The sequence below is a fragment of the Mobula hypostoma genome, chromosome 12 (assembly GCF_963921235.1).
Source record: "Mobula hypostoma chromosome 12, sMobHyp1.1, whole genome shotgun sequence".
Classification (NCBI taxonomy): Eukaryota; Metazoa; Chordata; class Chondrichthyes; order Myliobatiformes; family Myliobatidae; genus Mobula; species Mobula hypostoma.
Genome location: NC_086108.1, coordinates 71,621,736 through 71,765,914, shown reverse-complemented (window position 1 = coordinate 71,765,914; position 144,179 = coordinate 71,621,736). Strand labels below are relative to the sequence as shown.

General features: G+C 42.0%; 1 protein-coding gene across 1 annotated transcript; it reads right to left on the bottom strand.

The window, feature by feature from the left end:
- Nucleotides 1-48,609: 48,609 nt before the first annotated feature.
- Nucleotides 48,610-130,467, bottom strand: pomgnt1 (protein O-linked mannose N-acetylglucosaminyltransferase 1 (beta 1,2-)). The gene is made up of 21 exons (XM_063064384.1): nucleotides 130,163-130,467; nucleotides 124,911-125,013; nucleotides 123,843-123,958; nucleotides 121,478-121,543; nucleotides 110,587-110,700; nucleotides 94,960-95,077; nucleotides 94,558-94,656; nucleotides 93,940-94,067; nucleotides 89,303-89,373; nucleotides 88,512-88,587; nucleotides 87,914-87,997; nucleotides 87,546-87,587; nucleotides 83,783-83,841; nucleotides 83,420-83,492; nucleotides 75,272-75,400; nucleotides 71,309-71,434; nucleotides 70,985-71,049; nucleotides 66,693-66,737; nucleotides 66,191-66,326; nucleotides 52,893-53,002; nucleotides 48,610-52,646 (listed from the first exon to the last, which is right to left on the bottom strand). Exons 1-21 carry the CDS (start codon nucleotides 130,316-130,318, stop codon nucleotides 52,574-52,576), a joined length of 1,989 nt encoding a protein of 662 aa, XP_062920454.1. The 5' UTR covers nucleotides 130,319-130,467; the 3' UTR covers nucleotides 48,610-52,573.
- Between the last annotated feature and the right edge of the window lie 13,712 nt (nucleotides 130,468-144,179).

The window sequence follows — 144,179 nt, the reverse complement described above, 5'->3', positions numbered from 1 at the left end:
GATAATGCTGAGGCTTTATAAGACACTAGTCAGGCCCCACTTGGGAATATTGTCAACAGTTTTGGGCTCCATATCCAGAAAAGGTGCTGTCATTGAAAAGAGTCCAGAGGAGGTTCACGAGGATGATCCCAGGAATGAAAGGATTAACAGATGAGGAACATTTGGCAGCTTTGGGCCTGTACTCACTTGAATTTAGAAGAATGTGTGGAGATCTCATTGAAACCTGTCGAACGTTGAAAGGACTAGATAGGGTAGATGTGGAGAGAATGTTTCCTCTGGTGGGGATATACCGAACTAAAGGGTACTACCTCAGAATTGAGAGGCGACCTTTTAGAACAGAAGTAAGGTGGAAAGCCAGAGAGTAGAGAATCTGTGGAATGCTCTGCGACAGACTGCAGTAGAGATCAAGTTAGTGACTATATTTAAGGAGGTCAGGGCATCAAACGATATAGTGAGAAGGTAGGTGCACGGGGCTGAGTGGGATCCAGAATCAGCCATGATGGAAAGACAGAGCAGATTCAATGGGCTGAATGGCCTAATTCTGCTCCTCTGTCTTATAGTTTTACAGAATTGTTTGCAAGTTGCTATCTACCGCTGGCCATGGGTTGGGCTGACAGGAAATGAGCCATGTTTTCCTTGCTCAGGTTAACGTCAGACATTATGATGTCATCAGAGAATAATGATCACGCTTAAGCACCAATACCATTTCTTAGAATCACCTTCTCACCTACATGGAGATCATAGATACATGGTAAATTTAAATTATTCCTATACACAACCCCCATCCAAACTAATCTCAAAAATAAAATCATGTTTCTTTATCTCAATAGAAACCATAGAAACCATAGAAAACTACAGCACAGAAACAGGCCTTTTGGCCCTTCTTGGCTGTGCCGAACCATTTTCTGCCTAGTCCCACTGACCTGCACACGGACCATATCCCTCCATACACCTCCCATCCATGTATCTGTCCAATTTATTCTTAAATGTTAAAAAAGAACCCACATTTACCACCTCATCTGGCAACTCATTCCATACTCCTACCACTCTCTGTGTGAAGAAGCCACCCCTAATGTTCCCTTTAAACTTTTCCCCCCTCACCCTTAACCCATGTCCTCTGGTTTCTTTCTCCCCTTGCCTCAGTGGAAAAAGCTTGCTTGCATTCACTCTATCTATACCCATCATAATTTTATATACCTCTATCAAATCTCCCCTCATTCTTCTACGCTCCAGGGAATAAAGTCCTAACCTATTCAACCTTTCTCTGTAACTGAGTTTCTCAAGTCCCGGAAACATCCTTGTAAACCTTCTCTGCACTCTTTCAACCTTATTTATATCCATCCTGTAATTTGGTGACCAAAACTGAACACGATACTCCAGATTCGGCCTCACCAATGCCTTATACAACCTCATCATAACATTCCAGCTCTTATACTCAATACTTTGATTAATAAAGGCCAATGTACCAAAAGCTCTCTTTACGACCCTATCTACCTGTGACACCACTTTTGGGGAACTTTGTATCCGTATTCCCAGATCCCTCTGTTCTACTGCACTCCGCAGTGCCTCACCATTAACCCTGTATGTTCTACCTTGGTTTGTCCTTCCAACGTGCAATACCTCACACTTGTCTGTATTAAAATTCATCTGCCATTTTTCAGCCCATTTTTCCAGCTGGTCCAAGTCCCTCTGCAGGCTCTGAAAACCTTCCTCACTGTCTACTACACCTCCAATCTTTGTATCATCAGCAAATTTGTTGATCCAATTTACCACATTATCATCCAGATCATTGATATAGATGACAAATAACAATGGACCCAACACTGATCCCTGAGGCACACCACTAGTCACAGGCCTCCACTCGGAGAAGCAATTCTCTACTACCACTCTTTGGCTTCTTCCATTGAGCCAATGTCTAATTCCAATTTACCACCTCTCCATGTATACCTAGCGACTGAATTTTCCTAACTAACCTCCCATGCGGGACCTTGTCAAAGGCCTTACTGAAGTCCATGTAGACAATATCCACTGCCTACCCTTCATCCACTTTCCTGGTAACCTCCTCGAAAAACTCCAATAGATTGGTCAAACATGACCTACCACACACAAAGCCATGTTGACTCTCCCTAATAAGTCCCTGTCTATCCAAATGCTTGTAGATTCTGTCTCTTAGTACTCCCTCCAATAACTTACCTACTACCGACGTTAAATTTACTGGCCTATAATTTTCCGGATTACTTTTCGATCTTTTTTTAAACAACGGAACAACATGAGCCACTCTCCAATCCTCCGGCACCTCACCCATAGATAGTGACATTTTAAATATTTCTGCCAGGGCCCCCACAATTTCAACACTAGTCTCCTTCAAGGTCCAAGGGAACACCCTGTCAGGTCGCGAGGATTTATCCACTTTAATTTTCCTCAAGACAGCAAGCACCTCCTCCCTTTCAATCTGTACAGTTTCCATGATCTCACTACTTGTTTCCCTTAATTGGATAGACTTCATGCCAGTTTCCTTAGTAAATACAAATGCAAAAAACCTATTTAAGATCTCCCCATTTCCTTTGGCTCCGCACATAGCCGACCACTCTGATCTTCAAGAGGACCAATTTTATTCCTTACAATCCTTTTGCTCTTAATATACCTGTAAAAGCTCTTTGGATTATCCTTCACTTTGACTGCCAAGGCAACCTCATGTCTTCTTTTAGCCCTCCTGATTACTTTCTTAAGTATTTTCTTGCACTTCTTATACTCCTCAAGCACCTGATTTACTCCCTGTTTCCTATATATTTCATACAACTGCCTCTTCTTCTTTATCAGAGTTGCAATATCCCTTGAGAACTAAGGTTCCTTATTCCTATTCACTTTGCCTTTAATCCTGACAGGAACATACAAACTCTGCACTCTCAAAATTTCTCCTTTGAAGGCTTCCCACCTACTGATCACATCTTTGCCAGAGAACAACCTGTCCCAATCCACGCTTTTTAGATCCTTTCTCATTTCTTCAAATTTGGCCTTCTTCCAGTTCAGAACCTCAACCCTAGGACCAGATCTATCCTTGTCCATGATCAAATTGAAACTAATGGTGTTATGATCACTGGAACCAAAGTGCTCCCCTACACAGACTTCTGTCACTTGTCCTAACTCGTTTCCTAACAGGAGATCCAATATTGCATCCCCTCTAGTTGGTCCCTCTATATATTGATTTAGAAAACTTTCCTGAACACATTTTACAAACTCTAAACCATCTAGACCCCTAACAGTATGGGAGTCCCAATCAATATGTGGAAAATTAAAATCCCCTATCACCACAACTTTATGTTTCCTGCAGTTTTCTGCTATCTCTCTGCAGATTTGCTCTTCCAAGTCTCGTTGACTATTTGGTGGTCTGTAATACAACCCCACTAATGTGGCCATACCTTTTCTGTTTCTCAGCTCCACCCATAAGGACTCAGTAGACAAGCCCTCTAATCTGTCCTGCCTGAGCACTGCTGTAATATTTTCCCCAACAAGCAATGCTACTCCCCCACCTTTCATTCCTCTGCCTCGATCACATCTAAAACATCGGAACCCTGGAATATTAAGCTGCCAGTCCTGCCCCTCCTGTAGCCAAGTTTCACTAATTGCTATAACGTCATAATTCCACGTGTTTTGAAAATATTCTTAACACAGACTACATGATCATGCACAAATAAGTAAAGGATTAGGTTTGGGTGTAGTTGACCTAAGCAATTTTCTCGTAACTTCTTCCTTAATCTAAAGAGCACTTGCAATTCTATTTAATAGTACTGGTTTTACCAGCTCTTTATTTGCCAGTGACGGCTTAGGTTACCGGGGTGATAAGGATGACTCACTGGGAAATTACTTTTGGCTTTGTCATATGCTATATTAATTGATTTACATAGTCAGCACATTGAAATTAGGAAATGAATTTTCAATCATTCTGGTCTAAGTGGAAGGGAAGCATGGAGCCTGGAACCAGTGCTCTCCTATCATCCTGCTGCAGTGGGCTATGTCTGCCCTCTGCTTTGGTGCAGCCAGCAGCCCACTGGGTCTCCCAGACAGCCACAGGAAGCAAGCCTGTAGGGGAAGATAAGTAGGCACAAGACATCCTCAATAACTGACAATCAATAGAAAGCCAAAGATCTTGAGATAGTGTCATATGACAGATCCCTTCTGGCAGACAATGATATTCAGTCAGATTCACATGGTTACAAAATATCTTCGGAGTCTTGGCATTGGAGGAGCAAAACACTGTGATTAGCAGTCATGGGATAGCACAGCCTAATGCCTGTCCAATCATCACAGGGCACTTCAACCAAGCCAACTTGGAAAAGTCTCTCAACAACCACCAGCAACATGTCACCTGTGGAATCTGAGGAGCCAACTCACCTGATGACTGTTACACGACCGTGCCATCTCACTGCCGCACTTTGACAAGTCTGATCACTTGACCGGATTTCTACTCCCAGCATACAGACAGCTCAAATTCACGTTTATAGTTATCTGACTATGCAACCGAAGGAAATAATGTTTTCCCAGACCATGGTGCACCCACAGAACAATATCACACACAGCACATAAACCAAAATATTATACGATAAATAAGTTAATAAAATATAATAGCACAGCACAGGTAAACAGGAAACTGTATAGTAAGCAGCTCGCAGTCCTAGTGGTGGGACCTCCTATTCAGCAGTCTGTCTGACAGCCTGACAGTCCTAGTCTGATGCTTCTGTACCTCCTTCCTGACAGTAGTGGGTCACAGAGATTGATGGACGGGTGGTAGGGGTCCTCAACAACGCATTAGGCCCTTTGTCTACAATGTTCCCAGTAAATGTCACAAACAGTAGGGGGCGAGACCCTCATGATCCTCTCAGCAGTTTTCACTGTCCCCTGTAGGGTCTTGTGGTCTGACACCTTTCAGTCTCTGTACCACACAATGATGTAGCCAGACAGGACCCTCTCAATGATGCTCCCGAGAAAGGTTGTTAGAATGGGTCACAGCACAAATTCATCAGAAAGTGTAGTCACTGCTGTGCCTTCTTAACTAGTGAGGAGATATTGTGGGTTCAGATTATATCATCTGTTATATACAAACCAAGAATCTTTGTGCTCTTCACTCTCTCCATGGCAGAGTCATTGATGTGTAATGGAGAGTGGTCAACCTGTACCTTCATGAAATCCACAATCATCTCATTTGTCTCGTCAAAATTGAGACTCAGGTTGTTGTTCTTACCTGAGAGATGGCTTTTTAGAGCAGTTTGTCATTGAGCCTTCAAGGTAATCAGCTATACTGGATTGGGTGTTGTGTAATGAACTGGAGGTGATTAGGGAGCTTAAGATAAAAGAGCCCTGTAATCACAATAAGATTGAGTTCAACTTGATATTTGATAGGGAGAAAGTAAAGTCTGACGTAGCAGTATTTCAGTGGAGTAAGGGAAATTCAGTGGTAGGAGAGAGGAGTTGGCCAAAGTAAATTGGAAGGAGCTGCTGGCAGGGATGTCAGCAGAGCAGCAATGGCGTGCGTTTCTGGGAAAAAATGAGGAAAGTGCAGGACTTATGTATTCAAAAAATGAAGAAATACTCAAATGGTAAAATAGTACAATCGTGGCTGACAAGAGAAGTCAAAGCTATTGTAAAAGCAAAAGAAAGGGCATACAACAAAGCAAAAATTAGTGGTAAGATAGAGAATTGGGAAAATTTAAAGACTTACAGAAAGCAACTAAAAAAAATCATTTGAAGGGAAAAGAAGAAAGCAAGTTAGCAAATAATATCAAAGTAGACAGTAAAAGTTTTTTCAAGTATTTTAAAACAAAAAAGAAATTTGAGTGGATATTGCACCACTAGAAATGAGGCAGCAGAAATAATAATGGGGTAAGGAGATGGCTGATGAACTAAATTAGTATTTTGCATCAGTCTTCACAGTGGGAGACACTAGCAGTATGCCTGATGCTGTAGTGTGTGAAGGAAGAGAAGTGAGTGCAGTTACCATTACAAGAGAGAAGGTGCACAAAAAGCTAAAAGACCTAAGGATACATAAGTCACCCGGACCAGATGAACTGCACCCTAGGGTTCTGAAAGAGGCAGCGTTAGAGATTATGGTGGCATTAGAAATGATCTTTCAAAAATCATTGGACACCGCATGGTGCCAGAGGACTGGAAAATTACACATGTCACTCCACTATTTAAGAAAGGAGGACGGCAGCAGAAAGGAAATTATAAACCAGTTAGCCTGACCTCAGTGGTTGGGAAGATGTTAGAGTCTATTATTAAGGATGAGGTGATGGAGTACTTGGTGACACAGGACAAGGTAGTACAAAGTCAGCATGGTTTCCTTCAGGGAAAATTCTGCCAGACAAACATGTTGGAATTCTCTGAGGAGATTATAAGTAGGATAGATAAAGGGGATATAGTGGATGTTGTATATTTGGACTGTCAGAAGTCCTTTGACAAGGTACCACACATGAGGCTGCTTACCATTAAGAGCCCATGGGATTACAGGAAAGTTACTAACATGGTTAGAGCATTGGCTGAATGAAATACAATGCTGGAAAGTGCATGGTCATCCACTTTGGTAGTGGAAAGAAATGTGCTGGCTATTTTCTAAATGGGGAGAAAATCCAAGTCTGAGATGCAAAGGGACTTGGGAGTCCTTGTGCAGAACATCCTAAAGGTTAACTTGCAGGTTGAATCGGTGGTGAGGAAGGCAATTGCCATGTTGGCATTCATATTAAGAGGTCTAGAATACAAGAGCAGGGATGTGATGCTGAGGATTTATAAGGCACTGGTGAGGCCTCACCTTGAGTATTGTGAACAGTTTTGGGCCCCTCAACTTAGAAAAGATGTGCTGGCAGTGGAGAGGGTCCAGAGGAGGTTCACAAGGATGATTCCAGGAATGAATGGGTTATTATACGAGGAACGTTTAATGGCTCTGGGTCTGTACTCACTGGAATTCAGAAGGATGAGGGGTATCTCATAGAACCTTTTGAATGTTGAAAGGCCTAGTCAGAGTAGATGTGGAAAGGATGTTCCCATGATGGGAGAGTCTGGAACAAGAGGGCACAGCCTCAGGATAGAGGGGCGCCCTTTCAAGACAGAGATGCGAAGAATTTTTGTTTAGCCAAATGGTGGTGAATTTGTGGAATTTGTTGTCACATACAGCTGTGGTGGCCAGGTTGCTGGGTGTATTTAAGGCAGAGATTGATAGGTTCTTGATTGGACATGACATCAAAGGTTACAGGGAGAAGGGCAGAAACTGGGACTGAGGAGAGAAAAAAAGGATCAGCTTTGATTGAATGGTGGAGCAGACCCGATGTGCCAGATGGCTTAATTCTGCTCCTATGTCTTATGGTCTTACGGTCTATTTGACAAGCCTCTCTACCTCCTCTCTATATGGTGACTCCTCAAAGTTCCCAATGAGGCCAGCCACTGTGGTATCATCAGCGAACCTGATGCAGTTTGAGCTAAATCTGACAGAGCAGCTGTGAGTCAGCAGTAGAAACAGCAGCGGACTGAGCGCACAACCCTGGGGGGCACCAGTGCTCAGTGTGATGGAGCTTGAGATGTTGCTGTCAACTTGGACTGACCAGGGTCATTCCATTACGAAGTCAAAGATCCAGTTACAGAGAGGGCATTGTGTCCTGAGCACAGTTCACTCACCAGCCTCTGAGGAATGATTGTGTTAAACACCGAGCTGAAGTCAACGAGCAACGTCCTGCCATATGAGGCATTGTTTTCTGGGGGGGACAGGACGGAGTGGAGGGCCGATGATGTGGCGTCATCAGTGAACCGGTTTGAGCGGTAGGCGAACTGGAAGGGATCCAATGTAGCTGAAAGGTGCGATTTTATATGATCCATTACCAGCTGCTCAAAAGACTTCATGATTGTTGAAGTTAATTATTTAGGCAACTACTGTCACTCTCTCGGGCATGGGAATGAGGGTGACTGCATTGAAGCCTGCGGCGACAATGCACACTGTTCTTGAACGGTGGCGAATCTGAAATTGGAAGCGAGAGGAGTGACTCACTGAGGTCAGCCAGTGTGCATTAAAAATCAGCACCTCATGAGAGCATTCAGCGAATCAGAGATCAGACGCATTAGCAAGTGCAAATTAAAGTAAGGCAGTGGCAAGCAGAGCGGCCTTTGTTCAAGAGGGCAGAGTTAAAATTGGGATTTTGTGGTTTTAACTATTCACGGCTTCAGAAAGGAGAGGATTGAGTAGGAAGAGGCAAAAAGCAGTAGGTAGATTTTTTTCAGTTTATTTATTGCTTCCTTATTTATAATCGTAGTTAGAGCAGTGGGGACGTCAGGCAGAATAGTCGAATGCTCTTCTTGCAGGATGTGGGAAGGCAGAGAGATCTCCAGTATCCCTGACATCTACAACTACAAGAACTGCATCCAGCTGCGGCTTCTAACAACCTGTGTTAAGGAGTTGAAGCTGGACTGGATGAACTCTGGATCACTGGGGAGGCTGAGGGGGTGATATGAAGGACATATAGAGAGGTAGTTACAACCAGGGTGCAAGACACGGGAAACTGGGTGACAGTCAGGACGGTGAAAGGGGCTAAACAGCCAGTGCAGTGTTCCTCATGACCGAAACCCTCAACAACAGGTAAATCACTTTGGATATTGTTGAGAGGGATGACTTAGCAGAGGAAAGTCACAGCAGTCAGGTCTCAGGCACTGAGTCTGGCTCTGTGACTTAGAAGAGAGGGAGGGGTGAAGAAGAGGCATGCTCTGGTGATAGGGGATTCGTTAGTAAGAGGAACAGAAAGAAGGTTGTGTGGACAAGAACAAGATTCCCAGATGGTACATTGCCTCCCATGAGCCAAGGTCCTGGATATCTTGGATTGAGTCCTTAGCATTCTTAAGTGGGAGGATGAGCAGCCAAAGGTCATTGTCAATATAGGTCCAAACTGAGTTCAGAGAGATAGATGCAAAGTTAACCCTCCAGGGTTGTGATCTCAGGACTGCGACCCATGCCACGTGCTAGTGAGGCCAGAAGTAGGAAGATCATACTGTTTAACACATGGTTCAGGAGTTGGTGTAGGAAGGAGAGCCTACAGATTTTTGGTTCATTCGGCTCTCTTCCAGGGAAGGTGGGACTTGTACAGAAGAAGCAGTGTGCACCTAAACTGAAGGGGGCAAATATCCTAGCAGGAAGGTTTGCTATTATTGCATTGAGAGGATTAAACCAGAGTTTCAGGGGGATGGAAACCTGAGGCATCATCATCATCATCATCAGGTGCCGTGCCCAGTTTGATCTTTGACTGCCATGGCCCACACACTCCTGTTTCCGGTCAAGTGGATCAGTTCATTGGTAAACAACAGGAATTCTGCAGATGCTGGAAATTCAAGCAACACACATCAAAGTTGCTGGTGAACGCAGCAGGCCAGGCAGCATCTATAGGAAGAGGCGCAGTCGACGTTTCAGGCCGAGACCCTTCGTCAGGACTGACGAAGGGTCTCGGCCTGAAACGTCGACTGCGCCTCTTCCTATAGATGCTGCCTGGCCTGCTGCGTTCACCAGCAACTTTGATGTGTGTTGCTCAGTTCATTGGTATTCATTTCCAATGCTCTGGCTGCTGTCTCCATCATCATTTGTCTTTGTCTTCCTCGTGCTTCCTTCCCTTCAATCTTTCCCATAATTACCGTGCATTCTAACTCTTCTTTCCTAATCACATGTCCAATGAAGTTACGTTGCCTTTTCGTGATCTCATACATTATTTCTCTTTTTGTGTTTGCTCTGTTCATGACATCTTTGTTAGATATTTATTTCATCCATGATATTCTTTGCATCCTCCTCAAAAACCACATCTCTGCTGCTTCAGTTCATTTCCTCATGTTACTAGGTATGTGTCCAACATTCTGAGCCATACAACATAACTGGATAAACGTAACATTTCTGTACTCTGCGGTGGGTTGTCATGCCTAGTTTAGTACTGGTCAGTATACTCTTCATTCTCGTAAAGGTGTCTTTTGCCATCCCTATTCTTCTTTTGATGTCCATGTCGCACCTGCCATCTGATCTCACCCAGCTTCCTAAGTAGCAAAAGTTCTGTACTTGTTTTATGTCTTCCTCGTTTATTCTCAGCCTGCAGATAGGATTCTCCTTCTTTTTGGATATCACCATACATTGTCTTTTTGCAAGTGATAGATAGACCCATTTTTGCACTTTCTTCAACAACTATATCAATTAAGTTTTGTAGTTCTTCCTCTGTACTTGCAATTAACACAGTAACATCTGCATATCTGAAATTATTGATGTTTTCACTGCCAACTTTGATTCCCAAGATATCTCTTATTTTTTGTAATATTGTTTCACTGTACACATTAAATAAATCAGAGGAGAAAACATACCCTTGTCTAATGCCTCTCTTGATTTTCGTAAACTGACTCACTTCTCCATCTATTCTTACAGCGGCAGTCTGTTCCCAGTACAGATTTCTGATTAGGCAGAGGTCTTTTGAATCTAAATCTAGAGTTTTCTGTAATATTTCAAATAACTTATTGTGCTTCACTTTATCAAATGCTTTTGTGTAGTCGATAAAACAAACAAATCTTTTTGCACTTGAATAGCTCGTTCTGATAGTATCCTTAACATCAATATTACGTTTCTTGTACCTTTGTCTTTCACAAAACCACATTGTTCTTTACCTATCTCAGCTTGTATCTTACTTTTAGCTCTTGTCATCAAAATTCTTAGACGTATCTTGGTGATATGACTCATTAAACTTATGGTTCTATTTAATTCACATTCTTTTGCTCCAGGTTTCTTAGGAAGAGTGATAAATACTGATATTTTCCATCTTTTCTGGTATTATTCCAGTCTCATAAATGTCATTGATTAAATCAGTAAGTTTTTCAATTCCATAATCTTCAAGGGTAATAATTTGTTCTATTACAAATTCATCAGGACCTGCTGCCTTTCCTTTCTTCATATTATTTTTTGCATTACGAACTTCAGATTTTAAAATACTTGGACCTTCAATATTTTTCTTAGTTTCTGGTTTTTTGCCTCGATCGTCTTCAAACAATTCCTGAATATACTCAGTCCACCTGTTCATAATCTCATCTTTTTCCATGATAATGGTACCATCCGTTGCTTTCAAACATCCACCTGAAGAACAGAGGAGCTTTTTACCAGTGATATTCTTGATTTGTTGATGTAACCTTTTTGGATCAGTAATAGGGATTCTTTCTATTTGCTCACATTCCTGGTTTAACCATTCTTCTTTGGCTTTTTGACATAAGCTTTTAACTTTTCTATCTAAGGACTTCTATTCTATAGGATTGGCTTTCTTCTGTCTCCTTTCTTCCATTAGATTTTTGATTTCATCTGTCATCCATTTATTCTTTGTGCTTTTTCCTTTTTTAGGAATCACTGACTTTGCTGATTCTACCAAGGCATCCTTTAGAGAGTTAAATTTCATTTCTACATGATTGCTATCATCTTCAACAGATTCTAGTTCTAGACTTTGAAATCTAGTCCTTACTTTAATTGTAAATTTTTGTCTTCAGTTTTCTTCTTTAACTAATTGCAAGTCGTCAAGGGATTGTTCAGGTTTTTGCTTCTTTAGTTTTTTAAGTTTTACTTTTACATGACATACTACTGGGTTATGGTCACTATTACAGTCTGCACCTGGATATGTTTTACATTGAGTCACTGAGTTTCTTGGTCTTTGGTTTATAGTAATAAAGTCAATTTGATTTCTGGTGTTATCACCTGGACTTTTCCAGATCTACAAGCGACTTGGATGGTTTTTAAAGTAGGTATTCGTAATGACCTGATTATTCATCTTGCACCATTCTACCCATTTATCACCTCTTTCATTTCTTTCCCCTAGTCCAAATTTTCCTATGGTATTTCCATCAGCACCTTGTCCTACTTTAGCATTTAGATATCCCATGACAATAACAATATCTTGAGATTTGCATCCATTCTTTGCTTGTTCAAGCTCTTCATAGAATTTATCTCTATCCTCATTTGTTCCATCTGTTGTTGGTGCATATACCTGTATAATTGCTAACTCAAATGGTTGTCCTCTGAACCTAAAAAGGAGCACTCTTTCTGATATTGCCCAATGTCCTAAAGCATTTTTTGCCACGTTTTCAACCATAAGTATTCATTAGTATGGGATGTTCCATAAGAATAAATTAGTGTTTTATTTCTATTCTGACATGTTCCAGCACCTATCCAACGAACTTCGCTAATTCCCATGATGTTAATCTTTAGTCTTTCCATTTCATTTATCACATTGTCTAATCTTCCCGCTTGATATAGGGTTCTTACATTCCAAGTGGCAGTAATTTTCTTTTGTGTTACTTTAATTTTATGAGCAGTAGCTTGATGACGGTCGTGGATCCCCTGCTGCCTAGAATCAACCCTACCAAGCGAAGCATCTTCAGAATTGTCTTGAAGATCCTCTTGACGCTGTTGTTGTGTGATACATTTGGTGAGTTTGACCATGGTTTTCTTAGCAAATCGATTCTAGGAAACCTAGTATCTAGCAACGGTGAACTAAAGAAATCACCATTTCTCTTCCCAAATGTTCATCCGCCTGTACTATAGCCGTTGACATTTGAGGTCCTAACTCATCCACCTTCTCCGTCATAAGTTCAGTTACTGAACCTGCCGGATCTGCCGTTGGCCTTTGCTCGAATCCTGAGCAGGAACCCTTGCAGGTACTACTGTTCTGGGTCAGAGCGGCCCTGGGAGCAATGAATGACTAAGGGGTAACTCCACTTTCCCCAAAGCTTTGAAAGTCCCCAATCAGAGCCTCATCACCAGTTGTAGTAGAGTGGTTGTGGAAGCAGATGTTAAGACCTCAGACAAAGTCGGGAAGCAAAAGGTTGAGCATGGTGGCACTAATGTTCTGAGCTGCATATATTTCAGTACAAGAATTATTGTAGGAAAGGCAGATAAGCTCAGGGCACGGATCAACACATAGTTGAAGAAGGGGTGGGACTGACAGCTCAATATTCTGGGGTTCCATTGTTTTAGATGTGATAGAGCAGGAGGGATCAAAGGAGGACAGGTGGCAATACTAGTCAGGGAAAATGTTGTGGCATTACTCAGTCAGGATAGACTGGAGAATTTGCCTAGTGAGGCTTTATGGATGGAACTGAGGATTAACGTGACTATATTATAGACCACCCAACAGTCCGTGGGATTTAGAGGAGTAGATTTGTAGAGAGATCACAGACTTACAAGAAATATAAGGTCATGACAGTAGGTGATTTTAAACTTTCCACATATTTATTGGGACTGCCATACCATAAAAGGACTATATGGTTTTTGTCAAATGCATTCAGGAAAATTTCCTTCATCAGTAGATAGAAGTCCCAATGAGAGAGTGTGCAAACGTTGATCTCCGATTAAGGGATGAGATAGGCAGCTGAAAAAAGTTTGTGCAGTGCAACACTTTGCATCTAGTGATCATAATGCTATTAGTTTCAAGATAATTAGAGAGAAAGGTACAGTAGCATGCAAAAGTTTGGGCACCCCGGGTCAAAATTTCTGTTACTGTGAATAGCTAAGCGAGTAAAAGATGAACTGATTTCTAAAAAGCATACATTTAAAGATGACACCTTTCTTTAATATTTTAAGCAAGATTACTTTTTTATTTCCATCTTATACAGTTTCAAAATAACAAAAAAGGAAAAGGGCCCAAAGCAAAATTTTGGGCACCCTGCATGGTCAGAACTTAGTATCACCCCCTTTGGCAAGTATCACAGCTTGTAAATGCTTTCTGTAGCCAGCTAAGAGTCTTTCAATTCTTGTTTGGGGGATTTTCACCCATTCTTCCTTGCAAAAGGCTTCTAGTTCTGTGAGATTCTTGGGCCATCTTGCATGCACTGCTCTTTTGAGGTCTATCCACAGATTTTCAATGATGTTTAGGTCGGGGGACTGTGAGGGCCATGGCAAGACCTTCAGCTTGCACCTCTTGAGGTAGTCCATTGTGGATTTTGAGGTGTGTTTAGGATCACTATCCTGTTGTAGAAGCCGTCCTCCTTTCATCTTCAGCTTTTTTACAGACAGTGTGATGTTTGCTTCCAGAATTTGCTGGTATTTAATTGAATTCATTCTTTCCTCTACCAGTGAAATGTTCTCCATGCCACTGGCTACAACACAAGCCCAAAGCATGATCGATCCACCCCCCGTGCTTAACAGTTGGAAAGGGGTTCTTTTCATGAAATTCTGCGCCCTTTTTTCTCCAAACATACCTTTGCTCATTGCAGCCAAAAAGTTCTATTTTAACTTCATCAGTCCACAGGACTTGTTTCCTGTTTTCTTCAAAAGTGAAATTTTGAAAGTACAAGGCATGGATGTGCCTGTCAGAATAAAAGGCGAGGATAACAGTTTTAAGAAATACTGGTTTTGGGGCGATATTGAGGCCCTGGTTAAGAAAAAAAATGAGCTGTATAGCAGGCACAGGCAGGTAGGAACAAATGAGGTGATTATGGAGTACAAGAAATGTAAAAAAGAAATCTGAAGGGTATGAAGAAGGCAAGGTGAAGAAGTATCCTAATAGATTCTACAGATATGTTAAGAGCAAAAGGATTGCAAGGGACAAAATTGGTTCTCTGAAAGATCAGAATGGTAACCTATATGTAGAGCCAAAGCAGATGGGAGAGATCTAAAATAAATTTTATGCACTTGGGAAACAGACACGGAGCCTGTAGAAGTGAATGAAATCAGCAGCAAGGTCATGGACCCTCTACAGATTGCAGAGGAGGTGGTGTTTGCAAATCAGGATGGACAAATCCCCAGGACATAACAAGGTATTTCCAAGGACCCCGTGGAAGGCAAGTACAGAAAATGTAGTGGCCCCAGCAGAGATACTTAAATCATCCTTAGCAACAGGTGGGGTACGGGAGGATTGGAGGAGAGCCAATTTTGTTCTGCTGTTTAAGAAAGCTCTAAGAATAACCAGGAAATTATAGACCAGTGAGCCTGACATTAGTAGTGGGAGAGTTACTGCAAGATATTGTAAGAGACCGTATATATGAGTATTTGGATAGACAGGGATTGATTAGGCATTGGCAGCATGGCTTTGAGCATGGTAGGTTATGTCTAACCAATCTTACAGAGCTCTTTGAGGAAGTTACCAGGAAAGTTGATGAAGGCAAGGCAGTGGATGTTGCCTACATGGTCTTTAGCAAGGCTTTTGACAAGGTCCCGCATGAGAGGTTGGTCAAGAGGTCCAGTTGCTTGACATTCCAGAATTCCAGATGATGTGGTAAATTGCATTAGATGTTGGCTTTGCGGGAGAAGCCAGAGAATGGTTGTAGATGGTTGCCTCTCTGACCAGAGGCCTATGACTAGTGGAATGCCGCAGGGACCAGGATCAGTGCTGGTCGATTATTGTTTGTTATCTCTATCAACCATCTGGATGATAGAGCCATAAAACACTACAGCAGAGAAACAGGCATTTCGGCCCATCTATCCGTGCTGAACTATTATTCTGCTTAGTCCCACTGACCTGCCCCATACCACAGCCCTCCATATCCCTCTCATCCTTATACCTATCCAAACTTCTCTTAAATGTTGCCATCAAACCCGCACCTACCACTTCCGCTGGCAGCTCGTTCCACACTCTCACCACCCTCTGAGTGAAGAAGCTCCCCCTCGTTCCCCTTAAACATTTCACCTTTCACCCTTAACCCTGACCTCTAGTTCTAGTGTCACCACAGTGGAAAAAGCCTGCTTGGATTTACCCTAGCTATACCTCACATAATTTTGTATCAAGTCAAGTCAAGTGAAATTTATTTTCATTTAACTATGCACATGTATATAATGAATATAGAATCATTTCTCCAAACCAGGGTGTAAGGCACAGTAGTACACATAACACACGATAACTTATGAAGGCAAGGATAAAACCTACAGATGAATCACACATAAATAACAAACTAAAGTGTATTAATATTAAATACTGTGCACAGAACAGATTAATCAGTGACAGTTTGAATACAATGAGGCAGGGAGTTCAGAGTCCTAATGGCCTGGTGGAAGAAACTACTTTTCTTCCTGATTGTTCTTGTTTTTATGCATCACAGTCTCCTGCCTGATGGTAGAAAGTCAAGGAGGATGCTGGATGGATGAGTGGGATCTTTAATAATACTAAGGGCCCTGCATACGCAGTGCTCCTGATCAATGTGCCTAATGGACGGCAGAGAGACCCCCTATGATCCTCTCAGCTGTTCTCACAGTCCTTGATAGGGATTTCAGGTCCAATGCTCAACTGTTCCCATTACCAGATGGAGATGCAACTCTCAATCTCAGTGGTGCTCCTGTAAAACACAGTTAAGATGAGAGAGGGAGCCTTGCTTGCCTCAATCTTCTTAGGAAGTGGAGGCACTGCTGTGCCTTCTTGTTCAGGGAGGTGATATGAAGGGACCAGATGAAGCCATCCATGATATGAACTTCCAGGAACTTGGTGCACTTAATTCTGTCTATGGAGGAGCCATGTATTCACTGGGGGAGGGGGGGGGTGGTTCATCTACATCTCCCTGAAGTCCATGATTTCCTCTGCCTTCTCTACGTTCAGACTTAGGTTGTTCTTCTCACACCAATCCATCTCTATCTAATCTCCCCTTATTCATCTACATTCTAGGAAATAAAGTTCTAACCTGTTCAACTTTTCCCTATCATCCAGGTGTTCAAGTCCCGGTAATTTGTAAATTTGTAAATTTTCTCTGCACTCTTTCAATCTTATTTACATCTTTTCTGTAGTTAGGTGACCAAAACTGCACACAATACTCCAAAGTAAGCGTCACCAATGTCATATATTCCAAAGAATAAAGTCTTAGGATGCCCAGACATCCCTTTTGGCTCAGGGCATCCACATCATCCTGTCCACATGTCACAGCACATTCAACCCACTTGTTTTGTTTCAACAAGGGGATGACACTTGTCTGATGTGGAGAGGCCACTGCACAGGATCTGCAGAAAGTTGTAAACTCAGCAAGATCCTTCGTGAACACTAGCCTCCCCAACATCAAGACACCTTTAAAAGGCAATGGAAAAAAATGCAGCCATCATTAAGGGCCCTCCCATCACACAGGAGATGCCCTCTCCTCAATGCTACCATCAAGGAAGAGGTGCAGGAGCCTGAAGACACACACTCAACATTTCGGAACAACTTCTTCCCCTCCACCATCAGGTTCTGAATGGACAACAAATCCATAAACACTACCCATTATTTTCCCTCTCTTTTTGCACTGTCAATTTATTTTCATATATTCTTTCTTATTACAATTTATCTTGTTTATTATAATGTAGTGCAATGTATTGCTGATGCAAAACAATAAATTTCATGACATATACCACTGATATTTTAAAAAAAGATTCTGATTCTGTCCTTGGACCCCTGGTATTTCAACTGTGGCCAATGAAGGTGTAAAATTCTGCTCCCTTTCATTCCTGAATATCCGGAGATGGATTCCATCATGCCCTGCAAATTTATTGACCTAAATCCGCTCCACTGGTTTCTGGCCCCTCCTCCTTCCATGTACAGATGTACTCAGGAATGTCAGCACACACCTCCCTAACCATAACCGATGTGGTGAAATGGATCAGCATGTTTGCAGCTGATACCTAGACTGGGAGTGTAGTCGACAGTGAGGAAGACTATTAAAGCTTACAGCAGGATCTGGACCAGCTGAAAAATGGCAGATGGCATTTAGTGCAGACAAGTGTGAGGTGTTGCACTTCAGGAGGACCAACCAGGGTAAGACTTGCAACACACATCAAAGTTGCTGCTTGGCCTGCTGCGTTCACCAGCAACTTTGATGTGTGTTATGTCGACTGTACCTCTTCCTAGAGATGCTGCCTGGCCTGCTGGGTTCACCAGCAACTTTGATGTGTGTTGCTTGAATTTCCAGCATCTGCAGAATTCCTGTTGTTTGCAGGGTAAGACTTTCACAGATCTCTTTCCTCTTACATCATCTTTAATACCAAAACAGTCAAAATACTTAAATTATATTTTAAATGCTAATGAGCACTGAAATATACAACATCACTAAATTTTTCTTCTTTGCTCTGTTGTAAAGTATTTTTCATCTAAGGCCTCAAAATGACCAGGCTCTTTATTTATTTAGAAATTCTGTTGACATGGGCAGAACTCTATTACTTCAGATTGTAAATCAAACACCTACTGTACATCAAAGTGTCGTCGTGGCTATCCCTCGAGGTCGAGGATGATGGTCTTCGTTCCGTACAGACCGAAGAAGTGTGTGTATTTGTTTAACGTGTACTTGATGTTGCACTCCAAGCAGCACACGATACTTCACAGATCAACCAACTGATTCCAATGGCATGGAAACCACGACGATTGGAGCTGATGGATTTGTTGCAGCCTTCATCTGCCTTCACAGCCATTGAGTTCGAAGTAACTTCGTCCGCCTGTTCCACCGTTGAGGTCTTGGTTGGATTGTTCTTGGTCAGGGACCTCACCCTCGACCGTACCGCCATGGGTGACCCTACCAGGAGCATAGCTCCAGACGACATTGCTCTTGGGATCTCAGGACCACACAAGCTTCTCCACCACGACAGGGTGACAAACCACGGAGAAGCATAGTCTCTCCAGAAATAAATGAAATGTTAGTGTAACTTTCTCTAATGTACAATCTCATGTTCTCACATTTTCAATTGGCCTTACTTACTCGTATAGCACGTGATCATATTCCTAAACCCTTTTTCACTCTTTGTGCCAATGACAAGTCTTTCACACAGCATAAGCATGTATTGTTAATTTTTTTTAAATGTAAATACGATTTAACATTTGCTTTTATTAAAACCAGCTGCAATGGAGAAGATTCAGTCAAATTTCTTGGAAGATAAACCTGCTCATTTTAATGCAAGACACACAAAATGGTGGCGGGACTAAGCAGGTCAGGCAGCATCTATGGAAATGAATAATCAGCTGATGTTTTGGGCTGAGATCCTTCTTCAGGACTGAGAAGGAAGGGGGAAGATGCCAGAATAAAAAGGTAGTCGGAGGGGAAGGGGGCTAGCTGGAAGGTTATAGGTGAAGCCAAGTAGACAGAGGCGGAAGGCTGGAGAATGAGGAATTTGATAGGAGAGTAGACCATAGGAGAAAGGGAAGAAGGAGGGGCACCAGGGGGAGGTGATGTACAGGTGAAAAGAAGAGATCAAAGACCAGACAGAGAAATAGAAGAGGAAAGAAGGGGGAGAAAGATCGCAGGAAGGAGAAATCAATGTTCATGCCATCAGATTGAAGGCTACCTAGACAGTATGTGAGGTGTTGCTCCTCCACTAAATTCCGCTTTTGGCAGATAGAGCGGAGGTACTTGACAAAATGATCCCCAATGCGGAGGAGGCCGCATCGGGCGCATCAGATATAATAGAGAACTCCAAAAGGTTTACGTGAAGTGGTGCCTCATCTGGAAGAACCCTTTCAGCTCTCTGTTGTTGGGAAATTTGGGAGGAGATGACTCAGATACCAAAGTGTGGGTTGGATTAATAGCCTTGGTAAATGATCTTCGTTCAAAAAATTAAAATGAATTGTGCATGTGTGTCCAGTTCCCCAACCTCAACTCTAAGCAAATCAAAGGGCATGGAAGCAGGAGGGAAAATAGTCTTGATGATCTAATTAGACAGTAGAGCTGGCTCAAAGAGCTGTATGACCTAGTCCTACTTCTCTTTTGTTTCATGTGCCCAATTTAATAAAATACTTTTTGGAAGCTGTTGAACACAACTACCAGTTATGAATAATCTGTCCATTTTCCAAGGCAGAATAGATCTCAAGGTGGAAAATTTGGAACAAAAGTAACAAGATTTCATTTTCAAGAGTTACCTAAAGTTGGATCTTACACCTTCAGTCAATTATCCTTTGTATACCCAAGGATAGTTCATTACTATGCAGATACAACAAAGCTGTTCTTTTTGCCCCTGTGTTTGCAGGTTCTGGAGGAGGAGAAGATGAATTGCAGGAGCCAAAGGAGATGGAGAGAATTTCTAATAAGCCATTCCCAAGACACCTCTGTAAAGTCACCATCCTACAAAGAATCCAAGCCCACACAACAGTTTTATTGCTAGTTAGCAATATATGCAAAACCATCAAGTGCAACAATCCAGCAGAATGAACTAAATTTAAAAAGGATTATGGAAAAAAGAATAGGTTCTTGTTTCTACAGAAAATGAATTTCTATAAAATATTTGCAGAATAATGAGGATTGATTTAGATTTTAGATTTTAGAGAAAAAACACAGTAACGTGCCCTTCTGGTGCCACCCACTTTTATCCATACACTCATCCATTAACCCACTAATCTGTACCTCTCTTGGAAGTGGGAGGAGACCCATGCAGGCACAGAGAGAATGTGTAAACTCCTTACAGATGGCGGCGGAATTGAACTGTAACAGCCTTATGCTAAACACCATGCTGGGGAGAAATTATGTGCCATCACTTTGCTATTTCAAAGGAGACAGACATTATTTCATACAGAAGAATGTGCAGAAGCTGGTATCAGGAGCAAAAAAAAAGGCAAAAGGCCAGAGGAAATCAGCAGCTGAAGCAGCATCAGTAAATGCAAAGGGATGGTCAATATTTCAGGTCGAGACCCTGCATCAGCGTCTCAATCAGAAACTTCAGCCATCGCGTTGCCAACACAGATGCTGCTCGACTTGCTGAATTCCTCCAGCAGTTTGTTTTATTTGCGACAGATATTATATTGAATGTCACAATTTCAACACCTGGTCCTCATGCACTAAACAGTGGCTTCCTCATCAACAACGTTCCAATCAGTGTAACACTTTCAGTATGCTGGATGAACTCAGCAGGTCGGGCAGCATCAGTTAGAAACGATGAGTCGACGTTTCGGGCCGGAACCCTTCGTCAGGACTGAAGAATGAAAGATGGGGAAGGATTTGTAGAATGCTTGTAGCTTCAGTTGAAAGACCAGTAATTTGAAAGACAAAGGGTGGGGGAGGGGAAGCATTGATGTCATAGCCCTGAAAACAATGGGTGGTAGAAGAAGGAGGCGGAACCATGAGGGAGCTGGGGGAGGGGACAGAATGAAATAGGGATAGAGGAAGGGAGGGGGAGGGAATTACTGGAAGTTGGAGAATTCTATGTTCATACCAAGGGGCTGGAGACTACCTAGACAGTATATGAGGTGTTGCTCCTCCAACCTGAGTTTAGCCTCATCATGGCAGTAGAGGAGGCCACGTATGGACATATCTGAATGGGATTGGGAAGCAGAGTTGAAGTGGATGCCTACGGGGAGATCCTGTCTGTTGTGGCAGATGGAGTGGAGGTGCTCGACGAAGCGGTCCCCCAATCTGCGTCAGGTTTCACCAATGTAGAGGAGGTCGCACCAGGAGCACCGGATGCAATAGATGACCCCAACAGACTCACAAGTGAAGTGTTGACTCACCCGGAAGGACTGTTTGGGGCCCTGAATGGTTGCAAGAGATGAGGTGTAGGGACAGGTGTAGCACTTATGCTTACAGGGTTAAGTGCCAAGTGGGAGATCCGTGGGGATGGACGTGCAGATAAGGGAATCGCAGAGGGACCGATCCCTGCAGATAGCGGAGAGGGAAAGATGTGCTTAGTGGTGAGGTCCTGTTGAAGGTGGCGGAAGTTGCGGAGGATAATGTGCTGGATCCGGAGGCTGGTGGAGTGGTAGGTAAGGACAAGGGGAACCCTGTCCCTGTGGTGGTGGCGGGAGGATGGGGTGAGGGCCGAAGTGTGGGAAATGGAGGAGATGCGGGTGAGGGCATCATTGATGATGGTAGAAGGGAAACCACGATCCTTAAAGAAAGAGGACATTTGAGATGTCCTGGAATGGAAAGCCTCATCCTCGGAGCAGATGTGGCGGAGACGGAGGAACTGGGAATAGGGAATAGCATTTTTGCATGTGGCGGGGTGGGAAGAGGGCAACACACATAAAAGTTGCTGGTGAACGCAGCAGGCCAGGCAGCATCTCTAGGAAGAGGTGCAGTCGACGTTTCAGGCCGAGACCCTTCGTCAGGTCTCAGCCTGAAACATCAACTGCACCTCTTCCTAGAGATGCTGCCTGGGCAACTTTTATGTGTGTTGCTTGAATTTCCAGCATCTGCAGAATTCCTGTTGTTTGGGGTGGGAAGAGGTATTGTTGAGGTAGTTATGAGAGTCAGTGAGCTTGTAGAAGATGTCAGTGGACAGTCTGTCTCCAGAGATGGAGACCGAGACATCGAGAAAGGGGAGAGAAGTGTCTGAGATAAAGGAAGTGAATTTGAGGGCTTGGTGGAACTTTGAAGTGAAGTCGATGAAATTGACGAGTGAACAGGAGATACAATGAATCTGCAGCCACAACAATTGTTAGAATGATTAAGCTTATGATAGTTGCTAATTTAAGATTAATCTCACAGCACTATCATCTTAAGTGGCCTTGACTATATTTTTTTTAATAGTTTAATGTATGAACAAGGAGCCAGAATACAGTTTACCAGACAAGAGTTCCATAGATAAATGCTCACTGCTAATTTAAAAGTACCAAGTACTAGAGCACAGTCCTGGATTAATCCCTGCCATTGTTCAGTTACATATGCCAAATCAGGTAAAGGAAATCATGTCACAATTAGTCATGATGTGCCTTTCAGTGGTTAATCCCAGATCACAGCCAAACACCATGAACTAATATTTAGGCATGGGAAATTCATCACTTTCTGAACATTTGCAATGCATCATTGGGATGAGATAAACCCAACAACCAGCAGTGGGAAGCACGGCTCAAAAGGAACGCAAGTTCATGAGCTCTGTTATTATAAACATACCCAGTTATATCTTAATCCAAGTCTGTGTTCCAGTAAATTGCCTAACAGCTATGAGGAAGGAAAGCGGTTTATTTGAGAAGAATTCCTTACGCCAGTTTTACTTCCTTGCAGCCTCTCAGGCTGAAATAAAACAAATGTAACATTTACAGACATAATCTTGGACTTTCCTTTCAGTGTGGCTGAACATGCTCATTATATTAACTAGTTGAGATATCAGGTGATCAATATAACATCTTTTTGTTTTGTTTCTGTTACATATCTACAACTTAAAACTAGTATGGAGGCACAAAAGCTTTCAGAATCTGCTAGTTCCTGCAGCTTATATCCAGCTTTGTTTTAAATAACAAATATTTTGTGTACTTTAATTGGTTAAATTCGAGGGTTTAGTCAGTGATAAATTATTGCATCACTATGAGAAAAGAAGGTTAATATCACAGACTGTACCTCTTCCTAGAGATGCTGCCTGGCCTGCTGCATTCACCAGCAACTTTGATGTGTGTTGTTTAAACATTTAATAAGGTTTTGTAAACATGGAGGCTTGGGTGCTATTTAACTAGGACACCTTTTGTTAAAATTGGGTATAGTATGTCAAATTTAAACTGAGTTTATTGACTGAATCCTTTGCAGAATGTTTATCAAATAATTTCTTTAGGTAGCAATCAAGGTGGGACTGCAAGAAATCATAAGACCATAAGACAAAGGAGCAGAAGTCGGCCATTCGGCCCATCGAGTCTGCTCCGCCATTTTATCATGAGCTGATCCATTCTCCCATTTAGTCCCACTCCCCCGCCTTCTCACCATAACCTTTGATGCCCTGGCTACTCAGATACCTATCAATCTCTGCCTTAAATACACCCAATGACTTGGCCTCCGCTGCTGCCCGTGGCAACAAATTCCATAGATTCACCACTCTCTGACTAAAAAAATTTCTTCGCATTTCTGTTCTGAATGGGCGCCTTTCAATCCTTAAGTCATGCCCTCTCATACTAGACTCCCCCATCATGGGAAACAACTTTGCCACATCCACTCTGTCCATGCCTTTTAACATTCAAAATGTTTCTATGAGGTCTCCCCTCATTCTTCTAAACTCCAACGAATACAGTCCAAGAGCGGACAAACGTTCCTCATATGTTAACCCTCTCATTGCCAGAATCATTCTAGTGAATCTTCTCTGTACCCTCTCCAACGTCAGCACATCCTTTCTTAAATAAGGAGACCAAAACTACCCACAGTACTCCAAGTGAAGTCTCACCAGTGCCTTATAGAGCCTCAACATCATATCCCTGCTCCTATACTCTATTCCTCTAGAAATGGATGCCAACATTGCATTTGCCTTCTTCACTACTGACTCAACCTGAAGGTTAACTTTAAGGGTATCCTGTACAAGGACTTCCAAGTCCCGTTGCATCTCCGAATTTTGAATTCTTTCCCCATTTAAATAATAATCTGCCCATTTATTTTTTCAGCCAAAGTGCATAACCATACACTTTCCAACATTGTACTTCATTTGCCACTTCTCTGCCCATTCTTCCAATCTATCCAAGTCTCTCTGCAGACTCTCCGTTTCCTCAGCACTACCGGCCCCTCCACCTATCTTCGTATTGTCAGCAAACTTAGCCACAAAGCCATCTATTCCATAATCCAAATCGTTGATGTACAATGTAAAAAGAAGCGGCCTCAACGCGGACCCCTGTGGAACACCACTGGTAACCGGCAGCCAACCAGAATAGGATCCCTTTATTCCCGCTCTCTGTTTCTTGCCAATCAGCCAACGCTCTATCCACGTATGTAACTTTCCCGTAATTCCATGGGCTCTTATCTTGTTAAGTAGCTTCATGTGTGGCACTTTGTCAAAGGCCTTCTGAAAATCCAAATATACAACATCCACTGCATCTCCCTTATCTAGCCTACTGGTAATTTCTTCAAAAAATTGTAATAGGTTTGTCAGGCAGGATTTTCCTTTAAGGAATCTTCTCATATGCCTCCAGGTACTCTGTAACCCCATCCTTGACAATCAACTCCAACAACTTCCCAACCACCGATGTCAAGCTAACAGGTCTATAATTTCCTTTTTGCTTCCTTGCCCCCTTCTTAAATAGCGGAGTGACATTTGCAATCTTCCAGTCCTCCGGAACCATGCCAGCACCTATCGACTTTTAAAAGATCATCGCTAATGCCTCTGCAATCTCCACAGCTACTTCCTTCAGAACACGCGGGTGCATTCCATCTGGTCCGGGAGATTCATCTACCTTAGACTATTCAGCTTCCTGAGTACGTTTTCTGTCGTAATTGTGATTACGCACACTTCTCTTCTCTGCCACCCTTGAGTGTCCGGTATACTGCTGATGTCTTCCTCAGTGAAGACTGATGCAAAATACTCGTTCAGTTCCTCTGCCATCTCCTAATCTCCCATTACAATTTCTCCAGCATCATTTTCTATCGATCCTATATCTACTCTCCCCTGTCTTTTACTCCTTATATACTTGAAAAAGCTTTTAGTATCCTCTTTGATATTATTTGCTAGCTTCCTTTCATAGTTAATCTTTTCCCTCTTAATGACCTTCTTGGTTTCCTTTTGTAAGGTTTTAAAGACTTCCCAATCCTCTGTCTTCCCACTAATTTTTGCTTCCTTGTATGCCCTCTCCTTTGCTTTAACTTTGGCTTTGACTTCTCTTGTCAACCATGGTTGCATCCTTTTTCCGCTTGAAAATTTCTTCTTTTTTGGAATATATCTGTCTTGCACCTTCCTCACTTCTTACATAAACTCCAGCCACTGCTGCTCTGCTGTCTTTCCCGCCAGTGTCCCTTTCCAGTCAGCTTTGGCCAGTTCCTCTCTCATGCCACTGTAATTTCCTTTACTCCACTGAAATATCGACACATCAGATTTCGGCTTCTCTTTTTCAAATTCCACAGTGAACTCAATCATGTAGTGCACCCGTGGCTGACAAGAGAAATTAGGGATAGTATCAATTCCAAAGAAGTAGCATACAAATTAGCCAGAGAAAGTGGCTCACCTGAGGACTGGGAGAAATTCAGAGTTCAGCAGAGGAGGACAAAGGGCTTAATTAGGAAGGGGAAAAAAGATTATGAGAGAAAACTGGCAGAGAACATAAAAACGGACTGTAAAAGCTTTTATAGATATGTAAAAAGGAAAAGACTGATAAAGACAAATGTAGGTCCCCTGCAGACAGAAACAGGTGAATTGATTATGGGGAGCAAGGACATGGCAGACCAATTGAATAATTACTTTGGTTCTGTCTTCACTAAGGAGGACATAAATAATCTTCCAGAAATAGTAAGGGACAGAGGGTCCAGTGAGATGGAGGAACTGAGTGAAATACATGTTAGTAGGGAAGTGGTGTTAGGTAAATTGAAGGGATTGAAGGCAGATAAATCCCCAGGGCCAGATGGTCTGCATCCCAGAGTGCTTAAGGAAGTAGCCCAAGAAATAGTGGATGCATTAGTAATAATTTTTCAAAACTCGTTAGATTCTGGACTAGTTCCTGAGGATTGGAGGGTGGTTAATGTAACCCCACTTTTTAAAAAAGGAGGGAGAGAGAAACCGGGGAATTATAGGCCGGTTAGCCTAACGTCGGTGGTGGGGAAACTGCTGGAGTCAGTTATCAAGGATGTGATAACAGCACATTTGGAAAGCGGTGAAATGATCGGACAAAGTCAGCATGGATTTGTGAAAGGAAAATCATGTCTGACGAATCTCATAGAATTTTTTGAGGATGTAACTAGTAGAGTGGATAGGGGAGAACCAGTGGATGTGGTATATTTGGATTTTCAAAAGGCTTTTGACAAGGTCCCACACAGGAGATTAGTGTGCAAACTTAAAGCACACGGTATTGGGGGTAAGGTATTGATGTGGATAGAGAATTGGTTGGCAGACAGGAAGCAAAGAGTGGGAATAAACGGGACCTCTTCAGAATGGCAGGCAGTGACTAGTGGGGTACCGCAAGGCTCAGTGCTGGGACCCCAGTTGTTTACAATATATATTAATGAATTGGATGAGGGAATTAAATGCAGCATCTCCAAGTTTGCGGATGACACGAAGCTGGGTGGCAGTGTTAGCAGTGAGGAGGATGCTAAGAGGATGCAGGGTGACTTGGATAGGTTGGGTGAGTGGGCAAACTCATGGCAGATGCAATTTAATGTGGGTAAATGTGAAGTTATCCACTTTGGTGGCAAAAATAGGAAAACAGATTATTATCTGAATGGTGGCCGATTAGGAAAAGGGGAGGTGCAACGAGACCTGGGTGTCATTATACACTAGTCATTGAAAGTGGGCATGCAGGTACAGCAGGCGGTGAAAAAGGCGAACGGTATGCTGGCATTTATAGCGAGAGGATTCGAGTACAGGAGCAGGGAGGTACTACTGCAGTTGTACAAGGCCTTGGTGAGACCACACCTGGAGTATTGTGTGCAGTTTTGGTCTCCTAATCTGAGGAAAGACATCTTTGCCATAGAGGGAGTACAAAGAAAGTTCACCAGATTGATTCCTGGGATGGCAGGTCTTTCATATGAAGAAAGACTGGATGAACTGGGCTTGTACTCGTTGGAATTTAGAAGATTGAGGGGGGATCTGATTGAAACGTATAAGATCCTAAAGGGATTGGACAGGCTAGATGCGGGAAGATTGTTCCCGATGTTGGGGAGGTCCAGAACGAGGGGTCACAGTTTGAGGATAGAGGGGAAGCCTTTTAGGACCGAGATTAGGAAAAACTTCTTCACACAGAGAGTGGTGAATCTGTGGAATTCTCTGCCACAGCAAACTGTTGAGGCCAGTTCATTGGCTATGTTTAAGAGGGAGTTAGATATGGCCCTTGTGGCTACAGGGGTCAGGGGGTATGGAGGGAAGGCTGGGGCGGGGTTCTGAGTTGGATGATCAGCCATGATCATAATAAATGGCGGTGCAGGCTCGAAGGGCCGAATGGCCTACTCCTGCACCTATTTTCTATGTTTCTATGTTTCTATGTTATGATCACTGCCGCCTAAGGGTTCCTTCACCTCAATCTCTCCAATCACCTCCGGTTCATTACGCAATACCCAATCTAGTACAGCCGATCCCCTAGTGGGCTCAACAACAAGCTGTTCTAAAAAGCCATCTCACAGACATTCTACAAACTCTCTCTCTCTTGAGATCCAGTGCCGACCTGATTTTCCCAATCCACTCGCATGTTAAATTCCCCAATTATCATTACACTGCCCTTCTGACAAGCCTTTTCTATTTCCAGTTGTAATTTGTAGTCCACATCCCTGCAGCTGTTTGGAGGCCTATAAATAACTGCCATCAGGGTCCTTTTACCCCTGTGATTTCTTAGCTCAACCCATAAAGATTCTGCACCTTCCGATCCTACATCACCTTTTTCTAATGATTTAATATCATTTCTTACCAATAAAGCCATGCCTCCCCCTCTGCCTACCTTCCTATCCTTCCGATACACTGTGTGTTCTTGGACTTTCAGCTCCCAGAGACATGCATCCTTTAGCCAGGTCTCAGTGATGGCCACAATATCATACCTGCCAATCTGTAGCTGTACAACAAGATCATCCACCTTATTCCTCATGCTGCGTGCATTTAAGTACAACACCTTAAGACCAGTATTTGATACTTTTTGCTTTGATTTCACTGCAACTTTATTGCACTGCAACTCATCCCAATGGCTACAAATTTGCCCCATCACCTGCCTGTCTTTCCTGACATCTTTACTGCTCACTATCTTAGATTTATTTCTGTTTTCCCCTTCCTCCGCTCTGTCATTCTGGTTCCCATCTCCCTGCCAAATTAGTTTAAACCCTCCCTAACAGCTCTATTAAACTTTCCTGCCAGGATATTGGTCCCCTTCGGGCTCAGGTGTAACCTGTCCTTTGTGAACCGGTCATACTTCCCCCAGAAGAGATCCCAATCATGGCTGTGTTTCTGGAAACAAAAAGGAAAAGGATATTTTTTAATGTATATATATGCAAAAAGAGAGAAAAAATAGTGGGGTAGTGTACATGGGTTCATCGTCCATTCAGAATCTGATGGCAGAGGGAAGAAGCAGTTCCTAATATGTTCAGCAAGTGTCTTCAGACTCCTGTACCACTTCCTCAATGGTAGCAATGAGAAGAGGGCACGTCCTGGGTGCTGGTGGCCCTCTATGACGGATGCTGCCTTTTTGAGGTATTACCTTTTGAAGAGGTCCTCAATGGTAGGGAGGCTCGTGCTTAGGATCCAGCTGGCTGAGTGTACAACCCTCTGCGGCTTTTTCTGATCTGCTGCAGAGGCCCTTCCATACCAGAAGGTGATGCAGTCAATTAGACTGCTTTCCACGGTACACCTGTAGAAATTTTCACAGTACAACTTAAGAAACCGGTATTAAAGACACTAGCAAAGTGCTATCTAGCAATACAGTGACATCAAATCAGAGCTGGGGAGGAAAAACAACCTCCCTACAAGTCTTGGGTCAAAAACTGTGGCACTGAATGAAATCTTAACTACAATCAATGCGTCTGAAATACAGCTGAGTTGTGTTTCCACATAATAATACAATGGAATTTTACGGACCATAACGATATTACCTGGCTTGTTCAAACTATGCCTATAATACAATTTCACTGCGTGATTGTATTTGATTACAACATGAGCCAAATGAGTTTCCATGCAACTTGTAACCAAGGGCAGACTGTAATAAAATAGAGTTCAGATTGAGTGTAAATATATTCACAAATTATTAACTCAAGTTGAGATTTCTTAAATATTTTTATATATACTTCTTCCTCCTTTGCCTTAGAATTGATGATGACTTCACGTTTTGTGGGTTACAAAGTGGCTGACATAGTCAACATTGAAAATCTATTGGCTTCTTTAGACACCGTACATCGGGTAGGAAAATACCAACAAAGCAGGAAGGTGGATACATTCCAAACTGAAGTCCTCCTCCCACAGTTCAGACTTAAGGTTCTAAGTACAACGCAGAATGCTTTTTCAACGCTTCTGAATGGACTGGGATCAAAGACACCCAAGAGTCCATGGGAATGTTGCACAACTTCCAGGAGGTTTTGAGCACATCCTTCTGCATGGAAAACTCTATCCACAATAGAGCTCAGAAATGCATGTCGACTTCGGGAATCTGGTGTTGGATGTGAAGTCTGCCCAGTGTGACTGACTGAATACCACTAGATCGTTGATATGGAGTATATTGGCCTGAGGTAAGATACAGATGTCAATTTGCTTTTCTTTCCAGTTACCTTGGAGGATTTTGCAGAAGTCCTGCACAGCTATGATCCTTTCACTCACCCAATATGGAACCAGCACACTTTGGTTATCAGTGCACATGCACCAAAGTTTGAAGATTTGGACAAGGCCTACTAAAATGGTGATCTTGAAAAGTCCCCTTGTCTGCATCCCAAAATGGACACAAATTGATCTTCCCATTTGAAACACCAAAGTGCAAAGGGAAACAACCATTTGGCAAGGTACAATTAGCAAGGAAAGAATAAAGCAGGTCATCTCTAAAGGCTTCTTTTGTCCAAATGCTTGGAGTTCAGCCTCATCACAAAACTCTGTTTCAAAGAAGAAAGCACAAGATGTTATGGAAGTACTCTCAGCCCAAGTATTGACACCTAATAGGTTACATTATTTTCCAAGCAAAAGAGCACAAAGATGCCTGCTTCTCTCACATCAAGGGCACTAATCACTAATGGGCTGACAACAGCCTAAAAATGCTCTTTAATAAACTGTTTTCAGTGCAATGTACACTATGTTCCAATAATACAAAACCAGCTTGAATGAAAGTAATCTATTTCCTCTTTAAAAATGTTCTTCCCAAATCAGTATCCCTAGCATTTAATTTTATACACCCTCATTTAGAGCTGTCAGGAAATTGTAAAGACTTGTAGAGTCCAGACGTCCAGCTTTAGTCAAATCATTTGTGTGATGTTTTTCTTGTTAACAATAGTCATACTCATAGTCATAGCCATACTTTATTGATCCCGGGGGAAATTGGTTTTCATTACAGTTGCACCATAAATAATTAATTACTAATAAAACCGTAAATAGTTAAATAGTAATATGTAAATTATGCCAGGAAATAAGTCCAGGACTAGCCTATTGGTTCAGGGTGTCTGACCCTCCAAGAGAGGAGTTGTAAAGTTTGATGGCCACAGGCAGGAGTGACTTCCTATGACGCTCTGTGTTGCATCTCGGTAGAATGAGTCTCTGGCTGAATGTACTCCTGTGCCCAACCAGTACATTATGTAGTGGATGGGAGACGTTTTCCAAGATGGCATGCAACTTGGACAGCATCCTCTTTTCAGACACCATCGTCAGAGAGTCCAGTTCCATCCCCACAACATCACTGGCCTTACGAATGTGTTTGCTGATTCTGTTGGTGTCTGCTACCCTCAGCCTGCTGCCCCAGCACACAACAGCAAACATGATAGCACTGGCCACCACAGACTCGTAGAACATCCTCAGCTTCGTCCGACAGATGTTAAAGGACCTCAGTCTCCTCAGGAAATAGAGACGGCTCTGACCCTTCTTGTAGACAGCCTCAGTGTTCTTTGACCAGTCCAGTTTATTGTCAATTCGTATCCCCAGGTATTTGTAATCCTCCACCATGTCCACACTGACCCCCTGGATGGAAACAGGGGTCGCCGGTACCTTAGCTCTCCTCAGGTCTACCACCAGCTCCTTAGTCTTTTTCACATTAAGCTGCAGATAATTCTGCTCACACCATGTGACAAAGTTTCCTACCGTAGCCCTGTACTCAGCCTCATCTCCCTTGCTGATGCATCCAACTATGGCAGAGTCATCCGAAAACTTCTGAAGATGACAAGACTCTGCGCAGTAGTTGAAGTCCGAGGTGTAAATGGTGAAGAGAAAGGGAGACAAGACAGTCCCCTGTGGAGTCCCAGTGCTGCTGATCACTCTGTCGGACACACAGTGTTGCAAGCACACGTACTGTGGTCTGCCAGTCAGGTAATCAAGAATCCATGACACCAGGAAAGCATCCACCTGCATCGCTGTCAGCTTCAGTGATCTTAAGTAACAATTAAGTGATCTGTGCCAAAATAGTATCATTTCCAGTGTTATAAAATTATACTGGAGTTGGCATTGTGGCAAGGTAGTCAATAAACTTTGCATCATTGAGCCCACTGCATGGCTGTAACCTCATCACCTTCTGATCTTACTACCACACAGAAACTCACTGCTTTATTCATTTATTACTTAATCACTTTGGCAACAGTGAAGACGCTATATCGGGGGAAGCCTGTCACTGGATCAAACTCGGGAACCTCCGTTCTCGAGCCCGGCGCTGATCTCACTGTGCCACCAGCCGACCGTTTGCTGCACAATGTAACCAGTGCATGAAAGATATTAAAGTGGAGAAGCCTTGCACAGAGACGATCCCTCTCTCTCAGCCTCAGAAGTCAGGATCCAGTGGCACGAAGAATCGTTACGTCTGGCAACTTCCTTGGCTGCATCTTCTTAAGTGCTCTGCCGCGCCCTACGCACTCCACAATTCGCTGCTGCAACGCCTTCTCAGCCGTTGACCCCCCAGGGTTTCCTCCGCCTGATCCACCGAAGCAGTCTTCGTATGCTGGGATGAGCAAAACACTTTCTAATCCACATAACTTACTACATGGTCCAGTTAAGTTGTAAATGTATTTCCAGGAATGTGCTGATCAAAGGCCATTCAATCAGGAAGTAAATTTAAATGTTTGACTGAATTGGTGTTGCTTCATGCCCTTAAATTCACTTGGACCATCTCTGACACCTCCCTCCCCTTTCTCGATCTCTTCTTCTCCATCTCTGGACACAAACTATCAACCGGCATCTTTTATAAACCTATTGATTCCCACAGTTTTCTCAACTATACTTGTCCCCACTTTTATCTTCTGCAAAAATGCTATTCCTTTTTCTCAGTTTCTTCACCTCCACTGCATCTGTTCCAACTCCTCCATTTCCCGCACATCCACGCTCACCCCATCTTCCCATCCCTCTTGACCTTACCTATCATCCCATCAGCTTCTGCATCCAACACATTATCGTCTGCAACTTCTGCCATTTCTAAAGTGATCCAACCATTAAACATATCTTTACCTCCAGACCCCTCCACTTTCCACAGAGATTGCTCCCTCCATGATTCTCTTGTCCATTTGTCCCTCCCCACTAATCCCACTCCAGGCAAGCAGCCTAAGTGCTACACCTGCCCATACACCTCCTTCCTCACTTCCATTCAGGCCCCAAACAGTCCTTCCAAGTGAGGCAACACTTCACCTGCCAATCTACTGGAGTTGTCTATTGTGTTTGGTGCTCCCAATGTGGCCTCCTGGACATTGGTGAGACCAATTGTAAACTGGGGAACAACTGCATCGAGCACCTCTGCACCATCCGCCAAAAGCAGGACTTCCCGGAGGCCAGACATTTTAATTCCCAGAACAAGAGTGAGGCCACCCAACCACTGGGCCGCAGACCGGTACAAGGCCGCAAAGATGTGCTACTGGGCTGCCGGGAAATGATATGATTTGGCGATATGAAATGATATGAGTCAGCTGCACCTTTCCTCATTCCCTGTCACGCACTATTGAACTTGAGCACCACCCCCCCCGTCGTCCAATCCGCAAGAATATACTTTACTTACTTTATAGTCGCCAAACAATTGATACTAGAACATACAATCATCACAGCGATATTTGATGCTGTGCTTCCGGCTCCCTCAATTACAAATATTAAATATTAAATATTAAAAATTTAAATTATAAATCATAAATAGAAATTAGAAAAATGAAAAGTAAGGTAGCGTAAAAAAAACAAGAGGCAGGTCCGGATATTTGGAGGGTACGGCCCAGATATGGGTTAAGATCCGTTCAGCAGTCTTATCATGGTTGGAAAGAAGCTGTTCCCAAATCAGGCCGTACGAGTCTTCAAGCTCCTGAGCCTTCTCCCGGATGGAAAAGGGACGAAAAGTGTGTTGGCTGGGTTGGTCGTGTCCTTGATTATCCTGGCAGCACTGCTCCGACAGCGTGCGGTGTAAAGTGAGTCCAAGGACGGAAGATTGGTTTGTGTGATGTGCTGCACCGTGTTCACGATCTTCTGCAGCTTCTTTCGGTCTTGGACAGGACAACTTCCATACTAGGTTGTGATGCACCCTAGAAGAATGCTTTCTATGGTGCATCTATAAAAATTAGTGAGGGTTTTAGGGGACAGGCCAAATTTCTTTAGTTTTCTCAGGAAGTAAAGACGCTGGTGGGCCTTCTTGGCAGTGAACTCTGCTTGGTTGGACCAAGTCAGGTCATTTGTGATATTGACCCCGAGGAACTTAAAGCTTTTGACCTGTTCCACTTGTGTACCACCAATGTAAATGGGGTCATGCGGTCCGCTACTCCTTCTGAAGTCAACAACCAATTCCTTCACCTTGCTGACGTTGAGGGATAGGTTATTGTCTTTGCACCATGCCACCTGGTTCTTAATTTCCTCTCTGTACACAAACTCATCATTACCCGAGATACAGCCTACAATTGATTGTGTCATCAGCAAACTTGTATATTGAGTTTGATGGAAACTTGGCTACACAATCATGGGGATACAGTGAGTACAGCAGGGGGCTGAGTACACAGCCTTGTGGGGCACCGGTGCTCAGAGTGATTGTAGAGGAGAGCTTGTCCCCTATTTTTACAGCCTGGATCCTGTCTGTGAGGAAGTTGAAGATCCAGCTGCAGATCTGAGTGCTAAGGCCCAGGTTCCGGAGCTTAGGAATCAGTTTATTTGGAATGATGGTATTAAAGGCAGAGCTGTAGTCAATGAAAAGGAGCCTTACGTATGTGTCTTTATTCTCCAGGTGTTCTAAGGAGGAATGTAGGGCCAGAGAGATGGCATCTGCCATTGACCTGTTGCTCCGGTAGGCGAATTGCAAAGCATCGAGGTTGACCGGTAGGCTGTGGTTGATGTGTGCCATAACCAATCTCTTGAAGCACTTCATAGCAATTGATGTCAGAGCCACAGGTCGATAGTCATTCAGGCATGCCACCTTGCTCTTCTTCGGTGCTGGGATTATCGTTACCTTCTTAAAACATGAGGGGATCTTAGACTGAAGCAAGGAGCAGTTGAAGATGTCAGCAAACACTCCAGCTAGCTCACTTGCACAGGCCCGGAGAACCCGTCCTGGGACGTCATCTGGGCCCGTCGCCTTCCTTGGATTTATCTTCAGGAAGGCCCTTCTAACGTCCTCTTCGGTGACGATGAATCTCGATGCCACCAGGTCCGGTTCATCCAGAGGGAGCGGGACACTCCTCTTCTGTTCGAATCTTGCATAGGATACGTTAAGTTCGTCAGGAAGAGTAGCACCACAGTTATTGATATTCCCAGCCTTTTCTTTGCGCCCAGTGATCTCATTCAGACCCTGCCATAGTCTACTGGCATCCCTCTGGTTAGCCTGGGCTTCCAACTTGGCTCGATATTTCCTCTTGGCGCCCTTCCGGAGTGCACGCCTGGATTCCGTATAGCGACTGGTATCCCTGGACCTCCCTCTTCAGATTCTGTTTGTAAGCCGGGAGGAGGAGTACGGCCTGATGGTCCGATTTTCCTAAGTGAGGTTGTGGGACAGAACGGTAGGCAACCTTGACTGCTGTGTAACAGTGGTCAAGTATACTCAGGCCTCTAGTGGAGCAGGAGACATGTTGGTATAACTTTGGCAGCGCCTTTCTGGGGTTGACCTGGTTAAAGTCCCGGCTGTAATGAGCAAAGCCTCCGGATACCTGGTCTCAAGTTCAAAGATGTTAGCATACTGTATGTTCAGAGCACACTCCATGTCCGCCTAGGAGGAACGTAGACCACCGTCAGTATGACCAAGGTGAATTCCCGTGGCAGATAGTAGAGACGACACTTCACCGACAGGTGTTCCAGTTCCGGGCTGCAGGAGCTTGTCAGTGCCATTGTGTCCGAGCACCACCCAGTGTTGATCAGTAGGCAGACACTACCTCCCATCGTCTTGCCGGAAGACGCCTTGCAGTCCATTCGATGGATTGAAAATCCCTCCGGTCAGATGGCACAGTCGGGGGTGGCAGGGGAAAGCCAGGTCTCGGTGTAACAGAATACACAGCAGTTCTGCATCTCCCTGCAGTAGGTGAGTCTCCCTTTAAGATCATCCACCTTGTTCTCGATGGCTTGCACATTAGCTAGAAGGATGGTGGGCATAGGGACCCTGAAGCCCCTCAGCTTCAATCTGACCAGCAGCCCAGCTCTTTTCCCACGCTTCCTCGGTAAATAGTGCATCTTTCCAGGTTTCCATTGATGCAGTGTGTTGTTGGCAGCTCTTTGAGGTAGGTGGACGCATCCCGCAGGGATCGATCGGTGGGTCGCGTTGTCTGACGCTCCGGGTTAGGCCGAGTAACGGGGGAGGCTCCGCTGCCACTTCCAGCTGCTGGGGGCCCGGGCTGTCAATTGGGACGGGCCCCAATGCCGGCACTTAATCCCGGATGGCCAGGCTCCTGGCTGAAACAAGTCCGTAAGTCGAGTCATGGTTGCGGAAGCCTCCGCTCCAGCTGAGCCTTGGGCTCAATTTCCGAAGTCGGCAGCGGAGGCCTCACTTCCGGCAACTGGATGGCCACCAACAGGGCTTTACAGTGGTCGCTCCGGGGAAGCGTCTGGGGCACCTTGAGGTCTCCGCCGTCTCTTCTGTGTGGTCGTCTGCTCCGGAGAGGTGCTGGTCGGAATGGGCCGTGTCGCCAAGCGCTCCGGCACGGTAGCAGACCGCGGGTCTCCGGGAACGTGGTGGGCCTCACTGGTCGGGTCCAGGTGTGGTCCGGAGTTTAAGAAGCAGTTCTGGCGTGGTGGTCTCCAGCTCGGTCAGTAGCTTCGCCAGGGTGTTGTTGATCTTGCTAGATGTAGCAGATTGGAGGTTTAGAAGGGTTTCTCAGGTAATTATCAATATTAAACCAGTCTACAGTGCGAAAAAGATTGGGGACCCCTGACCTAGATCCTCTCATATTCTACATTTTCAAATACTCCTTTTATAATTAATATGGTCATCTTTATCACAATCGCCATTTGCGGTAAAGCATATCCTAAACTAATAGTCTGCGGTGCAAAAATGTTTTCCCAGTTTGAATTCAGTCCAAGACCCACATATCCAATCCTGCTAGCAGAACCAGGCTTTTATAAGTTATATTAACAGCAAGCCCCTGGATTTCATTTGCTGCCTTTTTTCTTCTCCCAGTCAGCACAAAGCTGTTATTTTAGTTCTGACTTCCTATCCCAAAAGGGTTAAGATTCCAGATCACATTCTCTTTCACCCACACCTCTTTCATTTAACATTTCAGTAACACTACTTCAGTAATAATCACATTTTATCTCCCAAATGTCACAAAATAATTTGGAAGGGAAGCTATTAAATAATCACTATGCACCCATCGAATTCATTTCTTCATTGTACTTTAGCAGAAGTTGACTCACACACTGAAACCAGACCAATAGGTCCAAGAGTAACACAGACAAAATGCTGGAGGGTCTCCGCAGATAAGGCAGCATCTATGGGAAGGAATCAACAGTCGACATTTTGGGCCGAGACACTTCATCAGAACTAAAATGGAAGGGGAAGGAGCCAGAACATGGCATTTCTCATCGACATATCTCATGCAATTCTGTCCTGCTGAACCAGCTTTAATTAGCGAACCTGGAACTCACAATGCAAATACTGGGTGCAGTTGTGAAAGAGAGCATCAAATGTTTTGCTTCCTGGATTGATTTTTTTTTCTAACTATCTGTTTGCAAATATGATCCAATATCTGTTTTCAACCTACAAGTTCCTTTCAGATAAAAGTAAATATGGATTTTATTCCAAGTGTCTTGGAACAGCTTGGCTCCTGGCTTGCCAACAAATAATAAACAAACTCTGTGTAAAGAGACTGCACCTCCCTTTACTCATGACGTAACTGATCCAAAATTAACAGCAACAGCACTCTGTTCATGTTCGGCCATCTGGCCCATCCATCCTGCTTTCAACATGATCACAGGTGATCTGTAATGGCCTCAACTTCTCTTTTGATCCCCATATCCCTTTAACTCCTCAAACCTTCAAATATTTATCTACTTCCACTTTAAACACATTGACAATCTTATGGGGCAGAGAATTCCAGAAATTCACTACCCTGTGAAGAAATTCCGCTGCACCCATTTTATATTATAACCATATTTGAAAGAACTTTGAAGAAGAAGAAAGCCTTCAGGTCTGGGGATAGACAAGTATTGAGGCGAGTACAGAGTGAACTGAGGGTAAAGCTGAGGGGGTAAAGAATCCTACAAGAGGAGGCTGGAATACAAGCTCCAGCAGAATAGCATAAGGGTTGTGTGGTCGGGCATGAAGCAGATCACTGGCTTCAAGGTTAAGGCAAGGAAGATCGAAAGCTGTCTGGATAAGGTCAATGAATTGAACTTGTTTTTCGACAGGCTCAGCACGGGACTGCCTGCTGTCCCCTCCCCCCCACTTGCCCAGACTACACACACTCCCTGCCCCTGAAGCCTTCTCCCTCCACCACTCTCTCCCCTCTGGTGTTTGTGTTCCAAACCACCCCCACCTCCCAACTTTGGAGTATCCTGCCTCCATGGGGATGACCACTCTCCCCCACCAAACTCTGACTGCAGGTCAGCTTACGAGACAGCTAGAGAGACCACATCAAGGCAAGACTGCTGGATCAGACAATACCGGCCCCAGGGTACTGAAGGCCTGTGCAAGCCAGCTGTCTGATATTTTGCAGCATCTTTACAATCTGAGTCTTAGGCTACGTCCACACTACGCCGGATAATTTTGAAAACGCCGGTTTCGAGTAAAAACGACAGGCGTCCACACTAAGCGTTTTTCAAAATATCTCCGTCCACATTAGGCGGATATTTGGGCGAATCTCCTCCTACTGGGCATGCGCAGGACACAGAAAACAAGCGAAGAGGAAACGATATACTTAGTGCGAGTTTGTCCAGTTACAGAGTAGAAAAACTTCAAAGGAATTGCCCTTGGCTGTTGCGCAGGAGGATTTAAAACTTAAAAAAAAACAAATACCGGAGCGTATGGAGGCAACCAACAGGGAGCTCACGGACAGTATGACCCAGCTGACGACGAACATTGAAAAACTGACTAACTCTGTTGCATTAATAAAGCACCTTGTTAAATGTATAAAACGTCTGCATCAGCGTTATCTTGTATTTCCATACAATGTTACATTAGGCGGTTACACATCTATTGTCAGAGAAGTACTTGCATAAATAGGTAAACCACCTTCATACAAGCAAGGACAGAAAACAGGGCGAACTGAGTATACTTATTCACTTCTTCCCTTCGTTGTTCAAACAACGAACATCTGTTCCGGCACGTCATGACAGCATTTTTAAATAGTCAAAAAAGCTGACTTTACAATTTAACTCTCACGCTGTTCACACCGACTGCATGTTATAACAGCTTGCGCAGTACCAAGCAGAAGCAGAAAAAAGCATTCTTGTTGTGTTGCCATGACAGCGTTTTTAAATCTCTCCGTTTACCCCGTACACACTACGCCGGATATTAAGCGTTTTCAGATTTATTCACTCTGGAGAGTGTTTTCGAAAATCTCCGTTTTCGGGGGCTGAAAACGCTGGCTCAGTGTGGACGGGAGGGTAAAACGATGAGAAAAAGCTTCGTTTTCAAAATTATCCGGTGTAGTGTGGACGTACCCTGAGGGAGTCAGGAAAAAATACAAACTCCATCTGAATTTAATGACTACAGACCAATTGCCGTCACATCTCATGCAATGAAGTGCTAGAGGGGCTGGTCCTGACTTACCTTGAACCACACGTGAAAGCTTCATTGGACCCTCTAAACCATTGGACCCTTTTTAAAACCGTAAACAAGAGGTAGGGCCTAGCAGAGTGGCCTTTATCTGAGTGGGGGCTAAAGTCAGAGTGGGAACTTAGAGGCTGAGGCCAAAGGGACGGGTAAGAAGGGTAGGCTCTTTCTTTCGTTATTGCTGATTTGGTCTTGATTGCCTGCAGTGCAGGCAGGGTGGCAGATATGGCTGTGGAAGGCTCCTCCTGTAGGATGTGGGAATTCATTGGAACCTGATGGTCTCCCTGATGACTACACCTGCGGTAAGTCCAGCCCACTCCAGCTCCTGAAAGACCGCAGTAAGGAGCTGGAGTTGGATGAACTAAGGATCATCTGCGAGGTAGAGCAATCGATAGACAAGACTCTTGAGCAGGTGGTTACACCCGGAATGCAGAATTAGGGGAGTAGATGAGTGAACACCGAGAGAGGTAAAGGCAGAAAGAAGTCAGCATAGGGTCCCCCTGTGGTCATTCCCCTCAGCAACAGGTATACTCATTTGGTTACTGCTGGGGGGGGGGGGTGACCTGTCTGGGCAAGGCAGCCGCAGCCAGACCAATGCACTGAAGTTGGCTCTGAGCCTCAGAAGAGTAGGGTGAAGTCAGGTGGAGCAATAGTCAGAGGGGATTCGATAGTTAGGGGGACAGGTAGGAGATTCTGCGACAGCAAAAGTGATGCCAGGATAGTATGTTGCCTCCCGGGTGCTAGGGTCCAGGATGTCTCTGGCCAGGTGCAGAATATTCTTGAAGGGGAGGGTGAGCAGCCAGAGGTTGTGGTACATGTTGTGGTACCAATGACATAGGCAGGAGAGGGGTAGAGGTCCTGCGCAGTAAGTTCGGGGGGTTCAGAAAGATGCTGAAGAGCAGGACTACCAAGGTAGTAATCTCCGGTTTACTCCTGGTGCCACAGGGAAGGACAGAAGAGGAAGATTAGCGCAGACGAATGAGTGGCTGAGGAGATGGTGCAGGGAGCAGGGTTTCAAGTTCTTTGATCATTGCAACCTTTTCTGGGGAAGGAATGGCCTGTACAAGCGGGACAGATTGCACCTGAACTGGAATGGAACCAATATCCTCAGAGGGAGGTTGGCTAATGCTACTGGGGAGGGTTTAAACTAGACTTGCAGGGGGGTGGGAACCGAAATAAAGAGGCAGAGGATGGGACGGTTGACACACACATAGTGACAGCTCGTAGAGAGCTTGTGAGGGTGGATAGGCAGAGCAAAGACACACTCAGCCAGATGGTTTGAGGTGTGTCTATTTTAATGCAAGGAGTACCATAAACAAGGCGGATGAACTCAGAGCTTAGATCAATATGTGGAACTATGACATTGTGGCCATTACAGGGACTTGGATGTCTCGGGGGCAGGAATGACTGCTGAGTGTGCCGGGTTTTAGATGTTTCAAAAAGAATGAGGAGAGAGGCAAAAGTGGTGTGTGCATGGCATTGCTAATCAGGGATAGTATGGCTGCAGAAAAGGAGGAAGTCGTGGAGGTATTGTCTATTGAGTCAGTGTGGGTGGAAGTCAGAAACAGGAAAGGGACAATAACTCTACTGGGTGATTTTTATAAACCTCCCCACAATAGTAACAGAGACATCGAGGAGCAGATAGGGAGGCAGATTCTGGAATGGTGCAATAATAATAGGGTCGTTCTAATGGGTGATTTTAACTTCCCAATATTGACTGGCTTCTCTTTAGAGTAAAGGGTTTGGGTGGGGTGGAGTTTGTTAGGTGTGTTCAAGAAGGTTTCCTGTTGCAATATGTAGATAAGCCAACTACAGGAGAGGCTGTACTTGATCTGGTATTGGGAAATGAAGCTGGTCAGGTGTCAGATCTCTTGGTGGGATAACATTTTGGAGGTAGTGATCACCACTCCATCTCCTTTACCATAGTGCTGGAAAGGAATAGCAGACAACAATTTTGGAAAACATTTAATTGAGGTAGAAGTAAATATGATGCTATTAGGCAGAAACTTGGGAGCATAAACAGGGAGCAGATGTTCTCAGGGCAATGCACAGCAGAAATGTGGCAAATGATCAGGGAACACGCAGAACACTATGCAAGTAGGTATGTTCCACTGAGGCATGGTGTTCAAAGGATGTAGAAAATCTAGTCAAGAAGAAAAGCTTACAAAAGGTTCAGGAAACTAGGTTATGTTAGAGTTCTAGAAAATTACGAGGGTGCCAGGAAGAAGCTCAAGAATGAGCTAGAAGGGGCCACGAGAAGACCTTTGTAAGCAGGATTAAGGTAAACCCCAAGGCAATCTACAAGGATGTGAAGAGCAAGAGGATGAGCCAAATGAGAATAGGACCAATCAGCTGCAATAGTGGAAATGTGTGCATGGAGTAGGAGGAGGTAGCGGAGGTACCTAATGAATACTTTGCTTCAGTATTCACCAGGGAAAAGGACCTTGGCATTTGTGGGGTTAACTTACAGTGAACTGAAACGCTTGAGTATATAGACGTTAAGAAAGAGGATGTGCTGGAGCTTTAGAAAAGCATTAAGTTAGATAAATTGCAGGGTCCAGACGGGATGTACCCTGGGCTACTGTGGGAAGCAAGGGAGGTAAGTCAGATAAATCGCCGGGTCCAGACGGGATGTACCCTGGGCTACTGTGGGAGGTAAGTCAGATAAATCGCCGGGTCCAGACGGGATGTACCCTGGGCTACTGTGGGAAGCGAGGGAGGAGATTGCTGAGCCTCTGGCGATCATCGCTGCATCATCAATAGGGACAGGAGAAGTACCGGATAATTGGAGGGTTGCAAACATTGTTCCCCAGTTCAAGAAAGGGTGAACAGATAACCCAGGAAATTATACACCAGTGAGTCTTACTTCAATAGTGGGTAAGTTGTTGGAGAAGATCATGAGAGACAAGACTTATGAGCATTTGGAGAGACATAATCAGATTAGGGATAGTCAGCATGGCTTTGTCGGGGCAAGTTGTGCTTTACAAGCTGGATTGAATTATTTGAGGATGTAACAAAACACATTGCTGAAGGTAGAGCAGTGGATGTAGTGCATATGGATTTCATTAAGGCATTCGATAAGGTTCAGCATGCAAGGCTCATTCAGAAAGTAAGGAGGCACGAGATCCAAGGAGACCTTACTTCGTGGATCCAGAATAGGCTTGTCCACAGGAGGCAAAGGGTGGCTGTAGATGGTTCTTATTCTGCATGGAGGTTAGTGACCAGCGGTGTTCTGCAGGGATCTGTTCTGGGACCCCTCCTCTTTGTGATTTTTTATAAATGACCTGGATGAGGAAGTAGAAGGGTGGGTTAGCAAGTTTGCCGATGACACAAAACTTGGAGGTGTTGTGGATAGCCTGGAGACATCAAAAGAATGCAGAACTGGGCTGAGAAGTGGCACATGGAGTTCAAATCAGATAAGTGTGAAGTGGTTCACTTCGGTAGGTCAAATTTGAAGACAGTAAATAATATTGATGGCAAGTCTCTTGGCAGTGTGGAGGATGAGAGAGATCTTGGGGTCCATGTCCATAAGACACTCAAAGTTGCTGTGCAGGTTGACAGTGTTGTTAAGAAGGTATATGGTGGGTTTGCCTTCATCAACCATGGGATTGAGTTCAGGAGCAGTGAGGTAATATTACAGCTATATTAGACCTTGGTCAGGCCCCTCTTGGGGGTGCTGTGTTCAGTTCTGGTCACCTCACTACAGGAAGGATGTGGATACAACAGAGAGAGGGTAAAGGAGATTTACAAGGATGTTGCCTGGATTGGAGAGTGTGCCTTATGAGAATTGGTTGAGTGAACTTAGCCTTTTGTCCTTCGAGTGACAGAGGATGAGAGGTGACCTGATGGAGGTACATAAGACGATGAAAAGTATTGATCGTGTGGATAGCCAGAGGCTTTTTCCCAGGGCTGAAATGGCTAACATAAAGGAGCGTAGTTTTATGATGCTTGGCAGTAGGTACAGGGGAGAGGTCAAAGGTAAGTTTTTCACGCAGAGAGTGGTGGGAGCATGTAATGCACTGCCAGCAACAGTGGTAGAGGGAGATACAATAGGATCTTTTAAAGGACTCTTAGATAGGTACATGGAGCTTAGAAAAATAGAGGGCTATGCGGTAGGGAATTTCTTGGCAGCTTCTCTAGTAGGTTACATGGTTGACACAACATTGTGGGACGAAGGGCCTGTTGTGTTCTACGTTCTGGCTAGACCCTACTTGGAGTACTGTGTTCATTTCTGGTCATCTCATTTATAGGAAGGATGCGGAAGCTTTAGAGAAGATTCAGAGGAGATTTTTCCAGGATGCTGCCTGGATTAGAGAACATGTCTTATGAGCAAGCTAAGGTTTTTCTCTTTTGAGCAACGGAGGATGAGACGTGACCTGAAGGTGTATAATATGAGAGACATAATCCAGCCAGCACCTTTTTCCCAGATCATCTGTTTAAGGAGAGTAAAGGTGTGGAGATAAGTTTAAGGAGATGTCAGAGGAAGTTGGTTTGTGTGTATTTTTTTTACATAAGTTGGTGGGTACATAGAAAGTACTACCGGGGTGATGATAGAGGCTGATACGATGGAGACATCTAAAGGCTCATGGAAAGGCAACTGAATGTGAAAAAAAGGCAGGGCTCGGACCCGTGTATGAGGGAAGGGTTGAATAAATTTACATAGATTGCATGACAACGGCACCAAATGCTGCATTGTTCTGTGGTCTTTACCTATTTGCAGTCTCTATTCAGCCTTTTGATTCCTCTAAATGAAGCACATCACATTTCTCCACATTAAAGGCATCTTATATTAATGAAATATGAGAATGACTATTGAAGTCATTTAATACCATTGAATCTTGTATTTAAATACTGTTGGTGCAGATACCTTTTGTAATTCATAAAGCGGGTTTGATCTTGTGGTGAGTGCTTGCAATGTTTTTCTCTCCTGCAATGCAGTGGGATAAACTTGTTCTGGACTGGTGACTGTTGGTACAGATGGTGGAACACTGCCTTCAATAGACCATCCAGTGGTCAAGATTCTTTAGCTGGGAGGCACAAAGTCATCCATGAACAAGATCAGAAATTAATGCAATGGTCAGAACAATTTTTCATAGAAGCACAAAGAAATCGTGATTATTTTGCCCCAGAGAGAGATGAAAAGACTTACTTTTACTTTTTTTTCATATTTCCAAATTATGCAGGATGGTGTGTGATTTGGAGGAAAATCTGTAGGTGGTGGCATTCCCAAATATGTACTGCTCATTTTTTTTTTGTGGCAACATTAGTGGTTTGGAAGCTGTTGTTGATATAGTATAGGCAATTAACTATTGTAGATGGCACTTACTGGTTGATCAATGGATGTCAATCAAGAAACAATCAATTGTCACAAATTATATTTGGCTTATCACAAATAAATGCTGGAAAGCAAAGGCAAAGTCAATTTTGATTACTTGGATCCTGCAAAGACTCATGAATTACAATGGGTAATTTGTGTAGGACCATTTAATTCGCCTGGCAAAACACCCATTTTCAAAGAATAACCTCTAGCTCAAGAAATCTGCTTAAAATTAGGAAATAACCCTTCAAAGCAAGGCTGCAGTTGATTCAGTACAAGAACTTGGTGTAAGAGGCACTGCAGCATAAGTTCAAAGTAAGTTTATTATCAAAATACAATATGCCACCATATAAAATCCTGAGATTCATTTTAGAACATAGAACATAGAATAGTACAGCACATTACAGGCCCTTCGGCCCACAATGTTGTGCTGACCCTTAAACCCTGCCTCCCATATAACCCCTCACCTTAAATTCCTCCATATACCTGTCTACTAATCTCTTAAATTTCACTAGTGTATCTGCCTCCACCACTGACTCAGGCAGTGCATTCCACGCACCAACCACTCTCTGAGTAACAAACCTTCCTCTAATATCCCCCTTGAACTTCCCACCCCTTACCTTAAAGCCATGTCTTCTTGTATTGAGCAGTGGTGCCCTGGGGAAGAGGCGCTGGCTGTCCAGTCTATCTATTCCTCCTAAAATCTTGTATACCTCTATCATGTCTCCTCTCATTCTCCTTCTCTCCAGAGAGTAAAGCCCTAGCTCCCTTAATCTCTGATCATAATGCATACTCTCTAAACCAGGCAGCATCCTGGTAAATCTCCTCTGTACCCTTCCCAATACTTCCACATCCTTCCTAAAGTGAGGCGACCAGAACTGGACACAGTACTCCAAGTGTGGCCTAACCAGAGTCTTATAGAACTGCATCATTACCCCACGACTCTTAAACTCTATCCCTCAACTTATGAAAGCTAACACTCCATAAGCTTTCTTAACTACCCTATCTACCTGTGAGGCAACTTTCAGAGATCTGTGGACATGTACCCCCAGATCCCTCTGCTCCTCCACACTTCCAAGTATCCTGCCATTTACTTTGTACTCTGCTTTGGAATTTGTCCTTCCAAAGTGTACCACCTCACACTTCTCCGGGTTGAACTCCATCTGCCACTTCTCAGCCCACTTCTGCATCTTATCAATGTCTCTCTGCAATCTGCGACAATCCTCTACACTATCTACAACACCACCATACTCAATAAATCCATAACCATAATAAAATCAGTAAAAGACACCAACTGAGGTGTTCTACCAGTGTTCAAAAGATAACAAACCGTACAAATACAAAAAGAAATAAATAAGCAATAAATATCGAGAACATGAGATGAAGAGTACTTGAAAGTGAGTCCATAAATTCTGGGAACACTTCAATAATGGGGCAGGTGAAGTTGAGTGAATTTATTCCATTTGATTCAAGAGCCTGATGGTTGAGGGGTAATAACTGTCCCCATACCTAGTCACGTGAGTCCTGAGGTTGCTGTACCTTCCTACTGATGGCAGTGTTCATCCATCGTCGATGTCCCTGAGGACCTCGATGCTATTATGATGGTGTCGAGACTAGCGCGCGATTTGGATTTAAGTGAGGGAAAGCCTCACTTTCTCTTCTCAATTCCCATCTGGATCCAGTGGCAAGACGGCTGGAGATGGGATAAGATGCAGTGGATGACCAGGACGTCTTCTGTCTTGTCCTGCTCTACACGTTCCACGACGCTTGCAGAGACCACCTTCTTGACCGTTGGACCTTCCATAGGTCTCGTCCGCTCAATCCGCCGGACTCTGTCTTCACATGCTGGGATAGGCAACTCCCTATCTCACTGAGGGTTTGAGACCCGTCGGCTATCCTCGCCTGGTTTAGCCGGCTTGTAGAAGCCATTGCCCGGGGTGTGGCTGCTATCGCATGCGAACAGCTACGGGGAGCCACAGGTGAGAGCTGAGTGCCAGGTGGGGACCGAAGGTGGACTAACCGCCTTGCGAAGGACATGACATGTTCCCCCACCAGAGGTGCTACCCCTCCCTGACACCCCATACATTGATGGCAACAGTGAGAAGAAAGCATTACCGAGGTTGTGGGGATTCCCGATGACAGTTACTGCTTTTTTGCAATGTTCAGTGTACATGAGCTCAGTGATGGGGGGGGGCTTTACCTGTGATCAACTGGGCCTTATCCACTACTTTTTGTAGGCTTTTCCATTCAAGGGCATTGGTGTTTCTACCAGGCTGTGATCCAGCCAGGCAATATACTCTCCACCATAGATCTGACAACATGACTTCACTGTAGAAGCAGTGTGATGAAGATATTAACCAAACTCTGGAGGCAACGGCGAAGGGAGGGGTTGATAGGAAGCCGCAAGCCATGACAACAATTATTGTCCCAGTGGAGGTTGGTTGTAGGGGATTCGTAGCCCATTCTTTAGTTAGAGCCTTCAGCATTTTGGGCATTGAGGGAGAGAGGAAGAGGAGAGCCATCTGCAGTACCACTGATGCGGCAGAGAGGGCCTCAAGATGGCTGTGGCTCAAAAGAGGGGAGCCATGGAGTCATAAGTAGCTAGCCATCTGGACCAAAGCTGGGGTCTGATCAGCCCCGGCTGGGTCACCTAGAGGAGGTTGTATGATGTTGAAAGACTCGAAACACCCGATGATTCCAGGAACATCACTGAAGATGTGTCCAGAAGCATCAATAGATGTATGTATACAACAAACTTGTATAAAGTTGTCGATGTCATGCCAAATCTTCGTGAACTCCTAAGAAAGTGGAGATGCTGCTGTCCTTTCTTTGTAATTACGTGCTGGGCCCAGGACAGGTCTTCTGAAATGATACCGAGGAATTTAAAGTTGCTGACCCTCTCCAGCCACATTTCCAATCTCCCTCCTATACGCTGATTCATCACGGCCTTTGATAGTGGTGTCATATGGCTTGGAGCTGTGCTTAACCACACAATCATGAGTGTAAAATGAGTAGAAAGGTGGGGGGGGGGGATTGCTAGGCACACAAAACGAAAGGTAACAAGTATTGCAGACAGTCTTGCACATTTTTGGACTTCAGATAAGTCTTTAGGTTTTAACCTCTAAAATGTCTCACTGAAACTTGTGAAGTCAGTCTTTAAATTTTATTTGGCAGTCCCTGATGTGTAGCACTTTTTATCTTCAAAAATAATCCCCAAATTATGTAATCAGACACGCATCTCCCAAATTCGTTTCATTGGTAGCCCCAATTAGATTGAATTTATCAAAATTGTCTCAATCCAGCTATTTGCATTTCCAACGTGGGACATGAGAACTTTCCCCAATTGATTGCTAGATAAGTTTATAGATAACAAGTATAAAATCACTGGCTCAAGTCCTAAACTAACAAGATTCAAGGTCAAGCTAAAACTATACTGAGTTAACATTGTTCGCATCAAAATGGTTTACCCTTCTTAATAGTTGGATTCACAATGCTAATTCGAGTCACTACAAGTAGTATGATGACCGAAAGAAACATCAACCAAGTAAAAATGCATTTGCAAAATACAAACATAAAAAACATCTTCGATGGAAGGAAGGATATACTGAAAACACATACAATACGGTTTAATTGTCAGCATCTGCTTATTTACGATATACAAAATGTTTTATTCAAATGCTGATCCGAAGCTAATGGTAGGTTGTAGTCACAACATGACCTACACAATCCTTTTTCCTCCATTATGTTTAGTACATGTAGCAAGAAATGACATTGCATTAAGCAAATTAAAGTATTGAAGGAAGCAGTCTAAAGCTGTAGATGCAACTGAAGCTCATCGTGCAGATAACATTACAGTGAAGGAGCTTTACAGTGCAGTAATCTATCGAATGTATGAAAATGCAATCTCTTTATTGTTGTCAACTAGTCTGATCCCTATTAGGAAATGGATTGCTTTAGTATCTGAAATACCAAAGTTAACTAAAGGCCACAATGGAGATAGGTATAGAGAATGCATAGATCTTCAGAAATGCTCGCATTTTGAGGACAACACATTTGTGAGAGAACTTTTTATTTATGAGAAGCAGCAACCTTTGCAGCTTTGAGTAATTAACTACTGTTAATGTGACCAACAGCTCAGTTCAGAGCCAATCAATTCACATCAGCAAATTTAACTTGCTCTGTGCATAGTGTCAAACTCAATATTTGAATTTGACGATGATCTGAGTCAAATTGAAACAGACCCAATTAACTGAATACTAATAGGTAGCAGAAACTTTCTCTCACACTAGCCTACGAAGCAAGTGCAGAGTAAGAGCTCCAGTGGCCTTAGTTCAAAACACATTCTCCTTTTAGACTGTTCTAATTCTACTTCTAAAGCTGCATTTATAAAGCACCTTCCACAAAGTACAATCACAAAGGTACAAGGGAAAAAACTGCCCAAACGTCATTAGAAGAGTTAGTCCAAAATTTGGTAGCTTATATTCCTGGTGTTTAATACTAATTTCCACTTATTATAATGCTTAGTCAATAATCAAAATCTGGTAGCCATCTTCTGATACAAACACTAGATTGTCTGGAGGCAAACAAATAACTTTAAGTAACTATTAGATTTGCTAGCTTGATGTTAGATTGAAAATGTTGCATGGGGCCCACTCCTTATGATTTAGGTCAAGATCTTTGGAACAATCAATCCAATTCAATTGCAAGATAACTACCGCAGAGTTATTTCAACTCACTTCAAGGGCAAAGCAGGTTTAGGTTCTCATCTGCCTCAGTGGGTTAAGCACAAAATATTAAAAGTCTTTTCTATTTCAGGTTGAATAGAATCATCCATTTTTTGCAAAGGATTCTTATAAGAGAGTCTCTGCTACTCTAAATTTCAAACTGGTTGAAGAATTGGAACTGTACTAGTGTGTTGTCTGCTCATCATTCAGAGAATCATTTGTGAAGGTTATGGGGAGATAAATTCACCATGGCAGTTAAAGCTCCAGAAGAGGTTGAATAAGGAACTGCTAAACTCCAACATAGCTTCCACAGGTAATAAAAACTTGAGGATTAACACATGATTAAATCTTATTGCTACTTCAGCTGAGGCACAATGAATTTGGCAGTTTGAAAACTAGCATTTCTACAAACTTTGAAATTAGGGATTAGTAGATGACAAGAAACATTTTAAAATTAGTAATGTCCAATTATCTTGAGTATTGTTTGTTATCTTGTTGGTAGATGTATACATATTTTTGGAGATAACGTCTTTCAGCAACTATCCAAATAGATCTTTCTACAGCAACTGCCACCTGGGACTTGTTGATAACGAGAACTCAAAAGGTCAGCTCTAAAATTTAGACAAAAAAAGGTCCACCTCATCATTCTGTAGACGAAATTCTATTAAGTAAGCATTTTACAATGAGGTTCCAAGTTCTAGTGTATTTTTAAAAATAACAGCAACAGATTATGAATGGAACTGGCCTGGATACTGCACTGCAGGAAAATATAGATGGATGCTACATAATTAATTTGCGTTAAATATTCTCTCTCACCAGAAACGAGCAAAGAACTGATCAATTTGCCATGTTTAAATATCCTCCACACTACATTTTGAAAAATTCTTGCTAAGAATTTTGTAGACCAAACAAGTATATACTGTATTGCTTGTTGTGTGAAATGGATGATGTTCTAGGCCTCGCCCACAATCTACCTCTACCATTCCATCAACCATCAGCAGCTTTAATGAGGCTTTAAAAACATTTTATTAAAATTAGGATTACTGTTTTATAATCTTGTAAATTTGAATCAGGCAGCTCATTCTGAAGCAAACAAAACTTCAGCTATACAATTTGCTGTTGGCATTGTGCTGGGGTACAACATGGGAGAAATAAAACAAAGGGAAAAGCACCTGCTTGAAATAAGTGGTTTAAACATTCAAGGAGCTCAGATGGCTTTCTGTCAGCCCAGAACAACACTGTGGTTCGAAAAGGTACCAATAGTTTACTGGCTTCTTTTATATACAAATATAAACATTAATTATTTATAAATGGACAACACAATTCAAGATAAGCAAATAAACAAACTTCTCTTCTATATAAAACAGGTCAGGAAATAATAATTAGTCCAAGTTGAGGTTAATTAAATAACAACCTGGCAATTCCAGTTAACAAGAATTAATGTTAGATTGTCCTGCTCCTTAATGTTAGTGCTTTCTTTTAAATATGTCAGTCCAGCAGGATACTAGATCATTCTTTCTTAGTTTTACTCCCAATAAACAAATCCCTTTTTTTAAAACAAAACCTCAAAAGCTTACATACTTAATACTTAACATATTCTAGAATTTGAAGACATGATAAAGCTTTGAGATAAAATTCTGGCTAACAATCTGTACAAAATACAGCAAGATAATTACAGTAGAAACACTTGTGGTGTAAGAAAATACACTAGCTTGAAGAAATCTGTTTTGTCAAATTCAACAATAACATTTAGCTTGAATAAATCAGAACCCCATTCATTATCTCTTGGATACATCAGTTAAACTATCTAACCACATGATTGGCATTGCTAATTGTACAGAAGATATGGAGAGTCTGCAGAGAGATATAGATAGGCTAAGGTGGGCAAGGGTCTGGCAGATGGAGTACAATGTTGGTAAATGCAAGGTCATCCACTTTGGAAGGAAAAATGGAAGAGCAGATTATTTAAACAGTTAAAGATTGCAGATTACTGCTGTGTAGAAGGACTTGGAGTGCTTGTGCATAAATTGCAAAGGGTTGGTTTGCAGGCATCAAGAAGGCAAATGGAATGTTGGCCTTCATTGTTGCCAGAGGTGTTGAATTTAAGAGCAGGGAAGTTATGCTGCAACTGTACAGGCTACTGCTGAGGCACCTGGAGTACTATGCATCACTCCAGTTTCCTTACTTGAGGAAGGATATACTGGTTTTGAAGGCAGTGCAGAGGAGGTTCACCAGGTTGATTCCAGAGATGAGGGGGTTAGACTGAAAAGAGATTTGAGTCATCTGGGATTGTACTCACTGGAATTCAAAAGAATGAGAGGAGAGCCTATAGAAACATATAAGATTATGAAAGGGATAGATAAGATAGAGGCAGGAAAGTTGTTTCCACTGGTAGGTGAGACAAAAAATAGGCGACATAGCCTCAAGATTCAGGGGAGTAGACTTAGGACAAAGATGAAGAGGAACTGCTTTTCCCAGAGTGGTAAATCTATGGAATTCTATGCGCAATGAAGCAGTGGAGGCTACCTCAGTAAATATATTCAAGACAAGGTTGGATAGGTATTTGCATAGTAGAGGAATTGAGGGTAATGGAAAAAAGGCTGGTAGGTGACCATGGCCCGATCAGCTATGATCTTATTGAATGGCAGCGCAGGCTCAACAGGCCAGATGGCCTACTCCTGCTCCTGTTTCTTATCTTCTTATGTTCTAATATTTCAGAAAATGTGGTTTCAGCATTCAGGTAAAATAAATATATCAATCCATAATTTATAAAACTAAAATCTATAATAGCTTTACAATTAATCAAGTATTAGCCATTTCTAACTTTGTTTTCTTTTGTTGAAGCAGGTCATTTAACATGTAAACATCATGATAACAGTACATTAAATATAGTGGTATAAAGTAGTCAAGAACGTCATTATTAAATTTCTTGATTGTCCCCTTCAGTTCATTTCCACATCTTCCTTTGGAGGTGGCTCAAGATATATTGGCATAACAGATGCAGGCTTATTTTCCCTGTTTAAAAAAAAGAAAGAAATGTCCTGAAGATATCAATAAGACATTTGGAAAATGTTTTATTCTATGAAGAGGCTTATACACAGCAAAATTCAACTGCATGTAGTCACTGAAAATTGGTTATATCTCATTTAACTTTAAAACAAAATCTTCCAACTGATCAGAAACTTCTCAAGTAAACCGTAAAGAATCATATAAAAGAAATGCTTCAATTTAAAACTGGCTTAATGAGAGAATGAGACTTACGAATAAGGAGAGGAAGGTGTCCCCACAACAAGCAAGTGGTTCTTTTTTCTGAACAGCCTCCACATACCCTTGTGGTTACCTCGGACATCTAGGTCCCAGATGTGCAAGCACTGAAAAATAGAATTACTGTAATTTTTAGACAATCAGTATAAGCCAATGATAGACAACACAAAATCAGCATCATCAATTCAACATTTAACAGTATAATCTTCACTATATAGATTTACTAAGGAGTCATTTCCTGCAATTGAATCATATTTAAGCATTTCTTTATAGAAGGAGAACAAGCAAGAGTTATTCATTATCCATAACCAGAGACTCAATGCCACGTTTTTGACCTCAATGTCACAACATAGGCAAGTGCAACAGTTTTAAAGCCAAGTAATAATGCAAACACTAACTACAGTACTAAAGAAAGAAAACAATCTAGAAGTTCAGTAGTTGATGAATAATGATGAGTTTGAGTACAGAGAGGAAATTAAGAACCTGGTGGCATGGTGCGAAGACAATAACCTATCCCTCAACGACGAAGGAATTGTTGTTCATTTCAGAAGGAGTAGCAGACCGCACGACCCAATTTACATCGGTGGTGCGCAAGTGGAACAGGTCAAAAGCTTTAAGTTCCTCGGGGTCAATATCACAAATGACCTGACTTGGTCCAACCAAGCAGAGTTCACTGCCAAGAAGGCCCACCAGCACCTTTACTTCCTGAGAAAACTAAAGAAATTTGGCCTGTCCCCTAAAAACCTCACTAAATTTTATAGGTGCACCATAGAAAGCATTCTTCTAGATGCATCACAACCTGGTTTGAAAGTTGTCCTGTCCAAGACCGAAAGAAGCTGCAGGAGATCATGAACACGGCGCAGCACATCACACAAACCAATCTTCCGTCCTTGGCCTCACTTTACACCGCACACTGTCAGAGCAGTGCTGCCAAGATAATCAAGGACACGACCCACCCAGCCAACACACTTTTCGTCCCTCTTCCCTCCGGGAGAAGGCTCAGGAACTTGAAGACTCGTACGGCCAGATTTAGGAACAGCTTCTTTCCAACTATGATAAGACTGCTGAACGGATCTTGACCCGGATCTGGGTCATACCCTCCAAATATCCGGACCTGCCTCTCGGTTTTTTTGCACTACCTTACTTTCCATTTTCCTATTTTCTATTTATGATTTATAATTTAAATTTTTAATATTTATTAATTTTTAATATTTAAAATCCAGGGAGCGGAAAGCGCAGAATCAAATATCGCTGTGATGATTGTATGTTCTAGTATCAATTGTTTGGTGATAATAAAGTAGAAAGTAAAGTAAATGCCAACTCTGTCCCAAAAGTTCCATTATATCATGACTACATGAAGGAGGAAAAACAACATATTAATGGTTGCAGAGAAAGTAAAGAGATAGAAACATAGAAAACCTACAGCACAATACAGGCCCTTCGGCCCACAAAGCTCTGCCGAACATGTCCTTACCTTAGAAATTACCTAGGGTTACCCATAGCTCTCTATTTTTCTAAGCTCCATGTACCTGTCCAGGAGTCTCTTAAAAGACCCTATTGTATCCACCTCTACCACCGTCTCAGGCAGCCCATTCCACACACTCACCACTCTCTGTGCAAAAAACTTACCCCTGACATCTCTGTACTTTCTTACAGGCACCTTAAAACTGTGCCCTCTCGTGCTAGCTATTTCAGCCCTGGGAAAAAGCCTCCGACTATCCACATGATCAATGCCTCTCATCATCTTACACACCTCTATCAGGCCACTTCTCATCCTCCGTCGCTTCAAGAAAAAAGGCTGAGTTCATTCAACCTATTCTCATAAGGTATGCTCCCCAATCCAGGCAACATCCTTGCAAATCTCCTCTGCACCCTTTCTATAGTTTCCACACCCTTCCCATAGTGGGGCGACCAGAACTGTGCACAGTACTCCAAGTGGGGTCTAACCAGGGTTCTATATAGCTACAACATTACCTCTCGGCTCCTAAACTCAGTTCCACGATTGATGAGGGCTAATGCACCATGTGCTTTCTTAACCACAGAGTCAACCTGCGCAGCAGCTTTGAGTATCCTATCGACTCGGACCCCAAGATCCCTCTAATCATCCACACAGCCATGAGTCTTACCATTAATAATATATTCTACCATCATATTTGACCTACCAAGATAAACCACCTCACACTTACCTGGGTTGAACTTCATCTGCCACTTCTCAGCCCAGATTTGCATCCTATCAATGTCCCGCTGTAACCTCTGACAGCCCTCCAGACTATCTACAACAGCTCCAACCTTTGTGTCATCAGCAAGTTTACTAACCCATCTTGCCACTCCCTCATCCAGGTCATTTATAAAAAAATCACGAAGAGTAGGGGTCCTAGAACAAATCCCTGAGACACACCACTGGTGACTGACCTCCATGCAGAATATGACCCGTCTACAACCACTCTTTGCTTCTGTGGGCAAGCCAGTTCTGGATCCACAAAGCAATGTCCCCTTGGATCCCATGCCTCCTTACTTTCTCAATAAGCCTTGCATGGGGTACCTTGTCAAACGCCTTGCTGAAATCCATATACACTACATCTACTGCTCTAGCTTCATCAATGTGTTTAGTCACATCCACAAAGAAATTCAATTAGGCACGATCTGCCTTTCACAAAGCCATGCTAACTATTCCTAATCATACTATGCCTCTCCAAATGTTCATAAGTCCTGCCTCTCAGGATCTTCTCTATCAACTTACCAACCACTGAAGTAAGACTCACTGGCCTATAATTTCCTGGGCTATCTCTACTTCCTTTCTTGAATAAGGGAACAACATCCACAACACTCCAATCCTCTGGAACCTCTCCCATCCCCAATGATGATGCAAAGATCATCACCAGAGGCTCAGCAATCTCTTCCCTTGCCTCCCTCAGTAGCCTGGGGTACATCTCGTCCGGTCCCGGAGACTTATCGAACTTGATGCTTTCCAAAAGCTCCAGCACATCCTCTTTCTTAATAACTACATGCTCAAGCTTTTCAGTCCGCTGCAAGTCATCCCTACGATCGCCAAGATCCTTTTCCCTTGTGAATATTGAAGCACTCATTAAGTACCTCTGCTATCTCCTCTGGTTCCATACACACTTTTCCACTGTCACACTTGACTGATCCTATTCTCTCACGTCTTATCCTCTTTCTCTTCACATACTTGTAGAATGCCGTGGGGTTTTCCTTAATTTTGTCCGCCAAGACCTTCTCATGGCCCCTTCTGGCTCTCCTAATTTCATTCTTAAGCTCCTTCCTGCTAGCCTTATAATCTTCTAGATCTCTATCATTACCTAGTTTTTTGACCTTTCGTAAGCCTTCTTGACTAGATTTACAACAGCCTTTGTACACCACTGTTCCTGTACCCTACCATCCTTTCCCTGTCTCATTGGAATATACCTATGCAGAACCCCACACTATCCCCTGAATATTTGCCATGTTTCTTCCAAACAATTCCCTGAGAACATCTGTTCCCAATTTATGCTTCCAAGTTCCTACCTGATAGCTTCATATTTCCCCTTACTCCAATTAAACGCTTTCATAACTTGTCTGTTCCTATCCCTCTCCAATGCTATGGTAAAGGAGGTAGAATTGTGATCACTACAGGTGTCCCCCGCTTTTCGAACGTTCACTTTACGAAACCTCACTGTTACGAAAGACCTACATTAGTTACCTGTTTTCGCTAACAGAAGGTGTTTTCACTGTTACGAAAAAAGAGCAGTCAAGCTCCTCCCTCGGAACTGCATTCCAGCCGGCATTGCTTAAACACATGCCTGCGAGCAGCTGTTAGCAAGATGAGCTCTAAGGTATCGGAAAAGCCTAAAAGAGCCCGTAAGGGTGTTACACTTAGCGTAAAACTAGACATAATTAAGCGTTTTGATCGTGGTGAATGAAGCAAGGACAAAGTGAGTTTGGCTTGTGGAAGTTGACGAAGATGATGTTGAAGAGGTTTTGGCATCCCATGACCAAGAACTGACAGATGAAGAGCTGATGCAATTGGAAGGGGAAAGGATAACAATCGAAACCGAATGCAGTAACGAACGGACTGAAAGTGAAGTCATCCAGGAGCAACTGCGTGAAAACACCAGATCAGAGGCAATTGCGTCACCTCTGATCTGGGCCGACATTTACGTGCCAGGCAGCACCTAATTAATTAGCTTGTTTATTTAGGCTTTTTTCTTAAAGATGTGCTGGGTGCGTCCCGGCTACTGCTGCATTCTCCTTGGATCAGTATCAGTTCGCTGCCCGGAGGTTGGGGACCACTACACCACCCCAACCTCCGACGACTCAGCCTAACACACCATCATCAGTGTGCTTGGTGCTGACTTCTCAATTCCAGTAAGTGATTCTACATTGTACATACATTATTTCTACTTTATATAGACTGTGTATTTTTGTGTCTTATTTGGTATGATTTGGCAGCTTCATAGCTTAAAGGTTACTGGAGAAAGTGTTTCTGCCGAGAGCGCTTGCGTGAGATTTCCGCTATGGAGAACAGTGCGGCAATGATTGTAGAAAAGTATTACTATTTTATATAGGCTGTGTATTTATCATATCATTCCTGCTTTTACTATATGTTACTGTTATTTTAGGTTTTATGTGTTACTTGGCATGATTTGGTAGGTTTTTTTTGGGTCTGCGAACGCTCACAAATTTTTCCCATACAAATAAATGGTAATTGTCTCTTCACTTTACAACATTCCGGCTTACAAACCATTTCATAGGAACGCTCTACCTTCGGATGGCGGGAGAAACCTGTATCTCCAAACTGCTCTCCCACTGAGAGATCTGACACCTCACCAGGTTCATTTCCCAATACCAGATCAAGTACAGCCTCTCCTCTTGTAGGCCTATCTACATATTGTGTCAAGAAACCTTCTTGAACACACGTAACAAACCACCCAATCTAAACCCCTCACTCTAGGGACATGCGAACCGATATTTGAGAAATTAAAATCTCCCACCACAACAACCCTATTATTATTATTACACCTTTCCAGAATCTGTCTCCTTATCTGCTCCTCGATGTCCCTGTTACTATTGGGTGGTCTATAAAAACACCCAGTAGAGTTATCGACCCCTTCCTGTTCCTAACTCCCACCCACAGAGACTCTGCAGATAACCCCTCCATGACTTCCTCCTTTTCTGCAGCCATGACACTATCTCTGATCAGCAGCGCCACGCCCCCACCTCTCTTGCCTCCCTCCCTGTCATTTCTGAAACATGTAAAGCCTGGCACTCTAAGTAACCATTCCTGCTCCTGAGCCATCCAAGTCTCTGTAATGGCCACAACATCATAGCTCCAAGTACTGATCCACACTCTAAGCTGATCTGCTTTGATCATAATACCCCTTGCATTAAAATAGACACATCTCAAACCATCGGTCTGATTGCTTCCCTTATCACCTGCCTATCCTCCCTCTCGCACTGTCTCCAAGCTTTCTCTATTTGTTTGCCAACCGCCTCTTCCTTCGTCACTTCAGTTCGGTTCCCACCCCTCAGCAATCCTAGTTTAAACTCTCCCCAATAGCCTCAACAAATCTCCCCGCCAGGATATTGGCCCCCCTGGGATTCAAGTGCAACCCATCCTTTTAGTATAGGTCACTCCTGCTCCAAAAGAGGTCCCAATGTTCTAGAAATCTGAATCCCTGCCCCCGCTCTAATCCCTCAGCTACGCATTTATCCTCCACCTTATTCTATTCCTCTACTCACTGTCACGTGGCAGAGGCAGTAATCCTGAGATGACTACCTTTGTGGTCCTGCTTCTCAATTTCCTTCCTAATTCCCTATAGTCTGCTTTCAGGATCTCCTCCCTTTTCCTGCTTATGTCATTGGTACCAATATTTACCACAACTTCTGGCCGTTCTCCTTCCCACTTCAGGATATCGTGGACACGATTAGAAACATCTCAGACCCTGGCACCTGGGAGGCAAACTACCATCCGTGCTTCTTTCCTGCAACACAGAATCACCTGTCTGACCCCCTAACTATAGTTCCCCTATCACTGCTGCCATCCTCTTCTTTTCCCTGCCCTGCTGACACACAGGGCCAGACTCTGTGCCAGAGGCGCGGCCACTGTAGCTTCCCCCAGATAGGCCGTCCCCCCAACAGTACTCAAGCAGGAGTAGTTATTGGGATTTCATGTATTCATTAGGATTGGGGATTTCATTTATGTGGAAGGCCCAGAAAGGGGGCAGTTTTCCTTCAAATAAGGAAAATTAAGAGGACGATTAGTGGGTGTTGATTTTCATGGAATGAATTTTAGAAAATGGCACCAGAAATAGGATACAGGTTAAGGGAAAATTGCAAAAAGCTTGAGACAATCAAAATGCAAAAAATAAAATGCTGTAAATTTTGAAAACATTCAGCAGACCAGGAAGCATCTGTGGAGAGAGAACTGGTTTAAAGTTTCAAGTAGATGAGCTTTCAGCAGAACTTGTTCTTAAACATTTCTAATTACAAGTGAAAGGACATGAACTTGGTTTCTATCTCCACAGATGCTATTAATCCAGAGTGTTCCTAGCAATTTCTGTCTTATTACAGTCAGAGGCAACAAATACAAATTGTTGTGCCAAATATATTAGCTGGAAGGGCAGTGGAAGCAAATTTAAGCTCTGGTGCAAGGACATAAGAAAAAAATCCATCAGGGTTAGGAGACTTGTCCTCAAGCCTGTCTCACCATTAGTGTAACCACGACTCATTTGTTCCCAGCCTCCTCACCTCTTCTGTGCCAGTTCCCCATAAACTTTAATTCCCAGAGTTTTCTTTACTTCTTTAACTAGCTTCCACAACACTCCAGGGTAAACAGTTCCAGAGATTCATCAAACTCTCAAGTTATTCCTTTGCACCCCAACTTCAAATGACTATTCTCTAAACTTCTAACTATTTTCCCTCATTCAAGTTCATACCATCAGTGAAAAGATATTAGCATGTACCCTGCTGTGCCCCTCAGGATCTTGTGTTTCAATAAAATCAGCTCTCCTTTTTCTAAACTCGAAAGAATTTAGACTTAATTTTTTTGGCCACTCTTAACAGGACACCTTTTCTTTCCAGGAAATAGTCCAGTGAATCAGTTTCATACTGTCTCCATTGCTAATATAAGAGCTGGATGGGATTGATTTCAAGGAGTTAGCACAAATAATTGGCTTCTAATTTAAACTCCAAGAGTCTTCTTCCAGGTGTGTAAAAAAAGTACAATTTCTAGAACACCAGAAGAAAACTAAGTGCAACAGGGCTGTTCCAGAAATTGTTTATTTTTACACAATGCCATAAAATAACAGATGACTTTTTCCAATTGGGACATATCGATAGCATTCAATGGCAGAATAAAACATCACAAAAAGACAACCATCTTTTTAATTGATCCATTATAACCTAAAGGGATTTTCCAATTTAAAACCATGAGAGAAGACATGGGAGCAGAATCAGAGACCATTCGGCCCAATGAGTCTGCTTTGCTATTCTATCCTGACTGCCTTCTCCCTGTAATCTTTGACACCCTAGGTAATCAAGAACCTATCAACCTCCACTATAAATATACCTAATGACTTGGCCCCCACAGTCATCTATGGCTATGAATACTACAGATACATCTTCCTCTGGTTAAAGAAGTTAGTCCTCATCTCTTTTCTAAATGGACATCCCTCTATTCTGAGGCTGTGCCCTCTGGTCCGAGACTCCACTACTACAGGAAACAGTTTCTAGTCCTTCCAGTATTTGATGAGTTTCAATGAAATCCTCTCTCATTCTTCTAAGCTCCAGTGAGTACAGGTCCAGAGCTATCAAACACTCCTCATACTTTAACCCTTTCATTCCTGAAATTATTTCCATGAACCTCCTCTGGACTTTCTCAATAGGTTTCAATAGGTGCATTTAATGTCAGAGAAATGTATACAATATACATCCTGAACTACTTTTGCTTCGCAGACATCCACAGAAACAGTGAAGTGCCCCACAGAATAAATGGCAAGTTAAAATGTTAGAACCCCAAAGACCACCCCCCAGGTTCCCCCCTCCCACACAAAAGCAGCAGCAAGGCAACAAACCCCTCCCACCCCCACAAAAATACCAGCACATTTTTTCTTAAATAAGGGGACCAAAACTGCTCACAACACTTCAAGTACAGTCTGACCCATGCCTTATAAAGCCTCAGCATTACATCCTTGCTTTTATATTCTAGACCTCTTGAAATTAATGCTAACATTGCATTTTTCTTCCTTACCACTGTCTCAACCTGCATGTTAGGGAATCCTGCATGAGGATTTCCAAGTCCTTTTGCACTTCCGATTTTTGAATTTTCTCCCTGCTTAGGAAATAGTCAATGCCTTACTCCTTCTACCAAGGTGCATAACTAAACACTTCCCTACACTATATTCCCTCTGCCACTAAGTCCTTCTGTCTAGAATAGTGTAGAATATTCCATTTAATTCCTTAGGCAGACTTCCTGCTTCCTCAACACTATCTGCACCTCTATCTATCTTCATATCATCCGTAAATTTCATCTTTTCTCTCCTTATGGTTTTAGTTGTCTTCCGTTAGTTTTTAAAAGTTTCCCAATCCTCTAACTTCCCACTAATTTTTGCTATATTATATACCCTCTCTTTTGCTTTTATGCCATGTTTGACCCCCTCATCAATGACAGTTGTTCAGCCTCCCTTTAGAATACTATTTCTTTGGATGTAACTATCCATGCCTCCCAAATAGCTCCTAGAAACTCCAGCCACTGCTGTTCTGGTGTCAATCCCGCTAGAGACCCCTTCCAATCAACTTTGGCCAGCTCCTCTCTCATTCCCTTTTCTCCACTGTAACACTGATACATCTCACTTTATCTTCTCCCTCTCAAACTGCAGGGTGAATTCTATCATATTATGACCACTGCTTCCCAAGGGTTCCTTTATCTTAACTTCCTAATCAAATCTGGTTAATTGCACAACACCCAAACTAGAATTGTTTTTTCCCTAATAGACTCAACCACAAGCTCCTCTAATAAGCCATCTCGTAGGCATTCTACACATTCCCTTTCTTGGGATCCAGCACCAACCTGATTTTCCCAATCTGCATATTGAAATACTCATGACTACCGTAACATTCTTTTTTTCCACCTGCTTTTTCTATCTCACACTGTAAGTTAATCCCCACATCCTAGCTACTGTTCAGAGGGCTGTATTTGACTCCCATCAGGGTCTTTCTACCCTTGTAGTTCCTTAACTCTACCCAAAAGGATTCTACATCTTTAGGTCCTATGTCACCCTTTCTAAAGATTTGATTTCATTTTGTACCAACAGAGCAGCACCACTCCCTCTCCCTACCTGCTTATTTTTTCAATACAACACATATCCTTGGATGTTAAGCTCTCAACTATGATATTCTTTCAGTTGCGACTTAGTGATATCCACAATGTCACACCTGCCAATCATTGACTGTGCTACAAGAACATCTACCTTCTTCCACACACTGTGTGCATTCAAATATAACATCTTCAGTTCTGTTTTTAATCAGTTTTTGATTTTGCGCCTCCCCATACTTCAACTCACCCCACTGACTGCAATTTTGCTATATGATCTGCCTGTCCTTCTTCACAGTCTCACTGCACACTGCATCTACTTGTGTACCGCCTGCCCCATCTTCAGCCCTATCACTCCAGTTCCTATCCCACTGCCAAACTAGTTTAAACCCTTCCAAACAGCTCTATTGGTGCTGGTGCCTCTCAAGTTCAGGTGTAACCCAAACACAAGGAAATCTGCAGATGCTGGAAATTCAAGCAACACACATTAAAGTTGCTGGTGAATGCAGCAGGCCAGGCAGCATCTCTAGGAAGAGGTACAGTCGGGCCCAAACCCTTCGACAAGACTAACTGAAAGAAGAGCTAGTAAGAGATTTGAAAGTGGTAGGGGGAGGGGGAGATCCAAAATGATAGGAGAAGACAGGAGGGGGAGGGGGAGATCCAAAATGATAGGAGAAGACAGGAGGGGGAGGGGGAGATCCAAAATGATAGGAGAAGACAGGAAGGGGAGGGATGGAGCTAAGAGCTGGACAGTTGATTGGCAAAAGGGATATGAGAGGATCATGGGACAGGAGGCCTAGGGAGAAAGAAAAGGGGGAGGGGGGGAAAACCCAGAGGATGGGCAAGGGGTATAGTGAGAGGGACAGAGGGAGAAACAGGAGAGAGAGAAAAAGAAAAAGAATGTGTGTATATAAATAAGTAACGGATGGGGTACGAGGGGGAGGTGGGGCATTAGCGGAAGTCTGAGAAGTCAATGTTCAAACCGTCAGGTTGGAGGCTACCCAGACAGAATATAAGGTGTTGTTCCTCCAACCTGAGTGCGGCTTCATCTTTACAGTAGAGGAGGCCGTGGATTGACATATCAGAATGGGAATGGGATGTGGAAATAAAATGTGTGGCCACTGAGAGATCCTGCTTTCTCTGGCAGACAGAGCGTAGGTGTTCAGCAAAGCGGTCTCCCAGTCTGCGTTGGGTCTCGCCAATATATAGGCCATATCGGGAGCACCGGACGCAGTATATCACCCCAGCCGACTCACAGGTGAAGTTTCGCCTCACCTGGAAGGACTGTCTGGGGCCCTGAATGGTGGTAAGGGAGGAAGTGTAAGGGCATGTGTAGCACTTGTTCCGCTTACAAGGATAAGTGCCAGAAGGGAGATCGGTGGGGAGGGATGGGGGGGACGAATGGACAAGGGAGTCGCGTAGGGAGCGATCCCTGCGGAAAGCGGGGGGGGGGGGAGGGAAAGATGTGCTTAGTGGTGGGATCCCATTGGAGGTGGCGGAGGTTACAGAGAATAATATGTTGGACCCAGAGGCTGGTGGGGTGGTAGGTGAGGACAAGGAAAACCCTATTCCTAGTGGGGTGGCGGGAGGATGGAGTGAGAGTAGATGTGCGTGAAATGGGGGAGATGCGTTTGAGAGCAGAGTTGATGGTGGAGGAAGGGAAGCCCCTTTCTTTAAAAAAGGAGGACTTTTGTACAGGTCATACCTTCCCAGAAGAGATCTGAAACCCTGTTCCCAGCACCAATTCCTCAGCCACACATTCATCTGACAGATCATTCTATTCTTTCCCTCACTGGCACAAGACACCGGCAGCAATCAAGATTACTACCCCTGAGGCCCTGCTTTTCAGCTTTCTACCTAACTCCCTATATTCTCTCTTTAAGACCCCATTCCTTTTCCTACCCATGTTGTTGGTAACCAATATGTAGCACAACATCCATCTGTTCACCTTTAGAATGGTGTGGACCTAATCAGAGTCATCCCTGGCACTTGGGAGGCAGCATACCATCAGGGTGTCCTCTAACTACGGAATCCCCTACCAATACTGCACATCTCTTCTCCCTCCTCCCCTTCTGAGCCACAAAGCCAGACTCAATGCCAGTCACTGCATCTTCCCCTGGTAGGTCATCCCCCCTCCTCCTAGCAGTATCCAAAGCGGTATAATTATTATTGAGGAGAATGGTGACTCTACATTAGCTGCTTATTCCCTTTCCCTCTTCTGACAGTCACCCAGCTACCTGCCCCCAACAACTTAGGGGTGACTACCTCCCTGTAGCTCCTATATATCACCATCTCATTCTCCCGTATGAGGCAAAGGTCATCCCGATGGAGCTCCTGTTCCTTAACATGGTCTCTAAGGAGCTGCAGCTCGAAGCACTTTGTGCAGATGTAGTTATCAGGGAGACTGGTGATCTCCCAGAGTTCCCTCATCTCTCAAAGAACATGCCATTATGCCTGGATCATGGCCAACACAAGAGGGCACAGTTTTAAGGTGCTTGGAAGTAGGCACAGAAGAGATATCAGGGATAATTTGTTGTTTTTTTAACGCAGAGAGCGGTGAGTGTGTAGAATGGGCTGCCAGCAACGGTGGTGGGGGCGGATACGATAGGCTCTTTTAAGTGACTCCTGGATTTCTAACGCAAACAAGAGGAATTCTGCAGATGCTGGAAATTCAAGCAACACACATCAAAGTTGCTGGTGAACGCAGCAGGCCAGGCAGTATCTCTAGGAAGAGGTACAGTCAACGTTTCGGGCCGAGACTTCAATTGGCACAGCAACTAAACAAGGAATTATTGCCAACTCTCTCGGTGATCTCCCGCTCCACAGACGAGTCCGAACAGGCCCTGTTCATCTTTTAAAACTGGCACAAAAACTCCAGAAGGAATTGTCACCAACTCTCTCTTAAACTTCAATTTAAATCAGAAGATTACTTCACAGGCAACTAACTGGGCCATCTAGTCTGAAAATACTACTTAGTGTAACCACATATCCCAATTTTCTTCCCCCAACCTTGCAGGTTATAACCCAGTGACTGCTTGTCCACTAATTAAATGCAGTAAAAGCTTCTGTCCTCACTGAACCTGGATAGAAGAACGTGTTCAATTCTTTTATAATCCTGTTACCTTACCATTAAGGTGATACAATTTCTCTGGGAAGGAAAGGGAAAATATAAAGAATCTTTCTATGCCACTATTTTATGCACCTTGATTAAATCCTGCCGCAGCTTTCTCTGTTTTAAAGAAACCAAGCATAACCTAGTTAATCATTTCCCATAACCATTTCTCTCAGCCATGGTAACCTGTACATATCCTCTTCATCATCTCTAGTGCTTCACAATTCCTGAAATGCAATGACCAGAGCTACGCAGAATTCTAAACTGTACGTTTAATGTTTCACACAACTCTAGCATGATTTCCTTCCTTTTACATTCCATTTCTCCACTGATAAACTACCTTTGTAATTACCTTACTGACCTGCAAGCTATCTTGAGGAATCTGTAAAATATCATTTGGTCTTCTGCACTTCATCTTTCCCCTATTTCCATTTATTCCTTTGCCTTGTTTTCACCCTTCCCCTTCCCCTGCCACCTCCCAAACAAATCCCATAGACTCCAATTGCCACTTTTCTTCACCCTAAGCAAATCACTTATATTTTCCTAAATTCTACAGCTTTACAACAGTAACAAGTCAGTTCTGGTATCATCTGCAAACTACTTAAATCATTCCCCCAAAACTCTTGACTTACATTCCAATCAAGATAAATCCCTTTACAATGATCAGGTCTCTCTTAGCTTTACCATTCCTTAAACAGGAGGAAAACCCCGCATTTCGTCTGCTGAACCACAAATCAGTATGGGATTTTCCCAAACATAATGCAGATACACCATGCTTACACAGTCAAGTACCTTCTAATGTCAGACTAGTATTTCTTGCGCCTCTCTATGAGTCACTCTTTGAGGCTCAAATCGGAAGAAGAAAATCCCTCTTACCTTTGCTAACTGTGTCCATGTAATAAAATCATCTTCCTGTTCCATTCGAATATACATTATGTAGATTTTTCCTTCGGTGTCTGGAATGAAACTATCTTCACAGGGGTTTTTGGTATGGTCTAGAACCTTGGCCTCCCTGTAGGAATAACCACCAATTATTAGAAATCCAAGAGGCCTACAGAAGCTGAGCTACACTGTATACACTGCAAAGAACAGGTTCATTTTAGTTCATCAACAATTACCGAACTGTTTGATTACCACTAAGGATAATTTCTTAACCAAGATGTAGTTAAACACGATCGCTGCTTATTAAAGATAATGGTATGACAAGTGAGTAAACATTTTCCAATCACAGAAATTCTTGAAATGAAAAGCTAAACAATGCTGTAGCTTCTTTTATAACCTGTCCTCTTATTCTATATAAATATTCAACAGGAAACAGGATCAGAAAGAAAACGAGTGAGAAGGAGAGCAGTTTTATTTAAACAAAGCACTACTTTACCTTACCAGCTTGTGAATTTCATTCTCATACGCATCCTTTTTCAAACTGGAAAAGAGGTCAAGTTTGAGCCCATGAGCACGCAAAGATATTTTATCAACAATGTTTTAAAATGGCTTTAAGAATCATTAGTATAAAGTGTAAAAACAAATAGATTTTGATCTAAATACAAGAATGGGGCACAAGTAAATTTCAGGTTCAAAAAAATGCCTAAAAGTCAGATACCAACATTAGGTAAATGAAGCACATAAGTCTATTGTGTGCGAAAGGTTTAAAAAGGCAAGGAATCTTCAAAGGTTTTTGATTCGGAGCAAGAAGGCTGTGAGTGAACGGCTGATTTTTCGGAGTGAAGTGAGTTTTTTTACTGCTCGGGGTAAAAGAGAAGCGAGACTGCGAAGGCACATGACGTCAGCTAGTAGTGCGCGAAAGGTTTAAAAAGACAGCCGTATCCTGCAGGCAGCCGAGTGAGAGGCGGCAGTGTGGTAGGGCTTTGGCTCAACGGGCTTAGGCAGTAACGGGACAGGTTTAAATGTGTTAATTGCAGAAAGGAGGTAATATGAGTGTGAGGCCTGTTTTCTGTGCTCAGTGTCAGATGTGGGGGGGTCGTGGAGTCTCCCAGCCTCCCGGACGGCCATATCTGCACCAGGCATGTCGAGCTGCAACTCCTGAGGGACCAAGTTAGGGAACCTGAGATGCAGCTTGATGACCTTCGCCTGGTCAGGGAGAGCAAGGAGGTGATAGAAAGGAGTTATAGTTAGGTGGTCATACCAGGGCCACAGGAGACAGACAGATGGGTCACAGTCAGGAGGGGGAAGAGGAAGAGTCAGGTACGAGAGAGTACCCCTATGGCTGTACCCCTTGACAATAAGTACTCCTGTTTGAGTACCGTTGGGGGGGAACAGCCTACCTGGGAGAAGCGGCAATGGACGTCACTCTGGCACGAAGTCTGGCCCTGTAGCTCAGAAGGGTAGTGAAAGGAGGAGGAAGGCAGTAGTGATAGGGGACTCTATAGTTAGGGGGTCAGACAGGCGATTCTGTGGATACAAGAAAGAAACTCAGAGAGAAGTTTGCCTCCCAGGTGCCAAGGTCCGGGATGTTTCAGACTGTGTCCAAGATATCCTGCGGTGGGAGGGAGAACAGCCAGAGGTCATGATACATATTGGTACCAATGACATAGGGGGGAAAAGGGAAGAGGTCTTGAAAAAAAGACTACAGGGAGTTAGGAAGGAAGCTGAGAAGCAGGTTTGCTAAGGCTACTGGGGAGAGTTTAAACTAGAATTATTGGGGGCTGGGAACTGAACTGAAGAGACTGGGAAAGAGGAGGTTGGCTCACAGATAGAGAAAGCTTGTAGACAATGCAAGGGGGAGGATAGGCAGGTGATAGAGAAGGGATGCGCTCAGACCGAAAGTTTGAGATGTTTCTATTTTAACGCCAAGGAGTGTTGTGAACAAAGCAGATGAGCTTAGAGCGTGGATCAGTACTTGGAGATATGATGTGGTGGTCATTACAGAGACTTGGATGGCTCAGGGACAGGAATGGTTACTTCCAGTGCTGGGTTTTAGATGTTTCAGAAAGGACAGGGAGGGAGGCAAAAGAGGTGGGGGCGTGGCACTGTTGATCAGAGATAGTGTCACGGCTGCAGAAAAGGTGGACGCCATTGAGGGATTGTCTATGGAGTCTCTGTGGGTGGAGGTTAGGAACAGGAAGGAGTCAATGACTTTACTGGGTGATTTTTATAGGCCGCCCAATAGTAACAGGGATATTGAGGAGCAGATAGGGAAACAGATCCTGGAAAAGGTGTAATAATAACAGAGTTGTCATGATGGGAGATTTTAATTTCCCAAATATCATTTGCCATCTCCCTAGAGTGAGAGGTTTAAATGGGGTGGACTTTATTAGGTGTGTTCAGGAAGGTTTCTTGACACAATATGTAGATAAGCCTACAAGAAGAGAGGCTATATTTGATTTGGTATTGGGAAATGACCCTGGTCAGGTGTCAGATCTCTCAGTGGGAGAGCATTTGGAGATAATTCTGTCTCCTTTACAATAGCATTGGAGAGAGATAGGAACAGACAAGTTAGAAGAGGATTTAATTGAAGTAAGGGGAATTATGAGGCTATCAGGCAGGAAATTAGAGGCTTAGATTGGAAACAGATGTTCTCAGGGAAAAGTATGGAAGAAATGTGGCAAATATTCAGGGGATATTTGTGTGGAGTTCTGCATAGGTACGTTCCAATGAGACAGGGGCGTTATGGTAGGGTACAGGAACTGTGGTGTACAAAGGCTGTAATAAACCTAGTCAAGAAGAAAAGCTTACAAAAGGTTCAGAGAGCTAGGTAATGTTAGAGATTACAAGGCTAGCAGGAAGGAGCTTAAGAAGGAAATTAGGAGAGCCAGAAGGGGCCATGAGAAGGCCTTGGCGGGCAGGATTAAGGAAAACCCCAAGACATTCTACAAGTATGTGAAGGGCAAGAGGATAAAATGTGGAAGAATAGGACCTATCAAGTGTGACAGTGAGAAAGTGTGTATGGAACCAGAGGAAATAGCACAATGAATACTTTACTTCAGTATTCACTATGGAAAAGGATCTTGGTGATTGTAGTGATGACTTGCAGCAGACTGAAAAGCTTGAGCATGTAGATACTAAGAAAGAGGATGTGCTGGAGCTTTTGGAAAGCATCAAATTGAGTAAGTCGCCGGGACCAGATGAGACGTACCCCAGGATACTGTGGGAGGCGAGGTAAGAGGTTGCTGAGCCTCTGGCGATGATCCTTGCATCATCAATGGGGATGGGAGAGGTTCCAGAGGATTGGAGGGTTGCGAATGTTGTTCCTTTATTTCAGAAAAGGGGTAGATATAGCCCAGGGAATTATAGACCAGTGAGTCTTACCTCAGTGGCTGGTAAACTGATGGAGAAGATCCTGAGAGGCAGAATTTACGAACATTTGGAGAGGTATAATATGATTATGAGTAGTCAGCATGGCCTTGTCAAGGGCAGGTCGTGCCTTACGAGCATGACTGAATTTTTTGAGGATGTGAATAAACACATTGATGAAGGAAGAGCAGTAGATATAGTGTATATGGATTTCAGCAAGGCATTTGATAAGGTACCCCATGCAAGGCTTATTGAGAAAGTAAGGAGGCATGGGATCCAAGGGGACATTGCTTTGTGGATCCAGAACTGGCTTGCCCACAGAAGGCAAAGGGCGGTTGCAGGCAGGTCATATTCTGCATGGAGGTCAGTCACCAGTGAGGTGCCTCAGGGACCTGTTCTGGGACCCTTACTCTTCGTGATTTTTGTAAATGACCTGGATGAGGAAGTGGAGGGATGGGTTAGTAAGTTTGCTGATGACACAAAGGTTGGAGGTGTTGTGGATAGTGTGGAAGGCTGTCAGAAGTTACAGCGGGACATTGATAGGATGCAAAATTAGGCTGAGAAGTGGCAGATGGAGTTCAACCCAGATAAGTGTGAAGTGGTTCATTTTGGTAGGTCAAATATGATGGCAGAATATAGTATTAATGGTAAGACTCTTGGAAGTGTGGAGGATCAGAGGGCCCTTGGGATCCGAGTCCATAGGACGCTCAAAACAGCTGCGCAGGTTGACTCTATGGTTAAGGCGGCGTACAGTGTATTGGCCTTCATCAATTGTGGAATTGAATTTAGGAGCCGAGAGGTAATGTTGCAGCTATATAGGACCCTGGTCAGACCCCACTTGGAGTACTGTGCTCAGTTCTGGTCGCCTCACTACAGGAAGGATGTGGAAGCCATAGAAAGGGTGCAGAGGAGAATTACAAGGATGTTGTCTGGATTGGGGAGCATGCCTTATAAGAATAGGTTGAGTGAACTCGGATTTTTCTCCTTGGAGCGACGGAGGATGAGAGGTGACCTGATAGAGGTGTATAAGATGATGAGAGGCATTGATCGTGTGGATAGTCATAGGCTTTTTCCCAGGGCTGAAAAGGTTGCCACAAGAGGACACAGGTTTATGGTGATGGGGAGTAGGTACAGAGGAGATGTCAAGGCTAAGTTTTTTCACTCAGAAGGTGGTGAGTGCGTGGAATGGGCTGCCAGCAACGGTGGTAGAGGTGGATACAATAGGGTCTTTTAAGAGACAATTAGATAGGTACATGGAGCTTAGAAAAATAGAGGGCTAAAGGTAAGCCTAGTAATTTCTAAGGTAGGGCCATGTTCGGCACAACTTTGTGGGCTGAAGGGCCTGTAGGTTTCCTATGTTTCTATTTGGGACAGAATGAGATGTCGAAAGAGCCACAGATGGATAAAAGTACAAGATACCTATCTACGTTTTTGAGCTGCACATTTGGAACAGTGTTGAGCTTGTGTTTCTTGAAATAAGCTTCCTACAAAAGGAAAAAAAGTGAATTACATAAAATGTGTTATTTCAGAACGACAAAACATTACAACTCAAATTAAAGCAGATTAAAATTAAGCCCTAATCACTAATTATTCAGCTATTGACAGTACTGCTGACTATACAAAAGCCAACCAGAAAGGTCACAGCACACATCAGCTGTTTATCACTGAAACTAAATTGGTTTGATCAACCCTAAATCATCCCATCAGAGCAGCTTTATATTAATACAACCACCTAATACTTACATGAAAATACCCATTCATATTGAGTCCAACGATGCCAAAATGGTACGATCTGGATACATCTGGGATAATACACTCCCGACCTTTCCTTTGCTCAGGCATTCTCACCCACATGTCCCAGTCCCAGAGCTGTGAAGAAGTCAGAAGTTAAAACCCAAATAATCTTCTTTAAAGTAAATATGAGGGTATATAGCTGCATTTTTATTTACTTCTCTTGTCCAAAACAATACACTCAGCCTGCATGATGCTCCTGATCCTGGTTCAATGCCAAGTTTGTATACTATGCACATTAAGGGTGTATTCACCATGACCATGATAAACTCTTAAATTTGCTTTGGTAAATAGAAAATAAATTCTTATCTCATAGAATTACTGTGCAATGCATGATAGTATGAAGACATTTTTTAAAATATTTCTTCAAATGGAGTGTTTAAATATGTAAAAAAAAGCGTTTAACTCAAAGCAATTGTGCTGACATCTCTTATCAAAACAAAGTGTTGATAAAACCACTTGGAAGTAAATGAGTTGCTGTCCATCGATTTTTTTAAACTTCCCAGATAACATCAGTGGCACTTACTGTGTTAATAATTTGCAGTGTCTTTGATTTGGGCAACAATTGTCGGTATATTCATCCACACTTGGCAAGATGTCAATGTCACAAACATTCTGGTTCAAGCAGGTATACACGGCAATTCCCCATAGCACAGACTTGACAAGTTAGCCCCTGTTCTTGACATTTATCTGATGTATGATTACTGTATGTTATTAGAATTTCATAAATATTCATGTTTCTATTAAAAATTTGCCATCTATGAGAATGAACATGGATCTCACTCATTTTAAAAACTAAGACTTTGTTTCGCAGAAGCAGATTTGCGGATTCGGTCAATGGAATAGAAGATACTGATTGTGAGTAAGTACGATAACTATTTATTTACAAACCAACAGTGAAACACTCAACCAAACATCTAAGTCAAACAAGTACTTATAACAAAACTGCAACACTAAACAGTCAATAACATTTCTAACTCAAACAGGAACTTTGTTAAGCCCCTCAAGTTTCACAACTATAACACTATAACTAACTGTCTGTCTCTGTTCTGGGGCCCTTATATCTGCAGCACTTTCCCAGTGGCTCATCAGCCCTGGTCGCGACCCAGTCTGAAGGGAGCCAGACCCTAGCCAAGAGTCAGAATGTCTGGCACGCACTATTCTTATACTGCTGGGGTGCCCGAAACCAGAAGTTGGTGCTATAGTGTGAAAGCCAGTTAATGGGAGAGAGCTCCCACATCTTTCAAATGGGCCAATCAGCGACCGGCACCGTGGAAGCAGCCTTCCATCAGTAGGCAAGTTTATCCTTTACATTACATTTCACCCCTCAAAAGATACAACACCATGACTAGTCAGCCCACAGGCCACTATAACCCCCACAAGCACCCCACTAAACTACATAGAAAGCACAAAACCACTGGCAAAGAGCCCTGGTCCCTTTCTCTTCTGTGTTTCACTCTGCCAAAGGCTTTAAATCCTACTCAAGGTGGGAAGGGTATCTGACCTTGACCGACACTGCCACCCAATCCCATAAGGATTTATTTACACTTACAGGGAGCGAGCAGCATTCTGTGGGTGTTGTTGATCACATGTTGGAACAACAGACCCCCTAAGGCGCCCTTCTTTCTATTAGATAGACTCACTCCAGTACCCCTATCATCCATATCCTCAACAAACACGTAGCCAGAGGCCTTCCCAGCTTCTGCTTGTACCTATCCGCCAACCCCTCTAGTTCCTTAGGGGAGAACCCCCTGATCTCTGTCGCCTTGGAAGGGCCTACTGTAGTATTCCTCTGACATTTCCCAGGGACCCTGTGCTGGGTATGGGATCATGTGGTCATAGATCTGAGCTGTAGAGAGAGAATCATACAACCTCTGCTCTGTTTGAGAAGTTGCAGAACCTGGGCCTCTGTACCTCTCTCTGCAATTAGATCCTCGATTTCCTAACTGGAAGACAACAATCTGTGCAGATTGGTGATAACATATCCTCCACGCTGACGATCAACATTGGCGCACCTCAGGGGAGTGTGCTTAGCCCACTGCTCTACCCTCTGTATACACACAACTGTGTGGCTAGGCACAGCTCAAATACCATCTATAACTTTGCTGACGATACAACTATTGTTGGTAGAATCTCAGGTGGTGACGAGAGGGCACACAGGAGTGAGATATGCCAACTAGCGGAGTGGTGCCACAACAACAACCTGGCACTCAACGTCAGTAAGACAAAAGAGCTGATTGTGGACTTCAGGAAGGGTATGAAGAAGGAACACATACCAATCCTCACAGGGATCAGAAGTGGAGAGAGTGAGCAGCTCCTGGGTGTCAAGACCTCTGAGGATCTAACCTGGTCCCAACATATTGATGGAGTTATAAAGAAGGCAAGACAGTGGCTATACTTCATTAGGAGTTTGAAGAGACTTGGCATATCAACAAATACTCATCAAAAATCTCTATAGTTGTACCGTGGAGAGCATACTGACAGGCTGCATCACTGTCTGTTTGGAGGGGCTACTGCACAGGACCAAAAGAAGCTGCAGAAGGTTGTAAACCTAGTCAGCTCCATCTTGGGTACGAGCCTACAAAGTACCCAGGACATCTTCAGGGAGCGGTGTCTCAGAAAGGCAGCATCCATTATTAAGGACCTACAGTACCCAGAGCATGGCCTTTTCTCATTGTTACCATCAGGTAGGAGGTACAGAAGCCTGAAGGTACATACTCAGTTATTCAGGAACAGCTTCTTCCCCTCTGTCATCCAATTCCTAAATGGACATTGAATCTTTGGACACTACCTCACTTTTTTTTTAAAAATATACAGTATTTCCGTTTTTGGACTTTTTAAAATCTATTCAATATACATAATTGATTTACTTGCTTATTATTATTATTTTGTCTCTGCTAGATTATGTATTGCATTGAACTGCTGCTGCTAAGTTAACAAATTTCACGTCACATGCCGGTGATAATAAAGCTGATTCTGATTCCTCCATCCTCACCATCTAGCCAGATATCCCAATCCCCAATCAGCATGTTTGGATCATCTCCCTGCAGCAACAAGGCTCAAACCTTAATAGAATCCGTTTGCCAGTTAGCCCGTCGGGCAGCCTCCAATTGCTCCACCTTCACTAGCTGACAGGCTATCTTCGTAGCCCTCTAGCACTTTGACCTGGGTCAGTGCTGAACGAGGAGCTTCCCCCATGGTGGTACAATGCTGGTGCAGCACAACCACCTTATTCTTGAGACTTGCTGTCTCCAGCTCTCTCTGTGATCATCATATGCTGGTGCTTTACGATGGCTGCCAGCAACCTGAGAGCAACACTCCGCCTCCCCTTCCCCTCGAGGAACACCGCCTTGTTCCGTACATACATTATGTGGTGTCTGATATTCACCCCACTAAATTACTATGGTTTCTTTTAATTTTTCCTTAGCTGTACAAAGCAAATGATCTGGCCGCAGGTAAGAGAGAAAATAGTTGTCTGATAGTCTAAACTCAAGTACATTGACCACTGAAGACAAAAAATCCATTTAAAGGATCATTCTCGGAAGAGATGCCTTACTGCAAAGGCAAAAGGAATTGAAAGGAGAAAGAGAAAGTTGGACATGGTATTTCTGCATTTTTTTTCCTGGACTTCATCTCTCTCATCCCCATAACAAATTAAAATAATTTGTCTGTAAATAATTACTGTACAGTTCCACTAATGCATAAAAATCCAAAAGGAAAGATAGCATACGTATTTAAGATACTTCTTCTACAATTCCTGGCAAGAAAAAAATGTGAAAAGAGAGAGGGGAAAGTACAAAATATTGTCACACTGATACACTCAAAGTGATCATTATGGAAAAATGAAAACAGCTGTTAGAATAACACATAGGAAAAAACATTGAATCAATGGACTAGGAATTAAAACAACCTTACCTTTTCTGGTGTTGGCCACTTTGGCTCCAGCTCATCTTTATAAAGGCTCTTCTTTAGAACCCATCCAAGCCCTGGCATACTCTCCACTCGATAGAGTAAAGCAATGTCCTCTGCTGTGTGCTCATAGCCCTAAGGTTTACACACAAAGTCATTAACAAAGTATCACTCATTCTCAACCATGGAGAACAGCAAGTAATCAACAAGCAATGCTGATCTGATAACAGCATCATTCACAGATAATCTGTAGAGCAGAAAGAAAATCAACCATGCAGTAAGAACATACATGTATCAAAATGCTTTAAAACAGAAGGTAACTTTCTCCATTTACCTTTACAAACACAGTTAAATTATCACAAATTTTAATTTAATATTGTCATTTAGAACAAACACTTCAATGGAAAAGATGTGTAATAAAGAGGCAGTGATTTCCTAATACAAGTAGAGCAGCTGAACACACGAAACATAGCTAAAGTGGTAGCAACCATCATTTTGAATCAAAAACCCAAGTACACAATCTGTCCCCCCCACTTCTATGATCCTCTCCATAACAGATGCTAATCTGATCCACTATACATGACTCAAATGACATCAAAATTACTTGAAAGTTATGGAAAATAAGAACCCTCGGCCATGCTGGTCTAAGACTTGTCATTCCTCTACCCAAACTACCATGCTGAATATGAATACTGGTCCTGGTATGTGTTGTCCACAAATCCAATACAGCTAAAATAATCAGCAGTACCAGCACATCCACTACCATATTCTCTGCTTTTATTACAAATTTCCAGCATTCACTTTTCTCTTTTCAAGTATACCTAAATACCATACTATCTATCCATTTAATGACCATTGACACTTCTATCAAGTATCATTTATCAACCAATTTTACATGATCTGGCTCCACCAGAAAACTGAAAATTAGTCCAAATGTGAATCAGAACAGCTGAATTCAAGGTTGCATGTGCAGCATAATGGAAATCTGGTAAACCTAAAGTCAATGGGACTTTAGCAGGGGGAGGTTTGGAGAACATAACCCATTGAGGAGTCAGTAGTGGAAAAGATGAGCAGCTTCAAGTTTCTGGTCATTGATATCTCACAGACTCTCTCCTGTGCCCGACATATTGATGCAATCACAAAGAAGGCACACCAATGGCGATACTTCATATGAATCAGAATCAAGTTTATACCACTGGCATATCCCATGAAATTTGTTGTTTTGCGACATCAGTACAGTGCAAAACACAGTAACAAAAAAAACTATACATTATAATAAATATAAATAAAATAAGGTAGTTTTCATGGATTGATTGTCCATTCAAAAATCTGATGGAAGAGGGGAATTAACGGTTCCTGAAGTGCTGAATGAGTGTCTTCAGGCAGTCCTATACCTCCTTATTGATGAAAGCAATAAGGTGGTGGGAGTCCTTAATGATGAATGTCACCTTTTTGAGGCATTGCCTTTTGAAGGCTTCCTCAATACTAGGGAAGCTAGTGCCGATGATAGAGCTGGCTGAGTTTTCAAATTTCTGCAGCTGTTTCTGCTCCATTGCAGTGGTACCTCAATAACAGATGGAGATGCAACCAACTAGAATGCTCTCCATGGCACATCTGTAGAAATTTGCAAGTGTCTTTGGTGACATACCAAGCCTCCTCAACTTTTTAATGAAATATAGATCCTTTCATGCCGCCTTGTAATTGCATCAAGCATTCTCTGTAATTGTTGGGCCCTGGATAGATCTTCAGCAAAGATGACACCCAGGAACTTTACACTGCTCACCCTTTCCACTGCTGATCCTTCAATGATGACTGAGGTGTGTTCCTTCAACTTCCTGAAGTCCACAATCAATTCCTTGAGAGCAAAGCCTTTGTTGCAACACCACTCAACCAGCTGATCTATCTCACACCAGTATGCCTCCTGGTCACCATGTGAAATTCTGCCAACCATATTTGTGTTGTCAGCAAATGTACAGATGGTGGTTGAGCTGTGCCTAACCTCAAAGCTGTGTGTGCAGAAAGAGAACAGCAGTGGGCTAAGCACGCATCTTTGAGATGTGCCCCTGTAGACTGTCAGCGAGGAGATGTTCTTTCTAATCCGCATAGATTGTGGTTTCCTGGTGAGGAAGTCAAGGATCCAGTTGTAGAGGCAGGTACAGGGGCTCAGATTTTGGAGCTTGTTGATTAGAGCCGAGGGTATGATTGTGTTGAACACTGAGCTGTAATCAATAAACAGCAGCCAGACATAGGTATTACTTATTGTCCAGGTGATCTAATGGAGAGCCAGTGAGATTGCATCCACTTATAGGCAACCATTAGTCTCATGAGACCATGGATTTGCACACTGGAAGGTTTCCAGGTCGCAGGCCTGTATGGAAGACCAGCAATTGCCCATGCTGTAAGTCTCCCCTCTCCATGCCACCAATGTTGTCCAAGGGAAGGGCATCAGGACCCATACAACTTGGCACCGGTGTCGTCGCAGAGCAATGTGTGGTTAAGTGCCTTGCTCAAGGGCAGACACGCTGCCTCAGCCAAGGCTCGCACTAGTGACCTTCAAATCACTAGACGAACGCCTTAACCACTTGGCCATGCACTAAAACTTACATCCACTATGAACCTATTAGGGCAATAGGTAAATTGCAGGTCCAGGTCCTTGCTTAGGCAGGAGTTTAATTCGAGCCATGACCAATCTTCCAAAGCATTTCAGGTCAGTAGATGCAAGTGCCACCGGTAGATAGTCATTGAATAGCTCACCCTGCTCCTCTTGGGCACTGGCATGATCGAAGATGGTGGGAACCTTCTATCGCAGCAGTGAGAAATTGAACCATGTCCTTGAATATTCCCACCAGCTGGTTGGCACAACTAAAGACTCCAGCAAATGCATACAGAGTATACATAATGAAACGTGGAGAGTATTCTGACTGGTTAATCACCGCCAAGTAAGGAAGCTCCAATGCGCAAGACTGGAAGTGGCTGCAGTGGGTTGGACACTCATCCAGCTCGATCACAGACACAACCCTCCCCACCAATGAGGATATCTTCAAAGGCAATGTCTCAGGAAGGCAGCAACCATTATTAAGGACCCTCACCACTTGGGACATGCCGTCTTCTCATAACTACCATCAGGGAGGAGTAACTGAAGCCAGAAGACTCACCAAAGGTGATTTAGGAACAGTTTCTCCCCCCGCCATCAGACTTCTGAATGATCCATGAATCCTATCTTGTTATCCTTTTTTTTTTGCACTATTTATTTTTATTGTAACTTAGAATAACATTTTTCTTCCACTGTACTGCTGTCACAAATCAACAAATTTCACAACACATGCCAATTTTAATAAACCTGTTTCTGATTCTGAATATCTATTTGTGGCTGAAGCGATACCCAGCACAAAAGGAATAATATTCCGGATCCTGGAACAATAATTTCAAGTTCAAGTTTATTGTCAACTGACTACATACATATGAACATAAGAAACAACATTCCTCTGCACCTTGGTGCACCCACAAAACATATTACACACAACACATTAAATAAAATATTAAGTTAATGAAATATAATTCAAAGTGAATGTAGTATGCTGCACGAGTGAACAGCTCGCAGTCCTAGTGACAAGACCTCAGTTGTTGTAGGGTATTCATTAGTCTCAGAACCTGAGGGAAGTAGCTGTTACCATAAGGCCATTCAGTCCTTCAAATCTGCTCCGCCATTCCAACATGGCTGATGTTATCCCCCTCAACGTCATTCTTGCCTTCTTCCCGTAACCTTTGACACCATCACTAATCAAGAACCAATCCACTTCCACTTTAAAAATGCCCAATGACTTAGCCTCCACTGTCATCTGTGGCAATGAATTCCACAAATTCACTATCCTCTGGTAAAGAAATTCCTTATCTCTTTTCTAAATGGACATCCCTCTATACTGAGGCTGTGCTCTCTGGTCCTAGACTCCCCCCACAATAGGAAACATCCTCTCCACATCCACTCTATCTAAGCCATTCAATATTTGATGGCAAGTACAAGCCCAGAGCCATCAAACACCCCTCATACATTAACTCTTTCATTCCCAGAATCATTCTCATGAATTTCCTCTGTACTCCCTTCAATGCCACCACACTTCTTCTTAGAAAAGGGGCTGAAAACTGCTCACAATGCCTTATAAAGCCTCAACATTACATCCTTGCTTTTATATTCTAATCCCATCAATATAAATGCTAATATTGCATTTGCTTTTCTTCCACCAACTCTACCTGTAGTGTTAACCATTAGGGAATCCTGCTTGAAGACTTCTAAATCCCTTTGTACAACGGTTTCTTTTTAATTTTCTCCCTGATTTGAAAATAGGCTGCACCTTTATTTCTTCTATGACCATAAACTTCCCTACACTATATTCCATCTGCCACATCTTTGAAGAAGTCCTTCTTCAGACTTCTTGCTTCCTCAACACTACATGCCACTCCACCCATCTTCATATCATCTGCAAACCTGGCTCCTTAGCCACCAATTCAGTCTTCCAATTCAATAACATAACGCCCCACTAATTTTTGCCATATTATATGGTCTCTCTCTTGATTTAATGCTGTGTTTTACTTCCCTTGTCAGCCGTGATAGCCTCATCTCCCCTTTAGAACAGGGGTTCCCAATCTGGGGTCCATAGACCCCTCTGTTAATGACACAGACACGCACACCCAGACAGACAGACAGACACACACACACACACACACACACTCTTGCAGGTGCAGTCATTAATGACATTGGAGGTCTCCATCATCTTGCAAGAGAAGCATTCCACTCTCCTGCCTGACACCCCCACTGCTCTAACTGTGCAATAAAGAAAGAAAGAAAAAATAAATGAAAAAGATCTACCTATGGCCTCCACCTCTCCTCACCAAAGCCTCTATGAGCCAAAGCCTGAACTCCCCACTCTTAACACTGGCACACTCACACAATGACCACTCCACTTAAAACTAACTTCTTTTTATTGGCCCTTGTCAAATACCCAATTTGCACAATCCAACATCTCCCGGGGAACTGATACACAGAATGTTACCCAGTCTAGCAGTCCTAGTCCTGATGCTCTTGAACTTCCCTTCTGACAGTAGTGAGTTAAAGAGATTTTGGGATGAGTGGGATCCTCAATATTCAACTGCAGAATATATTTCAGAGCATTCAAACATAATGTGCTACAAACATCGGTCTTCTGTTGTTTCCTCCATTACAAGTTTAGAAATTGAACTTTACATACAGCCCCTCAGAAAAATGAAGCAATCCCTGGTTGCATGCAGCTATATCTGGTCATATTCATGTCCCAGCTGATAGGTAACCAGGTGAACCCCAGGAGTGCCAGGTAAGAGAGATACCATCTCCCCTTGCATTTGACATCATTACCATCACCAAATCTCCCCGAGGAGCCAGAGACTAGCTGAACAAGCCACCAATACTGCAATTAGAAGACCAGTAGTTAGTTAACCTTCTGGCCTGCATAGCCTTCCAAGCATCTTCAAGACACACATGTGGCAAAATACTCTCCTCCTGCCTGATGAGTGCAATGCCAATAACAATCCAGATGCTCAGCAATCTAAGACAAAGCAGCTTGGTTGATGTCAACTGAACCACTGCCTATTCATTTATTCCCCAATGCAGCAACATAATCTGACTCTTCGTATGCACCGTTCTATTCAATGCGCTCTATCAACTCAAATTTCTATGAAAGCTTCCACCATTTAAAAAAAAATCACTATCAACAAGGACAAACATAGCTGATGCACATGAATGGTAACATCTGCAATTCCATCCAAGTCACAGGCCATCACGGCATTTAAATGCAGCTTTGTCCTTTCATTCCCACATGTGAATGCTGAAACTCAAACCAAAAGAAAGGAGACAGAAAACATGACTCCCTCCTTACAGGAGGCATGGTACAGTGTTACAGGTGTGGAAAGGGAAGTCATTAGGAGAGACGCTGCTTACAAATCAGGACGGAATTGAGCAAGAGCAGTCTAGAGATTTGAACAATTGGAATGAATAGAGAAGAACGCACCCACTGTCACACACAAAGGCTATAGGAGGGTAAAAGAAGAATTAGTTATGGCAAAGCAGAAATGAGGGAAATATGTCTGTCTGAAATCAAACGGGGAAATCGTGGAAAAATCTGGCATAGCAAATATGCAAAGGACGCAGGAAAAATGCACCTGTAATGAGAAAGGGGAACTTTTATCAAAGTCACGTTGAACATTTTGGGTTGTGGAAGGATGGAAAATGGGAGAAACTGTTGCAAATAGTTTTCACTTAGATAATGTCAGCTAGCAAACTGAAGCTCAAAACCAAATTCAGAATCAGAATCGGGTTTATTATCACCGGCATGTGACGTGAAATTTGTTAACAGCAGCAGCAGTTCAATGCAGAATGTACAGCAAATTAAGTGGAGCTGCAAGTGTTGCAGATGAAGAGGTGATAGATAAATTCGGCAACACACATCAAAGTTGCTGGTGAAGGCAGCAGGCCAGGCAGCATCTATAGGAAGAGGTACAGTCGACGTTTCGGGCCGAGACCTTTGGTCAGGACTAACTGAAGGAAGAGCTAGTAAGAGATTTGAAAGTGGGAGGGGGAGGGGGAGATCCGAAATGATAGGAGAAGCCAGGAGGGGGAGGGATGGAGCCAAGAGCTGGACAGTTGATTGGCAATAGGGATATGAGAGGATCATGGGACAGGAGGCCTAGGGAGAAGGAAAAGGGGGAGGGGGGGAAAACCCAGAGGATGGGCAAGGGGTATAGTGAGAAGGACAGAGAGAAAAAGAATGTGTGTATATAAATAAATAAATAATGGATGGAGTACGAGGGGGAGGTGGGGCATTAGCGGAAGTTAGAGAAGTCAATGTTCATGTCATCAGGTTGGAGGCTACCCAGATGGAATATACGGTGTTGTTCCTCCAGCCCGAGTGTGGCTTCGTCTTTACAGTAGAGGAGGCCATGGATAGACATATCAGAATGGGAATGGGATGTGGAATTAAAATGTGTGGCCACTGGGAAATTAGGTAGTGTTTCAAAGCTACAAATACAGCAGAAGCAGCATTGGGAGATCAAACGGGAATTGTACTGTACAGTGAAATGATCATTTTTACTTTCATGTTCTTCACTGAGAAGGAAGGTAGTGAGATCAAACAATGGAATTATAAAGGACATACAACAGAAAATTCATCTTTTATTTATATATGTTTTTCTGTAGTTTGATCAAAAGTTCAAAGTAAACTTATTATCAAAGTATGTTAACATATGCTATTTTGAGATTATTTTCTTGCAGGAAATTACAGGGAAAGTAAATAAATACCATAGAATTTATGGAAACACTGTGGGACCCAAGGCTTCTGTAACTCCTGCCCAATGGTAGTAGCAAGACAGCATGGCCTGGATGGTTGGGGTCTTTGATGATGGGTTCTTTCTTTTTCTGTAGCAGTACTCCATGTGGGAAGGCCTGTGATGGACTGGGCTGTATCCACTACTTTCTGTCGTCTTCTTCATTCCCGGGCATTGATAATTCCATACTAGGAGATGTAGCCATTTTGGATACTCTCCACTGTACATCGATAAAAGTCTATCAAAGTTTTTGGTGACATGCTGAACCTATGCAAATTCTTAATAAAGTAGAGGAGTTGAAATGCCAACTCCTTGCCCAAACACCCATTCTTTTAATTTCTGAACCACCATTTTGATGGGGAATTATTCCAGATACAGGAGCAACACTTTAGTCTTTTACATGGGATTTGGAAGAATGCTTAGGCTAATCATCTGGGTGACCACAAAATCTGAGGTTACCCTTCTCTTGCTTCATATTTACAATGTTCCAGATTTTTGTGGATACAAAAAAGTGACAGAAAATAAATGGTTTCTCCCTTTTAGAATGGAGCAAGAACATACGGAACTTGCTTGGTTTACATGGCCTTATACTGAATTTGAAGGAAGGACATTTATCCAGCACCTCCATGAACATTTAGAATTTAGACTTCCAATTAAAATGAAGAATTTCTCCAGAGATAGATTAAACTTGGCATTCACCTGGCAGTGTCAGGAGTTTTCACACCCTTCAGATGCAAAACAAATCTTTCAAATCAAATGTGCACACAATCTAGATAAACTAGAACTCAACCAGATGCAGTTTACCTGATCATTCCAAGCAGATATGCAATACAAACTTTCATCTTCTTCAAGTAAATGGATTGTTTGGCTGAGAAAACTAGAAGAAAACAGATTCCAGAGTACTTGCCAATTATGAATAACAAGGACTTGACCCAATCTCGCACCAAATTTATAAACGACAATTATAACTAGCAAGAAATTTTCCACAGAATAATCATTGGCTAGAATACATTCTTTAATCAATTGGGTGTTATGCACAAAGATTTTGAAACTTTTTTTATATGAATTTAAAAACACATCAGGAAATGTTTCTTAAAGTAAATCAATACCTTACAAAACTAACTTACATTGTTTCCCATTTGAAACAGGAAAAATTTTTGTACTCACCTGAAAAAATCCACTGAGACATCCAAGTCGTCCTCAAGTACCACAGTAAACTTTGCATCCTAGGATACCATACAAAAAATAAACAGGAGAATATTATGCAATGGCAAATTAATTTAAAAATATTAAAAGGTAGTGTTTTAACCACTACCAAAGAACAGAAACGTCAAATACCAATCATCCAGGACTGATAAGATCCTTGATGTAACAAAGCTCCCTCATCATTTTAAATCTTTCCCCTCTCATCCTAAATCTTTGCACCAGATTTTGCACTCCTTGGGGGATAAAAAATTATTACCATCCACCTTACCCATGCCTCTCAATATTTATACCCTTTTATAAGATAATCCTTCATTCTCCAATGTTCCAAGGAATAAAGATCTAACCTGGCCAACTCTCCCTATAACTCAGACCCTCTAATCCTAGAAATATTTCTGTAAATCCTTTTTGCACCCCTTCCAGTTTAACCAGATCTTTCCTATAACAGAACTGTACATGGTATCCAAATGCAGCCTTACCAACAGTTTATACAACTGCAACATAATGTCCTGGCTGATAAAGCCAGCATGCCAATGCCTTTTTCACTACCCTATTCACCTCTGATGCAGCTTTCAATAAACTGCGTACTTGTACTCCTAAGTCCCTCTATTTCAGTACCTAGTGCCCTAGCAATCATACTGCAAGTCCTATGAGGACTTGACTTTACAATGCATTTTGGAAATCTATACTGAAAACCATTTACCACTTCACAGCCCATTTCCCCATCAAAAGTTACAGGGAAAAGGCAGGAGAATGGGGTTGGGAGGGATAAGTCAGCCATGATGAAATGGCAGAGCAGACTCAATGGGCTAAATGGCCTAAATCTGCTCTTGTGTCTTATGGTCTTAGCAACACTTCCTAACTTTATGTCACCCACAAACTTACTGATCAAACCTTGTGCATTCAGAAACAAGACATTTATCTAAGAAATGAATAGCAAAGTTCCCAATACTGACCCCCTACAGCACACAACCAGTTACTGCCTCCATTCAGAGAAACAATCTTCAATCACTACCCTCTGCCTCCTACCTTCAATCTATCTAACTAGTAGTGCCTGGACTTAACCTTCCAGAACGGCCTACCACTGAGGACCTTGTCAAAGATTTTGCTGAAGTCCAAACAGATAACATCCACTGCCCTACTCTGAACCTTCTTCAGCTACCTCTTCAAAAAAAAACTCAAATCCGTCAAGCACAACTTTCGACGCACAAAGTCATGCTGACTCCTTCTAGTCAGACCCTGCTGGTGGATCCTGCCCCCTCAGAATTCCCTCCAGTAACTTCCCACCAATGATGTCAGCCTGACTGGCCTGTAGTCCCCTGGTTTCCCTTGCTACCCTTTTTAAATAATGAAACAACACAAGCCACTTTCAAGCCTACAGGAACTTCACCAGTGGCTAATGATAAAGCAAACTTCACCACAAGGGCCTCCTCTACTACTTCTCTAGCCTCCCACAAAATTTGAAGATGCACTTGATCACACACATATATACATATGCACATACAAACACATATAGTATATATACATATAAACTAAATAACTACCGCAAAAAAATAAAGAAATTGTGAGGTAGTATACATGGATTCATTGTCCATTCAGAAATCTGATCACAGAGAAAAAGAAGCTGTTTCTAAAATATTGAGTCTGTCTGCAGGCTCCTGTACTTCTCCGTAATGGTAGCAATGAGAAGAGGGCTGATGTGAGTTCTTAATGATAGATGTTGCTTTTTGAGGCTTCGTCTTTTGAAGATCTCAACAGTAGGGAGGCGAGTGCCTATGATGGACTTGGCTGAGTTTGCAACTTTCTGCAGCTTTTTCCGATCCTGCGCAGTGGCCCCTCCATACCAGAAAGGTGTTGCAACCAGTTAGAATGCACTTCGCAGAACATTTGCAGAAATTTTTTGAGAGTCTTTCATGATATACCAAGTTTCCTCAGACTTCGCATTTTCTTGTACTGGCACATATTGTGATACATTTCAATAATTATACTAACTTTATCTCCACAAATTCCTAATGAAATATATACACCGTTGTGCCTTCTTTGTAATTGCATGAATAGGTTGGGCCCAGGATAGATCTTCAGAGAAGTTGACACCCAGGAACTTGAAATTGCTCACCCTTTCTACTGCTGATCCCTCGATGAGGACTGGTGTGTTTGCTCAACTTACCCTTCCCAAAGTCCACAATCAATCCCTTGGTCTTACTCACTTTGAGTGCTAGTTTGTTGTTGCAATATCACTCAACCAGTTGATCCACCTTCACTCCTGTACACCTTCTCATCATCTTCTGAAGTTCTGCCAACAATTGCTGTGTCATCAGTAAATTTATAGATGGCATTTGAGCTGCGCCTGGCCACACAATCATGGGCATAGACAGAATAGCACAGAGGGCTAAGCACATATCCTTGAGGTCTGCAGGTGATGACAGTCAGCAAAGAGAAGATGTTATTTCCAATCCGCACTGACTGTGGTCTCCCAATTGTTGTTATGTGGCAGCAGCGGGAAACACAAGAGACCGGTGTGTGCGTATGTGTGCAAACGTATACATTCATTCTGGCTGAAGGAATTGGTGACATTTCGAGTCAGTACTCTGCACTCTATTCGCTCCTCTTCCCCACTACCACTCCCACCCCCCCCCCAAACTAGATGCTGGCTCAACCCACTAAGTTCTTCCAACAGTTGTTTTTTTTGGCATCTCATTCCCCGAAAAGAGCAGCACAGGTAGACAAAGTAGTGAAGGAGTAAGGAATGCTTGTCACCTTCATCTGCTGAGACACTGAGTATGGGAGTTGGAATGTCTTGGTAGAAATGTACAAATTATTTGTTAGACTCTACTGGGAGTACTCTGTGCAGTTTTGGTTGCTACGCCAGAGAAAGGATATGATCAAGCTCCTGAGAACACAAATAGGATTCACAGGACTGTTGCCTAGACTGGAGTGTTTGAGTTATAAGGAGCGATGGGATAGGATTTGACCATTTCCCCTGGAATGAATCATGTTCAGGGATAACCATGGAGGCTTATAAAATTATGAGAATGTATTTCCCAGCATAAGGAATTAAAGTGTGTAGATTAAAGGTGAGTGGGGAAAGATTTAAATAGAATCTGAGCAGCAAGATTCTCTCCAAAACACAGTGCATATTGGCTTTGGTAGAGGCAAGTACAAGTACAATTACAATTTTTAAAAGACATATGCAGAGGTACATGGATAGGAAAGGTTTAGAATATTGGCCAAATGCAAGCAAATGGTACTGTAAACTAGCAACTTAGTCAATTTGGAAAAAATGAATATTAAGTGCAACTTTTGGAAAACTACTAAAGATGAAACTACAAACATTTAAAAATACTTTTAAAAACATTTGCTGCAAACACTTAAAACAAACAAAATCAAATAATAAATAAAAAAAGATTTTGCCCTCTCTTTCACATTATTATTAACATGCCCACATTGATTTCAGTGAGAGGGGGGTCTAATCTAGCACAGGATCTGAGACACCTCGGAATGTGAACAAGATAACTGAGTCCAGTGATGGAGAAAACTGCATTACAAATCGATCAGTAACTTCAGGACTTTACACACACGAAGCCCCCCAACTTGATTCCATTTAAACAGATTAATGCTGGAAATTCCATTTGGAATCATCAATACTTACCTGTAGGATTGAGTCCTAAGTGGGCCATAGTAGTTTACACTTTAAAAGAATCTTGTACAGAATGGTTTCACTACTTACCGGATGTAAATTGAAAGTGGCTGTCAAACTGGCTTTGTAATGCTGTGAAGAGAAAAAGAAGTTACAAAGAAATACAAGTGCTGATCAGGGTTAATAGACAAAACCCATCCTCTTTATATACAGTAAGTTAACAACACTAACAAGTACAGTTACAGTGGTCCTTCTTTTTGTAAATGAAGTTGTCTTTGAAGACAAATGAAGTTGTCTTCATTCAGCAGCACAAGCAGTTCAGATTTTAATTCATCATTGTTTGTGTCCTTTGAACTATTAAAATCAGGAAACACTGATGGAAAAGGATCCTACTTGAACTGCTAGTAGACAAAGAAAATAGAGAAGGCAAGCAGATTACTAAAACTTTAAACTGTTACCTGTGACACTCGAGCATTTTTAATACTAATGGGAGTATGCTGAACACCTTTCAAGCCAAAGAGTTCTACCACATCCATTGGCTCCTAAAAGAGGGAAGAGAAACATCGAACATTAAAGCACAGATTTACTTGAAATTATATAATTTTCATTTTATTTTTAAACCTGAAGAAAATACCATGTCTAGCATATTATAATTTATTTTATTAAATATCAATCGGAATAATATCAAACCAAAACAAAGAACATATTTGAACACTGCAGTTTGGATATGAAACCTGGGGTCTGGCTTTGGAAGAGATATTGTAACCAAAGGTGAGAGAGTAGAAACATGTATAAATAAAGCAGTTTGGTTACTCACACCTCTTTAGGATGAGCACAATAGAATTCTTATTATCTCTCTAATAATAATCAGATTTTCTCTGCACTTACAAAAACATTAATATTCTAAATATCTCCATAAAGAATCAAAAGTGAATCAGAATACAGTTAAGTTTATCTGTGCTATAGAGAAAAAGGAAAAATAGTTCATTTGGATATTACATTTTCAGAGGGTTTGATTTATGTACACCTATTCTTTTGAATAAAGTAAATTCTCACCTCATAGTAGCCATCAATGAAAACAATGATTTTCTCTGGATTCACACCCTGTGCAGATAGTAATGAACGCAACATCCTGCAAAAAAGCAAAGCTACATTCAAAATTGCGGTTTATTTTATCATCTCTCCTAATCAGATACATTTGGATATATTAAAATCTTGGGGACTTAAAACAAATCAAAAATTTAAAAAAATTCAGGATTTTATTTTAGACCAACTAGAATTGGACCTGGTTTGCAGAGAAGGCAGTCCAAAAATCAGCCACTGTTATGTGTGTGCCCATAGACCAGAATCTTTTTCAACTTCCAATGCCACAAGATTTTCTCCATTGCCCCAATTCTCATGGCAAAACATTCCAAGCTGCAAAAAAGTTATGCATAAAGCCTTTCCAGAGACATTTTAAAAACAATGACACCTCCCATCAGTGACTCCCAAGTATAGATATTCTCCCAACATCTTATTAAATCTTCATGAATATAATCTCTGAGAGTCTCTATTTCGTACTCTCTAATTCATATATAGCCTGACTATTCAGTCAAATGTCCTTTAACAGGAAGAATTAGAAATCTCCAGACCTGTTGTTAGCTAGATAGCCATAGATCAGGATGATACACAACTACCTGTACATGAGACAGGAACCATAGAATTCTGAAATATATTCTTAATATAGCAAAACAATGAAATAAGGATATGTTGAAATACTCATGTTAACATTAACAAACAAATTAAATACATGTATTTTCAATTCAATTATCATCTGCATGAACCACATTAACAATAAGTAATCTCACCTGTAAAGGTAGTTAGGCCTGTTCCCTGCTATTACTGCTACTGGGATATCATACACTTTATTATCTTTTAGCTGTTAAAATAAACATAATATTCTGTGTTATCCTGGTGACGACTACACAAAAATATCAGAATTTATATGTGTGATATTTGTTCTGTAATAAAACTGAAATTGCGATCAAGGTACAAATCAATACATCTCTCAACAAAACAGCATTCATTGTTTTATTTTTAAATCCTTTTTGGCATCCTTCAAACAATCTCTGCAGTGGACCAGCTGCTTGAAACATCTCAAATGTTAATCTGACCCAACCAGAAGAATCATTCAACTATGCCATCAAAATAACTTCTAACAAAAGTTTCAGTCTTCAGACCAACCATTTGGCCTCCAGTTTGCATGGACAAAGAGCATTGTGACCAACAATGCCAATGCAGCAACACATAAAAGGTCTTTAGCACAGTTTACAATATGCCATCCAAATATTTTATAATAGAATTATTTTAAAACAAGTGCCAATTAAGAATACCAGCAATGAAATTATCATTTGTAGCAACAGAGCTCCGCAGTTTTTAACAAACATGAGAAAATATACAGATCTCGATTTTTAAACCTAGATTTTTCCATTTTATCAGAGGAATGTAGAAAAGTTCTTCAGCCCAACTTGTCCATGCTCACCAAGATGCCCATGGAAGGTAGTCCTATTTGTTTTGCAAAGCTATGATAAAACACTATTGTAATTTCAAATAATGGGAGTAGGATGCAGGAATTTGTTTCATGGTTCACAAACTCTATGATATGTTGTTCAGCTTGTGAGACATTGTTCCAAAATCTACAAGAGGTAGAAAAAGTGTAGGAAGATAAAGGAAAAGATGCATCGAAGTTACAAGTTGTTCTAAATCATGCTCATGATTCACCAAACACACATAAAATGAGCAGCATATTCCTCCGCTATTCCCAAATGAGCTTCTTTTTAGGAGATTGAAATGGTAAAAAAAATTTCAGTCAAATAATCAGTCGACACACATTAACAGGGAACATTCTCGAGCACTGAATTGGATCAATGGCTTAAATGACCACACACACTCAGCCAATCAAATATTAAGATAGATGTTTTAGAAGATTTAAAAATCAGTCAAAAGTGTAATCAAATCAATTTAGAACACCTCAGCAGAACTTATCTTATCAAGTCTAAGATGAGCCAAGATGGCGCCAGTGTACACCGGACTCTCTGCGGGCCGCTGGAAATTTTCCTCTTAAAATATACTGCTTTTGATCTACTTTCACTGCAATCTAACATGTAAATTTCCTCTTAGCAACAGACTACGAAACTCCATCAATGATCTTCAGCCCTCACATTCAAGAGTTAAATGCCAAGCAGTTAAGCACGGCACCTTTAAGGGTCAATGCTATGGCCATGGCCAAGAATGCAGGACAGGCAGGATTCAAACCTGGCTGAAGCATGGGGAAGGAGGCCTCCCCGTCTGAGCATCTTGTTGGTGAATGTACAGTCACTTGAAAATAAGGCTGGTGGCACAATGACATCAGCGCCTGACCCGGGAGCGGAAGTTCCCGGGTTCAAAGCCGGTCGGGTCCGCTCCCGAGTACGCTTTCCATCCGTGCCGGGTTGAATGTCAAGATCACAACTCAAGCTCGTAAAATAAAAAGGGAAAATACTGCGAAAATGTCTGTGTGAGGAGTGGGGCGCTCTCTCTCATTCTGCGCCTTGTAAAAGCCATGAAAAAAGACATCATCACGGACGCACACACACACGCAGATGCAGACTCGCACGCACGCAGGCATATGCCAAAAAAAAAGTAAGACTGACGATCTCAGGGAAAGGCTGCTGTATCAAAGACAGATCTCAAATGTTTATTGCTTTACTCGGCTAACAGTGAACACACCGGATGCAGCTATCTGACCAGAAGGTTTTACAATTTTCAGAATGAATCAAACCTCAAACTCTGGCAAGGAAAGAGGTGGTGGCATGCGCTTTTGAGTCAATTCTCGTTGGAGCATGGATGTCGGGGTTATGTCACTTCTTGTCGCCCTGACTTAGAACAACTAATGATTAAATGTAAGCTATGCTACTTGCCTCAGGAGTTCGCATCCATGATCCTGACCACAGTTTATATACCACCAGCAGCCGACTATAAGCAAGCACTCGCAAAACTGCACGGTGCTGTCTGCAAACCAGAAATGCCCATCCGACACATTTCGAATTATAGTCAGCGACTTCAACCAGCCCTGTTTGAAGAAAATCCTGCCCAATTATCAACAGCAGGTGCCCTGTTGCACCAGAGGTCCTAACATACTAAGCCACTGTTCCACTACAATAAGGAATGCTTCAACGCTCCTTCCCACGACTGCATTTTGGTAAGAGGGATCATTTGGCTGTACTCCTACTACCTGCATATAGACAGAGCTTAAACAGCAAGGCTCCAGACATCAAGACAACTAACAGCTGGTCACAGGAGACAGGGGAACAGTTATAAGACTGACTTGAGCCAGTGGACTGGGCCGTGTTCAAGAACACCTCTGAAGGCCTGAATGACGACACCAGGGTTGTTAAAGACTTTATTAAAACAGCTGTGTATGAGATTGTCCCCACAAAATCATTCAGAGTTTTCCCCAATCAGAAGCCCTGGATGAACAATGAAATCTGGATTTTGCTGAGAGCCAGGTCAGAGGCATTCAAGTATGGAGATCAAGAATGCTACAAGAGGTGCAGGTATGATCTCCGGAAAGCCATCTCTCGGGCAAAGTGGAAATTCTGGACTAGCCTGGAATCAGCAAGGGATGCTCGACAGCTGTGGCAGGGTTTAAATGCCATAACCTCCTACAAAGTTAAATCTTGTGACATAGGGAACAGCAGAGCTTCGCTTCCAGATGAGCTCAATGCCTTCTATGCTTGATTTGATCACCAGAACAGGGAGGAACCATCACACACCCCAATGGTCACCAATGGTCATTTGGTCTCAATATCTGAAGATGACGTGTGGGTTGCCTTTAAGAGTAAATCCAAAGCAAAGCATCCAGTCCAGACAGAGTACCTGGCTGAGAACTGAAGACCTGTGCCAACCAATCGACTGGTGTATTCACAGATATCTTCACCTCTTGCTTCAGCAGTGTGGTACCAACCTGCTTCAAGCAGGCTTCAATTGTAACAGTGCCTAATAAGAGGATGGTAGCCTGCCTAAATGACTATCGCCCAGTGACATTTATATCCACAGTGATTAAGAGTTTTGAGAGGCTTGTATTGAAGCATATCAGCTTCTGTCTGGGTGGCAACTTGGATCTGCTCCAGTTGGCCCTTCAAGGCAACAGGTCTACAGCAGATGCTATCTCGTTGGCTCTTCACACAACTCTGGAACATCTGAACAGCAAAGATGAATACATCAGAATGCTCCTTATCGATTACAGCTCAGCATTTAACACCATCATCCCCTCAAAAGTAATCAGTAAACTCATGACCTGGACCTCAATACCCCCCTGTGCAATTGGATTCTAGATCTCCTCACTTGCAGACTCCAGTCAGTTCAGACAGGCAAACACATCTCCTCCACAATCTCTAGCAGCACAGGAGCACTGTAAGAATGTGTATTTAGTCCCCTGCTCTACTCACTTTACACCTATGACTGTGTGGTTAAGTACAGCTCCAACACCATATACAAATTTGCTGATGACACCACTGCTGTGGGCTCTATCAAAGGGAGTGATGAATCAGCATACAGGAGGGAGACTGGAAACTTGTCTGAGTGGTGTAATAACAACAACCTCTCACTAAATGTCAATAAGACCAAGGAACTGATTGTAGATTTCAGGAGAGGGAAGATCTATGAGACAGTAATCATTGGAAGACAGAGGTGGAGAGGATCAGTAACATTAAATTCCTAGGTGTTGCTATCTCAGAGGACCTGTCCTCACCTATTACATAAATAATATTGCCAAGAAAGCACAACGGCGCCTCTACTTCGTCAGGGATCTGTGGAGGTTTGGCATGTCATCAAAAACCTTGGCAAACTTCTATAGATGTGCTGTGGATAGTCTGCTGACTGGCTGCATTACGGCCTGGTATGGGAACACCAATGGCTTTAAAAGGAAAATCCTACAAAAGGTAGTGGATTCAGCTCAGTACATCGTGGGTAAACCCCTCCCAACCATTGAGCACATCTACATGAAACGTTGCTGTAGAAAAGCAGCATCCATCATCAAAGATCCTCACCACCCAGGCCATGCTCTTTTCTCACTGCTGCCAACAAGTGGAAGGTACAAATGTCTCAGGAATCCCACCACCAGGTTGAAGAACAGTTACTACCCCTCAATCATCAGACTCTGGAGCAAAAGGTGATAACCACACTCATTTAAGGACTCTGTTATATTGCTATTCCATGCTCATTACTTACTGCTACTTATTTATATCTGTATTTGCATAGTTTGTTTTCAGTTAACAGTTCTTACTGTTTACGGTTTATAGTTACTGCTCTATAGATTTGTTAAGTATGCCCACAGAAAAAGCTCAGGATTGTATATGGTGACATGCATGTACTCTAATAATACATTTTACTTTGAACTTTGGTCTATTATAATATAGCAGCTACTTGAAAACAATTGATAAAAGGGGGATAAAAAAAAACTTACAGGCTCAGGATTAAATTCAATAGGTGCTGGGTCCTTACAGCTGCAGATGCTCCCATATCCTTCCACTTTGCTGCAGAAAGTCTTCCTCCTGCGATTGGCATCCGTGTCTGCCCAATGGCACTCAGCATCTTCAGAAGGAATGCAAACCTTTAGCAGACACTTGACTTTTGTGACTTGTCACACCAAAGGAATTGGTTTGGAATATTTGTCATTTATTTCCATCAAAATCTACTAATTACAGCTTCAAATGTTCTGTTCCATTCACATACTTCAAACTAACTACAGGTAATTTCGTAGAGATACAGCTGTAGAATACAAATTGCAAGTGAAGGATCTTCAGGCAGGTATTCTCTGCTGGGAACAGGGCGGTAAGGCAAGATTGAGCTCGTTGTAGCTTAAACATTGACTACGATGGCACGTGACTGATCAGTTTGCTTCTCAATTTTTTTAATTTTTCAAAAAAAATTAAAGGCATCCATGCAGCTTCACCAGTTACTTAAAATTGCATAAAGCATGGTGCTTAATGAGAGAGTAAAGGCTGAATACTGCTCATAATGTACTGCAATGCTCAGAATAAACTGACCCACATCTTAAAAAGGACAAATGTTAAATATTCACCTTCAGTCGAAGTTAACTGAACTTCGGTCTTCAATAAAACAGGATCACCCCAAGTGGCCAATGCAGGAGATTTTGAATGTTTTTCACCATATACCTGACCTGAAAGTAGAATTGAACATTGTGAGTTTCCAAATAAATCAGTTTGACATCCACCTATTTGGCACGTATTAACTGCAAGAACATGCAAATCCCCACATCCCTCTAACTAATAAGCCATTGAAGACGACGGGATTCAAAGTGGAAATCTTTTGCAATGCTGAGTGCAGGGCAGTGGTATAACAAATTCTTACTACCTCAACAAAAAATTGTTCACTTCTCCACGTTATTACTTTTGGTATGTTTCATTTTTCAGGTAAAATAATGAAAGCACTGTATGAACATGTAAATATGCATAAACTTTACCTCCTTTCTTTACAACGAAAGTCCACATGTCACGCCAACTGAGTGAGGAGGCAATTTGACTGCCTAGGCCTTTCAGCAGGTTTCTGGCTGCGTCTTTCAGGTGGAAGGATCCTTCATCCTAAGTAGCAAGAAAAAAGAAAATAATAGCCAATTTCCCCCCAGTGTAGTATGTTTAAAGAAAGGAAAAACCAAAATACTTATTAACATCATTTTATATTGCTGTAATCGCATTGACTCATCCCGATAGAAATTTATGGCAAAAAAAAAATCACAAAAAACACAGGAGATTTCAACAGGTCTTTCAGCAACTGTGGAAAGAAAGTCAGAGTTAATATATTTTAGGTCAACAATCCTTTATAAGGACAGTGAAGAGATTCAAATTCTCTAGTTCTGCCCATCCAAAGTGATCCAGTTTATTGCAATTAACCTCAGCATGAGGAATACTGACATTTCACTGTTTTCTATAGTAACATGTGTGTATATTTGAGGAAGTCTCACTTAATAACCTACCTTAAAAAAAATATTGGGAAATAAGTGACTGTAAACGTAACAAAATATTTAAAAGGTAGCAAAACTTAAAATGTTACACTTAGTACAAACTTCTAAGGGAAGAAGGAGAAAATGCAAGTCTGCCCCATTGACAGATTATTGTGACTTTCGTTGCTTAAACTTTAATTAAAACAAGATCAATCTGCAAAAGAGCTCAAAAAAGCTAGACGTTACATCAAACAACACCAAGTATCTCGGATGGAGAAGATTTTCTACTGCTTTTCTAATCCATCATGAACCTCATTTTGCAGGAAAATAGCCAAATAGGACTTTAAACAATATCTACTGAAATATCAGTTTCTCCTTCCCCACTTCTACCTTATAAAAGTTTCCCTTTCCTGTGACAAAGGTAAAAAGTAATCCCAACATTGGATGAGTATTTTGTTTTGAATTTGGGAATGCAGAAAAAGATTTTTTAAATGACATGGTTCATACTGTGCACTATTCATATCTTTCCATCCCTGGCACGACAAGACAATAGGAAATCAAGTCAGTAAACGGAATACATTTAGAAAATCTGAAACTAGACGTATTTTGCACATTTCAAACCCATTATCGAATCTAGGCCAAGTAATCCTCTTACAAACCAGATTTGATGTATCACCCTTCAAGCAAACTTGGGCATGTCTGAACAAGGAAAGTTTCTCTTCCACTCTCTCCTCCAATAAATTTTACTTTGATTTAAACATTACTGTTTACGCAATAACTTTCTAAAATTGCATTATTATATTGGAATTTGTTTACCGAGTTTGTCTTGTATACTGCTCATACAGATCAATCCATTACATAGACCATTGAAGCAGTACAAGGTAAACAGGAACAGAATGCAGAATAAAGCGTAACACTTACAGAGAATGTGGAAGTAAACAATAAGATGCAAAATCATAACAAGGTATGATTTTGAGGTATGAGGTCAAAAGTCTATTTTATCATACTTAGTCCATGAGCCAGTAGGGTTGGTTGGTACTACTTGAGGGGAATAATGCTCATAGTGATTTTTGGCAAGGTATGCATCTCTAGAGTTAGAAAATATGTGATAGCATTGCACCAGTGGTAGCTTTATGTATGCTATCATGCATTTTATAACACTATCCTAAAATGAGCATTTCTGAAAAGTGGCCAATATAAAGTACAACATATATATTCAACCTCGTGGTATTTTGTCATCAGTGATCCCTCAACACTGAAATTTGTCACAATGATAGCTGAGTTCAAGCACTTTTCATCAAATGTTGTTATAAAATTCTACATTGAAAACTGTGTCATTGGTGGCACTCACAGTACAGTGCCCAATTTCAGTAGAGTGAATCATTTCATTTTTAGAAAAATATTTGTCTGTTTATTTTGGAAAAGTCAATAAAAAACCCTACACACATATAATCACATGGATTTGTGGAGAATTTATTCTGGAAGTCAAGTAATCACTTTTTGTATATATTCCATATTAACATCAGTACAGCAGAAAATGTTACCCCACCCCACAAAAGGTAAAAAACCTCATTTGGAGAGATTTCTAGAGTTTTACCAATGTCATGATATCTTCCATATTGTTGTATCAAATCAAAACAATCTTAAGCTTTTGTCACAGCATACAGAATTACAGTACAATAATTCAAATGTGGGGTTCCACACGGCCATAACCTAGGCCCCATTTGGTTGTAAAATGAATATACTTAATCAAAGACTGCTTTCCATACTTTGTTTTCCATACTTTTATAACCTATTAATAATCATAATAATTTTCCAAGTCTTCCACATCTTCATCTGAACTTTCCACACTCTCTGAGGTGGATGCCTGGTTCTCACAGTCTGCCAGTCTACACATGTCAGTACACCTGAGGCTATCTGCAACACACATACATCTTGGGAGTGAATATTTTTCTGGACAGTTACAGACTAGTAGATCCAGGACGGGATCAGGCACTTGTGGGTCCTTCTCCAAACATTTTCTCCATATACCAGCCTGGTAGTTGGTTCGCTGTCCCCCTCATGAGAGGCGCGCAGAAGTTCAAGTACTACGTTCTCTACCATGCCAATGTATGATATCCAGAATGCGGATAGCTCTCCATTGTTGTGACCGAGGTGTTCCAGAAAGTCTCTCCACAGGGTTATCAGCTCAGCTAAGAGTGGACTTTGCAGCAGATTGTTCAAGTTCTGTTGGTTCAAGTCACTGGCCATGTCATTCACATGGTCTAAGAATGATTTGATCATCCCACTCCTCTCTGGAATGTTGTCCTCAACCCCGGTGTGAACTCTGCCTATGCAAGTCTCATCAGTGCTTCATAGATGTACTTGTGGACCCTGACAGCACGAATGTAGTGTTTACCATCAAGAACTCCATTGATGGACCCCTCTGCGACAATTCCAGCCTCTATGCATACGTCCTTTAGACCAGCATCCCAAAATCACTTTCCTAGGATGGCTAAGGCATTACATATGGCATAGAGTTTCCCCATCCTGAGAAGAATGTTGGAGCTTCTGCAGCTTCTTTTGGTCTTGGACAGGACAACTTCCATACCAGGTTGTGATGCACCCTAGAAGAATGCTTTCTAGGGTGCATCTATAAAAATTAGTGAGGGTTTTAGGGGACAGGCCAAATTTCTTTAGTTTTCTCAGGAAGTAAAGGCACTGGTGGGCCTTCTTGGCATTGAACTCTGCTTGGTTGGACCAAGTCAGGTCATTTGTGATATTGACCCAGAGGAACTTAAAGCTTTTGACCTGTTCCACTTGCGTACCACCGATGTAAATTGGGTCGTGTGGTCCGCTACTCCTTCTGAAGTCAACAACTGATTCCTTCGTCCTGCTGATGTTAAGGGATAGGTTATTGTCTTCGCACCATGCCACCTGGTTCTTAATTTCCTCTCTGTACTCAAACTCATCATTACCCGAGATACAGCCTACAATTGTTGTGTCATCAGCTAACTTATATATTGAGTTTGATGGAAACTTGGGTACACAATCATGGGTGTACAGTGAGTACAGCAGGGGGCTGAGTACACAGCCTTGTGGGGCACCGGTGCTCAGAGTGATTGTAGAGGAGAGCTTGTCCCCTATTTTTACAGCCTGGGTCCTGTCTGTGAGGAAATTGAAAATCCAGCTGCTGATCTCAGTGTTACAGCCTAGGTTCCAGAGCTTAGGAATCAGTTTATTTGGAATGACGGTATTAAAGGCAAAGCTGTAGTCAATGAAAAGGAGCCTTACGTATGCGTCTTTATTCTCCAGGTGTTCTAAGGAGGAATGTAGGGCCAGAGAGATGGCATCTGCCATTGACATGTTACTCCGGTAGGAGAATTGCAAAGCATCGAGGTTGACTGGTAGGCTGTGGTTGATGTGTGCCATAACCAATCTCTCGAAGCACTTCATAGCAATTGATGTCGGAGCCACAGGTCAATAGTCATTCAGGCATGCCACCTTGCTCTTCTTCAGCACCGGGATTATTGTTGCCTTCTTAAAACACGAGGGGATCTTAAACCGAAGCAAGGAGCAGTTGAAGATGTCAGCAAACACTCCAGCTAGCTCGCTTGCACAGGCCCGGAGAACCCGTCCTGGGACGTCATCTGGGCCCATCGCCTTCCTTGGATTTATCTTCAGGAAGGCCCTTCTAACGTCCTCCTCGGTGACGATGAATCTCAATGCCACCGGGTCCGGTTCATCCGGAGGGAGCGGGAAGCTCCTCTTCTGTTCAAATCTTGCGTAGAATACGTTAAGTTTGTCAGGAAGAGAAGCGCCACAGTTATTGATGTTCCCAGCCTTTTCTTTACGCCCAGTGATCTCACTTAGACCCTGCCATAGTCTACTGGCATCCCTTTGGTTAGCTTGGGCTTCCAACTTGGCTTGATATTGCCTCTTGGCACCCTTAATGGCTTTCCGGAGTTCACGCCTGGATTCCGTGTAGCGACTGGTATTCCCAGACCTAAAAGCCACAGCTCTAGCCTTTAAAAGGGACTTGACCTCATAATTCATCCAAGGTTTCCAGTTAGGGAATACCCGGATCGTCTTGCGAGACACACAGTATGAAGAGCAGCTTCCTTGGTTTCCTGGACACAGTGTTCCCTGGTTGGGAGAGGCTGTGAGCCCACACGTGCACCTGCTACATATACTTCCAGTTCCTGGTCCTCAATGGTGACCAATCTCTGCTTCAGTTTCTCAATGTGTGGAACCTCAGCTCTTGGCAGATGTGGTCCACAGACATTGGCCTGTACCACTATGCCATTGACTCTATGTGATGTACCCTTTCCAGTGAGAGTTTCCTCAAGTCTATCGATATTGTCCCATGCAAGATTGGTGAAGACATGAGGCTTGATGGAGGCTGGAAGTACAACTCTCTGGTTGGAGGCTGTTGCTAGCTTTTGGAGACACAGAGCAGTGTCATTCTTTTCAAGTCGGGAGTAAGACACCCCATGTCCAAGCCTGTTCAGTGTTTGGATGAGCTCAGTGTTACCTGTCAAGTGTTTTTACTGCATAAGGAAGTAGAAGGTGCTTTGGAGGTTTATGTTGACCACATGTCACAGCTACCACCACTGCAATGCTATCACATATCTTCTAGCACTAGGGGTGTATACCTTGCCAAAATTCACCAAGAATTATTCCCCCCAGATAGTACTGGTGGCCCAAGTTTGGGGTCCTGGCTCACGGACAAACTAGGGAACCATACAATAGTCATACATCAGCAGGATGCAGTTATTTCCCAGATTTTTTCCACTGCTCAAGAAGGAATTTCTAGGAATCATAATAAAAGTGGGCAAGTTTAAAATGAATTGCCTTGTGTAGAGCAAATACATTAAACATTAAGCTGGGAAATAAAGGAAATCTGTGAGAATATGTAAATGAAATGAAAAAACAAGCCTAAATACAACCATCAGTGACAATGATACTAAAAGTTTCAAGTTTACTTTTTATGATGTTCACATTACCTAGTTCAAACTAAGAAAACAAGTTTAATCTTTCCTGCACAGACCATGTTAAATTAGTGTGTAGTACCCTCTGCTGGATAACTTCAGTTACTTAACATAGGCCCAGATAGCGCAGATTCCTGCCGGGAGTTCAACATAGCTGCTCAATGCAACACAGTGCTCAGACAATAGATCATCAGTCCCCCCTCCTTTGCTATCAAATCAAGAAGCAAAACACAGTTGTGCTGAGATAACAGACTTTAAGTAATTCACATTTCTCAATGCAGCTTTACACTTGCCACGTCACTGGAATCGGGTCATTTGCCGATGCAGTCACAGCTGACCTGCAGGGGAATTGGAGCTGGTCAGAAAGATCATGTCATTGTGGTCCATGTGAGTACCAATGACACAGGCAGAACAAGCAGAGGATTTGCTGAGGAAATTTGCGCAATTAGGGACTAAATTTAAAAGCACAACCAAAAAGGTAATAATCTCTACACTGCTACCTGAGCTACATGCAAATTGGCACAGGATCAATAAGATTAGTGTTAAATGTGTGCTCAAAGACTGCTGTAGGAGAAGTGGGTGTATGACATTGGCACCAGTAGTGGGGAAGGAGGGTGCTCTTCCAACGGGGTGGGCTGCACCTGAAACCAGGAAACTGGTAAATCACATAACTAGGGCCATGGACAGAGCTTTAAACTAAATAATAAAGGGATGGATTCAATAGATTAGAAAAATATGGATAAAGCAAAAAGGGAAGAAGTTACTGAAGACTCCAAAGTTAAAAAAAGACTAAGTTTATCAAGGGATAAGAATTTAACTTCAGGCAACATGGAGACAAATTTGAGAAGGGTGGCAAATACAGGACTTAAGTTGTTATATTTGAATGCACAATATATGAAACAAGGTGAATGAGATTATACTGCAGTTAGAAATTGTCAGGTATGACATTAAGGGCATCACAGAGCTGTGGCTGAAAGAAGATCACAGCTAGAGGCTAAATATCCAAGGGCACACATCCTATCAAAATAAGAGGGGCAGATATAGGGGAATTCAATAGTTTGAGAGGGAGAAACTAAAATTAGATGTGTTAGTATTACAGTTAAGTAAAGTTCACGGCAGAGGCACGAGAGGAGATAGCCAAAATTGATTGAAGGAGATGCCAGCAAGAATGATTATAATGTAGTAATAGCAGGAGTTTCTGGTAGCAATTTGGAAGCCGCAGGAATAGTTCACCACAAAGAAGCAGCAGCATTCCAGAGGATGGGGCAACCATGGCTGACAAGGAAAGTCAAAGACAGCATAAATCCAAAAAGAGAGGGCATATATTGCAAAAGATAATGGGAATCTAGAGGATTGGGAAACTCTTAAAAACCAACAGAAGGCAATGTAAGCAGCAATAAGGGATGAAAACATGAAATATAAAGGAAAGCAAATAACATAAAAGAGGATACCAAAAGATTTTTCAGATACAAGGTGTAAAAGACATGCAAGAATGGACATCCAGACCACCGGAAAATTGTATTGGAGAAGTAGTAATGGGGAAAATAAAGAAATGGTTGATAAAATGAATAGGTATTTTGCAGTCTTCACTGTGTAAGACACTAGCAACATGCCAGAAATTTTAGAGTGTTAGAGGGCAGAAGTGAGTGAGCTGCTATTACTAAACAGAAGGTGCTTGGGAAGCTGCAAGGTCTGAAGGTGAATAATCACCTAAACCAGATGGACTATACCACCAAGTTCTCAAAGAGACCACCAAAGAGATTATGGAACATTAATGATCATTCAAGAATTGCTAGTCAAGTACGATTCCAGAGGACTGGAAAATTGCAAATATCACTCCACTCTTTAAAACAAAAAGAGAGAGGTAAAGGACTTCAGTAAGATCTTAAGAGTCCAGTATTACAGATGAGATTTCACAATACTTGGAAGAACATGATAAAATAAACTGAAGTCAACATGATTTCATTAAGGGGAGATCCTCCCTGACCAATCTGTTAGAATCCTTTAAGGAAGTGACAAGCAAGATAGACAAAGGAGAGTAAGTTGATGTTGTCTGCTTGGATTTTCAGAAGGTTTACGACAAGGTGCCTCACATATGGCTGTTTAACAAGATAAGAACCCATGGTGTTACAGAAAAGATGCCAGCGTGGATAGAAGATTGGCTGACTGTCAGGTGGGAATAAAGGAGGCCTTCTCTGGTTGACAGCTAGTGACTAGTGGTGGTCCCCAAATGTCAGTGTTGGGTCCATTACTTTTCACATTATGTTAATGATTTGGATGATTGAACTGATGGCTTTTTGGCCAAGTTTGTATATGAAACAAAGATAATTGGAAGAGCATGTAATGTTGAATAAGCAGTAATTCTGCAGTAGAATTTGGATAAGTTGAGAGAATGGGCAAAAATACAGTATATGGAAATATATGGTAATACACTTTGGTAGAAGGAACAAAGATGTCAACTATTTTCTAAATGGGGAGGGAATTCAGAAATCACAGATGCAAAGGGTCTTGGGAATCCTTGCGCAGGATTCTATGAAGGTTAAGTTGCAGGTTGAGTTAGTGGTAAGGAAGGCAAATGCGATGTTAGCATTCATTTGGAGAGGACTGGAGAACAAAAGAAAGGAACCAATGCTGAGGCTTTATAAGACAGTGGTCAGACTATACTTTATACTTACACTTTATACTTTATTGTCACCAAACAATTGGTACTAGAATGTACAATCATCACAGCAATATTTGATTCTGCACTTCACACCCCCTGGGTTACAAATATTAAATATTAAAGATATTAAAAATATTTAAAATTAGAAAATATTAAAAATGTAAATTATTAATCATAAATAGAAAATAGAAAAATGGGAAGTAAGGTAGTGCAAAAAAACCGAGGGACAGGTCCAGATATTTGGAGGATACGGCCCAGATCCGGGTCAGGATCCGTTCAGCAGTCTTATCACAGTTGGAAAGAAGCTGTTCCCAAATCTGGCCGTACGAGTCTTCAAGCTGCTGAACCTTCTCCCGGAAGGAAGAGGGACGAAAGGTCTGTTGGCTGGGTGGGTCGTGTCCTTGATTATCCTGGCAGCACTGCTCCGACAGCGTGCGGTGTAAAGTGAGTCCACGGATGGAAGATTGGTTTGTGTGATGTGCTGAGCTGTGTTCACGATCTTCTGCAGCTTCTTTTGGTCTTGGACAGGACAACTTCCATACCAGATTGTGATGCACCCTAGAAGAATGCTTTCTAGGGTGCATCTATAAAGATTAGTGAGGGTTTTAGGGGACAGGCCAAATTTCTTTAGCTTTCTCAGGAAGTGAAGGCGCTGGTGGGCCTTCTTGGCATTGAACTCTGCTTGGTTGGACCAAGTCAGGTCATTTGTGATAGTGACCCTGAGGAACTTAAAGCTTTTGACCTGTTCCACTTGTGCACCACCGATGTAAATTGGGTCATGTGGTCCGCTACTCCTTCTGAAGTCAACAACTAATTCCTTCGTCCTGCTGACGTTAAGGGATAGGTTATTGTCTTTGCACCATGCCACCTGGTTCTTAATTTCCTCTCTGTACTCAAACTCATCATTACCCGAGATACGGCCTACAATTGTTGTGTCATCAGCAAACTTATATATTGAGTTTGATGGAAACTTGGGTACACAATCATGGGTGTACAGTGAGTACAGCAGGGGGCTGAGTACACAGCCTTGTGGGGCACCGGTGCTCAGAGTGATTGTAGAGGAGAGCTTGTCCCCTATTTTTACAGCCTGGGTCCTGTCTGTGAGGAAGTTGAAGATCCAGCTGCAGATCTGAGTGCTAAGGCCCAAGTTCTGGAGCTTAGGAATCAGTTTATTTGGAACAATGGTATTAAAGGCAGAGCTGTAGTCAATGAAAAGGAGCCTTACGTATGCATCTTTATTCTCCAGGTGTTCTAAGGAGGAACATAGGGCCAGAGAGATGGCATCTGCCGTTGACCTGTTGCTCCGGTAGGCGAATTGCAAAGCATCGAGGTTGACTGGTAGGCTGTTGTTGATGTGTGCCATAACCAATCTCTTGAAGCACTTCATAGCAATTGATGTCAGAGCCACAGGTCGATAGTCATTCAGGCATGCCATTTTGCTCTTCTTCGGCACTGGGATTGTCGTTGCCTTCTTAAAACACGAGGGGATCTTAGACTGAAGCAAGGAGCAGTTGAAGATGTCAGCAAACACTCCGGCTAGCTCGCTTGCACAGGCCCGGAGAACCCGTCCTGGGACGTCATCCGGGCTCGTCACCTTCCTTGGATTTATCTTCAGGAAGGCCCTTCTAACGTCCTCCTTGGTGACAATGAATCTCAACGCCACCATGTCCGGTTCATCCGGAGGGAGTGGGACGCTCCTCTTCTGTTCGAATCTTGTATAGGATACGCTAAGTTCGTCAGGAAGAGAAGCGCCACAGTTATTGATATTCCCAGCCTTTTCTTTGCGCCCAGTGATCTCATTTAGACCCTGCCATAGTCTACTGGCATCCCTTTGGTTAGCCTGGGCTTCCAACTTGGCTCGATATTGCCTCTTGGCGCCCTTAATGGCTTTCCGGAGTTCACACCTGGATTCCGTGTAGCGACTGGTATCCCTGGACCTAAAAGCCGCAGCTCTAGCCTTTAAAAGGGACTTGACCTCATAACTCATCCAAGGTTTCCAGTTAGGGAATACCCAGATCGTCTTGCAAGACACATAGTCCTCTGTGCATTTCCAAATAAAGTCCGTGACAGCTGAGGCATACTCATCGAGGTTAGCTGCCGAGTCCTTGAATACTAACCAGTCCACCGATTCAAAGCAGTCACGGAGGACCTCACCATTTCCTCCGTCCAACGCGACACTACTCTTGACACCGTGACCTCCCGCTTCAGTTCCTGTTTGTAAGCCGGAGTTTTGAAGTTTTATGCGCAACGGGCCCTGCAGCTAAGGAAGGGTGTGCTGGCAGAGGAGGCTTACAAAAATAGTCCTGAGAAGGGACTTGGATCCACTCCAATTTGCCTACCATCACAACAAGTCAACAGCAGATGCTATTTTCATTAGCTTTATACTTAATCCTGAAGCACCAGTTCGGATGCCAATATTTCCTCCACAATGTCCCTCAGAACATTTGCACCACAAGGCTGTGTGCTTAGCACCCTACTCTACTCACTTTATACTTACCACTATGAGGCTAAGCACAGCTCCAATGCCATGTTTATGCTTGCCACAGGAAGGCTGTGGGACAGGTGACAGAGGAGTGCTGGGGAGTCTTGTTAGCATGAGTGCAGACACACTCAGCCCTGAGACACCAGGCAAGGTCATTTGATTCCAAACAACTGGTTTATTGATCATTACAGAATGCCTCTGTGCTGCTTCCTGCTCCCTTTCCTCTCCTCTCCCTTCCCCTTTACCCAAACATGGTTCTCTCTCCCTGCCCCTTTCCCACTCTCAGTCTACAATAGAGACCTATATTAGAGTCTAATTTATCATCACTCACATCATGAATTTTTTTTGCAGCAGCAGTCCAGGGCAATACATAAAATTACTACAGTACTGCAGAAATGTGTCAGGTATCCCAGTTATATATATGTACCTGCAGAGTACTGTAGTGTTTTTTTCTATTTCCCCAAGTAAAACTTTGACAAACTTCTATAGATATGTGGTGGAGAGTATATTGACTGGTTATATCACAGCCTGGTGTGAAAACACCCAGTGCCCTTGAATGAAAAATCCTTTCAGAAGTAATGAGTATGGCCCAGCCCATCACAGGTAAAGTCCTCCCCACCACTGAGCTCATCAGTACAGAGTGCTGTTGCAGTAAAGCAGTATCCACCATCAAAGAACCTCACCATCCAGAGCATACCGTCTTCTTGCTGTTGCCATCAGGAAGAACGTACAGGAGCACACCACCAGGTTCAGGAACAGATATTATCTCTGAACCATCAGGCTCTTGAACCAGAGGGGTTAACTTCACTTGCCCCATCACTAAACTGTTCATACAACCTATGAACTCGCCTTCAAGGACTTTTCATTTCATATTCTCAATATTTATTGCACTTTTTTAACTTTATTTTTGCACAGTTTGTTGTCTTTTACACATTGGTTGTTATTCCAGCCTGTTGGGTATGCGCTTTCATTGATTCTATTACATTTCTTGGATTTACTGTCTATTCCTGCAAGAACACGAATCTCAGGGTTACACATGGTGACATCCACGTACTTTGAAATTTCTGATTCTGGGAATGAAAGAATTATTGTATGAAAAGTGTTTGATAGCTCTGGGCCTGTCTAGGACCAGAGGGCACAGCCTTAGGATAAAAGAAAACCCCTATAGTCCAGGGGTTCCCAACCTTTTTTATGCCATGGACCAACACTATTAAGCAAAGAGTCAGTGGACCCCAGGTTGGGAACGCCTGCTAAAGAGTAAAGATGAGGAGGAATTTCTTTAAACAGAGGATGGTGAATTTGTGAAATTCATTGTAAAAGACGCTGTGGAGGCCAAGTCATTGTCTATAGTTAAAAGCCGAGTTTGACGGGTTCTTGATCAGTAAGGGTGTCAAAGGGAGAGGGAAAGCAGGAGAATGGGATGAGGGAAAAATAAATCAGCCATGATCAGTAGGTAGAGCGAACTTGATCAGTGCATGGCCTAATTCTACTCTTAGGTCTTATTTATTGTGTTCTTGGACTGAAAATATCATTTATAAACACAAGAAATTCTGCAACACACACAAAAGTCAGGGAAGATCAATGGAGATAAATATCCAATCAACGTTTCAGGCCGAAACCCTTTATCAGGATTGCTCTATGAAGGGTCTCGGCCCAGAACATCAACTCCATAGACGCTGTCTGACCTACTGAGTTCCTCCAGCATTCTGTGTGTTTTGCTGAAAAGGTAGTTTGACCATTTTAAATTTTATGCAACAGCACATACTGCTCGGTGAGAAAGCAGATAGTGTTACTGCCTCACTATTTCAGAAACCCAAGTTTGATCCCAATTTTTGTGGCTGACTGTGTGGATATTCCTCTCATGACTGGTCGAGTTTCCTCACACGTCAGAAAAGCATCGTGGCTGGTGGTCGAAATAATTACTGAACATTGCCTTAGTGCGGATGTAGGAGTTGACGCATATGCAGTGGAGAGAGTTTACAAGAATGTACATGGGAGAAATGAATTGAAGGGATTGTACTGTCAGCCAATTTAGATCTAATGTCTTCAAATACATTTTAAGTAAATCATACATTTTAAAGTGTCTTTCTTTTGTATTATTTAAATTTCTTTTCATTTGCTTTTAAGTACTAAATTAGTGGTAGAGGTAACCACCACACATAAAAGGAGGAGAGGGTTGGATTCTAAGAAAATGGGCCATATTACAATTGTCTGTAACAAGAAGCTTCATCATCTGCACATACCAAGAAATACAAATTGAAAAGTATTGAATTAATTTTTTTTTGCAAAGAAATTTTTCAAGAGTAACCTTTTATTCCATCTCTCAAATTTATGGCTAGCAATTTTTGAATTCTGTACGGGCGAATCTCTGTAACCTGCTTGGTTGTAATGTTGTCCTGGAACTAGTACATCAGTAGCCACCCCCAAAAACTAGTCACCTAAAGGTAGAAGGCTAGTCCACTGTGGACGTTCTATCAAGTAAGGCTAGACAGACTGGTTTCTGTATTCCATAGAGTTTAGAAACACAAAGAGTGACCTCATTCAATTATAGAAGAACCTAAGGGGGATTGACCAGGTTGATGTTGAGAAGTTTTCACAAGTGGAAGAACTCAAACAAGAGGATATAACTACAGGGGGTGTGGGTGCGGTTATTTAAAACTGAGATAATTGAAAGTTTCTTCTCACAGAGGGTGATCAATCTCTGGAATTTGCTGCCTCTGTGATAGTGTAAGCTAGATCATTGGAAGAATTTAAAATGGAGGGGGATAATTATTTGATCATTTGAGGAATAGGTAGCATAGATCAGCCCTGACTGTATTAAAGAGTGAAGTAGATTGAGGGGCCTGATGGCCTATGCCTGTTCTTAATTTCTTGCATGTTCTGTCTTGAACTACAGCCATGACAGTAACTTCTGAAAACCAATTTATCACGCAGGGCTGCAAAAGATTAGTATAGTTATAAGGAGAACCGGGTGGTGGTAGTAGCTGAAAGGGGGAAGGGTATATGAACTGGAGGAAAGGCTCAATAACTGACTACAAGTCAAAATTCCAGCAAGAATGATGAACATATTAAACTCAAGGTTCTCTGGTTTAAAAACTAATACTTTGGCAAGAAGACTATTGGGTTGAAGATAATGTGTAACCTGTTACTAATGCAGTGGATTCCGATTAATTGGGACCAATACATTTTGGCTGCTCCAATTAGCTGAAGTTTCATGGAAAAAAATTTTCAAAAATAAACTACCATTTTAGCAGAATAACAAATTAGGTTCTTAAAGGAAATACAGAACAAATAAGATTATCAATACCACTGCAGTACTATGAAATTGTGTATTAGTTCCTAATAGTTATTGACAGACAAATTCATCCAGTGTACACTGATGTGTTCGTTTGAGTGACTGTAAGCGAACAAAATTGGCACAGACCACCTAGTGTAGATACTGGATTGTCTTCACACAAGGCTATTGACGATTGCATCCTCCAAATATTTATTTTCATTGTATAGGTCGACCTTCACTAATCCAACTACCTGTAATCCGGTTCCTTTGATAATCCCCACTGATTTCAAATTTTCCGCGCAACTGTAATTTTAAATTTCCTGGGCCACCGTACCAATCTGCCGCGCATTGTTTTGGTTGTGCTAGAACTGTTCACGCGTTGGCGCGCTCTTGTAAGCACAGACAGGCAATTCCTGCTTGTTTTCCTGCATTTATTAATATCATTTATGTGAGGCGTGGCCGCCCGGCACCCACCCATCTCACCTGCCAGCAGCGGGGGAGCTGGTACGTGCTGGGTCTGTCCGCTTCTCGCCCGCCTGCCGGCAGTCATGCACTGCCCTCCGGCACCGCCCGGCCGGCGCCCCATTCTCTTCTGCCTACGACCTCAGATCAGACATGGCAACCCACTGAATTTAAGCAGATTACTAAGCGGAGGAAAAGAAACTAATGAGGATTCCCTCAGTAACTGCGAGTGCAATGTAGCCTTTGGGGTAACTGTTAGTCTGTGTCTTTGCTATCGCTTAGCTCACGCTTGAGTGCTGGTAGTGGATGCGCTTTATTTTTTTGCCAGTGGGGGGGATTGTTGCTCGCTGCCACTTACGCGCGGGAGGGAGGGGAGAACTTAGGGGTTCTAACATTTAACTGTCGTTCATTTTTTGGGGCACTCCTCTGTTTTCGTAGATGGTTGCAAAGAAAAAGCATTTCAGGAAGTATATTGTATACATTTCTCTGACATTAAATGAACCTTTGAATCCTTTGATATTTTAAAGGTATGATGAGGCAGTTAGCTATTGCTTCATGTGATCCTTCTGTAATTCGGCATTTTCACTAATCCGGCACTCCTCAGGTCCCAATGGTGCCGGATTATAGAAAGTCGACCTGTAACATTCAAGATGATTGTTGATACCTTCAGATTCTTCATAGTTCCTGACTTGCTGAAGTAGTGAAATCATTTCATTTTCACTCTCGGACATTTCTGGCACCTCCAAGCCTGAATGCTTGAAACTGCAGTGAGCAAAACGGTTCTGAATTGTCTTACTGCTTATTTCCCACCAACTATCAGTGAGAAAAATCATTGCTTTTTGAACACAAGCATGCACAACTGATGCCATTTAAAAACCGTTCACTCTATGCACAGTGCTGTGACTAAAACCACACAAGTGCACACATCTGACATTAGTTAGAAACGGTTCAGCAACGGGCTCCTGCCCCATTTAAGCGTCTTGGTGTTGCAAATAAACAAAGGGAATCCTGGCTATTTTCTCAATTTTTTTTTGTTTTTCTAAGAGCTGTCCAAAATAAGTAGATGTCCAAAATAAGTAGCTGCCCCAATTAAGTAATTGCCCGATTAATTGGAACACTCTGTATAGACATGAATAAATTCATCAAGTTGACATTCCAGAAGCAGATCCCAACAATTCAATTGGAAGGTGAACCTCCTTCCAAACAAAATCAAAATGCAAAGGGAGTTATAAGACAACTCATAAGGAAATCCAGAATTTCCCAAATGTAACTTTGGAAAAGGAAAGACTACACCAACCTTGATAGTGAAGAGAAGTATTCTACCACGAGATACCATATTTAAGAAAAGGATCATAGCTTCATCTTCGTGGGGTGAATAGGTATCAAACACACGTTTGGCCATAACATGACCCTGTTTAAAGAAAGAACAATTTACTACCATTAGTATACTTGGTAACTAAAAAAAAAAGCTGCCTTTTAATATTTTAAAACAATAAGACATTAAAAAATTAACTATTACAGTACACCTTTCACACAAGTGGGACTGCACAACAAATCCATTTGGTTTAAATGCAGCCTGAAAATTAAGTAGGTTAAATATTAAAGATGTCTAAAAGTGCCTGCATTTGAAAAAAGTGCACAGACAACATACAGCATCTTGAGGAACATCACTATCCTCACTGAAAGCAAATCAGTATGAGTACCAGAGGTTAAAGCAGTTAAAAGGAACATTCAATTATAATGATGAAGACCGGCGCTGCTGAATTAGCCACACCTCAATTTGCTCCCATGCTGTTAAAACACTGGCTGCTGCTTAATAATGTGGAAATTTACTCAGGTGTCCTGTTCATAAAAAATTGGAAAATCAATACAGCTTTTTAAACACCCAATCAACTCTCAATCATCAGTAATGTGAAGGATAGAAAATACTGTCAGTGCTACTTAATGACATCACTCCATTTATGGTTTGCCAGGACCAGTTCTGTTCCAAGTTTCATCACAGCCTTGGTATCAACAGGGACTCATTAACTCATTTTGCAAAGTGAGTGCCCTCAAAATCAAGGTATGTTTGACTGAATGAAATATCAAAGAGTCTTGGTAAAACTAAAGTCAGAGGATGGACATCACTGGAAAAGCACTTCAGTGGCAGGAGTCATATTCCTTAGAGAATGATAGTCACTGCCTTTGGAGACCAACATACTCTCTCAAAGATATAACTGCATGAATTCCTCAAGTCAATATCTGAGACCTAACCATCTTCAGCTGCTTCATCAATGAATTCTGAGCTCCTGATGGAAGGAACATTATTAGCCTAGGAAGGGCCTGGGACACTGCCTCGAATAATTTTTGCAGTGATATCTTTAGGCTGATACGTTGATTTCCAATGGTAATGATCATCTTTTTTCTTCAAGTGGCTCTAGCCAATGCAGCACTTTTCCCTTGATATCCACTGACTTCAGTTCAGTTAATATTCCTTGATGCTTCAATCAGTCAAATACTACCCCCATGTCAAGGGCAATCACTCTCACCCAATGTGGAATTTCATATTTTACCAGAGCACCAATGAGCACCATTACTTTGCTGATCAAGTGAAGACAAACTACATTGCAAGTGACTCACACTGGATTGATCCTACTCTTCATGAACAAGTTCTACCTGAATTGAGTTGAATTGAATTGACTTTATTACTTACATCCTTCATATACACGAGTAAAAATCTTTACGTTACATCTCAGTTTAAATGTGCAATTTATAGTAATTTATAATAAATAGTATGTACAACAGGACAGTCAAAATAACATTGAAATACAGTTGCGTCAGCATAAATCAATCAGTTTGATGGCCCGGTGGAAGAAGCTCTCCTGGAGCCTGTTGGTCGTGGCTTTTATGCTGTGGTACCGTTTCCCAGATGGTAGCAACTGGAACAGTTTGTGGTTGGGGTGACTCGGGTCCCCAGTGATCCTTCGGGCCTTTTTTACACACCTGTCTTTGTAAATGACCTGAATAGTGGGCTGTCCGCACCACTCTCTGCAGAGCCCTGCAATTAAGGGAGGTACAGTTCCCATACCAGGCAGTGATGCAGCCAGTCAGGATGCTCTCAATTGTGCCCCTATAAAAAGTTCTTAGGATCTGGGGGCCCATACCAAACTAACTGAGGTGAAAGAGGTGCTGTTGTGCCTTTTTCAAAACACAGCCGGTATATACAGACCACATGAGCTCCTCGGTGATGTTTATGCCAAGGAACTTAAAGCTGTTCACCCTCTCAACCGTAGATTCATTGATGCCAATAGGGGTTAGCCTGTCTCCATTCCTCCTGTAGTACACAACTAACTCCTTTGTTTTTGCGACATTGAGGGAGAGGTTGTTTTCTTGACCCCACTGTATCAGGATGACGACTTCTCTGTAGGCTGCCTCATTATTATTTGAGATTAGGCCAATCAGTGTAGTATCGTTAGCAAATTTAATTAGCAGATTGGAGCTGTGGGTGGCGACACAGTCATGAGTATACAGAGAGTAAAGGAGGATGCTTAGGACACAGCCCCGAGGGGCACCTGTATTGAGGGTCAGAGGTGCAGAAGTGAGGAAGCCCACTCTCACCACCTACCGACGGCCTGACAGGAAGTCCAGGATCCAGCTACACAAGGCAGGGTGAAGGCCGAGGTCTCTGAGCTTCTTGTCGAGCCTGGAGGGAATTATGGTGTTGAATGCTGAACTGTCGTCCAAGAACAGCAGTCTCACATAAGCATCCTTCTTCTCCAGATGTGTAAGTGTGGTGTGTAGAGCTGTGGCTATTGCATCATCTGTCAGTTGCGTCAGTAAGAGAATTGTAGGGGGTCCAGTGTGGGCGGTAGCATGCTGCAGATGTAGTCCTTGACCAGCCTTTCAAAGCATTTGCTTACTATTGAGGTGAGTGCGACAGGACGCCAGTTGTTCAGACATGTTACTTTGGTCTTTTTAGGTACAGAAACAATGGTGGATATTCTGAAGCAGGAGGCACTCTATACTGGGAGAGGGAGAGATTAATAGTACCTGGGCAGTATTCTGCATTGTCAAGACCATTTCAGTATGCTGGGGCATTCTAGAATCCAAAATACAGCTCAACGTCAGGACTGCTTTGTGCTGATTAATGTAATGTCATCTATGTTATTACCATCCAACTGGATAGCCAAGTGTCAAGTTAGTGCTGCATGAGAAACGAACTGCCTACTGAATACACTTTGGTACTAGTAATCAATGCACACAGCACTATCAAATGTGAAATATGCCTGCAGCTATAAGAAAAAAACATGAACGTGTGACTTGCATAGACTTCAAGAGGCAAACTGGCACCTGTAATGTCAAATAGAAATTGAGGTGGGGTCCAAGCTTGTGTCTATAATCATCTTAACTACAGTTCTTCATTGTGGACAATGACCAGGAAAACCTTATTTATTAATTTCTTAATTTTAAACATGCCTCATATCACCCTATGATTTACATTCCCTCGCAAAATGAAAAAGCCCAAGATACCAATAGATTATTTACAAAGTCCACCTCCAGAAAAGTTGGGATATTTTCCAAAATTCAATAAAAACAAAAATCTGTGATATGTTAGTTCACATGAACCTTTTTTTAAACTGACAAAAGTACAAAGATTTTCAATAGTTTTACTGACCAACTTAATTGTATTTTGTAAATATACACAAATTTAGAATTCAATGGCTGCAACACACTCAACAAAAGTTGGGACAGAGTTAAAATAAGATTGAAAAGTGCACAGAATATTCAAGTAACACCAGTTTGGAAGACTCCACACTAAGCAGGCTAATTGGTAGCAGGTGAGGTATCATGACTGGGTATAAAAGTAGAGTCCATCAAAGGCTCAGTCTTTGCAAGCGAGGATGGGTTGTGGCTCACCCCTTTGTGCCAAAATTCGTGAAGGAATTGTTAGTCAGTTCAAAAGGAACATCTCTCAACGCAAGATTGCAGAGAATTTAGGTCTTGCAACATCTACAGTACATAATATTGTGAAAAGATTCAGAGAATTCAGAGACATCTCAGTGCGTAAAGGGCAAGGTCGGAAACCACTGTTGAATGCGCGTGATCTTCGAGCCCTCAGGCGGCACTGCCTAAGAAACCGTCAGGCTACTGTGACAATTATAGCCACCTGGGCTCAGGAGTACTTCGGAAAACCATTGTCACTCAACACAGTCTGTCGCTGCATCCAGAAATGCAACTTGAAACTGTATTACGCAAGGAGAAAGCCATACATCAACTCTATGCAGAAACGCCGGCGAGTTCTCTGGGCCTGAGCTCATCTCAGATGGACCGAAAGACTGTGGAACCGTGTGCTGTAGTCAGATGAGTCCACACTTCAGCTAGTTTTCGGAAAAAACGGGCATCGAGTTCTCCGTGCCAAAGATGAAAATGACCATCCAGATTGTTATCAGCGAAAGGTGCAAAAGCCAGCATCTGTGATGGTATGGGGGTGCATCAGTGCCCACGGCATGGGTGAGTTGCATGTATGTGAAGGTACCATTGACTCTGAGGCGTATATTAGGATTTTAGAGAGACATATGTTGCCATCAAGGCGACATCTCTTCCCAGGACGTCCATGCTTATTTCAGCAACACAATGTCAGACCACATTCTGCACGGGCTACAACAGCGTGGCTTAGTAGACACAGAGTCACAGACTGCGTGTGCTTGACTGGCCTGTTGCCAGTCCAAATCTATCTCCTATTGAAAATGTATGGCGCATCATGAAGAGGACAATCAGACAACGGAGACCACGGACTGTTTTTTTTTGTAATATAATTTTTATTGAGTTTTCAAAAAGAATACATGAAAAGATAAAATCTACCCTCCCTCCTCCCCTTAACCCCCCCCCATATATAGTCCTACCTAAAAAGAAAGAAAAGAGGAAAAAAAAGAGCCGCCTGGGTATTGGAAGGTTTCCACATGCTCCATGGGATTCAAAATAAATTTGGTATAATTATTCGCTAACAACAGGAATTCTGTAGATGCTGGAAATTCAAGCAACACACATCAAAGTTGCTGGTGAACGCAGCAGGCCAAGCAGCATCTGTAGGAAGAGATGCAGTCGACGTTTCAGGCCGAGACCCTTTCACCAGCAACTTTGATGTGTGTTGTTTGTTGTATAATTATTCGTTACTTTCCCCAAGGGACCAAGATCTTTATCGGAGCACTTAAATATGCCATCCTATCTTTTGTAAATAAGGGCGCCAAATATTCAAAAATGTTACATATTTATCTCTTAAATTATAAGTAATTTTTTCGAGTGGAATAGAACTAGCCATTTCATTATTCCAACGATCCATACTTAAATACGAATCAGATTTCCAAGTAACTGCTATAGTCTTCTTAGCTACTGCCAATGCAATTTTTATAAATTCTTTCTGATATTTATTCAATTTAAGTTTCGGCTTTATCCCTTCAATATCACCTAATAGAAATAATACAGGGTTATGTGGAAGTTGAGTTCCAGTAATTTGTTCCAATAAGACTCTTAAATTTATCCAAAAGGGTTGAATTTTAAAACAAGACCAAGTAGAATGTAAAAAAGTACCAATTTCTTGATTACACCAAAAGCATTTATCGGATAGATTTGAATTTAATCTATTTATTTTTTGTGGTGTAATATATAATTGGTGTAAAAAATTATATTGTACTAATCTAAGTCGAACATTTATTGTATTTGTCATACTGTCAAGACAGAGTCTTGACCAATTTGTTTCATCAATATTAATATTCAGATCTGTTTCCCATTTTTGCTTTGACTTATGGGTTCCTTGTTTAATTGTCTGTTCTTGAATCAAATTATACATACAAGAAATAAATTTTTTAATTTTCCCTTTTTGAATTAAAATTTAAATTTCATTAGGTTTTGGCAAAAATATTGTTTGACCCAGCTTACCTTTTAAGTAAGCCCTTAATTGAAAGTAACAAAGTATTATTTGATATTTTATATTTATCCTTTAATTGTTCAAATGACATCAATATACCTCATTCAAAACAATCTCCTATAAATTTAATCCCTTTTTGGTACCAATTATATAAAAGTTGATTGTCCATTGTAAAAGGAATAAGTCTGTTTTGGAACAAAGGTCTCCTTGCTAATAGAGATTTCTGTGTTTCATTATCAACATTTATCTTATTCCATAGATCAATCAAATGTGTTAATATAGGAGATTCTTTCTTTTCCCGTATCCATTTAGATTCCCATTTATATATAAAATCTTCAGGTCTATTTTCTCCTATCTTGTCTAATTCTATTTTAATCCATGCTGGTTTTCGATCATCGAAGAAAGATGCAATAAATCTAAGTTGATTTGCTTTATAATAGTTTTTAAAGTTTGGAAGTTGTAGCCCTCCTAACCCAAATTTACATGTCAATTTTTCCAATGATATTCTTGACATTTTACCTTTCCAAAGAAATTTTCTCACACATTTATTTAACTCTTGAAAAAATTTCTGTGGCAATTGTATTGGTAATGTTTGAAACAAACACTGTAATCTAGGAAATATATTCATTTTTACAACATTGACTCTACCTACTAATGTTATTGATAGTATCATCCATTTGTCAAAATCTTCTTGAATTTTTTTCAATAGTGGTAAATAATTAAATTTATATAAATTCTTTACATCATTATCAAGTCTTATACCTAAATACTTCATACCATTTACCAGCCATCTAAATTGGGTTACTAATCGACATTGACTATAGTCTCCTTTAGTAAGAGGTAAAATTTCACTTTTATCCCAATTTATTTTGTAACCTGATACCTTCCCATATTCATCCAATCTAGAAGATAATTTATGTAACGAATGTTGTGGGTTTGTTAAGTAAAGCAAAACATCATCGGCAAAAAGATTAATTTTATATTCCTCCTGATTAACTCTAAAACCCATAATATCTGGATCAATTCTGATTAGTTCTGCTAATGGCTCTATCGCCAGTACAAATAAAGCAGGTGATAATGGACAATCTTGTCTAGTTGACCTTTTTAACTGGAATGGTGTTGAAATTTGAGAGTTTGTCACTACTTTAGCCTTAGGGTTAGAATTTAAAGTTTTAATCCAATTTATAAAAGACGTTCCTAACCCATATTTTTCTAATACTTTAAATAAAAAATTCCATTCTAATCTATCAAATGCTTTTTCTGCATCCAAGGCTACTTCTATACTCTTCTCGTCCCTTTTTTGTGCCAAATGAATTATACTGAGTAGCCGGGTTACATTATCTGCCAATTGTCTATTTTTAATAAATCCTGTTTGATCCATATGTATTAATTTTGGTAAATATTTAGATAATCTATTCGATAAAATTTTTGCTATTATTTTATAATCCGTATTCAATAAAGAAATAGGCCTGTATGATGTTGGTTTCATAGGATCTCTGTCTTTTTTTGGCAATACTATTACAATCGCTGTTGAAAAAGATTCTGGAAGTTTATATATTTTTTCTGCTTGACGTATTAGTTCCATAAAGAGAGGAAATAATAAATCTTTAAATTTTTTTATAAAATTCAGGTGGAAAACCATCTTCTCCTGGAGATTTATTACTTTGGAGTGATCCTAAAGCTTCTTCAACTTCTTTTAATGTAAAAGGCATATCTAATCCCTTCTGTTCTTCCAAATTCAATTTTGGAAGAGATACTTGTGATAAAAACCTTTCTATCTCATTAACATCATTTTGGGATTCTGATTGATATAATTCAGAATAGAAATTTTTAAAGGTTTCATTTATTTCAAGAGATTTATAAGATATTTTATTTGCCCTTGTTCTAATTGCATTTATTGTTTTGGAAGCTTGTTCTGTTTTCAACTGCCAGGCAAGAATTTTATGTGCTCTCTCACCTAACTCATAATACCTTTGTTTAGTTCTTATAATTGCTTTTTCCATTCTATATGTCTGAAGCGTATTATATTGTAACTTCTTATTGACAAGTTGCCTTCGTTTTTCTTCTGACATATATCTTTGAGATTCTTTTTCTATTTTTGTAATCTCTTTTTCCAATTGATCTAGTTCTGCCATATATTCTTTCTTAATTTTAGACGTATAACTTATTATCTGGCCCCTAAGATATGCTTTCATCGCATCCCATAATATAAATTTATCATCCACTGAATGAAAATTTGTATCCAAAAAAAATTGAATCTGCTTTTTCATAAAATCACAAAAATCTTGACGTTTTAATAATGTTGAATTAAATCTCCATCTATAAGCCACTTCTTCCTTATCAGCCATTATTATTGTCATTAATAAAGGAGAATGATCTGATAATATTCTTGCTTTATATTCCATATTTTTCACTCTGTGTTGAATATGCATTGATAATAGAAAAAAATCTATCCTTGAGTAAGTTTTATGTCTATGGGAATAGAACGAATAGTCTCTTTCTTTAGGATTGATTCTTCTCCATATATCAATCAAATTTAAATCTTTCATCAATGATAAAGTTAAATTTACTACCTTCGATTTTATAACAGCCTTGGTTGATCTATCGAAAACTGGGTCTAAGCAAAAATTAAAGTCTCCTTCAATTAATATTTTTTCATGTGCATCCGCCAAATTCAAAAAAGCTTCTTGTATGAATTTTGCATCATTTTCGTTTGGTGCATAAATATTCATAAAAGTCCATAGTTCAGAAAAAAGTTGACAATGTATAATCACATATCTCCCCGCAGAATCAGATATTACATTTTGTATTCTAATTGGTAACGTTTTATTGATCAAAATTGCTACTCCCCTCGCTTTTGAATTAAATGAAGCCGCAACAACACTACCCACCCAATCTCTCTTTAGTTTCTGATGTTCTGTTTCTGTTAGGTGCGTTTCCTGTAAAAAAGCTAAATCTATCTTCATTTTTTTAATATGTGTTAAGATTCTTTTTCTTTTCACTGGTCCATTAAGCCCATTAACATTAAAACTCAAAAAATTCAATAAATTAGTCATTATTCTTAACAAAGTTACTCCAATCTAAAACATGACTTACTTATCTTCTCAACTCTCATAGTTCCTTGGGGAATCTCTTTAAATTTCACCATGTTGCTATGTGTTTCCCTCCCAACCTTCCAGGCAAAAAGAAAAAAAAATAGAAAGAATACAAAAAAAGAAAAAACAAAATACCCCCCCACTAATGTTGTGAATGAAAAGATACACAACACTACCCCCCTCCATTTTACGGGTCGTGGCAAAAGCCACGCTTGCACACATGATTAGCGTAGCAATTGGTCAGTGCTTCTTCCAGCTCCCCCGCAACAAAAAAAATTATATATATATATATATATATAGACAAAATTAGTGTTACTATTCCCAACTAATATTCCTCCAATTTTAACCTTTCTTAGCCCCCTCGTATAATTAATAATATATTTATACATTCATCTACCTTCAAAAATCCAACAAGTCCATTCTTTGACCCAATCTTCATCTTCAATCTATCTCACTCCCCTGGATTTGTTCTTGTATCTGGTGAATATTCAGAGAATCTCACACAAACTGCTCCGCTTTCTGGTAATCATCAACAAATCTTTTTTCTCCACCAGCCAAAAAAATCTTCAAGGTTGCAGGATAACGCAATATAAATTGATAACCGTGATCCCATAGGGTTTTTTTCACTGGATTAAATTTCTTCCTTCTCTTCAGAAGTTCATAACTTATATCAGGGTAGAAAAAAACTTTGTTCCCATGAATCATCAATGGCCCTTTTCTATCCTTGGCAGCTCGAGCAGCTGCCTGTAGAATCCTTTCCTTGTCTTGAAATCTTAAGAATTTTATTAAAATCGATCGTAGATATTGGTCATCTTTTGGTTTTGGTCTTAGAGCTCTATGTGCCTGCTCAATTTCAATTGGTCGAACCTCCTCTTCCATTTGCAAAACTTCCGGGATCCATCTTTGAAAAAATTCTATTGGTTTTTCTCCCTCCGTACCTTCTTTAAGACCAACAATTTTAATATTATTACGTCTACTGAAATTTTCCAACATGTCCACTTTCTCCAAGAGTTGATTTCTTTCCGAGTTCCAGACAAGCAGATCATTTTCTGTTTTTTCCACTCTATCATTCATATGCCCCATTGCTCTTTCCATCTTCTGAAGCTTCTTATCCATTTTGTCCTGTCTTTCCATAACTTTATTATAGCACATCTTCGTATCTCTAAGCTCTTCTCTTACTTTTCTTAGTTCAGCCGTTAATTGCAATATAGCCTCTCTTATGTCTCTATCATCTCCTTTACTTCCAATCACTTCCAATTCTTCCTCCTCTTCTTCATCTGTATTCTCTGCAGAATCCAATTCTGACTCTGAGTCATTTTCAATTGCAGTGGCTGTCGGTTCTTGTAGTTTGAGTTGTGTCGATTTGCGCATGCGCATTTCCGGCAACTTCTTCGGAGAAACCGCTACCACTGCCATTGCTCCCTGTTCTACCGAAGGAGATCCAACCTGAGTCCGAGGCTCCATCGTTGCAGTAGGCCCTTTTATCTTCCCCTCTCGCGGCTGCTTCGCAACAGCAGACTTCTTTTGTTGCGGTTTAGGAGGCATATCGTAAAGTAGTCTTGCAAAGTTTATAAATAGTTTTCAGAAAATATTTATTAACTTTGTTTTGTTTAAACGGTACTTTGCTGATTTGTTGCGGGAGAGCTGGATTTACACGTCTCAATCCCACGTCATCACGTGACGTCCCCGACCACGGACTGTTGAGCAGCTGAAGTCTTATATCAAGCAAGAATGGACAAAATTTCCAATTGCAAATCTACTACAATTAGTATCCTCAGTTCCAAAACGATTGAAAAGTGTTATTAAAAGGAAAGGTGATATAACATAATGGTAAACATGCCTCTGTCCCAACTTTTGTTGAGTGTGTTGTAGCCATCAAATTCTAAATTTGTGTATGTTTACAAAATACAATTAAGTTGGTCAGTAAAACTATTGAAAATCTTTTCTTTGTACTTTTGTCAGTTAAATAAAGGTTCACGTGAATTAACATATCACAGGTTTTTGTTTTTATTGCATTTTGGAAAAATCCCAACTTTTCTGGAAATGGGGTTTGTAGTTTGGCTAAATAGAGAGAATTATTTGCAATCAATTATTTGCAATGAATGTGCATTGTTCAGGATATCTAAAAAATCTGTTTGCAAACCCATAGTTTGTGGGAAGAAGTTTCAGTCTTCTTGTGCCAAACTTACTGTAGCTTGATTCAGAACAATAACGTGTATTCCTCGACTCTGCTCTTTGACTTCATCTTCAAGAACCTACAACACCAGATTAAAAGTGCATGAGTTGTAGCACTGCTCGACTGTCTGTGGAATTAAAATTTTTCTCATGTGTCGGCATGAACAGTTACAAAAACTAATTGATCGGTCTACTAAACAACAAGTAAGCATTCTCCATTTGCCTAAGCAAAAACTGCAAGCTGAAAAACTTCCTTCAGATTAATTACATAGTATTACTTTCATATTAAGGATTTACTTTGTACAAAAAAACAGTAATCTGCAGTGAATAAATGCAGTAATTTCCAAGATTAAAGTTCATCTGCATTCAACCAAACACTGGTTTCATAGAGGAATTTGAGATAATAGAAAACTAAAACCCCAGTCAAATTGCTGCCTGCATTGTTCAAGCCCTTCTCTCTATCACTCAACACACACTGTTGCAGACACACTTCTCATTTGATAATCAAGATGAACAGTGAGCTGAATAAATGATTATAAATCTTATTTTCCACCAAGTCTGATACATAAACATTACTCATCTCTTCAGATCAACAGATCTACCAATTAAGAGTTGATTTAATTAAACTCAACTGGAGTAGATGGTACCATGAATACACCTAATGCATTTTGGGGGGGGGTGGGAGGGGGACTGAATGAGGAGGAAATTTTCCACGGTTCTTCATTACAGTTCAAAGCCAGGATGGCTTCAGTTTCGTGCTTGTGTTTGAATTGCCTGCCAGCACTATATTAGGGCTCACATGAATAACGGGCAGGATAAACAAAGGTGAGTCAGTGGACGTTACTTACATGGATTTTCAAAAGGCAACATGCCACACACAAAGCAGCTAAACAAGATAAAAGCCCATGTTATTACAGGAAAGATACTAGCACGGACAGAAAATTGGCGAAGCGGCAGAAGGCAGAGAGGGAGCTGCAGGTAACCAGCGTTGTTCCACAGAGGGTTCAGTTGGGTCTGCTGCTTTTCACATTATATGTTAATGACATGGATGATGAAATTGATGGCTCTCTGGCCAAATTTGCAGATGATACAAAGACAGGGGTGGTATTGTTGAAGATGCAGGGAGTCTGCAGAAGGACTTGGACAGATTAGGAGAATAGTGAAAGAAGTGACAGATGGGATACAGTGGAGGGAAGTGTATGGTTATGCAATTTGGTAAAAGGAATAAAGGCATAAACTATTTTCTAAAGGGGAGCAAATTCAGAAAACAGAGGTGCAAAGAGACCTTGGAGTTCCAGTTCACAATTGCCTAAAGGTTAACTTGCAGGCTGAGTCGGTAGAAAGGAAGGTAAATGCAATGTTAGCATTCATTTTGAGAGAACTAGAATATAAAAGCAACAATATACTGCTCAGACTTGAAAATGCATTGATCAGACTACACTTAAAATATTGTAAGCAGTTTTGGGCCCCATATCCAAGAAAGAATGTGATGGCATTGGACAGGGTACAGATGAGGTTTATGAGAATGATCCCAGGAATGAAAGGTTCAACACATGAGGAATGAAAGGTTTAACTCGCTGGAGTTTGGAAGAATGTGGGGGGGGGGGGGAAGAGAGGGAAATTTCACTGAAACCTATTGAATACTGAAAGACTTATCTCGAGTTGACATGGACAGGATATTTCCAGTAGTGGAGGAGTCTGGTGAAAGAGAGCCCAGCCTCAGAATACAAGGGGACCTCTTTACGACAGACAAGAGGGGGAAAAGAGGGGGAAGAGGAGGAATTAGTTGGTGAATATATGATATTCATTGCCACAGGTGACTGTGGAGGGCAAGTCATTGGGTATATTTAAAGTAGAGGTTGACAGGTCATAAAGGTGTCAAAGGTTACACAAAACAGAGTTGAGAGGATAAATAAATCAGCCCTAAGCAAATGGCAGAGCTGACTCAATGGGCCGAATAGCCTAATTCTGCTCCTATGTCTTTTTATGGTCATTGTGTTTAGACCTATAATGGAGCAAAAAAAATATCAGCCACTTCAACACTAAAAAATAAAAAACAAAAACAAGGGCATTCAGATAACAATCAATCTTCCAGAAGAGAAGATGCAAAGACACTACAATAAAAATGTGAAAAGAACAGAGATAATAACAACATTTCTCTCGTGATATGCAAAACAAAAGACAATGAATAACTCTATGAAGGAGATGGAGGGAACTTAAATACTCATCCTGATGGATCACTATAGCTTTGATGGTATCCAACTCTGACATAAAGCTAATCACCTTTCTACTTGTTCCTTTCTGCGCAGCTTTAATGTTAAAACTGGTATTACAAAGCACCATTGATTAACTAAAATTAAATAGGAGGAAGGTGCTTACTGTGGTTCCATCAACAGCAACGTAGACTTTTGACCTGCTGGAATATACTTCAATGTCCAGAACCTTCCGGCCGTGTGATGGCCTTCGAGCAGTTTCCATATTCGGCATTGCATCGTCTACCACAGAAACAAGATGATATCCATAAAACACCTATGGAGGAGCTGGCAGAACTGAGTTATACCAGACAAGTACAAAAATGTCAGCAATATGCATGCTCAGCATAGAGAAGTTGCTGGCAGTACAGATATTTACCACCTATCTCCAACTATTAATTATACTGTGAATCTGGGGCATTCTCTACACCAGATGGCCATGGAAATTCAGTGTGTACAGCATGCTTACAATGCGAGGAATAAATTTTTAGACAAAGGGAATCGAGATTTATGTAGCTAGAGAAATGCAGCGGTTAAGACGTCCACATCTCATTAGAAGAGGTAGTAGCTAAGAGGGAACCAATTCTCACTCCTTTTCCTCATGTTTTTAAAAGTGGCTAATGTACTGAAATTTGAAAGTAAACCATATACTGTAAAGCAAAGCAAATCACTTCAACGATTTGTTATGCATATAAAACACCAGCCACTTAAATCTTCAAATCAAAAATGATAAAAGGATTACATGTAATCATTATCCCATCAAGCTTTATTCTCCTGTTAAAGTTACCAAAGCTGGACTTAAAAAGGCCACACTGACATGTATCATCAAAAAGCAGTGTCAATTTAATCCTTAGATAAAGCAAATTTTAGACGTACAGTTGCAAGAAAAAGTTTGTGAACCCTTTGCAATCACCTGGTTTTCTGAATTAATTACTTCATAAAATGTGTTCTGAGCTTCATCTTCTTGCAACTGTACACGAGAACTATCTAAAATGCATTGTTCTTTGCGATTTCAATGAAAGCAAGCATAGGCAATCTCTATCTATGGCTATCTATATTTGAAAGGTTACACCTTAACCTCAACATGGGTGAGAGAACTGACATCACATATCTTTATATAGCTAGAAACTGTTATACGTTTACATTGTTGACAAAAATAATAATAAAAAGTATAGAAATCTTTACATAAACTGACCATAGTCTTCTTCAAGCTCTTCTTCATTTGCTACTCTTCTTGTGTCCAAAATAAGCTTAACGTTGACAATTATGGTTACAAGTAAAAACAGGAGCGCACCAGTCTGGAAGACAAATGTATCTGATCAAACCTGTGCTGATAAAAAACATCAGAATGCAAAAAAAACAAAACATTAGCCCAAATATTTCAAATGCCTGCAATAACCAAATGCAAACATAAAATACTTAAATGACTTGACAGTGAATTTGATACCCATGTTCCACATTTTATTATCATAGCTTTGTTATATTTAATGCAATCAGTGTGAGGTGGCTCTTCAGATAACTGTTCACTCACTACAGCATCAATGATTACTTTACATCCTACAATAGTTAAGTAACTGACAACATACAGTGTTGAACTAAAAATGTAAAGAGGGCTTCTGCTGATTAGATATACAGAAACACCAAAACCAGATAGAATTTAAGAGTGCAGGAGACACCGTGTTGTCACAGGAGGTGAATCAACTTACAAGTTAATAACAGAAAGCATTGAAAAGCTGCCTGCTATCAATGTGCAGCCACAATCAACCAACTCTTGAAAGAAAATCCTAACCTCCAGTTGTTCCTGTCTCTCTCAGGGTTCTGAAGCTATGGCATTGCAAGCTACGTGCCAAGTACTAGAAAATGCAATCAATGGAGGTGGGTATTTGACGGTCAGCACAGACATGACACCAAAAGGTCTCTGTCTCTGCTGCATAACAATAAAAACAGTCAATGATCAACCAAACTGTTGCAAACTGATTGAAATCAGCCAGCTATTTAAATAGGACAGCTAAATAGCAACACCCTTCTCAGTCCTGCCATCAGACGATCTATGTTTTCCCACCTGACAAATCAGCACATATTCCCACCAAACCAGCATCTGCAATCTTTCATGCCCATTTTCACCACTTGCTTGGGGATCCACATGAAGTCCCACTGTAGAAATTTGAGATGCTCTGTGCCTTGCCAAGTATTCCTAATCGACTGTGATTACTCAGGCCAAGAATCTCCAGAAGTCCTTGCAATCCTTCCCCTTCTTCTTCCTCCCACCAAGAATGAGGAAGTACAGGAGGAAGATAGGGAGCCTAGTGACTTGGTGTCAAGACGACCTTTCCCCCTAGTGTCAGAAAAAACAAAATACTTCAGGAATCAGGACAGAGTACATGCATCAGTAATCTGTATCAATGGTTCTGAAGTGGAAGTATTTCAGAGCTTACTACTTCTAGGTGTAAATACTGCCTGTCCTGATCCAATCATGCAGATGCTAGGGGGAACGCAAGCACCTCTACTTCATCAGAAGGCTAGGGAAATTCAACATATTCCCCATAACACTCACCAATTTTTATAGATGCACCAGAGTGCAAACTATCTGGATGCACCACAGCTTGGTATGGCAAGTATTCTGCCGAGGTCACAAGAAATTGCAGAGTTTTGAACACAATCCTGCCTATCACGAAGGCCAACCTTCCCTCCACTGGCTCTGTCTACACTTCTACCTACCATGGGAAAACAGACAACATAATCGAAGACCCTCCCCCCCCCGATCACTCTCTCCTTTATTCCATTTCATCAGTCAGAAGATACCACACATACCCTGAAAGCAGATACCATCAAACTCAAGTTCATCTTTAATGCCGCAAAACTTCCAAACAGACCTCTTGTACAATAAATTTGAACTCTTCATCTCTCACTCTACTCAGTCATGGTCCCTGCTCCTTACTTGTCTACCCGAACTCTGGTCAGCCTACAATGCTTCCTTGGTCAGCGTCTTCCAGCGTCTTCTAGTCCACAAAGCTGTTTATTTCACTTCTTTTACATCTGATTTTCATCTTAAATGTGTTTCTGCGATTTACAGCTGGGAGAATGATTCAGTGATCCAGTGCTTTGCTGCCTCTGAGAAGATTCCAGAAAGCAAGCTCGAGCTCGAAGCGCCTTGAGGCAAAGAAACATAGAAACGGGGCGCGAGCCAGTAATCGACTGAAGCTTTCATTAATCGCTGATTAAGGCGTTGAAGAAGTTTGAAACACCAAGGCAAATGCGGAAGACGGGTGAAGGTTCAGGACTGACTGCCTGCTTTTGATCGCTGAATGAAAGCATCTCTCTGCTGCCAGGGAGAAAGAGTCTATGTGGTGGCCCATTGCTTGCTGCTCCCAAAGGGCAGGCCTCTCTCTACGTTCAAGTAGTATCTCTTTCTATCGATGCTATCGGAGGATGCTACCAAGATTCAGCATTTATGGATTGAACTTTTTCAGTCTTACGGCTTTCTATTCTGTGTTTTCACCTGTTCTTTCTCATTGGTGTGTTTTGTTAGTTTTTTTGGGCAGGGTAGGGGTTTTGGGGGCTGATGATCATGTTACTGCTCTTTTTTGCGTGGGGGGTGAGTTTGGTGTTTTTCTTTGAACGATTTCCGTGTTTTTTTTGTTTCGTAGCTATTTGGAGAAGACAAATCTCAGGACAAAAGTACATGCATACTTTGGTAATAAATGAACCTTTGAACTGCAATTTCTCCGTAGCAGTAACACTATTCTGCATTGTTATTGCTTTTCCTTTTGCACCATCTCAATATACTTAAGTCTGAAGTGACATGCCAGGCAAAGCTTTTCATTGTACCTCAGTACACGTGACAAGAGCAGACTAATTTTACGATGTCCCCTATATGTGCTTGGAAATTTATTACTATAGAGCTCTCAGTTTTGAGAATCTAGTGCCAGGGAAATGAAGTTAAGTCTTCCCATTGACCATCTAATACTTTGACAAACCTTTATAAATCCACAGTAGAAAATAACCTTACTGGTTACATCATGGCCTGAGAGGAAAAACCAATGCTCTTGAATGGAAAAGCCCACAAAAAATAGAGGCTACAGCCCAGTCCATCACAGGCAAAAGCCTCCACACCATTGAGCACATCTACAAGGAGCACTATCACAAGAAAGCAGCATCCATCCTCAAGGTCCCCTGCCTGAATTGAATTGAATCCAGCTCATACTCTCTTCTCACTACTGCCACCAGGAAGGAGGTACAGGAGCCTTCAGTCTCACACTACAAGGTTCAGGGACGGTTATTTCGTTCCCTTTAACTATCAGCCTCCTGAACCAGCATGGAACCACCTCAGCTATCAACTGATTCCACAAACCATGGGCTCAGTTTCAAGAATGCTGTAACTCATCTTCTCAGTATTGCTTGTTTATTTATGTTTGTACTTTGTTTTTGTATGGTTTGACTTCTTTTGCATCTTGGTTTTTCATTGATTCCACATGCTCAAAGCCTGTGCCCCTCAGCTATGTGGAGTAATTCGCCATGTATTCAACCTGAGCCTGAGGTTCTGGAGGGTTCCTGTATTGTGGAAGACGTCCTGCCTCGTCCCTGTGCCAAAGACGCCACGCCCCAGCAGCCTCAATGACTACAGACCGGTGGCATTGACCTCCCACATCATGAAGACCCTGGAAAGACTTGTTCTGGTGCTGCTCTGGCCTATGTTCAGGCCACACTTAGATCCCCTCCAGTCCGTCTACCAGCCCCTACTAGAAGTTGAGGATGCCATCGTCTACCTGCTGAACCGTGTCTACGCCCACCTGGACAAGCCAGTGAGCACTGTGAGGGTCATGTTTTTTGACTTCTCCAGTGCATTCAACACCATTCGCCCTGCTCTGCTGGGGGAGAAGCTGACAGCGATGCAGGTGGATGCTTCCCTGGTATCATGGATTCTTGATTACCTGACTGGCAGACCACAGTACGTGTGCTTGCAACACTGTGTGTCCGACAGAGTGATCAGCAGCACTGGGGCTTCACAGGGGACTGTCTTGTCTCCCTTTCTCTTCACCATTTACACCTCGGACTTCAACTACTGCACAGAGTCTTGTCATCTTCAGAAGTTTTCAGATGACTCTGCCATAGTTGGATGCATCAGCAAGGGAGATGAGGCTGAGTACAGGGCTACGGTAGGAAACTTTGGCACACGGTGTGAGCAGAATTATCTGCAGCTTAATGTGAAAAAGACTAAGCAGCTGGTGGTAGTCCTGAAGAGAGCTAAGGTACCAGTGACCCGTTTCCATCCAGGGGGTCAGTGTGGACATGGTGGAGGATTAAATACCTGGGGATACGAATTGACAATAAACTGGACTGGTCTAAGAACACTGAGGCTGTCTACAAGAAGGGTCAGAGCCGTCTCTATTTCCTGAGGAGACTGAGGTCCTTTAACATCTGCCGGACGATGCTGAGGATGTTCTATGAGTCTGTGGTGGCCAGTGCTATCATGTTTGCTGTTGTGTGCTGGGGCAGCAGGCTGAGGGTAGCAGACACCAACAGAATCAACAAACTCATTCGCAAGGCCAGTGATGTTGTAGGAATGGAACTGGACTCTCTCACGGTGGTGTCTGAAAAGAGGATGCTGTCTAAGTTGCATGCCATCTTGGTCAATGTCTCCCATCCACTACATAATGTACTGGGAGGGCACAGGAGTACATTCAGCCAGAGACTCATTCCTCCGAGATGCAGCACAGAGCGTCATAGGAAGTCATTCCTGCCTGTGGCCGTCAAACTTTACAACTCCTCCCTTGGAGGGTCAGACACCCTGAGCCAATAGGCTGGTCCTGGACTTATTTCATAATTTACTGGCATAATTTACATATTACTATTTAACTATTTATGGTTCTATTACTATTTATTATTTATGGTGCAACTGTAAAGAAAAGCAATTTCCTCCAAGATCAATAAAACATGACTATGACTATTTCTTTATTCAACTACAAATGCTTACAAGAAAAGGGATCTGTATGGTGACATACAGTTTACCTAATCGGATAATAAATTTACTTTGAACTTCGATGTAGAACCCAGAAGATGGGGAATTAAGCACAGACATTGAACCCCTATCCCACCTATTTTAGAGACTTCTGCAGACACCCTATAGCCTCATGAAGCATACAGCACAGAAACCAGAACTTCAATTGCCATCTTCAATGCAACCATGAAATACCATTTCATTACGTACTAATCCCATCATCTACACTGCCTGCGTGTTGTGAGAGTCTCTACCACTGCTTTGAGGTGCCGATTGTTACGAAGTGGCACTGCAGATATGAAGTCAGGCTCCCATTTCTCCTTCCACTCCACCCCTTTCCCTCTCTTTCCACTCCCCCCGACCTTTCCTACCCCGCTTCCTCCTTCCCCTGCGGCTCCAGTGTACACCGACAGGGAGCGGGGCTATGCCCGGCGCCAAGGCCTCCTCACCTGGCACAGCCTCCTGACCGATCGCTGTCCCCTCAGCCTGTACTTCCAGCTGATGAACCAGCTCCTGTGCCGCCGCGGGACGAAAGGCTTGGCTCGCGGGTTCGGCTTCCACTCGTCCATCAGAGGCGACCTGCTGCCGTCCGGTCCGGCCTTCATTCACCACCGGGGATCATTGTTTCCCGTACCCGGACCCAAGTTGCAGGCCCGAACCTGGACTCCTGGTCATCGCCCACCCCGCTATTCACTTCCGGGTCCTAGCCGTGAATAGACCTTATTCACAACCGCCATCTTGAATTCTGCGACCTCTGTTGTTGATCGGGTTAACTGTAATCAGAGAATAGAATTTATATTGTTACACATATATTTGCAGTGTTGTAAATGATTGTTCAAAATAAATTTGATTTTCTCCTTGCACGTATCTCATCTGAGACATCTGCATGACAGTTTCTCTCCTATTTCATTTCTTGCTTGACAGCACAGAACCACTCACCACAACCCCCCAGGGCCTCACATTATTTATGGTTTTTTTGTTCATGAAAGTATTATTTCACCTCGAATACCAGTAATGGTTCAATAATTACATGCAAACTTTACTTTGAGCTAACATACTTTAAATATGAGCAAACTCATTCTGTTCGGTTTGCATTAAAATTTCTCTTACTATGTATTAGGATTAGACAGTTTCCTCATGACACAGCAATTTGGATATATGGATAGATAACTTAATATTAGATTAGGACGTTGCTCACATTTACTATTGATCCCTTATTACTCTACCGGAGAAGATGGTACAATGTTACCTGAAATGCTGCAGTCCATGAGTGGAAGCTGCTCCTATAGTAAAATGCAAGACTTGAATTTCTGTAACAATCCCTTTGGGGCTTGAAGTAATCATGAACTATGCTACAGCTGATGGTAATATGGGAAACAAAAGGGAATGCAGAGAGTTCTAGGATGTTGACTCAGGAATAATGAAGGACAAGTAATGTATTTCCAAGCCAGTAAGTTATGTAAATTTCAAGGGAAGTTTGCAGATAATGATGCTCCCATCATCCTGTATATCGTCAACATCCCAGTTGTGTGGTACAGCTCATGAAGTCTTAGCATCTAATTGCAGAACTTTCTGTAAACAATACAAATTAAAGCAATGGTACACAACTTACAGAAGGACTAAAGTCTAAGATGCTGGACAGACCATAAATCAAGTGACATGCTTTGTCCTGGATGGTAGAAAACTGACTTCTGTTGGAGTTCCACCCCTTCAGATTAGTGGAGATTATTCTTACCATCTTGATATGTCAGGCAATTGATAGAATGGTTTAGGGAAGGAAGGAAGCCATTTCTGCAGAAAGTTTGTCTTGCTCTCATAACTATATGAGGCTTCATGATGCATAGTACAATCAAATAATGTTTTCTCATCAAGAGCAGTAACTCTGGAATTCTTAAATGATGTATCAAGATAAATGGGACCGCCAGAATCCAATTTGACCAATGGAGAATAGGTTATTGGTGAGTATTGGGAGTAGACCAATTCGAAGGTAACTGACTGTACTGGATTCTTCTTTTTATGGAGTTTGGCAAATTTCAACTTTCTTAAACTAGGAATGAAGCTGTCCTTGGCTAGTTTACCTTAAGGTCTACCTTGCTCGGGATTCCATATGCGATATTGTGTAGGCCAATAGTCTTCAACATAAAAAAAGTCAGCAGACTTTAAAAATTGCAAATATCATAGGGAATGATGTTACACAGCATATCAAGAATCTAAATTGAAGAGTCAGGGCTTGTAATGAGTACACATCCAATGTATATCTGTCTAACCAAAATGTGGGAACAAAATATTTTGAAGCATAAAAGGGAGGAGGATTAATTTTCAGGACATTGCTTCAGTTCCTGGTTCAATCTCATAAAGGGGTATGGAATTATTATGGTGTATTGAGTAAGGGGAACCAAGTTAGAAAAGGGACCACAGGTAGAGATCATCAAAAACACCGTTAAATGCTGACTACAGCACCTTGGAGAAGGAGGCAATCCAAAAAGAGAAGGAGGAAAAAGGAACTAAAATGGTAAAGAATTATTTCTGCTGTCTGGGGGAGTTAAGAATAAAGGGTAACAAACTTATAGATTAGCCTTTTAAAAGTGAAAATTGGAAAGTAAGAAAACACTCCCCCATGAAAAGAGTAGTGGATGATTGGAATTCTTTTCCACTACAACAATTGATACAAGGCAAATTGTTATTTTCAAAATGAACTAAAAGCTGATTTTTGTAAACAAAAAAAGAGAAGTTGGTCTAGGCAAAGGTGGGTGGTGTTTTATTCATGGGGTGCGGTCATTGTTGCAAGCTGGGCATTTAATGTCCATAAACAATCACCATCCCTGAACTCCTACCTCATGATGGGATGGGTGATTGTAGTTCTGGGACTGTAATAGGAGCATAATATTAAGACTTCAGGGTTGCTTTTAGACCAATGGTCCATTCATTTTATTTTCCTCTGTTAAAGCAATGCAGTACTTATCACCGAAGTATTTATGTCTATTAGTTCAATCAAGTATTATGGAAAGAAGTCAAGCATAGTTCCTTTATAGTATAGCCTATTGCAGGGCAGGGTGGAACTGTTATTGTCCAGAGACTCAAGAGGTAGTTGTGCCTTACAAAATATAAAATCTTCTTGATACGAGGAGAGTATTTCCTCTTCTAGAAAAATCTAGAATTAAGGCTAATTATTTCAAGTCAAGTCAAGTTTATTGCCATTTGACTATATACGTGCATATCATATATAACCATAAATAATAGACAATAAGTGCAGGAGTAGGCCATTCGGCCCTTTGAGCCAGCACCACCTTTCACTGTGATCATGGCTGATCATCCACTATCAGTATCCAGTTCCTGCCTTATCCCCATAACCTTTGATTCCACTATCTTTAAGAGTTCTATCCATCTCTTTCTTGAAAGCATCCAGAGACTTGGCCTCCACAGCCTTCTGGGGCAGAGTATTTCATATATCCACCACTCTCTGGGTGAAAAAGTTTTTCCTCAACTCCGTTCTAAATGGCCTACCCCTTATTCTTAAACTGTGGCCTCTGGTTCTGGACTCACCCATCAGCAGGAACATGCTTCCTGCCTCCAGCGTGTCCAATCCCTTAATAATCTTAAATGTTTCAATAAGATCCCCTCTCAGCCTTCTAAATTCCAGAGTATACAAGCCCAGTCGCTCCAATCTTTCGACATATGACAGTCCCGCCATCCTGGGAATTAACCTTGTGAACCTACGCTGCACTCCCTCAATAGCAAGAATGTCCTTCCTCAAATTTGGAGACCAAAACTGCACACAGTACTCCAGGTGTGGTCTCACCAGGGCCCTGTACAGCTGTAGAAGGACCTCTTTGCTCTTATACTCAATTCCCCTTGTTATGAAGGCCAGCATGCCATTAGCTTTCTTCACTGCCTGCTGTACTTGCATGCTTACTTTCAGTGACTGATGTACAAGAACACCTAGATCTCGTTGTACTTCCCCTTTTCCTAACTTGACTCCATTTAGATAATAATCTGCCTTCCTGTTCTTACCACCAAAGTGGATAACCTCACATTTATCCACATTAAACTGCATCTGCCCACTCACACAGCCTGTCCAAGTCACCTTGCATTCTCATAACATCCTCCTCACATTTCACACTGCCACCCAGCTTTGTGTCATCGGCAAATTTGCTAATGTTACTTTTAATTCCCTCATCTAAATCATTAATATATATTGTAAACAGCTGCGGTCCCAGCACTGAACCCTGAGGTACCCCACTGGTCACCGCCTGCCATTCCGAAAGGGACCTGTTAATCGCTACTCTTTGTTTTTTGTCAGCCAGCCAATTTTCAATCCATGTCAGTACTCTGCCCCCAATACCATGTGCCCTAATTTTGCCCACTAATCTCCTATGTGGGACTTTATCAAAGGCTTTCTGAAAGTCCAGGTACACTACATCCACTGGCTCTCCCTTGTCCATTTTCAAGGTTACATCCTCAAAAAAATGTATATAGAAACAAGATATTGTTTCTCTGAACCAGGGTGTAAAGCACAGTAGCACACATAACTTACAGTATGAAGATAAGGATAAAATTTACAGATGAATATCACATAAATAAAAAATGAAGTGCATTAATATTAAATATTGTAAGGTATGGAACAGATCAACTGGTGACACATCGAATGTAATGTGGCAGGGAATTCAGAAGCCTAATGGCACGGGGGGAGAAACTGTTTCTCATCCTGTCCATTCTTGCTTTTATACATCGTAGACTCTTGCCTGATGGTAGAAAATCAGATGATTCCGGATGGATGGGTAGGATCCTTAATAATACTAAGCGCCCTCTGTATGCAGTACTCCTTATATACTATATATCCATGGTGGATGGTAGGGAGACACCTATAATCCCCTCAGCTGTGCTCCCAATCCTTTGAATGGACTTCTGGTCCAATGCATGACTGCTCCCATACCAGATGGAAATGCAACTTGTCAGGATGTTCTCAATGGTGCTCCTGTAAAACATAGTTAATATGGGAGGGGGGAGCCTTGCTTGCCTCAATTTTCTTAGGAAGTGGAGGTGCTGCTGTGCCTTCTTGTTCAGGGAAGTGATATTATGGGATCAGTTGAGGTAATCCATGATGTGAACTCCCAGGAACCTGGTGCACTTAATTCTGTCTGTGAAGGAGCCATGTATTCACAGAGGGGGATGGTTCATCTTTAACAGTAAGTGGGCACCCATTCAAGGTAGAAAAGAGGCAAATGCATTTCTCCCAAAGGACCATGAGTCTTTGAAACAGCTCATCTTTGGAATGTATGAGGGAAATCTGTACAGTAGCAAAGAGAATGTGCGAGTCTGGGAGGGTTTGCTCTGGTAGGTGGGAATGCAATATAAGGTTACAGTCAGATCATCCATGACCCTATTGAATGTCAGGGCCATCTAATATGCCAAATGGCCCAGTCCTCCACCTAGTTTGTATCTTTTATGTAAATGTCTCCCATCCACTACATAATGTACTGGTTGGGCACAGGAGTACATTCAGCCAGAGACTCATTCCACCGAGATGCAACACAGAGCGTCATAGGAAGTCATTCCTGCCTGTGGCCATCAAACTTTACAACTCCTCCCTTGGAGGATCAGACACCCTGAGCCAATAGGCTGGACCTGGACTTATTTCCTGGCATAATTTACATATTACTATTTAATTATTTATGGTTTTATTACTATTTAATTATTTATGGTGCAACTGTAACGAAAACCAATTTCCCCCGGGATCAATAAAGTATGACTATGACTATGACTATGACTAAATTCTCACCTTTTAATCCTAATCTCTTTAACTCTTTGTCAGAAATGTGAAGGTCAGATTTATTGACCTTTCTTCCAAACTCCTACAAATCCTTCATTGTAGGTTGTGAGATGCGAACTATTAAGCATCTAGAGCTCTGATACTTCAGTATGTCATGTGCAAGGCATCTCACAAAATTATTAATGGAATACAGGCAAAGAGTTAGCAGTGTGTCTCCACTAGATGGCAGTAAGATAATTCAATTAGGAATAACATCAGCCTGGTTTTGCAGTTTATGCTTGGTGGCCACTTTATTGGGTAACTCTAGCAGAGACTGTTGTGTGTGAAATTCCCAGAGGATCAGCAGTTTCTGAGCCACACTGACCATGCTGTCCGGCACCAATAATCATCCCACAGTTCAAAGTCACTTAATTCACATTTCTTCCCCATTCTGATGTTTGGTCTGAACAACAACTGAACTTCTTGACCATGTCTGCATGCTTTCATGCATTGAGTTGCTGCCAGATGATTGGCTGATAAGATATTTGCATTAACATGCAAGTGTGCCTAATATACTGAGTGTATACTAGATTAAATGTCTTGTATGAGTTGTATTTATGTATTACAATCTGCGACATATGACAATACAGAGCTGCAGATTCAGTAGAAACCATGGCCTTGAATTAAGATCATAAAATGCAGAAATATGTTTCTCATCTAATCACGGGCATATTATTTCCTTAGTTCAGACCATATCTGCTTTAACTTCTTCGTGGACTCAGGGTCTTGGACTATATTCTTTTGTGTGACTGTATCTTCATGCTATCTTAAATGTGCTATATGTGCCTTGTGCTGTGTATGAATGGTGCACTATGTTTCGGACCTTGGCCCTGGAGTAATGCTGTTTCGTTTGGCTTTATTCATGTATGGTTGAATGACAATTAAACCTAAACTTGAACTTGAAAGACCATAAGACCATGAGACCAAAAGACATGGGAGCAGAATTAGGCCATCTGGCCCATCGAGTCTACTCCACCATTCAATCATGGCTGATCCTTTGCTTCTATCTCCTCCTCAACCCCACTTCCCAGCCTTCTCCCCATAACATTTGATGCTGTGTCCAATCAAGAACCTATCAATCTCTGCCTTAAATACATCCAAGGACCTGGCCTCCACAGCTGCATGTGACAACAAATTCCATAAATTCACCACCCATTGGCTAAAGAAACTTCTCCACATCTCTGTTTTGAAAGGGTGCCCCTCTATTCTGAGGCTGTGCCCTCTTGTCCTAGACTCTCCCACCATGGGAAATATCCTTTCCACATCTACTCTATCTAGGCCTTTCAACATTCGAAAGGTTTCAATGAGATCCCCCCACATCCTCCTGAATTCCAGTAGGTACAGACCCAGAACCATTAAATGTTCCTCATATGATAACCCTTTCGTTCTTGGAATCATCCTTGTGAACCTCCTCTGGACCCTCTCCAATGCCAGCACATCTTTTCTAAGTTGAGGGGCCCAAAATTGTTCGAAATACTCAAGGTGAGGCCTCACCAGTGCCTTATAAAGCTTCAGCATCACATCCTTGCTCTTGTATTCTAGACTTCCTGAAATGAATGATAACATGGCATTTGCCTTCCTCACCACCAACTCAACCTGCAATTTAACCTTCAGGGTGTTCTACAAAGGACTCCCAAATCCCTCTGCATCTCAGATTCCTGGATTTTCTCCCTGTTTAGAAAATTGTCCGCATATTTATTTCTACTACCAATGTGCATAACCATGCATTTTCCAATATTGTATTTCAAGGAGCATAGTTAAACAAACTGGTACACCAAATTACATACAGAGACATTAGTGAATATGATCAAGGATTTGGTCAAAGAGTTAAGTTTCTGCAAGATTGTTTCAAGGAAGAAAAGTAGAAAGGCAAATCTGCTTGGGGGAATTCCTGAGTTCAAGCATTTGGCAAATGAGTGCTTTTAGAGGAGTAATTTATTCAAGCCCAATCAAATGATGGAAATAAGAGCAGCATAGATATCATAGAGGATTGTGAAAGAAAGAAGTGACATTTGGTCAGAGAATGTTCAAGTTTTGTGGGTGGAGTTAAGAAACTGCATGGGTGAAAAAAACATTGTGGGAATCATATATAAGGCTCCAAATAGTAGCCAAGATGTGGGGTTGAGATTGCAAGGGGAGCTGGAAAAGGCATGTAATAAAGGTAATGTCACAATTGTAAAGGAGGACTTCAATATGCAAGTGGATTGGGAAAATCAGGTTGGTGTCAGATCGCTAGAGAGGGAATTTGTTGAATACTTACGAGATGGCTTTTTAGAGCAGCTTGTGCTTGAGCCTACTCAGGGAAGGGCTATCTTAGGTTGGGTGTTGTGTAACAACCCAGATCTTATTAGGTAGCTTAGCGTAAATGAAACCTTAGGAGGCAGTTGTCATAATTTGGTTGAATTCATACTGCATTTTGAGAGGGAGAACCATAACAGATATGCATCAGCATCGCGATGGAATAAAGAGAATTACAGAGGCATGAGGGAGGAGCTTGCCCAGGTAGACTGAAGCAGGATACTAGCAGGGATGATGTCAGATCAGAGATGGCTGAAGTTTCTGGGAATATTTCACAAGACGTAGGATAGCTATGCCCCACAGAAGAATTTCTCAAATGATAGGGGTAGGTAACCGTGGCTGACAAGGGAAGTTAAGCACTGCATAAAAGCCAAGGAAAGGGCATATAAGGTAGCAAAATTGAGTGAGAAGTTGGATAATTGGAAAGTTTTAAAAATCCATCAAAAGGCAACATAAAAGGCTATAAGAAGGGAAAAATGAAATATGAGGGCAAACTAGCCAACAATATAAAGCAGCAAGTTTCATTGGTTAGATAAAGAGTAAAAGGGAAGTGAGAGTCGATTTTGGACCACTGGAAAATGACGCTGGTGAGGTAGTAATGTGGGACAAAGAAATGGCAGATGAAATTTATCTCTTCAGCAACCTCTTTCAGGACTCTGGGATGTAGTCCATCTGGTCCAGGTGACTTATTCACCTTAAGACCTTTGAATTTGCCTTGCACTTTTTCCATTGTGATAGCAAAAGTACTCACTCCTGATCCCTGACTCTCACGGACCTCTGTCACACTGCTAGTGTCTTCCACAGTGAAGACAGATGCAAAGCACTCATTATGGATGCATTGGTCATGATCTTCCAAGAATCACTTGATTATGGCATGGTCCCAGAGGACTGGAAGATTACAGATGTCACTCTGCTCTTTAAGAAGGGAGGAAGGAAAAGAAAGAAAATTATAGGTCAGTTAGCCTAACCTCAGTGGTTGGGAAAGTGTTGGAGTCCAATATTAAGGATAAGGTCTCAGGTTACTTGGAGACTATTGATTAATTAAGTCAAAGTTGGCATGGTTTCTGAAAGGGAAATCTTGTCTGCAAATCCGTTAGAGTTCTTCAAGGAAGTAACAAGCAGGGTGGACAAAGGAGAGGCAGTGGATGTAATTTACTTGTATTTTCAGAAGGCATTTGATAAAGTGCCACACATGAAGCTGCTTAACAAGATAAAATCTTGTAGTGTTACAGGAAAGATACTGGCATGGAAAGAGGAATCGCTGATGAGTAGGAATAAAGGAGGCCTTTTCTGGTTGGCTGCCTGTGACTAGTGGTGTTCCTCAGGGGTCAGTTTGAGACTACTACTTTTCACCTTTTTTATTTTGTGTTTACTTTTCACCTTGTATGTCAATGATTTGGATAATGGAATTGATGGCTTTGTGGCAAAGTTTGAGGATGATACAAAGTTTGAGGATGAGGTGGAGAGGTAGGTAGTGCTGAGGAAGCAATGCGATTGCAGCAGGACTTAGACAAATTGGAAGAATGGGCAAAAAAGTGGCAGATGGAATACAGTGTTGGGAAATGTATGATAATGCATTTTGGTAAAAGGAACAATAGTGTGGACTATTACCTAAATGGAGAGAAGGTTCAAACATCAGAGGCGCAGAGGGACTTAGTAGTCCTCGTGTAAGGCTGCCAGAAGTTTAATTTATAGGTTGAGACTGTGGTAAAGAAGGCAAATGCAATGCTGGCATTTATTTCAAGGAATAGAATACAAAAGCAAGGAGATAATGCTGAAGCTTTATAAGATACTCGTCAGGCCGCACTTGGAGTATTGTCAACAGTTTTGGGCCCCATATCTCAGAAAGGATGCATTGTCATTGGACAATCCAGAGGAGTTCTGGGAATGAAGGGGTTAACAAATAAAGCACGTTTGGCAGCTTTGGGCCTGTACTGACTGGAATTTAGAAGAATGTGGGGGGGATCTCTTTGAAAGCTACTGAATGTTGATAGGACTAGATAAGGTGGATGTGGAGAGGATGTTTCCTCTGGTGTAAGTATCCAGAACTAGAGGGCACAGCCTCAAAACCGAGGGATGACCTTTTAGAAGAGAAATGAGGAGGAATTTTGGTTGGAAAATCTGTGGAATGCTCTGCCACAGACTGCGGTGGAGGCCCAGTCCGCAGGTATATTTAAGGCAGAAGTAGATAGTTTCCTGATTGGTCAGGGATCAGAATCAGAATCAGGTTTATTATCACCGGCATGTGACGTGAAATTTGTTAACTTAGCAGCAGCAGTTCAATGCAATACATAATATAGCAGAGAGAAAAAAACATAGTAAAATAAATAAAATAATAATAATAAATAAACAAGTAAATCAATTACGTATATTGAATAGATTTTTTAAAACGTGCAAAAACAGAAATACTGTATATTAAAAAAAAGTGAGGTAGTGTCCAAAGATTCAATGTCCATTTAGGAATCGGATGGCAGAGGGGAAGAAGCTGTTCCTGAATCACTGAGTAAGTGCCTTCAGGCTTCTTGATGGTAACAGTGAGAAAAGGGCATGCCCTGGGTGCTGGAGGTCCTTAATAATGGACACTGCCTTTCTGAGACGCCACTCATTGAAGATGTCCTGGTAGTGAAGCATCGCTGCCATTCATGCTATTGGGTTTTGCTTTGTAGGAAGTAATGTCTTGCAGACCCTGCCAGAGTTGCCGTGAATCCAATGACGCCTCCAACCTCATTTGAAATTGTCTCTTCACCCTTGAAATAGCCCTCTGCAAATCATACCTGGTTTTCTGGTACAGGCCTGGGTTGCCAGACCTAAATGCCACGGATCTAGCCTTCAGCAAACGACGTACTTCCTGGTTCACCCACAGCCTTTGGTTTGGGAATGTACAGTAAGTCTTTGTGGGCACACACTCCTCCACACAGGTTTTAATGAAGTCGGTAACAACTGCAGCATACTCATCCAGGTTCGGCGATGAATCCCTGAATACAGTCCAGTCCACCAATTCAAAGCTGTCCTGTAGGCGCTCCTGAGCTTCCCTTGTCCAAACCTTCTTGGTCCTCACTACTGGTGCTGCAGTCTTCAGTCTCTATCTATACTCAGGGAGTAGGAGTACAGCCAGGTGATCAGACTTCCCGAAGTGAGGGCGTGGAATAGCACGGTAGGCATTCTTGTTGGTGGTGTAGCAATGGTCCAGTGTGTTGTTTCCTCTGGTATTGCAAGTGATCTGTTGATGGTAGCTGCTTAGCGATTTTTTCAGACTGGCCTGGTTAGAATCTCCCAAAACGATGGTGAAGGCATTAGGGTGTGCTGTTTCGTGCATGTTGATCCCATCGCTGAGATCATCTAAAGCCTGATTGATATTGGCCCGAGGTGGAATGTAAGCTGCTACCAAGATGACCCCAGAGAACTCCCGTGGTAGGTAAAAAGGACAACACTTTACTGCTAGATATTCCAGGTATGCTGAGCAGAATTGGGACAGTACAGATATATTTGTGCACCAAGAAGAGCTGATAATGAGTCATACTCCTCCACCTCTGCTTTTGAGAGACTCTATAGATCTGTCCTGACGTTGTATAGTAAACCCGTCAATCTGGATTGCTGCATCCGGTATGGAAGGGGTTAACCAGGATTCTGTGAAACAAAGGACACGCATGGTCCTAATGTCCCTCTGATTCAGCACCCTGGCTCTGTGATCATCGATTTTATTCACCTGAGACTGCAGGTTCGCCAGCAAGATAGTCGGTATAGGGAGTTTAAACAGATATAACAAGAAAGCAGGTGAATGGGGTTGAATGGGATCTGGGATCAGCCATGTTGGAATGGCGGAGCAAACTCAGTAGGTCTATGTCTTGTGGTCTTATGACCTAAAACTCAGGGATAAGAGTTGTGAGGCCGTGAATGGAAAATAAATACAAACATTTGAGAAGTTAGAAAATGAGGGACAGTTTAATTTGAAGCCAATGTAGATGTGTATGTATTCTTGTGAGCGACAGAGGTAACAGAGTTTTGGATATCCATTAATTTGATAGCTGTTGGAAGATCTGAGGCTGACTTGGGAAACACTGGAGTACTGAGATTTAGAAGTAACCAGGCACAGATTAAAGTTGAAACAACTGATAAACTGAAGCAGAGGAAGAGATGGAGGTCAGCAGTTTGATGCAAAAACATTAGATAATCAGGACACCATCTTGGAGTTATGTACAGAATAACACCAAAATTAAACCCGTGTGGTTTAGTCTGAAGCAATCGCAAGGCAAAGAGGCGGAATTGGTGGCTAGAAAACAGAAGTTTTGTTGGGGATCAATGACAAAGGTTAATGTCTTGTTCGAGAAATTGCCGCTCATTCAGTCACGGACATCAGCCAAGTAGTCTGACAAATCAGAGGCAATAACAGGGTTAAAGAGAAGTAGCAGCTTTGCCTTTCTACTTTTCCTTAAGCAAACTCTGAGATCTGGATTTCGTCATCTTGCCTAGTGATGCCCTCAGTATTTTATATTGTTACCGAAAGACTGTCTTCAGTTACATACCAGCGTCTCGAAACCAGGCTAACCAGTCACAAACTGTCATTAAGTGTCATGAAGGAAATGAGACAACCTTAATAACTCTGGAGCTGTTCTGATCTTGTCTTTTACATTTCTTATACCTGTCTACTTCAGTGAAGAAAATTGGTTATCCGGTTGACTTTGAGACAGGTGTTTAGTGTGAATTCATGCATCGGTGGAAAGGGTGGCTTGATCTTAATCTGAGCAATGGGTGTGACAAACTACCTGAATTCTTCTTTAGTAATGAACTTTGACAATCAGGATTCCTCAAAAAAAGCCTGGAGTAAGTGTTAGTCATCATCTCATGAATCATAGACATTTAAAAAAAATATGCAGCCTCAATAAACTGCAATCAAGAGGGGGATCAGCATCATCCCAAAAAGATAACTGGAAGCAGATGAGGTGGAGGTGTTTGCAATTTGGCCTCAAGATTGAGGAGGCGGGTGGTGTGAGGAGGGAGAGGTTGTAGGGGGTGGAGTGTATACATTGAAATAGAATGAATGTGCAATATTTTTTCAGAATTATATACAATAGCATAAAATATTATATTGAAAAACCATACATAATAAATATTTTATGCAATAAATACAACTCTCTATGTTCTTAATAATATATTTCCTTGCAATAGTTTAATGCCACTCATGTTTCCTTCTTAACAGTCCCAGCCCCTTAATGTCCAACGTTGGCAGGACTGAGAGAGTGAGCATCATAACACTGTCGTTTGACACTCAACCCTTGCACAGATCTGTCATGACTTCAGAAGGAATTTGGCAGTAAACCAATCAGCCATTCAGTGAAGAATCCAAATACTCCTGTCTAAAGTCTAGAAATCTTTTGTCTCTCCCTTCCACTGATTAACACACAAAGTTCTCAAAACCTTTATTCTCACCTAAAGACAAAAGGCAGGGAACATGGAACACAGTAGAAACCAGATCATGAACCCAAAGATCAAATTCGTGTCTTCACCACATTCATTTAAGAGTGAGTTATGGTGAGCATTTCATGTACAACTGACCCCATGTTTGATAAGAAAAGGTTGAAGGATAGATCCATCTGAATCATGGTTTTCAAGCTATGGTAAGGCTAAGGAAACCATTATGTACCTATGACAGCGTATCGTCATTCTACAACCTCATTTGCATTGCATTTCAGCTTGCATTTACCCTATCTATACCCCTCATAATTTTATATACCTCTATCAAATCTCCCTTCATTCTCCTACACTCTGGGGAATAAAGTCCTAACTGCTTAACCTTCCCCTATAACTCAGGTCCTCAAGTCCTGGCACATTATTGTAAATTTTCTCTGCAATATTTCAATTTTATTGTTATTGTTCCTGTAGGTACGTGACCAGTATTACACATAATACTCCAAGTTAGGCCTCACAAACATCTTATACAACTTCAATGTAACATCCTAACTCTTGTACTCCTGTAATCACTTCACCATGGTGATAAGAACCACAATATAATCATGAAAGACAAGTTGGCAAATATATTGATATGGTACTTAAGTTTTTCTCCAACATCCCCTCAAACTAATCAATAAGCTCCAAGGCATAGCCCTCCACACCTCCTTGTGCAACTGGATCCTTGATTTCCTCAGCTGAAGGCCCCAGTCAGTTCGGATTGGCAACAACATCTCTTCCACAATCTGCACCAGCACAGGTGCACCACAGGGCTGTGTGCTTACTACTCAAACCACCTTATACTTATCACTGTGAGGCTAAGCACAGCTCCACTGCCATACTTAAGTTTGCTGAAGACACCACTGTCGTTGGCTGTATCAATATATAGGAGGGAGATTGAAAATCTGGCTGAG

Bases quoted from the DNA above. Each gene is read 5' to 3' on its own strand.
- pomgnt1 (XM_063064384.1), bottom strand. From the start codon at position 130,318: ATGAAGGCCGGACCGGACGGCAGCAGGTCGCCTCTGATGGACGAGTGG. The intron at 94,068-94,557 runs GTGAATATTTAA...TTCCTTCTGAAG, and splicing joins TCAGTTAACTTCGACTGAAG to ATGCTGAGTGCCATTGGGCA. The intron at 89,374-93,939 runs GTAAGTTTTTTT...TTATTTTAACAG, and splicing joins TTGAATTTAATCCTGAGCCT to CTAAAAGATAATAAAGTGTA.